The sequence below is a fragment of the Zootoca vivipara genome, chromosome 11 (assembly GCF_965207765.1).
Source record: "Zootoca vivipara chromosome 11, rZooViv2.hap1.1, whole genome shotgun sequence".
NCBI classification, from domain to species: domain Eukaryota; kingdom Metazoa; phylum Chordata; class Lepidosauria; order Squamata; family Lacertidae; genus Zootoca; species Zootoca vivipara.
The window spans coordinates 13,421,480-13,548,998 of NC_142594.1; the positions used below are offsets into that span (position 1 = coordinate 13,421,480).

A 127,519-nucleotide genomic window follows, 5' to 3' on the forward strand; every position below is an offset into this window, starting at 1 on the left:
AAGGGTGTTGAGGGGCTGTGAGATCAATTGGCGAAGGTCTTTACTAAAATCTTCAACAAGTCACATTTAACATGCTGATAGAACATTGGGTGCACAGTCTTAAGTTTAGCAATGGTCTTACCATCCAAGTCCCGGACTGCAGAATCCGGGACCGGCAGCCGTGTGACACCGGAAGTTGCGTCGACGTAACCTCCGGTGTCACTTTGCCCTTCTATGGGCACCAAAAATGGCCGGCGGCGGCCTCAAAAGTCGCTTGTACGCATGTCAGGAAGTGCATCGACACAACTTCCGGTGTCGCTCCGCCCATCTATGGGCACCAAAAATGGCCGCCGCCGACACCGGAAGTCACATCTATGCACTTCCGGACATGCATAGATGCGACTTTTGAAGCCGGCGGCGGCCATTTTTGGTTTCCATAGAAGGGCAAATCAGAAAGGAAAAAATGGCCGCTGGCAGGAGAAAATGACGGAGAAAAACGGGAGACAAAGTGATACGGGGGACCACCGGGAAAAGGTAAGTAAAAACAGGGGGTTTCCCGGGGAAAACGGGGTACTTGGCAGCTATGGCAATGGTTGAAATCCCCAGCAATGATGTGCACAGCTTCCGGATACTTGTCTTGCTGGCTGCTGATAAAGCTCTGCAGAGACCTCATAGCTAAGTTGGCATTGGCATCTGGTGGAACGTACACACCAGTTAACATAACAGCTGTGAACTCTCTAGGGAGAGAGTTGGCTTAATCCAGGGGCCCCTAAACTAAGGCCCGGGGGCCGGATGCGGCCCAATTGCCTTCTAAATCCGGCCCGTGGACAGTCCGGGAATCAGCATGTTTTTACATGAGTAGAATGTGTCCTTTTATTTAAAATGCATCTCTGGGTTATTTGTGGGGCCTGCCCGGTGTTTTTACATGAGCAGAATGTGTCCTTTTATTTAAAATGCATCTCTGGGTTATTTGTGGGGCCTGCCTGGTGTTTTTACATGAGCAGAATGTGTCCTTTTATTTAAAATGCATCTCTGGGTTATTTGTGGGGCATAGGAATTCGTTCATATTTTTTAAAAAATATATAGTCCGGCCCCCCACAAGGTCTGAGGGACAGTGGACCAGCCCCCCTGCTGAAAAAGTTTGCTGACTCCTGGCTTAATCCATCAATTTAATCTGCCATTCTTCTCTGGTCGGGAATTTGTCTTCGTTCCATCAGGCATGGGATAGGGAGAGCTATGCTCCCCTAACTTTTCCCTTGCAGCATAGCTTTCCCTATCCCATGCCTGATGCCACATGATGTCAGGTGATTGACAGGCGGGTGTGGCTTCCCCAAAACTGCATTGCGGTTCCCCACTGTCTTGCGGTTCTCCACTGTCAGTCTAGATGAAACATTAAATTGTGTTTGTGTTTATTTTAAGTGTTTAAAAAACAACAGGGGTGCTGATCCAGGTCCAAAACATAGAACAGTTAGATGTGGGGGAATGCTTTCTTCCTGTGCCTGTAGTGGTTGGTGGTTCAGAGCAGTGCTGCCTATTTAACCTCCTTCCACTGCCGTCACTATGGCATACTAGGAGGGGCGAGGCAGAGGCAAGGCCAGCGTGGTGCAGACATACCAGCAGAACCGATCTGGAGCTTGTGTTTGCACCACACCAACCTTGTCACCACCTCATTCCTCCCAGAACGCCACATCGACAGCAATGATGGGAGAGTCAAAGTGGAAAGTCCATCCTAAACGTGAGTGCATCACTTTAGCAGAAAAATAAGAGATGGAAGTATTGCCTAACACTGTGTTAAAGTTTTCCGCTTAAGAAGAGGCTGTATGTTCTTTAGATAAAGTATTTAGCAATACTGGGAAGGTCAGGAAAATATGTTCAATCCTCTTTTAAAAAGGTAGTATTTTATTAGTTTTCATAGGGGAAACCCAGCCAGATGGGCAGGGTATAATCGTTGTTGTTGTTGTTGTTGTTGTTTAAGAAGCACCATCCTGCCCACTCCTATTGCTAATTAATCTTAATTAAAATTATTTCCCTCCAGATGGTATCTAACACCAAGCAGATTGGCAAAAATGTATGAATCAAAATCGAATACGTGTTGGAAATGCAAAGGGGAAGAAAGTACCTTTCTGCATAAGTGGTGGTCTTGTAATAAGGTTACTGGGAAAATGATATATAATGAATTGAGAAAGATGTTTAAGATAACATTTGTAAAAACAAAACAAAACCCAAAAGCTTTTCTTTGGGGAATTATGGGATCAGAGTTTTGATGTATGCAACCACTGCCACAAGAATGACATTTGCCCAAAAATGGAAAGAAGGAGTGCTGGTGAAAGAAGAATGGCTACAGAAATTAATGGATGATGCAGAAATGGTGAAACTTACCGGAAGAAGAAGAAATCAAACAACAAACTTTTTATGAAGGGATGGAAATAGTTTATTGAGTATTTGCAAACAAATTGTAAACAAATTAAGACATTAGCAGGACTATTGTAAAAACTTGCAGTTTCTAAAACATATATGAAACAGATGGGGAAAAGAATAAATAGAGTTAACTGGGATATGCAGAAGAAGAAAAGAAGAGGGTAAATTCATGGAACCGCTGAAAGAGGGGGAGCGAAGTTGAGGTTTGATAGGTAAGAATTGTTTTAATTTTTGCTGTTGTTATTGAAATGTTTATTTGTTAAAAATGAAAATTATAAAAAACTCTCTCTCTCTCTCTCTCTACATATATATATATATATATATATAATATCTCCCTCCAAGTTGTTTCTTGAGGAAAGTTGCAATGAACTTAGAACAAAGAATATACTTTTGCCACAGGTTAGACGGGGGAAGTTTAGGACAGTAAAGCTGGCTAACGCTGACATATTGGTCTCATTTGACTGTGTAACCACAGCAGAATTGCCCTTCCTGTATTTACTTATGTCTCATCCTGTGTTAGTTTAGCTAATGTAATATATAAACTGTCGGTGCTCCTTGTGGTTTAAACAGGACATTAGCCTTTTTGCTCCACTTCAGAGAGGATGCAGATACTTTAAACAGCAGTGTGAAAAATGTATAGCAAGAGGACTTCTGCGCCACACAGCTGGGGCTCCAGTCCAGCTACAGTCTCGTTGACACTGCTAGATCTTGAATTACTGCCAAGTAGCTTTTTCCCATTTGCTTCAATGGGACTTACTTATGACTAGCTTGGGCGAACAATGCTCGAGGCCATAGATGGCAGAAGGTGGAATCTGCTGCCCTTGTGGATCATGTTGCCCGAGGCGGTTGCCTCATCTTGTCTCATGAGTGAGCCGGCCCAAAGAAGCTGGAGGAAATGAACAGCGATGCAACGGTCCTAGCAGCCAAAATGGTGGGAGTATTTGTATGGAGGGCTAAACCAGATTGCGATTGTGGAATGAACATCTGCAACCTTTTGTAACCACGGAAATTCCACCCATTGTGGAAAGCCCCTTGCAGATACCGGTTTAAAAGAAAATCCAGCCGGGATCACAACAATTGTTGGTCCTCCTACCTACGGAGGATGCAATGGATACAATGAGGGGACCAAAGCTAAAATCTGAGCTTTAGGAGAAACTCCAAGTGTGAACAATCTTCTTCCAAAGTCTATCCCAAGTCTGGTTAAAACTGACCTACTCCATGTTCCTAGCTATAAATTTAAGTACGTTTGAATAGTCCAGTGACTCTAGCTTGGGAACAGCAGACATTTGGCTATCCTACATAAACAGTAGCTTTTCCAGAGAAGCTTGCAAAGACCAGCTTGCAGCTTTGCAACGTTTCCCTTCAGGATAAGCAATCTTTTCCATCTTCCTCATTCTCAAGGAATGATGCCGTGTTGGAACCAGTTCCTCAGACAGCTGCTCTGAGTAGTGGAAGCCTTTGAGTAGTGGAAACAACAACCGGGGTTTGAGGATTCTCGTTTGATTTGCCAACTACCAGATCTCTGGAAATCCAAACTGTTTATGGACACGCAGCACGTATTCAAAACACACTCAAAAAGAACATGCGCCAAAAGACTTCTTAATATATATAAAAATACACTCTGCTACCCTAATTTCCATTTCACGTCTATATAGGGTAATGGTGCTGTAGGTTGTTTTTTTTACTAAGTAGTGGAGAGAGTCCAATTGTCCAGTGGCCACAAGAGTAGCTAGATTGAAACTAGCCATAGTATAGCAAAAATAGAACAGATTCTGGCTTTCCCTGCTCGCTACAAACTCATATTTTCTGGTCTTTACATTTTAGCAAATGGCAGCTAAATCTCTATGTCAGGCATGTCCAAAGTCTGTTTTGGGGGCCTAATCCAGCCAGCCCCTCAGCCGGTTTTATCCGGCCCCTGTGGCAGTCATTATTAAACACCAGTATTCTTTTCTCAGCACCCCATATAGTACAATAATGTTTTGGAAAGTAACGAGGCTTCTCTTTCCCTCCCCACGCAACACAGATAGCCTTTAAGCTGACACTTTTCAAAAGAGGCTTATATTTACCGGTAGTGGTAATAAACAAGTTCAATATCCATAATGAAAGAACACCACCGGCTAGTGGATTACTTGCTGTGGATATTCTGGTTCTAAATATAATGGAGATGAAGAGGTTGCATCTCAATAAGCAAAGCTGACTTCTACACAGCATGTTTAGGGTCACTAGAAGGCTGCTTGGCTCATTGTCTACTCTCTTCCCGAAATCAGACTGCATAGGGGGAAATAGTCACAGAATCATAGAACTGGAGAGTGAGAAAGGGGCCTGGAGGGTCATCTGGGATGTCCCAGATAGCTCAGCTGACTAGAGTGTGGTGCTGATAATGCCAAGGTTGCAGGTTCAATTCCTATATGGGACTGCTATATATTCCTGCATTGCAGGGGGTGGACTAGATGACTCAGGGTCCCTTCCAGCTCTATAATACTGAGATTCTATGATCTAGTCCAGGCATCCCCAAACTTCGGCCCTCCAGATGTTTTGGACTACAATTCCCATCTTCCCCAATCACTGGTCCTGTTAGCTAGGGATCATGGGAGTTGTAGGCCAAAACATCTGGAGGGCCGCAGTTTGGGGATGCCTGATCTAGTCCAACCCTCTGCAATGCACGAATCACAACTAAAGCATCCCTGACACATGACCATCCAACCTCTGCTTTAAAACCTCAGGTGAAGGAGAAAATCTGTTCCACTCTTGAACAGCCCTCGCTGTAAGAAATTTCTTCCTGGAATTTACTGGTAGTTGGAATCTCCTTTCTTGGAACTTGAAGCCATTGGTTCGGGCCCTACCCTCCAGAGCAGGAGAAAACAAGCTTGCTCCATCTTCCCTGTGACAGCCCTTGAGATATTTGAAGATGGCTATCAGATCTCCTCTCCGTCTGCACACCCAACTTGGGGAAATGTCAGGAATCCTGATAGACGTTCAAGACTATATTTATATAGACTTATGCATTATTTCATTCATTCATCTATATAAATAAAAATGTAAATGTTCATTTGTTCAAAGTCACAAATCTCCAAAAGTTCTTCACCGATTGCTTTGAAATTTTGACACAACGTTGCATTCGAATATGGGAGTGTTTTTATATAATTAGATTATATAGATGTTACACCTGTGACAGGTAAAAACATGTATTTTTGAAAAACAGCGCCATCTGCTGGACGTCAAAGCAACACACGCTGTACTAAATACTTTACTCCCAGGATGATTTGGGGCACGAGGTCTCGTCCTTCCGACGCAAGCGTGCAGAGGCTGCTGGGAGCGGCTGGTCTGCGGCTCCTTCTGGGAGGGCGGGGGTCAGATCCTGCCCCTTCACCGCCACTGCCTCGCCTCTTCCCACCACCCTCCCCATGTCCGCCTTGGAAAAGCAACTGCAGCTGGCCCGCCTACCCCCTTGGGTGATGGGACCCGCCGGGGGAAACGGCCAGGCCGTCGCCAAGATACGCATGGGGTATGCGAGGGGGAGAGGTGGGGTCAGGGTGCTGGATGACATCACTCGGGAGGAAGATGATGTCACACATCAGCGGGACCAGAGATAGGGGTGTCGTGACGTCATGCGGCTGCCCTGGAAAAAGGGGGTGCTGAGTGGAGGAGGGGCGTGCCTTTGCAGAAGAGGAATGGGGCGGGGCGGGGTTTGCCCACCGCTTATGTTGGGGGTGGGTGGGCTGGGGGAATTTTCAAAAACACGACATGGGTGGGGGAGTCTTTGGGGGGGGATGATTGTCTGCAAAATGAAGCAGGACTCTGAAGGTGGGGGGAGAGGGGTACTCTCTGCTTTCAATGGAAGCCACAGCAATGCATGGCCGGGTACAGCTAGTTCATAAATAAAAATACATTGAACACTAATAATGAACCATACTGTAAGTTGTAGATATTACTCCACATTTATTATGCTATTTTGTGATATGCAAATGACATGAGAAAACTTGGTATACTTATTTGTATAGGATTATTCTTGTTTACAAAACTCAATAAAAAGTTATTCCCAAAAAATATTAAAAATAATAATAAAAATGAATGAATAAATAAACTACTGATTGTAAGCGGTTTTGCGTACTTGACTAGAGCACCTCCGGTACTACACACTGAAAAAAACAGAGACCAGCAACGAGACACGCGCTTTTCCCTTCAGAATTCCGCAACAAGCATGAGCTGCCATACTACGCGAACTCCGGGCGGATGAACTTCACTTTTGCTGACTGCGCAGGCGTCCAGGAAAGGAGCTCCGGGAGCAGAGAGGTGTAACGTTTCTCCTTCTTTGGGGCATATAGAGTTATAACGTTCCAGTCACACATAGCAACCGACTTCCGGATTCCCGTTGTCCGCCGCTTTCCATCTCCCTGAGGCAGAAGTGAAGAGGATAATGAACAAAATAGACAGACAGGATTTTAGCGGGACTGTGGGTAGCAACTTCCCACAGAACAAAATGAGTAACTTTTGTTCTGTGGGAACAAAAGTTACTCCTTTTGTGTCACTTTTGCGTGGAAAAAAATTGCGGCATTGATGAGAGCATGCAAGTTTATCAACGGAAACAGGACTTTTGCCTACAGTTGAGTGCTGAGTTTGGGAAGCTTATTTAAATAATATTCAACAGAAGAGCTGCATTGCATGACTTGGCGCTGAAAATCTAAACCAGCCTGCTCGACTCCTTCTCTAACGTGCAATATTGAGAGCAGATCCTATTGAATGGCTGCAGTAAGCCACTCCTTCCAAGCCATGCTCCCCAGTATGGGAATTATTGACATTTTATTATATTTTTTAATAACAGTCAGACAGACATAGGATTTCACACAAAAGTCAGAAACACCACAAACTCTTGCCTCTGAGGCTACATTGTGCTCACAGATGGTCGCCCTGCTTAATAATAATAATAATAATAATAATAATAATAATAATTGTTTTTGTTTTATTATTTATACCCCGCCCATCTGGCTGGGCTTCCCCAGCTATTCTGGACAGCTTACAACGGATATACAGTAAAAACGTAATAAGTTGTTGGAATGTGCACAGCTCGCGGACTTAACATATAGAATAAGAGAACAAGAATACACTTTTAGAGAAGATTGGGAAATGTTTGTTGAATATGGGGGGGAATTGTGTACACTTGAAAACGTTGGCAGCATTAAGGATAAATTCAACAGTGTAAATAAGTTTTGATTGATGTAATAATGGAATACTGAGTGGTTTAGTTTACCTAAAATATTCAGGGATTTATTATATGCGAAATGAACCGTGGAAAGAGAAGAAGTGGAGTCATTTTAAGGATGTTTAAGTAAGTATTCTAAATTGTAAAACAGAAAAAAAAATTAAAAAATTGTGCGTGTATGTGTGTGTTGTGTGTAATAAAAAGTTAATCACAGGTACACTTTTTTAAAGAAACCCAAGAACAACCTGGATTTCCCCATAGAATCTCAAAATCATAGGGTTGGAAGGTCATCTACAAAAAAGGTATCTCAACTCGATCACACGTGACAACTCCAACCAACAGATAACTCTCTTGAGCCTCTCTCCGCCTTCGAGTCCCCAGATTCCCTTGAACTACAACTCCCATCGTCCCTGACCTCCGGCCATTCCGGCAAAGGATGATGGGAGTTGTAGTCCAACAGGAACACCTGTGTCCCTAAGGTTGAGCGCCTATCTCTCTCCAGCGGGAGGTGGAGGGGAGGGAGGTGCGTCCTCCCGCATTGCGCAGGCGCACCGCGACGTCGACGCCTCCGTCGCAGAGGCTGCCGGGAAGTCTCTTCCTGAGCGGGAGGCCATAGGTGGAGACGTAAGGGGGCTGCCGTGACGTCAGCGAATGCGGAAAGGAGCGCGCTGAGGCGTCTGCCCGAACCTGGCCATGGAAGCGGCGGAGCTGGAGCAGGAGGCGGTGAAGTTCGCGCAGCTGGCGGTGCAGCGGGACCAGCGGGGCCACTACCACGAAGCGGCCTTTTACTACAAGGTGCCAGGGGGAGGGGGGTCGCGGGGGGGGGAGAGAGAAGGAAATGGGGGTGCCACCCATGGGTGTAACCAGGAGGGGCAATAAAAATCAAGAAAAATACATAGCAAATTGAGGTTCAGCTCCCCCTTTAAAAAGGCCTGTCCCCTAAAAAAAAGCTTGTCCCCCTCCCAACAAAACGCCTGCCCCTCCTATCAAAAGGCTTGACCCCCCCCCAATAGAAGGCTTAAGCCCCCTAACAAAGGCCTGCCACCCGGACAAAAGGCCTGCCCACCCCCCAAACAAGAGGCCTGGCTATGCCCATGTTGCCACCTGTCCTGTATAATACAGGATTGCCCTGTATTTCAATTTAAAATGTTACATCCTTTATTGATACAGTTTTCTTCTGTATTTCAGGTTTCCCCTTTCTCTCTCTCTGTCTCTGTGCCAGGTTAGGGATCCTCTTCAAATGCCTGTGTTGGAAAAGGTGTGTGAAAGGTCGATGTTATAAACTGAGATATGAAAACTAGGAGCAAAATGGAACCATAAACCTAGGTTACAGGCGCAACAACAGAATGCCTAGGCGCGTTTTTTTAATAACAAGAATACAAAGCTGAAAATGAATGAACTGCAGCTAAAATATTATGTTCGTTTTTCACGAGGTCTAGTCCTTCCCCTGCCCCCTCCCCCTAATATTCATAAGAGGGTCTCTTCTCCAGGCTTCAGAGAGCAGCTGGAAGTGGGGAGGCAGGAAAAGGTCCTCCTTTCCTTCCGCTTTGCAGTTTTAATCTGAAATCTTCGGCTCAGTATTGCGCCCAGAGCTCAGAAACTGCTTGCGCTAAGGAAATTCCCTGTCGCAAAATACGCCTAGAACAATGGGAGTTTTGAACACTCCTCTGGGTAGCCAAGCACAGATAGATTTACAAATTCACATGCATAGGAACCAACTTTTAGGGGCTGAGGTCCCTTTGCCCCCTCCCAGTAAAATATTTTAGGGGGAGTTCCCCCCAAAAGTTGACGTGTGTTGCCATTCAAATGATGTGCATGCACTGTGTCATGTGGTCGATTATGTGGGGTGGGGCTTGCCAGCCCCCCAATATTTTATTCAAGTTGGCACCCCCCTTGTATTTTCCCAGGACAAAGGTGGCAACCCTAAATTTTCCCCAGCTCTTTGCTTCTCCAAAGCTCAGCATAATTTGAGTGCAAAACCATGGGTGCACCCCAAAACTGGCAACGGAGGCTGCTGTGTGGTACCTCAAAAGGCTGCCACTTTTTCTACCCCATTTCTGTAGGTTTATGGGGTACCCCAGGCATGTGCTAGCTGGAGTGATAAGAGTTGTATCCTCTGGACTCTGAATCTTTGGTAAGATGGCACCCTGAGCAAGGCCAAAATTGGGCATCCCTGAATGGGTATTTTCAGGAATCTTCTTAACTTTGCACCCCCTCAGCTCCATTGCAACCAGAAGGCCACTCTGGAATTTTTCACGCACACACCTTACAAATGAATTTGTTAATTTGTTTGTGCTTTGCTACTCAGAGCTGAAATACATGACCTTTCACACAACCTGTACAGCAATACATACACGTCAGGGCAATAATAATAATAATAGGGGGGAATATTCTGATGGGGGGACGAGCTTTGTACCACATGTCAAATTTGGTTGTTCTTAGATTGCAGGTATCGAAATGCCAGAAATATTTTGAAAATGCACCTTGACTTACCGTCAAGACCATACCGAAGGTGTGGTTATAATTCTGCAAACTCATTTCAGTCATGCATGATTTTACATTGTCCGCAGTGTACAGTTGTTTCATAACCAATGATCTTCCACCTTTTTCCATGCGCCTAGATTTTTTTGTGACTAACTTTGATCATAAGCTAAATGCTTCCGTTCAATAAAAAAGACAAAAATTGTTTGTAGTGTCTGGATACTCTAGATGTGCAGGAAATGTCTGGTTGGCTTTGGCTGGAGCCAAACTATTTCAGACATACAAAGTGGAGGTCTATAATTTTGGCCGCTCTCCAAGGTCTCAGGTAGAGGGATTTCCCTATCCTCCTTCCTGAGATGCTGTGGATTGAATATGGGAGCTTCCAAGTGCCATGTATGGGCTCCACCACTCCTCAAAATTAGAATTGTAGAGCTGGAACGGACCCCAATGGTCATTTAGTCCAACCCCCTGTGTTGCAGGAATCCTTTGCCCATCGTCACTGGTGTAGGAAGAGGAGTGCGGGGGAGTGCACCGCCTCGACAGTGCGATCCCAGTGGGGTGCCATTGCAGCTGCCCCCCTGCCCGCTTTGGGCACCATGCCCCCGGGATGCGTGCCAGCCCCACCCCTGCCTGCTCTCCACCCCCCGGTGCCGGACATGAAGCTCCGCCACTGCCCCTCATGGGGCTCAGTTTAACCCATGACCCTGAGATTTAGAATCTCATGCTCTACTGACTGAGGTATAGTTAAAATGTTGACCAGATGTTGCTGGTCAAAATGTTAGCATGAGTAAGTAGAGTACAAGCCCATGATGTCGAAAGGGCCTCTTGTGTGAACTGAGTGATTCTTGCACTGCTGTTAAATATATGCAGAAATGGTGTTTGTATACAGTGACTTCCATTTTTGCGAGGGGATTTTGTGGGAAATAAAACGCATGTTCGTAAACCTTTTATGTATGGAGTGGTTGCATAGATTTTGTGAAATCAACCTACCATGCTGGGGGAAATTTGGTAGGATCCTATGCTCAAAAAGTACCTGAAAGAATGCCTCCTGTATAGACTTACCCGTTCATGAAGATCTACCAGTTGGGGAGATCTACCACTTGGCTGCACTATCTGCAGCTGAGGCCTGCTGTGTGGCAAGGTGAGGGAGAGCCTTCTCAGTGGTGGCACCCTAGGTTTGGAAACTCCTCCCCTCTGTGATGCAGCAGGCACATACTCTATTGCACTTTATATACCAACTGAAGGTCTGTTCATTTCCCCAGGCTTTTAGTGGGCTCTGACGTTAATATTGATTATTTTTAGTCAGCTGGTTGTGCCTTACTTGCCTTGCTTTGTAGCAACTGTCCTGTGACTTCGAAACTGTTTTTATTTGTAGTCTAGTTGAAAATGGCTGCACAATGATGATCGGGTATGAAATGTGTTTAAAGGAAGTAAAAAATAAAGCAGCTCTTCCAGTTTTTCTAGAAAGCCATGCTTTTGTATGATGCAAAACACCACAGTGTGAGAAAGGCTGCAGTCAAACTGAGTCGGTGAACTTAAAGTTACAACTAAGTTCAGTGGGACTTACCGGTAGTTTCTCAGCAAACGTGCTTAGGATCACATTGTGTATTTTGTGTCTTCACTAACTTTGGCTGTAGAACTTCCTGGAAAGGCTCCTGCCTTTTCTTTGCTTGGCTTTTGTAGTGGATTTCTTTCCTATGTCAGGAGAACAATAATTCATTCTCATGAATGAATGAGAAGGCATTTGTGCAAATGAGGTTATGCTTTCCCTGACTTTTGAAACCTGAAAGAAATGTTTTTAGGGTCCATCCTGTTCTCTTCATTGTAACTTGTTTTAATTGACTTTAATATTGTCCTTTAATGTTGCCCTGGGGTCTTATGATGAAGAAATCTAATAATAATATATTTGAGGGAGATAAGTTTCTGGTTGCCTTAATTTTTTAACACTGGTGTTGTATTTTCTCTTCTCAGGAAGCTGCGCAGTCTTTGATTTATGCTGCAATGGCAGGATCAGTCTTGGAAAATATTCCAGAGAAAATAAGTGAATATTTGGAACGAGTTCAAGCCCTGTACTCAGCAGGTTAGTAAAGACAAAACCTAAAAACTTTCTCTCTTCCTTAGGAAATCAACAAGGCATGTTCTAGGAAAGATGTTATACCCAGTGTGGTGTAGTAACCTAGAGGTAACCGAGAAATTGTAGAGTTGGAAGGAAGACCAAGGGTCATCTAGTCTAACCCCTTGCAATGCAGGAAACTCATCACATGTTATCCCAATCTGAAACCATACCAGACCCTGTATTGGACGCAGACCTGGGAGACCAGGATTGAAGTTACCACTTGGCCGTGAAGCTCACTAGGTGATCTTCGACCAGTCACCAACCTTAGCCTACCTTATAGGGTTGTTTGGAGGGCAATAGGTTCCCCCTCCCCAGCAGAGACAGCCCCGGCGATCCTGCCGCTCACGAGCGAGCGGACAGAGCATCGGGGCTCCTTTAGCCGCTTGCTGTGGGGAGCAGCAAGTGCGATCCCCTCAGCTGAACAGTTTCACAGAGCCCACACCCCGCTGCTGGCTTGTGGGAGCCAGCGCTGGTTGGGGGCTCCTTAAACTGCTTGGCTGAGGCAAGGGCAGCTGCAGACGCCTCAGTCGAGCAGTTTAAAGATACAGGGGGAGGAACAAGCTCTTGACTCCCTCCAGCAGACGCTGCTAGCAGAGGAACTCGGAAGCAGTGGCGGTTTCAGCAGAGATACACCGCTGAGTGAAACCGACATCGCACTCTCCTCATACCGGTCCTGGGCGAATATCGATATATCACCCAGGCCTACCAAGAGGGGTATCTTGTGGTTTGGATAACCCAAGACCTCCATCCACACTGACCAGGCTTGTGCCCCAGGGAGGTCTCTTCAGTGCTGCTAAGACAGTGGTTTGACTCCCCCACCCCACCCCCAAGGCACACTCCATTGTCTCTCGAGACAGACAGGTGCCAGTGAAGGGAGGGGTTTGCCAATTGTGTTATTGAGCTAGATCTGATCTATAGTTTGCATTGCCTGCATTGTATGAATTCTGACTGTATGGCTTAGCCCCCCCCCCCAATATTCCTGGGATGCTTTTCTCCTTAAAATGCTTTTAGTGCCTCTGTGTCTCTGTGTTAAAGTGTAATGAAAACATTCAATAGCTGGACAGGATGGCCTTGCCAGAAAGCACAAGAAGCATCAGGAGATGCTCAAGGTCAACACCAGGAGATGACGCATATATCAGGCACAAGAGGCAAGATAGTCAGGGACTCGAGCCCCCCCCCCCTTCAAGGCTGCTTGAGGATGCTACCGGGGTAGCATGAGTCTGCATGTGTTTACAAGAAGAACCGGACACAGGAAGATCCATATATGGACTTGTAACTTGTGACCCCCTTGCGTGCGCACATTTACAGAGGAGGGGGAAAGGAGCCCAAGAAGTGTATAAGAATCTTTGCAAATTTGTGTTTCTTTACTCTTGTCGTGAGCTGATCACCAAGAGTCTCTTAAATTTAAGAATTAAATTCTTTCTCTGGATTCAACCCTCGGTGTTGTTGTTGACTCTCTCTCTCCCTGCCTGGGCGCAACTTAAGGACCCTTATCAGCTAATAAGGCTACACCAGCAGCCATCGTGTACAAAAAAGTACAGCCATTCATTGTCCTGTGCAAGGCTAGTGTTGTCCATGAACGCCATTATTTTCAGAGCGGGGAGAAGGACGCAGCTCAGTGGTGGAGCATCTTTTTTGCAGGACGTCCCAGGTTCATTTCCAGCATCTCAGTGTAGAACCGGGAAGGTCCCCCTCTCAGAAATCCTGGAGAGCCATAGACAGTACCATGCTAGATGGGCCCAGGGAAGAAGGCAACTTCCTATGTTCTGATGGAAGCAGCACAGCACATCACCTGACCTGTACCTTAATACAGTGGTACCTCAGGTTACGAACTTAATTCATTCTGGGAGGTCCGTTCTTAACCTGAAACCGTTCTTAACCTGAGGTACCACTTTAGCTCATGGAGCCTCCCGCTGCCGCCACACGATTTCTGTTCTCATCCTGAGGCAAAGTTCTTAACTCGAGGTACTACGTCCGGGTTAGCGGAGTCTGTAACCTGAAGTGTTTGTAACCCAAGGTACCACTGTAACTATAATCATGAATCAGGTTACCTAAGGAAAATGAATGGTTCTTCTTCCTACTCCAGTGCAAAGAGTCGACCCCTTGAAGTCGAAGCAGCAGCTGGACTTGGAGCGGGCCCGTTTCCTGGTTACGCAGGCTTTTGACGAAGACGAGAAAGGCAACAGCGAGGAAGCGATAGAGCTGTACACGGAAGCCGTGGAACTCTGCCTGAAAACGGTACCTTAGGCTACCAACTTAACTTGGTGGGATTATGTCACGGCAAGAAACTCTTCCGTTCCTGCAAACGATCGACACGCGAGGGTGTGTGCACGCATCAAGTTTCAGAAATTATTATTTTGGAGCCTCAGCTCTGCCGCGTGTAACACAAAAACAACCCCGTAGAAGGGAATATCATGGGTTTTATATTTTAGTGACTATGTTTAGGCTCCGCCTCCAAGCAGTGTGGCACGTGAATTTATGTGATGTGTCAGAAACCATCCTCTCGCTGCTTTCGGTGGAAAACATGATGGGGATGCACAACCCTTGATGCCGGCTTAAAAAGTGGTACCTGGATTTCTCATCCCTCATTTCCCATTTGTGGGTTTATTTTTCTTTTGAAAAAACTGCACGTACCATATCCCCTCTTCAGGTTTATTTGTCTGTCTACTCATGTGGAAGTAGTTTCAGGAGTGTTTTCACTTACCGCAGGAAATTTTCCCACGCAAAGGAACTTCCTGCAGTATATCTTGCAGAAACAGAAATAGGTAGCTGAGATTTGGGGAAGGGGTGGTTATCTCAATTGCTTTAGCCCCAGTGTCTTCAAATGCTATTCCGGCTTCTGGAGAGAAGCACCAAAAGTTGCAACAAAGTACCATTGAAATCAATGGGATTTAAGTCATGATTAACTTACCCTGTTGATTTCAGTTCAACTAAGGAGGGACCCAGGTGGCACTGCGGGTTAAACCACAGAGTCTAGAAGAAGAAGTGTGCATGCACACGAAAGCTCATACCAATGACAAACTTAGTTGGTCTCTAAGGTGCTACTGGAAGGAATTTTTTATTTTGTTTTGACTATGGCAGACCAACACAGGTACCCACCTGTAACCACACACCATGATTCGCAATGGATAGCCAGGCCAAAAATTATGAAGCCGATATAACCATATGGACTTCAAACCGGTTTGTTGATTCAATATATTGATCAATATATTGCCCAGCCCTAGCAGAGTACTGAGGCTAAAAAGCAGTGGCTTAGTTTAAGCCTATCTAATAGGTAGACTGAGGTCTTTTACACTATAGGTCTTTTTCTTTAAAGCTGTTGCTTCTCTAACTTCAGCTGTCTGGCTGCATCCCAGTGCCTTCACTTTATTGTGTGTGGCCAGGTACACAAAATAGTGTTGCGGAGAGGGTTTTTTTTTGTCTGTTAGAAGGATTTGTGTCGTCGATCTGAATAGTATAAATGGAAGGAATTGACATTTGCTACCCCGTGGCCTCTTTGTTTTTCTGTATGTAGATTGCTGGTTAGGCTTCTTAAATCCCCCCTTTTCATATTAAAGGCCAATGAAACTTCAGAAACCGCTCTCCAGGCAAAACTGAAGCAGCTGGCTCGGCAGGCACTGGACAGGTGAGTTTCTTGAAGCTTTGAAAGAGCACCTTGCATGAAAACGCTGTTTCCTAAGTAGTACAGTAGTTGTTGTTGTTTATTGAATTGATATACTGCCCTATACCTGCAGGTCTCTGTTGCATTAAAAAAACAACACAGCTTTTCCGCCTGTCAGGTAGCTTTTAAAGGTATGAGAAGCCTTGCTGGAGAAAAAGCTTACAACTTTATAGACACTGCGACAGCATTTCACTCCTTGAAATGTTTATTGCCTGCAGATGCAGTGTTTTGCATTCCTTTTCAAAAAAAAAGTTTTTATTTATACTTTATACTTATTTACTTATACTTTATACTTTTCAAATTTAAACATTTCATTAATTTTCCAATCATTTTAACATTTCAGAGTTTCCCCCCTCTTTCTCCAGTTCCTTAAATTCATTTTTTAAATCTTCTGCATATTATAATTCATGTTCTGCATTCCTTGTTAATTTTAATAAAGAAGTTAGTGCAAATCCATGAGTCTAAAGCAAAATCCACATGGCTACCTTCTGAAATGCCATTTGCTGTTTGTATTTTTGTTTGAATATCGACAGTAAGTAGTGGTTTCTTTTAATGTTTCCAAATAAAATGTTCATTTATTAAATTTATTTCCTACCCTTCCACCCAAAGGGGAGCAACCAACAAGCGACAAAGTAATAAAAACATATTTAAAACAATTTAAAACAATACATATACAGACAAAATAGTGGCTGACATCAGATAGAAAAGGGGTGAGCTGTGTACATGAGCTTTTTTATTTTAAAAAAGAGCTATATTTTTATGAGTGTGTTTCTAATCAGATTATGTTTTAATAGACTGGGCTTACAGAAATGTGTTAGCTGCATTCTAATCCAGAGGCTTGCATCCAGCAAAGTTGTACTCGGAGTAGACTTAATGAAATGAATGAACCAACATTACTCATGTTAATTTAAGCGGGCCTGCTCTGAGGATGGCTAGCATTGGATACAACACAATATATTTTGAAATTCCATATATCGGTCAGCACTGCTGATATCAGCAACCATTTGTTTCTTTCATTTACGAATCTCTGGCCAAAAGTCCTCCCAAAGGGATTTACAATATAGCAACGTATATAAAATAGCTGCATATATTAAAACAGTTATGAGTATAAAAACAGTTTCTAAAAAACAACAGCGCATATATAAAATAAGTTTGTTCCTATGTTTTATTAGTTACGCATTCTTCACTGTAACATCCCAGGACAGGTTGCAGCGTTAAAAGCCGTGTAAAACTTTATCCCAAGTGTGCTTAAGGTTTTAGAAGGTTTGTCGAAAGCGGAATATCTTTAGCAAGAAAGCTAATGGAGAAGGCACCTGTCTGATATGCAGTGGGAAGGAGTTCCAAAGGCCGAATTCCAACATTGTGCAGAATAGACTTCCTGATAGGATGGCGTCCACGAGATGCCCTCTCTTGCAAAACACAATGATCAGTTGGGTATTTAGAGAATGAGCCGTGTAGATACAGTTATTCTCTTTGGTCATCTATGGTGAATGGGAGCTGCTTCCAGGCAACTATGCAGTGATTTTTGTTGTACAAAAACCAGTTCTTCCCTCTTAGTTTAGGCCTTGAATAGACAATTGTGAGTGTGGATTTATTTGCATTGCACTAGGGTTACTATGAGAACCTGGACCATCAAGGATGACTGTTTAATTGAAGGAAATCCTGAAGCATATTCTGATTATCTGTGTACTGTATTTAGAATAATGGAATAGCTGTTTTCAGCTAAATTTCTGGCTGTACACGAACCTCTAGCAACAAGAAGCTTGCTAAATAAATTGTTGCATGATTCCTGTTAGTATGCACAAAACTTTCAGGTTTTCTTTTTAGTTGAAATAACTGTCTTGAGTGGCTTCTGTGTTAGATTGCATATGCCATTCTTGCTGTACAGGAACCCTTGAGCTGTATGAAATGAAGGTTTTATGGAGGTTTAACAGGTAGAGCAGGCATCCCCAAACTGTGGCCCTCCAGATGTTTTGGCCTACAACTCCCATGATCCCTAGCTAACAGGACCAGTGGTCAGGGAAGATGGGAATTGTAGTCCAAAACATCTGGAGGGCCGAAGTTTGGGGATGTCTGAGGTAGAGTATATGAGAAGCCTAAGAATGCAAATACGGAAGAAATATGCAGTCACTCTTGCCACGTTTGTTTTTTAATCATTCGTTCTCACAAAAGAAATTAATATTTTTTGCATTTTTACATAGTAAAATGAGTAGCATATGATTGGTGGCATTTATAGGAGGCGTCGCAATGTACCGCCACCAATGAAATAAATACTCTTGATGCGTGTAAAATGCAAACTCTCTATTTTAGAGCTGAAGCACTGAAGGATTCAAAGCCGTCTCAGAAAGACAAGCCGATCCCAGCGAAAGCAAATCAACAAGCCAGGACTTACTTTCCATTAGGGCCTGATTTTTCCTTGAACGATAAGCCACAGGCAGTCAGAGCTGTGCAGGCCAGTGAACCTCAAGGTCAGCGATACACCGCGGAGGAGATTGAGGTGCTCAGGTAAGGAAAGGGAACGGTTTTCTAGGCGTATTGAAAATGGGTTGCCTCATTTAGGCTGCAGTCGGGTGCACACTTGAACCTGGGAGCCCATTCCACTGAACACAGTAAGGCTTAATTCTGAGCAAGAATGCATGGGATTGTTGAAAGCACCAAATTGTAGACCGGCAGGATGATTCAACAACAGCAAATGTTGCACGGCTCTTAAATATCAAGAAGTCGTGCCAACTTTATCGAGGAGTTCATCCCAATGATCAAGCAACGTGTTAAACTAATTACATTTCCCTTTGGGATGCAAATGTACTAAGGCTAACAGCAGGATATTTAGCTGATAAATGTATCCACATATTTGGGCATGGAATAGCATTGCTGCTAGAGGAGATGCAGGTTTGCCACGCTTGTTTGCCGCCGCCACTCCTGCTGCCTTTTACAACAAGCCAACACAAATAGAACTTTTGTATAGCTTTGGAGGAAGTGAAGGGAAGGCTACAATAGTAAGTTCCTGCCTGGCAGGCAAGTTTCAAAGAGATGGAGCCCCCTGGTGGTCTGGGGAAACAGTGTCTATTTTAAGATGCTGTGTTTGCACCACACTGACCTCCACTGCTTTATCTAACTCAAGCAGCCATTTCTGCTCTGAACCCTTGGTGGCCAGAACGTTCAGGGGTAAGGACCGTTTGAACAAAGCTTTTAATGCAAAACTGAAGGGGGAAATTTGCTGGCTCTTTGAAACGAGACCATCCACTGCGTCTTGCTCCCGTTGCCATACTAAAAATGCTGAAGGTATTAAGCAGGCAGGTATACCTCAGCTGTTCATTTAGAGTTTGGCAGGGTGGGAAACAAATGGATTTGAATAGCATTGTGCTCCTGACATCTTGCATCCTGCTCTCATAGGAAGACGTCAAAGATCAATGGCATTGAGTACGTCCCTTTCATGAGCGTTGACCTCAGAGAGCGCTTTGCTTTTCCGGTACCTTTCTCGTAAGTGAATATAAGTTGCCTAGCCAAGGACTTGCTGAAATGCTTTCTATTCCTTATTATTCTTAAGAATTGTCTCTTGGGAACAATGTTCAGATGCTCCCTTGAATATTAAGGCAGTGTGAAAAGTAAGCTGTTGCCGCCTGCTCATTGTAGGTGAATTCATTCAACTATAAGTACTATAGAATTCCAGTGGAACCTCGGTTTATGAACACCTCAGTTTACGAATTTTCGGTTTACGAACGCCGCGGACCCATCTGGAACGGATTAATTCACTTTCCATTACTTTCAATGGGAAATTTCGCTTCAGTTTATGAACGCTTCAGTTTATGAACAGACTTCCGGAACCAATTACACCCATGCTTCGGGTTAAGTACGCTTCAGGTTGAGTGCTCCGCGGACCCGTCTGGAACAGATTAATCCACTTTCCATTACTTTCAATGGGAAAGTTCGCTTCAGTTTATGGACGCTTCAGTTTATGAACAGACTTCCAGAACCAATTGTGTTCATAAACCGAGGTACCACTGTAGTCCTGACGTCTAAAGTACCACTGTTAAATTTTTGAACACTGCTACTGTTAGGAAAAGGGACGTGGGTGACGCTGTGGGTTAAACCACTGTGCCGCTTGGGCTTGCTGATCGAAAGGTCGGCGGTTCGAATCCCCGCAGCGGGGTGAGCTCCCATTGCTCTGTCCCAGCTCCTGCCAACCTAGCAGTTCAAAAGCACGCCAGTGCAAGTAGATAAATAGGTACTGCTGCGGCGGGAAGGTAAACGGTGTTTCCTTGCGCTCCTGCTTCCGTCATGGTGTCCTGTTGCGTCATAAGCTGTTTAGTCATGCTGGCCACATGACCCGGAAAGCTGTCTGTGGACAAATGCCGGCTCCCTCGGCCTGAAAGCGAGATGAGCGCCACAACCTCATAGTCGCCTTTGTGTGGTCCAGGGGTCCTTTAGCCTTTACCTTAATTCAGTGTAGGAGCCCAAGCAAGGCTGATCATGAACTGGAGGCTGGAGTTGGAGAGATGAGAACCCAAAGGGAGCAAGAACAATTAGGAGGGGGGCCTAGGTGGTCTTTAGGATTTTCATAGGTGGGCAGAAAACCTTTGGGATGTTGCTTCTTGATTTGCCCTGATAAAAATGATGTGTGATTTAAGTAACCAGCCCACGGATTTCATGCTTAGCAGTGACTTCTGGTTTGGGGTGGGGTGGGGATTGTTTTGATTGCAGAGATAGATGTGGCAAGCTGCCATTGTCTCCCAAGCAGAAGGCAATGTTTTCTCGCTGGGTGCGGCCCGATGAGATAACGAACAGCCCCACCATGATCTACACAGTGTCAAGCTTCAGCATAAAACAGGTAAGGAGGATCGTTCTGATCTGACACAGTTGGCTATCCTCGAATAAGAGAAACGAAGCAAGACAACAGAAGTTGACACTTTCACAGTCTGAAAGGAGAGCTTTCGCTTTTGATGTTCTTTCATACACTGTTCCCTTCCTGTGACCAATGTATAGAACCCCCACACTACCAGAAAGTATTAGGTACGTTTCAGAGCCCTAATTCAGGAATCGGAAGGGCTATTTCATTTGCAGGCTGTAACACGGGTAGTATTGACCTCCAACTCCCATTAGTCCCGAGCAGCTTAGCCAGGGTGGGAGTTCGAGTTCAGACACATTTGGAGGGCCACAGGTTCCCTAGCCCTGCTCTGCTGCAGTTGGAGAAGTTGTGTTTAGAGGAATGCTTTAGAGGAAAACAAAATCAATGGCTCTTTCCCATCTGTCAAAGTGAATGGAGAATGTTCTCTTCAATGATCTGATGAAGAATCCGGAGGTTTGGGTGCTTTGAGGTTAGAACTGGTATATCAGAGATGGGGGCTATGTGGACTTGCAGATATTTCTGGGCTTCCAATTCCAATTCCAATTCCCATCATCCCTGGCAATATGGAGGGCCTCTGGCTCCCCATTCCTATGTGGTTACCTGACCTTTGAGGAAACTGGAGTTTGCAGTTTCAAGCATATTTATTTGCCTTGAATTGGCTCAGTTCTCCCCCCAGATTTCCGATCAGTTGAGAGATCTAATTTATTGTTGGGTTCCCCACCCTTAATCCTCTTTACATTGTCCTGCTTGTCAGTGGCACTTCCTTTTTTATTTATGATTTTCAGTTTTATACCTTTCAGTAATTTTACAATCATTTTAACATTTCAAAACTTGGCTTCCTTCCCCCTCTTTCTACGGTTCCTTAAATTTATTTTTAATATGTTCTGCATGTCCGAATTAACTTAATTTGCTCATTTATTCATCTACTTTAAATATACACTCTTATGAAACTGCAGGTTATTACAATAATCCTGCCAGTATTTTTAATCTGTTTGCAATTTATAAGTAAATATTCAATAAACCACTTCCATTCTTTTATAAAAAGTTTGTTATCTTGATTTCTTATTCTTCCAGTAAGTTTTGCCATTTCTGCATATTCCATAAGTTTTTGCATCCATTCTTCTTTTGCTGGGACTACTTCTTCTTTCCATTTTGGGGCAAGTGACATTCTTGCCGCTGTAGTCACATACATGAATAAATTTCTATACAGTTTGGGTAGTTCTGACGCTCCTTGACCCTTGACTCTTTCTGTCCTCAGACAATCGTGTCAGATTGTTCCTTCGTAGCTTCTCTTGCTATCAGTGCAGCGTACGAAAGACGATACAACAAGAAGCTGATTACCAGGTACGCTCTGTTCTGGCAGATGATCTGCAAAGTTTTTGTTTTCAATTTTTTCATATATAAAAAATGTACTGGAAGGAACTTGGCAGCTTCACTACCTGTGTGCTTTATGGCCATTTTTTAAAAAAATAAATAAATTTTTATTTGGTTTTTCAAATTAAAATTTTACAATCACATATCCAACATACAACATAAAAACAAGATTCCAAAGAATCTCCTGGACTTCCCTCCTCCTCTTGGTGGGTCCTATTATTAATCATTTCCTCCTGCATCTTTTATCATTATGCAAATCTTTTACATCTCCATTATATCCAAAATTCACCATTAAACTACAAGTGTTATTCCAATCCTACTAACGATTTTAACTTTTCACAATGGTTTTTAAGGTAAATTATAAATTCCCCCCGTTCCTTATTAACATTTTGGTCTTCCTGATTTCTGATTCTTCCGGTCTTTTGGGCCATTTTAACTTTTCTCTGGAAACCTGCAGCCAGAGTCCTGATTGGTAACTTCAAATTGGTTGATGAAGCTCAACACCACCTTTTTGGTCCATTATACCCAGGCCGGATCTAGACACATCAAAGAAACGTTTGCAAACTTAAGTTAAGCGTGTTGCAATGAGAAATCAGGTTGGCAAAAACGGGACTCCACAGTGCCATCTGGTGTCACAGAGTTATAAAGCATAAACAATGCGTATTTTTCTTTGCCAGTGTAGCTGAGTCCCTAGTCTCCCAAGCGTTCCTGTCTGCTTGCTCATTTCCTGCCTTTCACAGAAAGCCTCCCGCTCTCTTCTAGGCCTTTAGGGTATGTTTGAATAAAGATGGCTGGTTTCATGATGGTTGCTGCATCTTCCACCCCTGTTGTGTTCAGATATCTCCCGCTTTCAGTCCCTGTATTTATAGGCACTCTGAAATCACAAATCCTCGGTTGTGAGAGGCATGGGGAATGCATTCGGAGAGGGACCATAGCTCAGCTGTGGGGCGCGGGTGGTGCTGTGGTCTAAACCACTGAGCCTCTTGGACTTGCCATTCAGAAGATCGGCAGTTCGAATCCACGTGACAGAGTGAGCTCCAGTTGCTCTGTCCCAGTTCTTGCCAACCTAGCAATTCAAAAACTCGCCAGTGCAGGTAGATAAATAGGTACCACTGTGGCGGGAAGGTAAACGGCGTTTCTGTGTGCTCTGGTTTCCGTCACAGTGTCCCGTTGCGCCAGAAGCGGTTTAGTCCTGCTGGCCACATGACCCGAAAGCTGCCTGTGGACAAACACAAGCTCCTTCGGCCTGAAAGCGAGATGAGGGCTGTAACCCCACGGTCGCTTTTGACTGGACTTAACCATCCAGGGGTCCTTTACCTTTTACCTATAGCACCATCTTGCATGCAAAAAGTTCCAGGTTTAATCCCTGCCATCTCTACCCTAATAATTTGTGTTTGCTGCAATTTTATATGCCTAACTCCATTGTGGTCGCTGGTGTCCTTCACTGTTTGGGACTTTCAGTTCTCTATATCAGTGATCCCTAGCTAGCAGGACCAGTGGTCAGGGATGATGGGAATTGTAGTCTCAAAACATCTGGAGGCCCAAGGTTGAGGACCACTGCTCTATATAACTGAGAACCTTTCCCTCTCAGGTGTGAGTTTAACACGAAATAACATACAATACCACTCTTTCCTAAGCTTTAAGTTGACAACACAGGATTGAAATAGACTTGGCATAGTCCACAACATGCACACAGAATATATTCTAATATTTTCCCTGGTCTCTTTCCTTCCCCCCTTCAAAACAGCATTATTTATCCGCAGAATAAAAAAGGAGAGCCGGAGTATAATCCGTGTGGAAAATACATGGTTAAGCTGCATATCAATGGGGTCCCTCGGAAGGTAAGGTCATGATTGATTGATTGATTGATTGATTGATTGCTAGGTTGATGGTTAGAATTTTATGTAATTATACCCTATTAAATTGTTGACTGAACACATGGGGGTCTCCACAAGGATGAATATACCACAAAAACAAGACCTTTCACACACAATTCACAGCTTTTGCAGGGGGACAACATTATTGGCAGATGTCTGTTAGTATTTGTATTGCATTTGCATTGTAAATGTATTTCAAAAAGAATAAATGGTATTGGGGAAAGGAGGTGGCAGGTGGGCATTGGTTGCTTATTCTATTGTTTCTTTGACTGGGAACATGAGTGTGTGCTGACTTCAAGCATACACTGTCTAGAGGAGTTTGTGAGGACAGGCAGTCTGTGGATTAATAACTTAGGCACTGCTATGAAGGAGTTTTGAAAACAAAAGGACTAAACCCTCTCTTGGGCTCAAGGGAGAGAAACACATTGCATTCATTAATATACAGTATACAGTTGTGTCTTGGAAGTTGAACAGAATCCATTCCAGAAGTCCATTCAACTTCCAAAATGTTTGGAAACAAAGCGCGGCTTCTGATTGGCTGCAGGAAGCTCCTGCAGCTTCCTGCAGCCAATCGAAAGCCACGGAAGCCCCATCGGACATTTGGCTTCCAAAAGAATGTTCAGAAACCAGAACAGTCACTTCTGGGTTCCGATTGTTCGGGAGCCAAAACGTACGAGTTCCAGGGTGTTCGGGATCCAAGGTACGATGATATGAACTTGTTGTTCAACTGTTGCCAACCTGACGAGCAAAATTTATCTTCAAGTCTTGTGTAAGGTATCTTTTTTTAATCACAAATAGCTAACAGTGTCCCCATGTCCCCTGCATCTCATGTTTTAATCAACACATTGTCAGAACGCTTGGCTAGAGCCAATGTATATTCTTTGTTCTCTGAGCCTGACTCTTCTGCGTGACTTACTTAATTCCACGTGCAGCTGTCTTATTTGCGCTCTTGGTTTGATCTCTCTCTGTCCTGTTTTGCCCAGGTGATAATCGATGACTTGCTACCGGTAGATCACAGCGGAGAACTTCTCTGCTCTTACTCCAACAACAAAAGCGAACTCTGGGTTTCCTTGATAGAGAAAGCTTACATGAAGGTTATGGGAGGCTATGATTTTCCAGGATCAAATTCTGTGAGTACCCATCTGTTCTTGGCAAGGAGTAAATGTCTGTTCAGGCAGATCTTCCCATTATGAAGAGCTCTTCCATTAATCCCAAGTAGAGAAAAATAAGACAGATGCCATCATAAACAAAATATGATCTCTGCTTTCTGTTCATTGTAGCATGTGTGCTTCTTCCCAGCATGACAAATAATTTCTGTACGAGTAAGTTATATTTGAGTTGGCCTTATTTGGGGAATGTTCTTGGCAAATGCAAGTTAGCACGACTGAAGTCTAGTATGGGGCTTTACGGATGAAATTCTAGGGGGGGGGGGAGAGATGCATGTGGGTACCACTACTTGTTCTCTAGTTTCTGAGGTTTTGGCCCTTATTGATACCACATTTTCAGCTTCATCTCTGTGATGATGGAGGGAAGAAACAATTATATTGCGGCCAAAGGTTAGGAGGAAAGAAGCCGAGTCACACAGTGCAGTTCTGTCTCCCTTGGATCTGAAAATTTCTGGTGGCTGCTGCAAAATTCACGGCATTTTCAGCAAATCACCTTGCAAGCTGCTTTTCTGCGAATTAGCCTTCTGTTACCTCCTAGAAAGTTTCAGCACCAAAAGGAAATGAAAACTGGAAGTTTCAGAACTGGAACCATACTTTTAAAAAAAATTAAATTTCTTGCTTTTCAAAAATAGCAAAGTTTTCATATGGATGGCTTTTTCACAGTCTTGGATTATACTGCTGTCTTTGTTACCGAGGAAATCTGCTTTTATTTCAGAATATTGATCTCCATGCATTGACTGGCTGGATACCCGAAAGGATTGCCATGCACTCAGGGAACCAAGCTTTTGACAAAGACAGTTCCTTCAGGATGCTTTACCAAAGGTAACTTATGGCTGATATATATAGAGAGAGGGGGGTAGGTAGATAGGTAGGTTCTGATGTTATCAGCAGAATAGTTCATAGAATCATAGAGTTGGAAGAGACCACAAGGGCCATCCAGTCCAACCCCCTGCCAAGCAGGAAACACCATCAAAGCATTCTTGACATATGGCTGTCAAGCCTCTGCTTAAAGACCTCCAAAGAAGGAGACTCCACCACACTCCTTGGTAGCAAATTCCACTGCCGAACAGCTCTTACTGTCAGGAAGTTCTTCCTAATGTTTAGGTGGAATGTTTAGTTCCATTGTATTTTTACACTTACTAGTGCTATTGCTAAGCAAATACTGATGAGCAATTCATGAAGGTACGGTCTTTATCTACAGCGAGAGAGACCGATGTAGAAAATGGCACTTTGGTGGTAGTGTGCTTCATTCCTCTGTTAAACTTTAAAAAAAATACGCCAATTGGCCAGAAATATTGACAAGCTTTTGGCTGAATTCTGCCTTTCTTTGGGCTTAAGGCAGAAGGAGAAATATTTTTCAAAGAGGCATGAAGTAAAAGCCGTGGTCTGTTTGGTGTTCGAGCTTTTGCAGCTTCAGATGCCGCAGCTAAATGTGGAGGACTTCAGGACAGGATTCGAATCTGGTTTAATTAGAAATACAATACTTTCTAATAGTTTTTCAATTGCAATAATCCAATAATAGCCCCATTATAACAATGCCAAATTATACAGTGGTACCTCGACTTACGAACTACTCGACAACCGAATTTTTCAACTTACGAATGGGGCAAATGGCCGCACGCTTACAATTTTCTCGACATCCGAACGGAAACCACGGTGGTTTTAGATAGGGTTTTTTCGACTTATGAATTTTTAGATGGGGTTGCTTCGACTTACGATTTTTCCCGTTTCCAACGCATTCCTATGGGAAATCACGTTTCCAATGGCGCTTTTCGACTTACGAATTTTTCGACCTACGAAGGTGCCTTCGGAACGGATTAAATTCGTAAGTCGAGGCACCACTGTAATACAATTCCTAATACAAATCATTCAAATTCCAAATTATATAATTTTGGTTAACCCCCCTCCCCCACGGTCTAGAATAGATGATTTTGATGGTTTTCATTTGTTTCTGCATTCCAAAATCTTACTCATTTCGATTACATTCCCGCCATAGTAGTAATCCCTTATACAACAGCTGCAATATTTATAACTTCTATTCGTGTTGACACATTAAGTAATTTATAAGACTACAAGTGAAGATCTCATACTGTATCACTCTTCTTCCTGGGTGTGACATTTGTTCTGTCCGTGATGTTTCTTCCTGTCCATGTATGTCAATCTTTCCCCGGTTGTTGCAGCAATCCGTCGCGCCTTGAGCAGAGCTGATATCCCAGTGTTGTTCCGGAAATTTCTCCCTCACTCAGTCCCAAGCTCTTTGTTTTTGCAACTTTAACAATAGCTGCAAAAGTCACTCCATCCCAGTCAGTAACCTGTTTTCGCCATTTCCACCCCCACCCTCGGAAGAAGAGGGATCTGTTATCTTGCCAGTGCACTTGGCAAGTTTCCAGTTTCCTTTCATTCCTCCGTTCAGCTGAAGATAAATAGCACATACCTTCCAGATTCCATACTCGCAAAATGATAATTAGTCTAATTATTGTTAGTCCAAACAGTCCAATTAAATGTCTCCCTCCCTCAGTCCCGTGTTTCTCTGGTTAATTAGAAATACTAGGAACTAAAGTTTTGTGGTATTACCTCAGGGGTAGTCAAGTGCTATTGCACTTCGATCAGGGTGGATTTGATTTAAATCAAATTGATTTAAATAACTAGTCAGTAAGACTTGATTTAAATCACTAGTCAATAAGACTTTATTTAAATCATTTTTTTTACAGACTGACTCATTCTTGCATATTTACAACCAGATGAAGGTTTCATTTTTGGAATAATAAATTTTCAGAATAGTTTTTACAGTTACGTCAAAAATTACTAATTTGGTTATATTATTAGAAATGCATAGATAATTATGAAATTATTGTGAGGTTTAATAAGTTAACTGTTTATATTTGGACAACTTTTCTGCTGTACTTTATTGGAAGGAGAAAAATAAACATTTCCGCAATAACAATTTAGTTTATTTAACTAAAACAATAACATTATAGTATCCATGTTTGTTTGTCAACCGATATGCTTAAACAATTTTTTTAAAAAAAATTAAGTGAGTTTTAGCACACATGAAAAACTTAAATCCTTATTTCCTAATGAATAACCTTTGGACTATAATGTAACTTAAACAGAAAACTATCTTTAGAAATATTTTTCCTCCAAAAGCATTTTATTTAAAAAATCCGATCCAATTCAAAAAAATCTGATTATTATTTTTTAAATAATTGATTTTTATCCACCCTGACTTCAGTTCCCATCAGCTCCAACCATGGCGGAAGACAATGGGAATTGGTTTCTACCAGCTCTGGGAGGAGAGGAAGAATTACTAGCTACATACAACTCCTGAAATAGTTCTTCGAGGTTTCTTATCTGTCTTCCACCTCTGTGCCGGAACCTCTGAAAGGCATCAATTTATGCCATCACTTCGTTGAAGTTTCCAGGATGCCGTTTTCTCTTCTTCAAATGGATAAGGATAGACTGATGAGAAGTATCAAACTGGCTTGTTACTCCATCTGTAAGCAAACTCTGAAAGTAAACTTTCTTCTTCTTTGTTACCAGATTTCGCAAAGGGGACGTGCTCATTACAACGGCTACGGGAGTAATGACCGAGGAGGAAGGAGAAAAATGGGGTTTAGTACCAACCCATGCCTATGCTGTTTTGGATATCAGAGAATACAAGGTACTCATGGGAATAAATGCTTCAGATCTTTTGGCAATGCTTTCTTTAAATTGGCAGGTTTTTATATTTTAAAAATCATGCGTCCTCTTAAAAGCGGAATAGGAAACCATGGAACATCTTTTCTAAATCAGCTTTATCCAGATTGTTTTAAGACTTTCAGGTCATTTGATTTCCTGTATTCACCAGGGGTGTGGGGTGGTACACCCTAATGGAAAATGCCAGATATTCCTTATTTTCTCTTCTTTGTTTAGGGGCTTCGATTCCTCCAGCTGAAAAATCCCTGGAGCCACCTCCGCTGGAAGGGAAGATACAGTGAAAATGATATGAAGAACTGGACCCCGGAACTTCAGAAGTACTTGAATTTTGATCCCAGAACAGCCCAGAAAATAGACAATGGTAAAGGAGCAAAACACTTGGAGGTTTGAGCAAGCAAGATTTTAAATGACTCCTTTGCCCCAGAATCTCCCTAGTAGAACAGGACAGGAGCTTGGGGGAATAGTGGGGTGGCCCGATTTTCACAGCTCCCTAGAAGGATCAGATCCAAGCATCCCAGGGGAAAGTGTCAAAGACCTTGGCGGGATCTTTTAGCTTTTACAGTCGTACCTTGAAAGTCGAACACCTTGCCAGTTTTGGCTACCGAAGGTCGCAAACCCGGAAGTGAGTGTTTCGGTTTGTGAACTATTTTTGGAAGGCGAATGTCCAACGGTGCTTCTGCGGCTTTTGAAAATCTTTTGAAAAAAGATTAGAGGAAGTGATCTAATCCTTCTCTTCCCTGCCACGGTCATCCCAAACTGGTTTGAAGTCCACATTGTGATATTGGTTTCATCATTTTTGACCTGGCAATATATTGCGAATCATGATGTGTGTGTGCGCGCTATGCAAAAATCACAATTTGTGGGGGGGGGTGTCCCGTGAAGCCAGCAAGTGCCTCTACATCAGGCATAGGCAAACTCGGCCCTCCAGATGTTTTGAGACTACAATTCCCCTCATCCCTGACCACTGGTCCTGTTAGCTAGGGATGATGGGAGTTGTAGTCCCAAAACATCTGGAGGGCCGAGTTTGCCTGTGCCTGCTTTACATAGCTCCATCCTAATTTCAGACATCGTGATATATCAGTATATCATGATGTTTAGCTGGTGATATATCACAGTGTTGAAAACCAGATATCGCCCAGCCTTGCTTCCCCCACCCCTCTGTAGGAACGTTTATATAATATAGCAGAGTTAAACGATTCCTTGTTTGAGTTTACACAGCAGCAAGCGGATTGCTAACTCGTTTGAGTCCTTTTAATAATTATGCCTTCTACCTTCCTGCCCTCTTGCCTTCCTGGTTGATAATCCCTTTTGTCCCTCTTAAAGGAAAATACACATGAATCTGAATGATAATAACATAAACTACTTTACTGTCAGATTCATTGAGTACATACTTAGATTACATAACATATAAACTATATACTAGATATTAGGTAAAGGTAAAGGGACCCCTGACCATTAGGTCCAGTCGTGACCGACTCTGGGGTTGCGTGCTCATCTCGCATTATTGGCCGAGGGAGCCGGTGTACAGCTTCCAGGTCATGTGGCCAGCATGACAAAGCCGCTTCTGGCAAACCAGAGCAGCACACGGAAACGCCGTTTACCTTCCCGCCAGAGCGGTTCCTATTCATCTACTTGCATTTTGACGTGCTTTCGAACTGCTAGGTTGGCAGGAGCTGGGACCAAGCAACGGGAGCTCACCCCGTCCCAGGGATTCGAACCGCCGACCTTCTGATCAGCAAGCCCTAGGCTCGGTGGTTTAACCCACAGCGCCACCTGGGTCCCTATACTAGATATTAGTGAGTCCTAAAAAGAGTCCATCAGAGCACTTACTACTTAACACTCCTATCAGCAGCAGACCAACCGACCAACTGACCAAACTGACTGTCACATAGAGGCAGTTAGTCCTCTCTTAGAATGTTGGATTTGACTGACTTATCCCACACCCTCTGACTGTACCAGGTGGCCCTAGCAGTCCCTGAAACAACAATTTCCTGTTGTTGTTGTTGTTGTTAGCTCCAGACAGTCCTTTTACTTTCTCAGAGTGCTTCTGGAGGTAAGTAGATAGGTGGCACTACCGAGAAGACCCTCTTGCCTGGTTCCCTGTAACCTCACTTCTCACAGTGAGGGAACAATGGCAATTTCTGTAAGAAGTTTTGAAAAAAGATTAGACTCCCAAGAGACTGCACTCTACTCGCAGAGTTAAAACCTGGCAGTGATCTACCCCCTTTGTTCAGGTCAAAGTTGTCAAGCTTTTTTCTTAGGGAGGTGGAAAACCCCCGTTTTTGGGAGGTGCAGGGAGCCAGTGATCTACCGGTAGATCTACCTGTTGGATGTGCCTGAATTAGAGGAAGGGATCTAATCCTTGTCTTCCCTGCTATGGTCTCGCTGCCATTGCTTGTCTGGCCAGCTTTGCCCATCTCTCTGGCTCCCCCCCCCACACTAGGGCTGGACGATATATCAATATATCATCCCAAACTGGTTTTGAAGTCCACATTGTGATACTGGTTTCATCATTTTTGACCTGGCAATATATCATGAATCATGGTGTGTGTGCGCTATGCAAAAATCACAAGGGGGGGGGACCGTGAAGCCAGCAGATGCCTCTATATAGCTCCATCCTTATTTCAGACATTGTGATATATCACAATGTTGAAAACCAGTTCTCGCCCAGCTGTTCCAGGTGTCCCTAGCAGTCCCTGAAACAACTCCTCCTCCTCCTCCTCCTCCTCCTCCTCCTCCTCCTCCTCCTCCTCCTCCTCCTCCTCCTCCTTTTACTTTCTAAGAATGCTTCTGGAGGTAAGTGGGACCCAGAGACATTTTGGAGAATTAACAGTGGCCAATGTTTGGATCTTTACCTATTTCTGTGGCAGCACTGCTCTTGCGGGGATTGCCAGCCATATTGGCCCTGTCATTTAGTCCACTGACCTGTGCCCTTGTGATCCAGCCCTAGCAGGGTCCCTATGTAGTCAAAACAGCACCACACAGACACACAGACACACACAAGGAAGGTATTAGTAGGCTGGGGGGAAACCCAAGATTTGCAGAAGTATAGAAATAGATGGAGGAGCTCTAAAGGGGGGAACCCAGAAACAGCCCCATGAGGACTGTGTTCAGTAGGCACAGAATGCTGAATTTCTGTATGACAGGATGGAACGGAGTGTTCTGAAAGAGGGAAGCCTGGCTGGCTGGCACGCTGGGCAGAAGCACTTCACATTTCTACATTTTGCTTCAGGTCTCATTTGTTCCTAACAAGTATCTGAAGCAGAGCCGTGGTTGTTGCTGTTGTTTTTGGTAAACATTATTATTATTTAATTTTTGAGGTATATAAATCAGAGAGAACAATTATTATTATTATTTTAGTATTATTTTTATTGATTTTCCAAATTACTGTGGGATTTAAATGCTGATTTAAGGAAGGAGCCAGTGGCGACATATCAAGGTTAGCTCACTGTGTTGCAGTCTATTAATGGCACACCAGCTAACGGGGTTTATTCTTACACATGCTGAATGTGTTAAGGGGCCTTTAAAAACCACCACCACCACCCAGGGAGAGCCTTTCACTCTTGGACTGAGCTGCGGCGACTGAGCTGTTGGCTTTCCTTTCTCTGTGGGATTTAAATGCTGATTTAAGGAGGGAGCTGGTGGCAACATATCAAGGTTAGCTCACTTTGTTGCTGTCCATTAACAGCACACCGGCTATTCTTACACATGCTGAGTGTGTTGAGGGGCCTTTAAAAACCACCACCACCCAGGGAGAGCCTTTCGCTCTTGGACTGAGCTGCGGCGACTGAAACGCACAAACCAGATCCAGCAGCTGCCCCTCGAGCTTCAAGGCTTGCCCTTGACTGAGTTGCCAAGGTCGGCGGAGGCGCTTTTTGCACACATGCTGCTTCTGCCACCCTGAAGCCATCTAGCTGTTTCCTAGCACCCAAAGCCACCATCATTCTGGTGCAGCTTGTGACTTCACAATCGGTTGTGTGCACATCTGCAGCTTGTCTGCCAAGGGAGAGTTGTCTGCCAAGGGAGAGAGGTCTGCCGTGGGCCTTTCTGGAACCTCAGGGTTAGGATGAGCAAAGAAAGAGGAAGATGATAAACCACAAGATTATTACCAAGTGGAGAGAGAGAGGAAGCAGCAGCAGCAACAACAAAAGCCTGGCTTCGCCTGCTCCCATTTTCTTAGTAGAGGTTTGAGATGTAGAAATTGCTTGCGTCCTTTTAGACTCTGGACTTAGTGATCTTTCAGCCTGTGGTGTTTGGTGGTCAGCCGTTCTGCTGAGTAGGTCCCTAGACCTCTGCCTCCTAGTCCTGCCCTGATGGTGAGGCTGACACTTCTCAGTGCAAGGAGCTAAGCAGAGACTGTTCTGCTTATCGCAGGGCAGGGGGAGAATGCAGTTAAAGGGACAGAGACCGAGGTCAGCCCAGTTCAACTGTCTGCTGGCAATCAATCCTATTCAGTAACCATACAACACCAGTCCTGAAAGACCTACATTGGCTCCCAGTACGTTTCCGAGCACAATTCAAAGTGTTGGTGCTGACCTTTCAAGCCCTAAATGGCCAATCAGAAGCCGTGCTTTGGTTTCAGAACGTTTTGGAAGTTGAAAGGACTTTTGGAACGGATTCTATTTGACTTCCAAGTTACGACTGTATTATCTCCTATCATTCTGTTAAATGGCTTTTTGAGAAAATATAGCATGTTTTTTGACCTAGAGCTTCTCCTCTCTTTTAGGGATTTTCTGGATTGCCTGGGAAGATCTGTGCAAGTATTACGATGTTATATACTTGAGCTGGAACCCGAGTCTTTTTAAAGAATCAACATGTATTCACAGGTTTGTCCAACGGAAAAGGTTGCAAGTTGCAAGTTTACTTCTTTACAGCTGTCCTGGACTCCCTCCCTCCCACCCACCCATTCCAGCCCCCAGCTTCCCTTGTGAGGGAACATTACAATATTTGAGGCTTTCTAATTTAGAAAAACGGTAAAGGGGACATGGTGAAGATGCATAAAATTATGCCCTGGTATGGAAAAAGTAGACAGGAGAAAGACTACTTCATAATACTAGAACCCAGGACCATCCAAGGAAACTGCAAGACAGGAGACTCCAGAAGAAAGCATTTCCTCATTATTTAATTTTTTATTTTTATTTTGGAGGTACAACTTGAGCATTGTAGCTTAAATGTTTGGGAGCATTCAGCATGCCACTATTCCACTGGAGCGTTCATAAGTTTCAGGGTTGCATTTCAACAGCTGTTTGCTTTGTTTCGTGGAAGGATCGCACCAAATAATATTTCGTACAGTGGTACCTCTGGATACGAACGGGATCCGTTCCGGAGCCCCGTACACATCCAGAGCAGTACTTACCCTGAGGCGCTGAATCTGTGCATGCTCCCCGTGCGATTCGGCACTTCCGTGCACGCATGTGACGTCATTTGGCGCATCTGCGCATGCGCGAATCACTGAACCCGGAAGTAACCCATTCTGTTACTTCCGGGTTCGGCGCGTACATATCCCGTGTTGTACGCAACCTGAGGCATACGTAACTAGAGGTATGACTACTTCCTGTTGAGATCACTGCTTGCATAAAAGTGATAGCCAAAATATGTCCTCTTAAAGGGTAATCAAGTTTTGTATGAATGAATTGCAATTCCTATAAACAAAAGTGACGTGTGTGAGAGAGGGAGTTTGTGTTTATCTCTTATGGGTTTTTTTGGGGGGGGGGTTGATGCTCAAGTTATTTCATATATAAATTTTTCTGTTTTACAATTTAGAATATTAATTTAGAAAACCTTAAGATATTGATGCCTTCCCTTCTTCTCTTTCCATGGTTAATTTTGCATAACATAAATCCCTGCATCATTACTTCCATCAAAACTTGTTTACACTGTTGAATTTATCTTAATGCTGCCAACATTTTCAAGTGTACACAATTTCCCCTCATATGTTCAGTAAATGTTTTCCAGTCTTCTTTGAACGTTTGTTCTTCTTGTTCTCTTATTCTATATGTTAAATTTGCAAGCTAAGCATATTCCATCAGTTTAAGTTGCCATTCTTCTTTGGTTGAGAACTCACTCGTTTTCCATTTTTGGGCTAACAAAGCACAGGCCACAGTAGTGGCATACATAAATAACCTTTTCTGACACCTGGGAATTTCCATCTGAATTATGCCCAACAAAAAGGACTCTGTTTTTTTTGGGGGGGTGCTTTTAAACTCCCCCCCCCCATTCATTATAAATTATGTGTCAGAGGTTCTTGCGGCTACTCTTGAGTAACGACGCTCCACGCCTGCTTGTCTTTAAGGTGTTTTTATTGTGCATTCTATTTACAGTGCAAAGAGTCTGGAAAACATGTCTGCTTAGTCTGAGTCAGAACCTCGCAATGGCTTCTTCCTGTTTCGCGCCCAACATAACAGCTTGGGAACCCCAAAGCACCTCCCTCTCGTCCTACGGGGTGCCCTGTGCCTCAATTCAGACATCGGGGGGGAAGGGCCATCCTTCTGACTGCTCTCCCGTCATTTCTTCCCCAGCTGCCTCCTTCTCTGCTCTGTGTTGAGGCTCTTTCATGCTCCTAGAGCCTCTTCCCTCCCTCTCTGCTTCCTGACTCCTGTAATCTGATCCGCTACTGGACTTACTGCTCTGAGAGGAACTCGACCTGATGGGGGGGGGCTGTTCCCTAGAAGCCCTCCCCCTTACATCCTGTATAATGAAATATTTTCTTTTTCTTTTTTAGTACCTGGGATGCAAAACAGGGCCCCGTGAAAGATGCATACAGCCTAGCTAACAACCCACAGTACAAACTGGAGGTTCAATGCCCACAAGGTGGGGCTGCAGTTTGGATCCTGCTTAGCAGACACATTACGGACAAGGTACCCTTGGCATGAATGTTTGAACCCTGGTATGAATGAGGGACCGGGCGCTGAAATGCTGACGCTTCTCTCGGTATTTGAGCTAGCAAGAGGAGGATGAAAGCCACCCGTTAGTTCATATAAAATGCAAACCCACAGGAGTGCAATTCCTTTATGAGGCCAAACAAAATGTTACGAAACGGCCTGCAAGTTTTCGGGTCTCCCAGAATTCTTTCATCACAGCAGATGTCAGAAACACAAGGCAGGGGAAATTGGAAACCTGCTTGCTGTTTTGTAACGTTTTGACTGGCCCTATTCCTAATGTGGATTTGGATTTGTTGTTGTCGGCCGACACGGTTACCTTTTTAACTTTTGTCAAGCATGTTTCATAGAACCATTCTTGCAAGCCACTTAAAGGTTTTGGTACGATTGCCGTATTTTTCCGTGTATAAGACTAGGTTTTCTTCCTTTAAAATAATGTCAAAAATTAGGGGGCGTCTTACACACAGATACATCTCCCCCCACAATTTTCTTAAATCTGAGTCCCCCGAAATAGGGGGCATCTTATACATGGGGGCTTCTTATAGATGAAAAAATACGGTATGTGGTATACAGTCGTGCCTTGGTTTTTGAATGCCTTGGTACGTGTACGTTTTGGCTCCCAAATGCCAAAAACCCAGAAGTAGGTATTCCGTTTGCGAACATTTTCCGGAAGCCGAACGTCCGATGCAGCTTCTGTTTGAGTGTAGGTAGCTCCTGCAGTCAATCAGAAGCCACGCCTTGGTTTTCGAACGGTTCCGGGAGTCAAACGGACTCCTGAAACGGATTAAGTTTGACAACCAAGGTACCACTTTATAGATTTTGTACGAGATAAGCCCCGTTTGCGTTAACTAGAGCAGTGTGTTCGACACCTGATCCCGTAACCAGACTGTTGGCGCATGTCCCGGATGTATGTGTACCTCCAAAACTGTGTCCCAGAGTGCATTGTTAGTGTGCCAAAGTAGAACTGCTGCTTTGCAGCGGGAAATGCAACTAAAAGGCTCCTGCGAGTCTTTCACCCACGCAAGAACTGCCACCTGTCTCTCTGTGTGACCCACTGCCATAAACTTCCCTCGTTCCAGTCAGCCTCTCTACCAGATTGGGGGGTCGGTTCCTTTTGAGAGCTGACCATTTTTACCCTTGCATTCTCTTTAACCCTGTTATGTGTGCAAGTGTGAATTGTGCTGCTCAGAAACTGAAGGTCTGTCGAGTCATGTTAAAATGAAGGAGGGAGGGAGCCTCCCTGGGCAGAGGCAGTCTACCTGAGGGAAGGGGAGTGGTTTGCTTGGTTTTATTCTCATTCTCATTGTGTATTTTGTGTTTTTATGCTGTGAACCACCCTGAGATCTGCCAGGTAAAGGGTGGAATAACAGAAACAGAATGTAGGGGTGTGGGTGTTGGTGTGACTTAAGATTAACCAACTAAAATACCAGATGAATAATAATAATAATAATAATACATAAATGATGACATAGTGATCGATGGGGGTTATTATTGGTTTGTTTTATTTTGATTTTATATATTCTGATCTTTTTTATGAACCGCCCTGAGACCTCCGGGTATATTAACAACAACAACAACAACAACAACAACAACAACAACAACAACAACAACAACAACATAATTTTGGCCTTTGCTTTCGCAGGACGACTTTGCTCACAACCGGGAGTTCATCACAATGGTGGTGTACAAAACAGATGGGAAAAAAGTTTACTACCCTGGTAGGTGTGTTAATAACCCTCCTCTTCTCGCTTCCCCCTCCAACCTACAACCTATGAATACAGAGCTTCCAAAATCGTATTAAAAGATTTCCTTTGTCAAGGGGGACATGTGATTGAGAAGCCCGTTGCCAAAGCAGGGCGGGTGTAACCCTTTTCCTGAAGTTTATTGGCTGAATTCTGTGGGTGTCTCATCTGACCACCTGAGAAGGGTCCAGCGACTCTGCAGCCGACAACTAAATTAGGTCTTGTTGGCGTCCAGCTGTGCCTCTTCTTGCTTCTGCAGCGCATTCACTTTGGGACCATTAGCAGGGCTGACATTTGTTACTTTGCCATTAGCATCCTCTAGAAATGCTAGATCCTAGCTAAAGAATCTCCATCTTTATGATGGGGAACTTGAGGCGCTCCAGATCTTTTTGGATTACAAACTTCCATCACCCCATGATGACCGGAGTCCAGCAACATCTAGAGAGCCAAAAAAATTCCTATCCCCCCCTTAAAAATACATACTGTATATTCCTGCGTATAAGACTACTTTTAACCCAGGAAAATCTTCTCAAAAGTCGGGGGTCATCTTATACGCCGGGTCGTATTTCTTATACGGCGTGTATATCCCAAACTCTGTATTTTAACTGAGAAAGTTGGGGGTCGCCTTATACACCCAGTCGTCTTATACGCCGGAATATACGGTATAATTCTATAAACCTCTTTCTTTTTTTTAAAGGGGTGGTGTCAGAGGGCCTGATGTGGCTACTCTAGAGTAACGACTCCAGCATAGTCCTGGCTTGAGAGCAGTACATGTGAAAAGGATCTAGGAGTCCTGGTAGACCACAAACTTGACATGAGTCAGCAGTGTGATGCAGCAGCTAAAAAAGCCAATGCAATTCTGGGCTGCATCAATAGGAGTATAGCATCTAGATCAAGGGAAGTAATAGTACCACTGTATTCTGCTTTGGTCAGACCTCACCTGGAGTACTGTGTCCAGTTGTGGGCACCACAGTTCAAGAAGGATACTGACAAGCTGGAACGTGTCCAGAAGAGGGCAACCAAAATGGTCAAAGGCCTGGAAACGATGCCTTATGAGGAACGGCTTAGGGAGCTGGGTATGTTTAGCCTGGAGAAGAGAAGGTTAAGGGGTGATATGATAACCATGTTCAAATATATAAAAGGATGTCATATAGAGGAGGGAGAAAGGTTGTTTTCTGCTGCTCCAGAGAAGCGGACACGGAGCAATGGATTCAAACTACAAGAAAGAAAATTCCACCTAAACATTAGGAAGAACTTCCTGACAGTAAGACAGTGGAATTTGCTGCCAAGGAGTGTGGTGGAGTCTCCTTCTTTGGAGGTCTTTAAGCAGAGGCTTGACAGCCATCTGTCAGGAATGCTTTGATGGTGTTTCCTGCTTGGCAGGGGGTTGGACTGGATGGCCCTTGTGGTCTCTTCCAACTCTATGATTCTATGATAGTCTTTTTAGGCTTTTATTAAGTGCTGATTATTTACAGTGGTCAGAACGATCGATATACATGCTTAAGGTGAGGTGTCAGAACCTCCGAATGGCGATTGGCGCGTTTTCTTCCAGCACAAAAGCTTTGGGAGACCCAACCTCTTCCCCCTACGTTTGCGTCGCAATTCAGGAGTTGGGGGGATTGGCCTTCCCCCCGTGCGCCCAACTTCCTGTCCCACCTGAGGCATGGGCTCCACAACCTTGCCTGAGCCTCGGACACCACTTCCTGACTCTCCGCTGGAGGCAGAGCTCTCCTTGCTCTCTCCAGCGCTTGGGGATGGGCTGGAACTTAAGATGGGAGGGACTTTCCCTGTATCCCTTGTCCCTCACAGGTGGCTTATACAATTCTTTTTTATATTATAATAATAATAATAATAATAATAATAATAATAATAATAATAATAATAATATTGTATTCTTTCCATAATGGAAGTTACATTTGTTACTCAAGAGTTATATTCCAATTCGAAGAAAACCAGTAACTTCCCGCTCACCCAACATCAGTGTTTATAACCCAAATGATATAACAATTGCGTTTTAAGGTTCTGTCTGATCTAATTTCATCCTCTCCAACATGCTTCTTAATCTATTTCTTACACTTCAAACCCTGCTGTGGTCTCTGCATATGGCAAATAACTTTTGAAATAGACTAGAAAGGTCTTCTTTAAAGGATTCTAAATTTGTGTCTCTTATCAGTGCCGTCACTTTCGCCATCTCTGCATATTCCAAGATTTTCACCAGCCACTCTTCCTTGGAGGGTTTCCTCTCCCCCTTCCATTTCTGTGCATGGAGAATCCTCGCCACTGTCGTCACGTGCATAAATCTTTCCTTTTCAGCCGATCCTCCTCCGTATATCGACGGGATTCGAATCAACAGCCCCCACTATCTCACCAAGATCAAGCTGACTTCTCCGGGAACCCATACATTTACCCTGGTGGTTTCTCAGTACGAAAAGCAAAACACGATTCACTACACGCTCAGGGTATGTGTTTATAGGCAGCCTTGCAAAAGAAGTATTTTAAGACGCTGGCCATCCCCACCATCAGTTCTTTTCAGAGTCGGGCAGGGCAGCGGGAGTCGGCTTCGAGGCGATTCTTTCTACAGGGGAGCAGGCAAGTTGTTATTTTTAGCCCTGCTTACGGGGATTATATGGTAGAGCGGTTTTTGTTTCATACAAAATTGTGGGAAACGTGGCACAGGTGTTAAACTGCTTTAACGAAAAGGCGTCTCATTCCTTTTAATAATGGGGTCCTTTTAATGGTGGTCATTGGCGGGGGCACGGAGGAAATCTCATCGTTGTGATGATTGCTGCCAAACACAGTTGTACCTCGGAATTCGAATGCCTTGCGAGTCAAACGTTTAGGCTCCCGAACGCCGCAAACCCTGTAGTGAGTGTTCCAGTTTGCGAACGTTCTTCGGAACCCGAACATCCTCCGCAGCTTCCGAACGTTTTGGAAGTCGAACGGACTTCCTGAACGGATTCCATTCGACTTCCGAGGTACAACTGTTTTGTCACCATTTGATAACTTTTACCTGTGCAGTTGCCAGCTTTCATTAGAGCGGATTAGAGTGACCAGGGGTGCCAACTAGAAAAAAAATGGGGGGGGATTCAGGTAAGCCCTGCCCTGCATAATCAGTCACATGACACCGCATACACACACTATTTGAATGGCAGTGCCCATCAACTTTTGGGGGGAGTGGGGCCAGACCACACAAATATTTTATGGGGGGAAGGCGAAGAGACCTTTGGCCCTAGGAGTTGGTTTCTATGAGAGTGAGCACTGGGCTTCTGCCTAAAGCGAAGTGAATTTGCAGGTTCTCTCTTGGGTGTGACGACAAAAGAATTTTGAGAGAAGCCAAAAATGTCAAACAGGAGAATATTCCAAGTAGATCTATCACATCTCTAGGTTATGTGTGATCCTGGGGGAACTTGCGGCACATTGTTGAGGGCCCTCATCCCAGACGCAGTCCCTTCCTGTAACCGGAGACGGCTAAGTCGAGTTGTGATGTGACGACGATTGATCAAACGTAGCCGATTCTTTTCTGGATATTCTCTCTCTCGAATGTTCAGCTTCTCGGGGAAACAGCAAGTCTTTCTTTTCCCTCCGCCAGTCTACCCTGAAGCAAAAAACAAAGATACTTTCTGCTCCTCGTATACTGGACAAGTTGTATAATTACATTTCTTTTTCAAGGGCTCACATTAGGGCTGGGCGATATCTGGTTTTCAACATCAAGGATATATCACCAGCTAAACACTGTGATCTATCATGATGTCTGAAATAAGGATGGAGCTATGGAGAGGCACTGGCTGGCTTCACGGTTTTTCCTGCATTGTGATTTTTGCTGGCATCTGCTCTGGTGATTCGCTGCCCCCTGCAAGAGGCGGGGCAGAGCTGAGCTGGCAGAGTTAACGGGCTGCAGGAATCAAGAGAAGCACTGGCTGGCTTCATGGTTCCTCCCACATTGTGATTTTTGCATATGATTTGTGATATCTTGGCAGGTCGAAAATTATAAAACTGATATCACAATATGGGATTCAAACCGGTTTTGGACGATATATCACCCAGCCCTACTTCACATATTGCAAAAATCTGCAGTTACATGTGTGGGTTTTTCTGTAAGAGAAAACAAACCAATCAGGTTCTGCTAAGAACGTAAGGAGATGTCACTGGATCAGGCCAATGGCTCATCTTGTTCTCACAGTGACCAGCCAGATGCCTGTGGGAAACCGGAACAGGCTCCCAAGAGCATCTTGGCCTTGTGTGTTTCCCTAGCCGTTGTCCGCTGCTTCTTTTTAATTTCACAATGTGTGGATCGTTCTGTGTGAAGCTTTTCCATTTCTTTGTCAACTCAGGTGTATTCAGTGTGCAAGTTTAACTTCTGCAAGATCCCGACACCGTACACCATATCCAAACGGGTAAGAAAGAATTGCGATCTCTATGGTCATCTGCTAAGGGTAGATCAAAATAAGACCTACAAGTTCCTCGCTATATTCTTGCTCGGTTTAACCCTTGTCTGTGTAACAGAAAAACCAAAGTTGCGCTAAACCAGGGGTAGGCAACCTAAGGCCCGGGGGCCGGATGCGGCCCAATTGCCTTTTCAATCCGCCCTGCAGGCAGTCCGGGAATCAGCGTGTTTCTACATGAGTAGAATGTGTCCTTTTATTTAAAATGCATCTGGGTTATTTGTGGGGCATAGGAATTCGTTCATTATTATTTTTCCAAATACAGTCCGGCCCACCGCATGATCTGAGGGACGGTGGACCGGCCCATGGTTGAAAAAGGTTGCTGACTCCTGGGCTAAACGCTCATTGTAGTGAGCCTAATACCGTGTTTCCCACATTTTAAGACACCGTCTTATATTTATTTTACTCAAGAAAATAAGCCTATGGCTTATTTTCGGTGGGGTGTCTTATTTTTTTTTAATTAAGCAATCTACATTTTGACCTTTGGAGCTGGGCGCGCGTCATACTTTTTCACCGGTGAGCGTGGTCAGAGCCAGGAGCGCGCCCAGCACTGCCCGCGCACCTCCTGGGGCCGCCATGCTCAACTCCCGTGCCCAGCCAACCCAGAGACCCTCCCCTCATTGCCGCCAATGCCGTGGGGCATTTCTTTTCATAGAATCATATGATTCTATGCCTCTTTTCAGGAGGAGGAGGCAGACGCCCGGAACCGGCTGCTGCAGCTGGGCCAGGCGGAGGCGAGGCCGCTGCTTGCCCCTGGGGGCTGCGGAGGCGGCTGGGCGGGGAAAGCCGGACCCCAGCCGGGTAGCAGCAGCAGCGGGAGGACGAGTATGGTGCTGCTGCTGGCCACGGCAGGAGGAAGCAGGCGTCCGAAAGCGGCGGCTGCTGCAGCCCCGACAGAGCGCGCAGCAGCGCCGCTCGTCCCGGGGCAGCGGGACCCAGCAGCAGCGCCGTCCTCATCCTTCTGCTGCTGTTGCTGCTGCTGCCGGGCCAGCTGCTCGCCTCGTTCCTGGGGGTCGCAGAGGAGGCTGGGCGGGCACAGCCGGACCCCAGCCAGGTAGCAGCAGCAGCGGGAGGACGAGTATGGTGCTGCTGCTGGCCACGGGAGGAGGAAGCAGGCGCCCGAAAGCGGCGGCTGCTGCAGCCCCGACAGAGCGCGCAGCAGCGCCGCTCGTCCCGGGGCAGCGGGACCCAGCAGCAGTGCCGTCCTCATCCTCCCGCTGCTGTTGCTGCTGCTGCCGGGCCAGGTGGAAGCAAGCCGCTGCTCGCCTTGTTCCTGGGGGTTGCAGAGGAGGCTGGGCGGGGACAGCTGGAGCCCAGTCACGCAGCAGCGGAAGGACGAGGACGGCACTGCTGCTGGGTCCCGCTGCCTCGGGAGGAGTGGCACTGCTGCACGCTCTGTCGGGGCTGCAGTAGCCGCCACCTTCGAGCGCCTGCTTCCTTGCCGCGGCCGGCAGCACCGTACTCCACCTCCCGCTGCTGCTGCTGCTGCCCGGCTGGGCTCCGGCTGTCCCTGCCCAGCTGCCTCCGCAGCCCCCAGGGGCGAGCAGTGGCCTCGCCTCCGCCGGTCCCAGCTGCAGCAGCCGGTTCTGGGCGTCTGCCTCCTCCTCCCGAAAAGAGGCAGACGTCCTCCTCCTCCTGCGGCCAGTGTGCTGTGTCCCACTGGCTGGCTGGGCGCTAGCGGTCTCACTCCGCGCAGCGCGGAGGTATGGCTTATTTTCAGGGGGTGTCTTCTATTTAACAAATACATCAAAAGCCTGCTATGGCTTACTTTATGACTACGCCTTAAAAAGGGGGAAACACGGTATACAGGCAAATTCAGGATTCAGGATAGTCATTCATTTCTGCAGATCATTTGAATGGCCGACGCTCAATCTTTCCAGGCTCTTAATGGCATGACAGCAACCTTTGCACAAGAGAGCACTTCAGTGGTGTATTTACTTAAATGCAGCTATATCCAAACCAACTCAAATGGCTCCAAGACAAGGCTTTCCCAAGCCTCTGTTTTCCATGTGTTTTGAACTTGGGGAAGGGTGCTCTAAGGCATAAGGCTCCCCTCTTTTTGAAACATATTAAATGCACTTCCCGCACTCTGCTGCCAAAATCTGTTGATCCCAGGCAGCCCCCACCTTAAAAGAATACAAGCAGATGAAGGCTTTGCAAGAAATGCATGCCTAAAAGGCACTTGACGCTTCAGTCTGAATCCTGCAACAAAGGAAGACTTTTACAGTAACATTTTCTCATTTTCCATAAAAGGATTTAGCAATTAAGTCAAGGAGCTGATGTAAAACCTTTGCCTTGTTCCAGTGTCAGCTTGAGCGACTTTGAGATTGAAGTTCTAGTAAAGCGTTGGAAGTCAACCAGAAGGGAAGTTAAATTGGAACTAGGATTAATTAATAATTTGTTTTTGTTCTAAATGTGCTGCTTAAGAACCTCCTGAACTTTCTTTTGCTTAGGTAAATGGGCAGTGGAAAGGTCAAAGCGCTGGCGGGTGTGGGAATTTCAGAGAGACCGCCAAGAACAATCCTATTTACCAGTTCCAGTTGGACAAGGCCGGTCCCCTCCTCATTGAGCTACGAGGACCAAGGTTTGTGCATGTTTGAAGGAGTGGAGCCACAAAGTTGGTGCGGTGCAACGCAAACATTGTTTGTTGGCCAAACTCAGTCATTTGTCCAGTGTTATAAACTCCATTTGTTTTTGTTCATTTATGGGGAATCTAACCAGCAATTGCTGCTATTAAAATAATAATAATAATAATAATAATAATAATAATAATAATAATAATAATATGTATACCACCCTTCATCCAAAGATCTTAGGGTGGCTCACAGCATGAAAATACCGAATAAAACCAGAGTACATAATCAAAACAAAACAATAACCCCCCCTCCCACACACACATTTGAAAGGACGTATGTTTCAGAAAATCCCTTTCAATTACTTGTTCTAAGCATGCTGAGTTATGGGCTTGGTTCCAAATCCTATAATTTTGGTGTCCATAAATACCCTTGCCCAGTGCTCTTTTTCCCCTAAAAAATAATGTTTAGGGGTACTGTCAGGGACTGTTCTAGCAGTGAACACTCCCTGACAATCGCAGAAGAGAGGCACCGTGGCTCAGGCAACATCCTAGAGCCCTTACTGCAACCTGAGACAGGATATCAGGGGGAGGGATCCGGGGAAGTGTCCAGCGGGGAGATACCTCGCCCTTTTAAGTTCATACCTGACTTGAGACATTCAAAAGCGCGCAGGTGGAAAGGGAGGAGGGCAGGAATCACACACTTATGCTGGGGGAGGAGCAGACGACAGGCATTGGGAGAATCTTCGTCAGACTGATCGGACATGTATTCTCGATACTGAATCACACTGTAAATATCAGGCAAAATAAAAGTCTTAAAGACAGAATGGCTGTGGTGCTAGTTTCTCAGAAGTAGCCAAACAAGGACCGTGACAGGTACTTTCACGTTGACTCAAGAAAACCACCATTTTATAGTTCAAATCGGGGAAAATAAATTCAGTAAAGGGACAAAAGTACAAAGCTTCAACAAATGTTTAGGGGTATGCGTACCCCCAGAAAAAAGCACCGCCCTTGCCATAGATCACTGTGTCTAAAACACAATCACAACCTCCAATTCGGTTTTTGCAGGCAATACAGTGTTGGCTTTGAAGTGGTGACAGTCTCTGCGGTGGGAGAGCAAGGCTTTCAGAAGAAAAACAGCGGCGATTACAGGTAACGCCTTGTCTGACGATACACCTTTCTGGATTTGCATTGTGCTAGATCTGGTCCTAAGTTTGCCCCTTTTCTCTTTTTTTCCTCCCTCCAAGGTGTGGGTTTTGCTACCTGGAACTCGAATGTGTCCCTGCTGGCGTTTACAATATTATCCCAAGCACTTTCCTCCCTCAGCAGGAGGGCCCTTTCTTCTTGGACTTTAATAGCGTTACCCCTCTTAAGACATCGCAGCTGCAATGAGGTCATCCATCTCAATGACTTAAGACTCTTTAAACGCTGGAGGGCAATCGAAAGAACCTACCTATGGGGGGGGGAAATGTTTACATGGGCTGTGCAAAACAAATCTGGACTTTCGCAAAGGGAATTGCACCCTAAAGCTGGAGCGGGTAACCGATGCTGCGGATTGATTTCGAACACCTACAAGTTTCTACCACGTATGCACTTTTATAAGGTCAGGTGTTCATTGTCCATAGGAATCTCTTAAAGCAGAGCGGAACCAGGTCTTAGCCTAGAACTGGCCAACTGGAGGGCAGGCCAAGGGAATTGCTTGTTTGCCTAAAATGTCCTTGCTCTTTGCATGGCTTCGCTTATAAGAATATTTTCATCACGTTTGGGCTTTAAAATGTCTGTTTCCCACCAGCTCCCCTCCTCACAGCTTTGGTTTTTCCAAATACACCAATGAAGCAGCTCAGGTCGTATCTGTCTTGAATCGGAGATGGCTGTACATGTTTAAATACTTCCTTGGCTCTTTGCTGCAAGGGTGAGAATCTGTGGCCCTCCAGATGTTTTGGAACTAATAATGATAAAATAATAATAATAATAATAATAATAATAATAATAATAATATCCTGTTGAGGACTGGGAGAAACCCCTGCTTGAAATAGCTGTTGGTAGTGCTAATCCTCGCTTTAGCTCAGGGTGGATAAAAAATCAATGATTTTTTTTTAAAAAAAATCTGATTTTTAAAATTTAAATCACATTTTTAAAATAAAATGCTTTTGGAGGAAAAATCTTTCTAAAGATAGTTTTCTATTTAAGTTACATTATAGTCCAAAGGCTAGTCATCAGGAAATAAGGATTTAAGTTTTTCATGTGTGCTAAAACTCAGTCCAATTTTTTTTTAATCGTTTAACCACATCAGTTAACAAACATGGATACATATGCTATAATGTTATTGCTTTAGTTAAATAAATTGTTCCAATTGTTAAGGAAATGATTATTTTTCTACTTCCAATAAAGTACAGCAGAAAAGTTGTCCATATATAAACAATTAGTTCATAATTACCTGCCTTTGTATTTCTAATAGTCTAACCAGATCAGTATAATTTTTGATATAACTGTAAAAACTACTCTGAAAATTTATTGTTCCAAAAATGAAACCTTCAGCGGGTTGTAAATATTAAGATTATACCAGCAAGAATGAGTCTTTCTGTAAAAAAAATTATTTAAATCAAGTTTTACTGATTAGTGATTTAAATCGATTTAAATCAAATCTACCCTGCTTTAATAATAATAATAATAATAATAATAATAATAATAATAATAATAATAATTTATTTATACCCCGCCCTCCCCAGTCAGAACCGGGCTCAGGGCGGCTCACACCAATAAAATTACAATAAAACATAAAAAACAATTAATTAAAATACAATATTAAAATTTAAAATGCAGCCTCATTTCAAGTAGTCCATAAATCCAAGCCATGAGGGAGGAAAACACAGGGGTCAGACTAAGTCCAACCCAAAGGCCAGGCAGAACAGCTGTCTTGCAGGCCCTGCGGAAAGATGACAAATCCCACAGGGCCCTGGTCTCCTGTGAAAGAGCGTTCCACCAAGTTGGGGCCAATACTGAAAAGGCCCTGGCCCTAGTTGAGGCCAATCTAGCCACCTTGTGGCTCCGGATCTCCAGAATATTGTTGTTTGTGGACCTTAAGGTCCTCCGCGGGGCATACCAGGAGAGGCGGTCCCGTAGGTTTCCCCCTTTGATGGTTTCCCCCTTAAATGTTGGGCTTTGGAGAGGTCCCTATTTCTCTTTAAAGCAGGGTTGGGAACTGTGCTCCTCTATAGTGCTGGACTCCTATCAGCCGTAGTCACCTATGTCTAGGACGAGGGTGTTGTGGTCCCACCAGCCATCTGCAGGGCTACAGGTTCTCCATCCCATCTACAGCGCAGAGGACGAGGCTATCTTTTGTTATCGGCAAGTACAATTTGTGAACGACACTTGGCATCCCCAATGGAGAAATAGCAGCTTCAGGCCAAAGGGAGAAGGGGCTGGAGCAAACCTTATTTATTTCTCCCCAATTTGCGACATAGAAATCCATTTCCCTAGTTTGTTTTCAGCCAACTCTGCCTGATTTTTTTTAAAAAAAATTAAGTTTTGCTTTTCTCAAGAAAACGAATGGTAATGGGCAAGGCAGCTCCTCGCCATTATCAAGCGACTCAACAGGATGACGTTGCTTTTGCTATTATCTCAATCGGTAGCTCCCTTTGAAAAGGAAATCAAAACCGGGTGCCTTGTAATTGCTGTTCTGTGAGCGGCCAGCTAGGCTAGGGGGAATTGGAACACGCTGTGCACTTACGAGCAACTCAGCTGAACTGCTTTGCAAGGCAATTAGTAAGATGAAAGTTACAGATCTAGCCCTGATTGCAAACAAGTCAGTAATAAAAAGACAGAAGGCAACAGATTTAATTGAGGATGACTTAGAGGATGACTACACCCAATAATATTCTATGTACCGTAAGTACCAAAAAATGGATTCTACAGGTGAAACTCGGAAAATTAGAATATCGTCGAGAAGTGCTTTTTTTTTCAGTAACGCAACTTATTATTTTTTATTTTTCTTTTAATTTTTACAAATGCTTTCTTTTGGAAATTCCACAGTAATAAAACAAATAGTTACAATAATACAAAACTAAACATCGCTATTACATTTCATTAATTAGATTCCATTTATAATTGACCCGCCTAACGACAAATAATCACAATTGCAACAAATAAAGGCTTGACATATCTTGCTTTGCATGTCATGCATCTGTCTCATATTGGTTTCACCTTTTAAGTTGCATTACTGAAATACATTGACGATATTCTACCGTAATTTTCCGAGTTTCACCTGTATATGGAGTTTGTCATGTGTACATATAGGTAAACATATGGTGGGGATTTATATGCACAGGTACTTAACAAGAATTCATCCTTTGTTTATGGTGATGCATGATTTTTTGTACATGTACTGCTAGTAAGCCACGTGTCTCCCATCTTACATTTGTGCCTCTGGTTTTTCCTCCCCGAGTGCAGAACCTGACATTTGTCCCTATTGAAATTCATTTTGTTAGCTTGGGCCCAATTCTCCAACCTGTTACGGTCATTTTCAATTCCGATTCTGTCGTCTACTTCATTAGCTGCCCTGTCCCGTTTGGTGTCCTCTGCGAATTTGATGAGCGTTTACTCAATTCCTTCATCTGTCATTTTTTAAGACGTTGAACAATGACGGGCCCAGGACAGAATCAGACAGCGTTGCACTTGTCACTTTTTCCCATTGAGAGCATTTGTGTGGTGAAGCATGTGTGACTGAGCTTGTTTGTTATTTCCTCCCTCCTAACCGCTTTCCCTTTTGTGTCGTGTCTCTTTAACATAGTGAGCCTGAGGCCAGGGACTGTCTGGGATATATATATATATATATATATATATATATATATATATATATATATATATATGGCTGAAATGCTTTTTAATTCTACAACTTGGGTGCTCAAGGGAAGTGTCTACAGCGCACACAATAATATTAAATCCAGAGCTTTTGGTGGTTTTCTTTTTACTATTTATCACTGTGCCACAAATGGGACAAAAAATTGTACCCCTTCGCTCTGACTTCCAAGCTTGAATCTTACCACGTATCAGAAAAAAGAAGAAAACGCACACTACAACTGTTTAGTTTTCACTTTATTATTGACCATTCCATTTGGCACTCGCAGAGTTCATTTCCTCAGTCAAAATGTAAGCCAAACGCGCAAATGGAAGTTGTCTGTATATTGAGGGGAACAAATTTGCAAAGGCTTTCCTAAAATAATTTTCAGCACTTTCAACAGAACCATACTGCACATGAAAACAAAACTGAAGAGTGAAAGGAACATTCACTGTAGTGTAAAGGGTCTATGTATTTTTTACATTTGTTTTCAGAATAGCTACACAAAACTGTAGTTGGGGACAAAAAAACACAACAGAACTAAGCTAAGGAACAGAAAATCTGAGGACGGGGCAGCCAAGAAAATGAGCAAGTTTTATTAGCAATGGCATATGTCAGTTTCAGAAATGCTAACTACCAAAACAAAAGTCCTATGATTTTAACTACCTCTTATTAGCATAACTACCAGACATCTCTACTATGTAACAGCTGGCGCTGAACATGCTTTGACACCCTTCCCAATCTTACTCTTCTTTTCGCTCAAGGGATGCTAAATTTATAAGTCCTTTAATTACTCTACGAAACCTATAACATGACAACCTACAGTGATATTTAGAAGTACTCACTCCCCCCCTTAAACCCTAACTGGCAAATAGACCATCTGTTCATGCATGACAACTCCCCCCTTCTAGCTTGGTAGGCCCAAGGTGTAAAAATAATTTTTGCCCTGCTCCTACCTAACAACGGACACCAGCCATACCAGAGAAAGTCGTCTGTAACAGCTCCGATGTACATTTCATTTTGCTTACTGGATCCGTAATAATTGGGACATCCTCTCCACCTCCCCCCAAACATGGTACACTAAGAAAGGGTGTGTGCGTCAATATTAACAACATATTCATGTTACCCTTGAGGTATAATTTTCAATCATATATGAGGTCTAGAGACTCAGGGAAAGTTTCTAGACTCTGTAACATGCAACAGTATCCCTTTTATAATCCAAAATATAAATATAGTCGTTTAAAGTACAAGGCTAGGCCACCGGCACCTTGAAATTCTAGGTCTAAACAGCCGCTCGGCTCAAAAAAACGGGCATTGCCTACAAAATGGACACTGGCTGCTCCTCCTAAACATTTGGCTCGGTCTTCCGTTTCCCGGCTGGCACAGAACTCCATACACGGAACGCAACTAGTTATTGCTTCTGCCAAAAGTGGCTACCAAAGTGTCTTGCAAAGGCTGCGAAGTCCGATAAGCACAGCGGAGGCTTGTGACCGATTTGCGTCACGGCGAAAGATTTTGCTTGCATTTCTAAAATAAAAAATGCAGAAACGCATACCTCAGCACCGATGGAACTCTCAGTGCAGTTTCCTAAAGAGTAAATGCTTAAAAGATTTGGCATGTATTAAATAGTTAATTGGCACAAGGTTCTTCTGGCACGCAGAAGAGAAGTTTGTATAAATTAATCGATAGGTTCCTCCTTCGCTCTGAGCGGACGTCGACCTCAACCGATTTGTACTACTTTTCTGTCTGCGCAGATCCCATCTTTGACTTTCAGGCACTGGAGGGAGAGCTGCTTCATCCGGTTGTCCAACGTAGGGCCACTGGAAGAGGAGTGGCTATTCCGGTTCTTGTTTGCTTTGTCGAGCGCCTTGTTCTCTGCTCCTTCTGCTCTGTCCCCTGCGAAGATGAGATGGAACGGTTCAGCAGCTTGAACCATGGAACAATGTGGGTTTTACAGAACCTAGGAAGCTGCCTTGCATCGAGCCAGACCATTGGTCCAGCTCAGTGGCGGAGCTTCATGCTCTGGCACCGGGGGCGGGGCTGGTGCCCGTTCTGGGGGTGGGGCACGCCTCCCAGAGGGGCGGGGCACACATTCCAGGGCCGTGGTGCACCTCTTGGGGGCATGGCGCGCCTCCCAGAGGGGCGTGACGGACGTTCCAGGGGTTGGGTGTGCCTCCCGGAGGGCTGTGGCACGCGTTCCGGGGGCGGGGAGAGTGTTTTGGGGGCGGGCGCCCACGATGGCGCCCCTTGGAGCCCGCCGCTTGGGGCGGCCCACCCCTATCATCCTACGCCCCTGGTCCAGCTAGCTCAGTACTGTACTGTCTATACTGATTGGCTGTGCATCTCCCACACCTTTCTGGAAATGCCAGGGAATAAGGGTTGTACTCAACTACGTTCTACTCATGAGTCGGATCCACTTAAATTAATGTGTCTTAACTTGGTCATCTCCATGCATTTGAGTGGGTCTGCTCCAAGGATGACTAGCATTGGAGACAATTTTGAATTGCTTCCCAGACAGATGGTCTACCACTGAGTTACAGCCCCTTCCCTGACAATTTTATTTTTATTTTTTTCAATTTATATACTGCCCTTCATCAAGAGATCCCAGGGCAGTTCACAGAATAAAATAACCTAGCAAATACGGCACCCTAACGAATACAGTGGAGATCCCCCTTGCCCCATTCATCATCACCCATTCATCTCGGAAAATTTGGAACAAGCTGTAAAGCAAAAGGCACTGCATTCGAAGTATGATTGGATACAACTGGAATTGGGGGAGTTTCCCCAAGAAGTACGTTGACCATTCTGCCATTTTCAACCTCCTGAACTATCTAATCTCGGCACAAGTTTGTAATGCTGCGGTCGTGCTGCAGTTTGCATGTCCTCCAACAGGTGGCCACAGAAACTTGAGAGTGGTGACAGGCCAGCAAGCTAGTGAGCAAGCAAGGACTATGGGTGGGCTGGCAGCCCCGGTGAGCTGTTTAAAGGACAGCGGGGGATACTACAGAAGAAGGGGTGGCCCTCGGGGAAGCTGGGAGAGGAGGAGGAGCTCACCAAGTGTGGCGGAAGGGAGGCTGGCAAAGGAATTTGCCCCTAGTATGTTCCAATTTTTGAACCCTCTGGAAGAAAAGCAGCCTAGTGTGCATGCGTGCAAATTCTTGATTATAACATAAGCTATTATAACAATACTATTAACCTTTTAGCTGAAGGTTCTCTGAAAGCAACAGCATGATCTCTATAGTATGTATGTGTAGATATAGATACACACACACACACACACACACACACACACACACACAGTGGTACCTCGACTTCCAAAGGCGATGCGTTCCACAGCACTCTTCGGAAGTCGAAAACTTTTGCGCATGCGCAGAACACACACGCGGCGAAAATACTTCCGGGTTAGCGGACTTCGGAAGTCGAAACCTTCGGAAGTCGAGGTACCACTGTGTGTGTGTGTGTGTGTGTGTGTGTGTGTAGCTACACAGCTCTTTAAGATTGAGTCGCAATACCCACAATCTCCTAGTGTCTCGCACTATTCTCCCCAGGACTGGTAGCACACATTTTGGGGTTTTTTTTAACAACAAAAAAAAAACCACATTGGTAATCCTTTCCATTTCTTCAAGCAACAATAATCCCGTCAACCACCACATCCCATGAGCTTCATTTACATTTATTAGCTTTGGCTCTTTGCTGCCGATTTTGGGTGACTTAAAGATGCAAGCACTATCGTCTTTGGCTGAAAAATGCTCTACACTCATCAGAAACGCCTCGCTGCGCAGGACTGGTCTGTCACCTTTGGAACTGGAAACTCTGGGAATTTTCCTTCAGCCAGGCCATAACTTCCTGCTTTAGGAAGCAGCAATCATTCACAGAATGATTTCACACTTCCAAGTATAGGGAGGGTGTAAGTTACAGATTAAACTTGTTCCTGGCTAAGCCTGACATCCTTTGCAGCACGACAACCAGAAAGATGAAGGGTGAGAGCTTTGAGATTACCAGCCAGATGGGTGGGGTATAAATAATAAAAGTATTATTAGAGATTTTAGGAGCAGAGGAAGGCTGGGCTTTGGTCCCACCCTATTTATGTGGGTTACAAGATGCACTTGGTCCCATAGATGCACTTGGTCCATTTTTGCAGGGGGGAAAGGTGAGGAGAAATGATCCCCCCCCCAGCCTTCAAGCCTGTTGATCCCTCTCCGAATAATCCCTAGCCTGGGATTCAGCCCAACTTACCCCTTTCAATTTCACATTCAGGAGAGGAAGCCCCGCTGCATTCGCTGCGAGGTCCCAGTAGAGGAAAGATGCCGAATTCAGACAGCGAGATGGGGCTGGACAGATCCAGGCTTCTAGGCCGTGCCACGGGGAGAAACTGAGACGGCGTCTCAAAAGGGCTGGTCGGACCAGAGCTGAAACTGGATACGGACTGGGTTTCAGAGTCGTCTTCGGACACCAGGCTGTTGCAGGTGTCGTCCTCAAATACTTCCGAGGCCACTGTGCAAAATCAGAGAGCAAAAAAAGTCAGGAGAGCAAAATCTGATTAGGAGGAGGATTTCCCCTCCCAAGTCCTCCACCTACCTGCACCTCTTGTTTATGAACCCTGTCCTCTCAAGGGCAATAGTTACAAACAGTATACGGACGCTACCCAATCAAAAGCCCTGTTTTGGAACAGTATTATGCCCCATTATCCAAGGCTAGGTGTAAAGCAGGGGTGGGAAAGCTGTGGCAACCCAAATGTGACTGAACTACAACTCTCATCTTTCCTCGCCATTGTCCATACTGATGGGAGTTACAGGTTTATTGCCCCTGCTATAAATAAGAGCAGCAGTTACCACACTAGGGCGTTATGTAGAGGTTGGCAAAAACAGTTTCTGAACGACACACTTAATGCTGCAGTCTCAAAATTGAACAGCACCAGAAGGAACAGGTCGGCAAAACAGTAGCGAAGTACAGTGGAACCTTGGTTCTCGAACTTAATCCGTTCCGGAAGTCCGTTCGACTCCCGAAGCCATTCGAAAAACAAGGCGCAGCTTCCGACTTGGCTGCAGGAGCTTCCTGCACTCAAGCGGAAGCCGCGCCGGATGTTTGCCTTCCGAAAAACGTTTGAAAACCGGAACACTTACTTCCAGGTTCTCGGCATTCGGGAGCCGATTTGTTTGTCGACTAAGCTGTTTGAGAACCAAGGTATGACCGTACAGGCAACTCCCAGGTTAGGCCCATCTGAAGGGCGTGTGATTGTGGCACATGCCATCAAACCCAGAAGTAGCCCGCAAAAGTCACAAGCGTCATGAAAAGGGGTGGAGCTGGGACAAAACGAGAATTGCCTACAGAAAGGAAACAAGCAGTTGACAGTTCATCATCTTATGCTCCGGGAACAAAATTATCATGGGTGCCAGTCTTTTCCCACCAAGCCGCAGGCTTCACAACGGGGAATATTATTTATTGACTGTAAATAAATAGGAGTTTGGGTGGGAACGATAGTTCTTATCCCAAGACACGTCAGTGATTCATCTGAACATAGCAGGTTCAATCCCTTCCCAGTTGTCATTTCCATTATTTTAAAGGGGAAAGCAGCTGGCTTTCACAGATGTGGGACCTTCAGAGTAAACACTGCATAGCTTTCCGTGCTGTGTTTAGTTGCTGTGGTGACCTACAAACAGCACTATTCTGCCGCAAGTATGTGTTTTGTCTGCCAGTAACTCTCCAATACAAAACATAGTGAGAGAAGGTGCTCTGAGGTCCCGCTCGGGGTGGACGAACTGCCGGCCTAAGCTCAAACTGTATTTCAAGCAAGGATTTTTAACTGCCCGATACAATATTTTACACGGTTAAGGGATAACAGAAATTCAGTGTAAGCAAGAATCGCGGACAAATTAGAGAAAAGCTAACACAAATTTAAAAAATAAAAACATCAAACCAGAACCCTTCAAATGAGTGTTGCAACATTATTTGTTCTTTCTTACAAAAATCGGCGCTTAAAATCGAATCATTTATGAACACAAATCACACACAGAGAGACAGCTTCAAGCTTGCTATATAAAGAATCTCTACTGAGGTCCACGGAACGGTACAAAAACTGACGGATGAAAGTTTCAGAGACAAGGCGCTGCACGTTTCCAAGCTTTTGCAAGAAGTCCAGAATTTCACAATTGATTTCAGCGTAGTTCAGTATTCAATGTTGTTTCAATCTCTGTCCCAGAGAAGAAACCCTATTTTGTATCCTGGGGTACAAGCTTCTCAGGCCGCTACGTGTTGTTCCGCGCTACATAAAAGTTTATGAGGCAGAGAACTTTTGGAGCTTGAATGCGACAATACTTAGCTCGCATATATTTTCTTTTTCTTTATTACATGTTTATCCCATCTTTTTATCTTCACAACAAGCCTGAGAGGTAAGTTAGGCTGCAAAAGAGGGTCATAGTTGAGTGGGGATTTGAACCCAGGCTTCCCTCATCCTGGTCTGCCACTCTAATCCCAGCACCACACCAGCTCTCTCTACATATACATTTGTATATTAGGCTAAAGCATAATTTAGTTGCTGCTGCAGTTCTCGTACCTCCAGTTTCCCATCTTCTCTGTCTTGGAGGTAAGGAGGAATTCAGAAGCTTTCCCTTCCAGTTTCCACAAACCACATTTTAGTGTGTCATTGAAACTCTAAACTATGCTTAAGGTTAGCTATGGCTGGCTTAAACAGGGCAGCTCCATGGTCTGAAGCTGGCTTGTTTCAAACAATCACAATTTGTAGCGTTTGGATGACACAACAAGCTGCATTTAATCTAAACTGGAAGGGAAAGCTCCCAAACTCCTTGCAGCCACACTAGAGAAGGAGGGAGCACTCAAACCAGGCATTGGCAAACTCGGCCCTCCAGATGTTTGGGGACTACAACTCCCATCATCCCTAGCTAACAGGAACAGTGGCCAGGGATAATGGGAATTGTAGTCTCAAAACATCTGGAGGGCCGAGTTTGCCTATGCCTGATGCAAACCTTAGGGACACTGAAGCTTGTTCTTACTGTGCTAAACCATGGTTTACCCCGACGTCCAAACCAACCCAGTGCATAGAACCAAATTGCACAAAGCGCCACAAGGTCATTGTGGAGTAGCTGTCCTTTGACAGGGTGCAAACTCTACAGCTTCTACTTACTGGAGATATTATCCGGCTCTAATTTGCACACAGAAAGGTTTTCTGCCGATGTGTTGTTGCCTTCAGCCCCCACGCCGCATCCCCTGGGCCCCATGGATGAGGCTCGCCGCCTCTCGTGGATCTCGTCAGAGATCATCTCCAAGTTTTTCAAAGCTGTCTTGTATTCGCCTTTGGCCAACGCCAGCTTTGCTTGCAGATCGTCTACGGTCTTCTTCAATTGCTAATGAAGCAAGCGGAAGAGACATGTTAAGGGCAGAAATACGGAAGCGATGATTCTTCAACATCAACTTCGTTGGACTGGTCATCTTGTGTGGATAACCGGATCATCGTCTTCCAAAGCAACTACTCTGTTCCGAACTTAACAATGGAAAACAAAAGAGGTTTAAAGACTCCCTCGAGGCAAATCTAAAAAAAATGTACAGTGGGACCTCGGTTTATGAACACCTCGCTTTACGAATTTTCGGTTTACGAACGCCGCGGACCCATCTGGAACGCATTAATTCACTTTCCATTACTTTCAATGGGAAAGTTTGCTTCAGTTTATGAACGCTTCAGTTTATGAACAGACTTCCGGAACCAATTACACCCATGCTTCGGGTTAAGTACGCTTCAGGTTGAGTACTCCGTGGACCCGTCTGGAACGGATTAATCCACTTTCCATTACTTTCAATGGGAAAGTTCGCTTCAGTTTATGACCGCTTCAGTTTAAGTACTCCGCGGACCGTCTGGAACAGATTAATCCACTTTCCATTACTTTCAATGGGAAAGTTCGCTTCAGTTAATGAACACACTTCCGGAACAAATTGTGTTCATAAACCGAGGGACCACTGTAGTATAAACACCAACAACTGGGAAACACTGGCCTGCGAGCCCCCCAATTGGAGAACACCCTTTCCAAAGGTGTCGTGGCCTTTGAAGACGCTCGAACTCAGGACGAAAGGGAGAAAAGTGCTAAGAGGAAGGCACGCTTGGCAAACCCTCACCGTGATCAACTCCCGCCCGGAAACCTATGTCCCCACTGTGGAAGAAAATGTGGATCCAGAATTGGCCTCCGCATTCACTTATGGACCCACTGTTAAAACTGTGTTTATAGAAAACAATCTTACTCGGCTACGAGTGATCGCCAAAGAAGATGATTAAAATCCAGCTAAAGAACTTCATCCACTCTAGCGATGGGGAACCTTTGGCCCTCCTGATGTGTGGACTCCAACTCCCATCAACCCCTCAACCCAGACCATGGCAGCTGATCCTGATGGGAACCGTATTCCACCACCATCACCCTGGCATATAGGAATGGAATTGTAGAACCCTCTTCTGCAACTGCGGAGATGTTTCAAATGTTTGCCGTTAAGCCACTTTGGGTGCATATAAGTAAAATCAAGCACTCCATCGGGTGCTACAACTTCTCTCTCTCCCCCCCACCCCCACCCCATTTAGAGTTTTAAATTATACAAGGGTTTTTTTAACGCCTGAATAGGGCCCTTGTTTCTGCACGACGTTTCCCCAACCATCATCTTTGTAGTTAAATCCAAACAAGATTATTATTATTGTTATCATTATTATTCCTACCATAGGTAAAGGGTAAAGGGGCCCCTGACCATCAGGTCCAGTCGTGTCCGACTCTGGGGTTGCGACGCTCATCTCGCTCTATTGGCCGAGGGAGCCGGCGTTTGTCCGCAGACAGCTTCCGGGTCATGTGGCCAGCATGACAAAGCTGCTTCTGGCGAACCAGAGCAGCGCACGGAAACGCCGTTTACCTTCCTGCCGGAGCGGTTCCTATTTATCTACTTGCATTTTTGATGTGCTTTCGAACTGCTAGGTTGGCAAGAGCTGGGACCGAGCAACGGGAGCTCACCCCGCCACAGGGATTCGAACCGCCAACCTTCTGATCAGCAAGCCCTAGACTCTGTGGTTTAACCCACAGCGCCACCTGGGTCATGATTAATTCCTACCATAGGAGATGATTAATGATATGGACAAGTTTTTTCACTGAAACGCATCAACTGCAGTCGTGATTTGTAACAGATCCGCTACAGATTGCCAGTATTTGATACGTACCTCTAATTGTACATAATACTTCGCCTTGAGTTCGAAATAAGGCCTGTAAGGAGAGAGGGAGGAGAGAATGGATTTTATCATTCTTGGTAGAACAATCCACAGAGAATGATGGAAAAGATCTCTGCTCCGCGCTTGCACAGGGCTTCGCGGAGAATGTTCTAGAAGCGATCAAAGCTTTGGTGGGAAGCCTGTCTGCCCCTGTGCTAGGTGCCAACACAAAAAGGGCACAGCTCCTGTCTTCCCTCTCAGTTCCACAAAACAGTTACCGTTTTGTGGCAGGGTTTCATCCAGTGCTCTTTTTCTCGAAAAAGAGGTGCTGGAACTCTCTTATAATGGCAACGGTGCCTACCTGAGAGGGGCCAGAACTGAGTTTCGGTGAGTTCCAGCTGAAAAAAACACCCGGTTCCATCGCATATTGGCCAATTCGAGTAGCACAAATGTAGGTGATTGGACTTGCGCAGCTAAACCTGCTTTCTCCAGAAGGTCACATTTTTTTGGGGGGGAGTGCAGTGTTTCACAAATTTGGGCCCCCAGCTGTTGCTGGACCACAACTCCCATCATCCCTGACTACTGGTCCTGCTAGCTAGGGATGATGGGGTTGTAGACCAACAAGTTTGAGAAACGCTGGGATGAGGGATAGGAAAAAGTTGGGACAAGGCGCTGGAGAAAGGGTGGGATCAGACTTGCTTTGACACACCGTCATCTAGCCTCCCAGCAGACAAATCAGAATGAATGCTCAATAAACAGCACAAGAGACCGGGAGGAAGTATATAAGGTCTAATACAGGCATCCCCAAACTTCGGCCCTCCAGATGTTTTGGAATACGATTCCCATCTTGCCTGACCACTGGTCCTGTTAGCTAGGGATCATGGGAGCTGTAGGCCAAAACATCTGGAACAGGGGTCAGCAAACTTTTTCAGCCGTGGGCCGGTCCACTGTCCCTCAGACCTTGTGGGGGGACCGGACTATATTTTGAAAAAATATATGACCGAATTCCTATGCCCCACAAATAACCCAGAGATGCTTTTTAAATAAAAGGACACATTCTACTCATGCAAAAACACCAGGCAGGCCCCCCAAATAACCCAGAGATGAATTTTAAATAAAAGGACACATTCTACTCATGCAAAAACACCAGGGAGGCCCCACAAATAACCCAGAGATGCTTTTTTAAATAAAAGGACACATTCTACTCATGCAAAAACACCAGGCAGGCCCCACAAATAACCCAGAGATGCTTTTTAAATAAATGGACACATTCTACTCATGCAAAAACACCAGGCAGGCCCCACAAATAACCCAGAGATGCATCTTAAATAAAAGGACACATTCTACTCATGTAAAAACACGCTGATTCCCGAACCATCCGCGGGCCGGATTTAAAAGGCGATTGGACCGCATCCGGCCCCCGGGCCTTAGTTTGGGAACCCCTTATTTGGAGGGTCGCCGTTTGGGGAATGCCTGGTCTAATAGGACTGGCCTGCTTACTTGGATTATTTAGAGCAAGTCTGCAGTCCCTCCTCTAGAGGAGCACTTACTCGCCATTAAGGCACACTGCTTCAATCCTGCATATCTTATTTAGCTGGGTTGCCTGGTCCTGCCTTGCAGTACAGATGTGTGTTGGACGCCTGATAACTGAAATGCCAAGTGAGGGGTTGCAGATATGACAAGAGCCTGGGGCGTTGCTAGTATCTAAGAAAGCTCAAGGCACAGACCCATGACACGCATAGAATTTGCAGGTGCTACTTTTGATATGTAGAAATAAACAGTAAATTGCAAGAACCCGGGCCAGGAGGAAGATGAATTTCAAGTAAGTCTTCAAAATGTTTTATTCATGTAATGATAAGATGAATCCAAATAGGAATCAATCCCAGTATGATAGTGAGGCAAATAAAAATAAATTCCAGTGAAAAAAATCCCAGGACCTGTTTCGACAATTCTTCATCAGCTGGAACGTTGAAAAATTGAACATTAGAAATAAATCTTAGAGTAATTATCCTTATAACAAAAATACGTTCCGATTTCTAAACACAAAGTTTTGTCGTTTGTAAAAGACAGAGAGAACTATGTTTTAAATGAACATTGGGGGTATATCTAAGAATAACTATCCTTACACCAAAAATACATTCTGTTTTCTAAATACAATCGCTTATAATAGACAGAGGTAGCTTGTCTATGTTTTAAATGATAAAACATCTTAAAGTAATTGTCCTTACACCAAAAATACATGTTGTTTTCTAAATACCAAGTTATATCGCTTATAATAGACAGAAGTAGCTTACCAATGTTTTAATGGTCAGAGTGTACCAAGTATGTTTGCCTTGCTAGCTCAGACTGTTTGCAGCATTTAAATAAAACATAAGGTGTTGTTTGCTGCAAAATTAAAGGAACAGTATTACATCTAAGAATACAACATTTGCGTTTAGAAATCAAAACGTATTTTTTGTTATAAGGATAATTACTCTAAGATTTATTTATCTTATCATTACATAAATAAAACCTTTTGAAGACTTACTTGAAATTCATCTTCCTCCTGGCCCGAGTTCTTGCAATTTACTTTTTATATGTAGACATGCAAATCTTGGCCAGGTTTCATAGGGAAAGCAAAACAAAAAGGAATTATTATAAATTAGTTTGGGAGGAATTATTATAAATTAGTTTGGAGGCGGCATTTAGCACCAATCAGATGAAATCAAATAAACAAGGAATATTCTGTGTTATGTTGGGGGAGATGCCAGGAAAGCAGGTATTAGGTTCACATGTGGCGGGGGTGTAAATATGTACATTTTTTTTGGCAAAGGGTGTTTAAGGAGATGACAGGAATAAATCACAGGCTAGGAAGGACTTGCTTACAAATTTATCAACAGCTGCACAAATTATGAGAGCTAGGAAGTAGAAGGGGTAAGCAGAATATAAATGGAAGAATGATATAAAGAGATGTGGGATATAGCTATTAATGATAAATTAACAGGTGCCATTAAGGTAAGACGGGGAACATGCAGGAGAAATTATTCTGAGGAGATATGGAGGGTGTTTGGGGAGATATGGAGAGGGTCTCCACCCCCATCGTTCAGCCCGGACACTGAGATCCAGCACCGAGGGCCTTCTGGCAGTTCCCTCATTGCGAGAAGTGAGGTTACAGGGAACCAGACAGAGGGCCTTCTCGGTAGTGGCGCCCGCCCTGTGGAACGCCCTCCCAGCAGATGTCAAGGCAATAAGCAACTATTTTACTTTTAGAAGACAACTGAAGGGGGCCCTGTTTAGGGAAGTTTTTAATGTTTGATGCTGTACTATTTTTAATATTCGGTTGGAAGCCGCCCAGTGTGGCTGGAGAAACCCAGCCAGATGGGCGGGGTATAAATAATATATTATTATTATTATTATTATTATTATTATTATTATTATTATTATTAAAACAGAAAGGGGTCAAACCATCACAAGAGGTGCTGAAATTTTGGGAGGTTGGATAGTTACAATGGAATAGTCTCAGTGGTGGGGTGTACATTTTTATTCTTATGTATGATTATTACTTTGTTAAAATAAAATAAATAAAATAATAACAATAATAATAATAATAATAGAAAGGAAGAAGAAGGGGGGGAAGTGGGGAGAAGAGGTTGGAAATCTAGGGCCGAGTGCATGTTTGGGGCCTCTGTGGACCATCCCTTAACACTACTCCTGGAAAGAGCCACCCTAGAGGAAAAATCTAGGAGTTTCACATCACCCTACAGAGCAATTTCCCAAACTTGGGTCTCTAGCTGTTGCTGGACTACAACAATCCCAACAATCAGGAAGGATGGAAATTGTAGTCCCAAAACAGCTGGAGACCCAAGTTTGGGAAACCCTCTCCTAGACCGTTTGCAGACAAACGTCAAGCGCGTGCAAAATTGGCCCAATGGTTGCGCTGCAAAAATGTACACGCACTTGGATTTATTTATGGTCCTCTTGAGCTTCTTCTCCAGCTGTTTCATCCTGCCCATGGCCGCGTTGTATTTGGCAGCCGTCTCCTTGTGCACCAGCTCACTTCGGGTTTTCGTCTGCTCTGCTTCCATGACCTTAACAGAAGAAGGAGGAAAAGGGGAGGGGGGAGAAACAGCAGTTTTGAGTTGAAGCGGCTGCAGGCCTGTTAAGATGCATAGCCTGGGTATGTTTCTCAGCTGACACTGTTTCTGCACACTCTCAGTCAAGGATACCAGGGGTGACAATTGCCACCAAGATCTGCAAATGGAAGCTGTAAATGCTTAGCAAGAATTCTTTAGTATGTGAATGTGGTTATAGGCAGGTTTCTTATACATACGAGTGAGCAAGCGAGAATACGTATAAGGACAGTCGTACCTCCGTTTACGTGACCCTCTGGATATGTTAACTTCGAAATGCGCGCGCGGCAAACCCAGAAGTATTTTACCGGGTTTTGCCATGCACACATGCACAGAAGAGGTCCTCAGGTTGCAGAAACCTCAGGATCCAACCGGACCTCCGGAACGGATCCTGTCCGCAACTGGAGGTACCCCTGTATTAGGAACATATTATTGACCATCTGACTAAATTTTCAGTACGGAAACACAAATGGGTGAGGGTCACAGAGAGACAACAATTCTGCTTCTGAGCACTTGTTATGGCACTTACAAGGGAAGAAATAATTCTTAACTTAGGCCCACATTCACAGCATACATCCTGAAGGAGCGTTCTCCCTCCCCATCGTTCTGCCCGGACACTGAGGTCCAGCGCCGAGGGCCTTCTGGCGGTTCCCTCGCTATGAGAAGCCAAGTTACAGGGAACCAGGCAGAGGGCCTTCTTGGTAGTGGCACCAACCCTGTGGAATGCCCTCCCACCAGAGGTCAAAGAAAACAACAATTACCAGACCTTTGGAAGGCATCTCAAGTCAGCCTTGTTTAGGGAAGCTTTTAATGTTTGATGGATTTCTGTATTTTAATATTTTGTTGGAAGCCACCCAGAGTGGCTGGGGGAACCCGGCCAGATGGGCGGGGTATAAATAATAAATTATTATTATTATTATTATTATTATTATTATTATTATTATTATTATTATTAGCACCGCAAACAGCAATGAATTCTGGGAGCCGTAGTTTGTTAAGGGTTGCTAAAAACTGAAAGATGTTAGGAGACCCCTATTGCCCTCACAGAGCTACAATTCCCAGAGTTCCCTGTGAAGAGAGATTGATTCTTAAATCACTCTGGGAGCTGTAGCATTGAGAGGGGAACAGGGGTCTCCTGACAACCTTAACAAACTGCACCTCCCAGGATTCTTTGGGACAACTGTTTAAAATTGTATTCGTGGTGCTTTAAAGGTATCGTGTGAATGTGGCAATTAGCCTAAGCGCCGCCCCACAATCCGTTCCTGAACAGCTTGATCACAATACAGTGGTACCTCAGTTTACAACCAGTCCCGTTTACGAACGCCTCCATTTATGAACGCCGCAGACCTGGAAGTGTTTACATCCGGGTTCCGCGACGCTGGATGCGCAGACGAGATCTGCGCAGCTTGCACATGTGCAGAAGCGATCTGCTCAGTGTGCGCGTGCGCAGAAACACTCTATTGGCGCTTTGCACACGCACAGAAGCGTGCCTTCGGGGAGCGAACGCCTCCGTTTACTAACGCCTCCGTGGAACGGATCGTGTTCGTAAACCGAGGTTCCACTGTACTATCGAATTTAACATATATGCAAGGGGAAAGCTATCCGTGAGATTCAGCACAGACTCACTTAATTTCAAAGGTTAGTATGCCTAAAAGGGGGGGGGGAGGAAGCCGTGCATAACTTTCTGATCCCTCCAGCCTTGACTAACTTAGGCCCAACAAAAACACTCCTTTACATATCTAAAATTGTTCAGTGGCGCTCATTTCGTTATCATTTTATGTGACACATTCAAAACACTGCTCTGTTGTTCTGGAGTACTGCCATAGTCGGAGCCTGAGCATCTGAAAGCCATGTTTCTCCAGGCATCGGAGTTAGACTGACAGAGGGATTTGGGCTTTTAATGTTGTCCAGTTTGATTGTGTTTTGGTGCCACGAAAATTACTTGGCATTTCCACAGATTGGAAACAGCAAATCTGCCTACACACAATTCATATTTTGACTACCGAGTTAGTGCTTAAATACATAGCTGATCTAGAACCCGGCACAAACTAGAGGCAGTTCATACTTTCAGCTACACAACGATCTGAACTACACTCACAGCAAGACTCATCCCACTTCGTAGTAGAAGCTGGAAAATGCAACAGTGCAAATGATTTGTGCGTCTTCTTTCCCTGCTTGCAAGAGCCGGCTGTAAAACGCATGCCACCCAATATTCTGCAACTCCATCTGCCTGCCCAAAGTATCCAATAATTTTTTAGCTCCCCGTTCTCCAAGGCAGCAGCGGCACAGGAAAGGAGCAGCTTTTCCGAGGCAAGCCAGCAACAGATCTTACCCTCTGAGTAGCATGGTTGAGCATCTCCTGCCAGGCAGAATCAAACTGACGCTGGTCATCTTCCAGCAGTCTCTGCTCGGCAAGAGAAATGGTCTCTTTCGCAGCTCGGAGGACCTCCGTAGCTCTCTGAAAATCCTGGGTTGCTTTCTGAGCTTCCAGCTGTGCCTAAAAGGTGCGAGAGAGGGATGCAGTGATTTAGCACAAATGGATTTCAACATGTACAAAAGAAGGGAAAATCAGATACAAAACAGTATCCTAATAATAATAATAATAATAATAATAATAATAATAATAATTTATTTATACCCCCGCCCATCTGGCTGGGTTTCCCCAGTCACTCAGGGCGGCTTCCAACAAAATATTGGCCCGTCAAACATTAAAAGCTTCCCTAAACAGGGCTGCCTTCAGATGTCGTCTAAAAGTCTGGTAGTTGTTGTTCTCTTTGACATCTGGTGGGAGGGCGTTCCACATGGCGGGTGCCACTACCGAGAAGGCCCTCTACCTGGTTCCCTGTAACTTGGCTTCTCACAGTTAGGGAACCGCCAGAAGGCCCTCGGTGCTGGACCTCAGTGTCCGGGCTGAACGATGGGGGTAGAGACGCTCCTTCAGGTATACTGGACCGAGGCCATTTAGGGCTTTAAAGGTCAGCACCAACACTTTGAATTGTGCTCAGAAAAGTACTTGGAGCCAATGTAGGTCTTACAAGACTGGTGTTATGTGGTCTCGGCTTTGTTAAGACAATCGAATATGGTTTTGACCCTCCACCTACGCATGGAACCTTATGGAGACACACATGCATTTCTGGAGCTCTATTAACCTGTGACCCTGAAATTTCAGGTGTCTCCCCCCCCAAAAAAAGAACCTGATGTCAAAGTTTTGTGCAAGTTTTGCGCGATTTTGTGCTGCCTCCCAAACTGAGTAATTGTCAAATCAAATCGGGGTCATGACTTAATGTCCCCCAAACCTAACCTTGCCCAATTTACTCCAAACCGGTACCAACGTTGCATGCCAGTTTGTGCCGGGGGGGGGGGGGGAGAGAAATAGATAATTGTCGGGTTTCAGGTTTGCCAATGGGGCCTCCCCAAAAAATTTGCTTGTAATCCAAAAAAAAAAAATGGGTTGTAACCCAAAACACATGCAAACCAAGACGTATGCAAACCAAGGTACCACTGTAGTAAAATATGCAGGAAAGGATGCTATGTAATATGAACCATCAGAAGGAGAAGAAAGGAAGTCACTGGATATTTTAAAGTTTGTAAAATGTTTGATTTGAAATGTAGAAAAATGAAAATTAAGTTATATATAATAAAACAGACTTACACCCTGAGCCTGGAAAGATAAATACCTGCTGTTTATTGCACAAAGGTCTGAGGACCTCAGTGTCCTGGCTTACATTCAAACCTATTTCATATAGGCATCAATTTGATGTTGACAAAAACTCAGATGTCCAGGGGGCTCATATTAATGTAGGTGATTAATTCTAGATTCATGAATCTGCTATGTGAACTGATGGTGGCCCACTGTTATTCTTAGTATTTTAGGGCTGGGCAATATCTGGTTTTCAACATTGCGGTATGTCACCAGCTAAACATCGTGACATACTGTTAAATGACAATGTCTAAAAGAAGGATGGGCCTCTGTAGAGGCTTCACGGTTTTTCCTGCATCATGAATTTTTCATAGCACACACATCATGATTTGCAATATACCGTATTGCCAGGTTAAAAAATTATGGAACTAATATCATGATATGGGCTTCAAACTGTTTTTTGACGATGTATCGATATATCGCCCAGACCTAATCTGTACATGATGATGGAAAGGGATTTTTCTTCTTCTTCCCTCTCCTCCTTTCTTCATTTAAATTCCTTTCCCCCTTTTTTCCTTTTCCCTCCCCTTGTTAAATTCACAAATACTTTTCTAAACCTCTTTGCTGCATTCGGCTGGCTTTCGGCTCCTTACCCTGAGATCCTTAAGCGCTGGCAGAAGTCAGAGGCATCAGAAAACATTTAGAAAAGCTGAGCATTATTTAGCAAAAAAAATATCATGCAAATTCACCGCTAAAGCGCTCCAGCTGAGCAGGCCGGCTTGCAACAGCTTAACGCGGCCTTGGCGTTCCTAAGCTTCCCTGCCAGCTGCTTGCTTGCAAGGAATAAATGTATGTTACGCCTCCCAAATGCCTTTGGCTACATAACATACGGTATTTAAACAGCCCAACAGCCTGGTCTGGAATGATTATCATTGTATAATCTGTAAACAGCTATTGGTTATGCCACTTATGAGCTGGTTTGTCATAGGTGCTGGGGGTTGACAATCTACACCAGACATAGGCAACCTTGGCTCTCCAGATGTTTTGGAACTACAACTCCCATGATCCCTAGCTAACAGGGCCAGTGGTCAGGGGTCATGGGAGTTGTAGTTCCAAAACATATGGAGAACCAAGGTTGCCTATGCCTGATCTACACAGTCATGAATTACAATAATCATATCATTCTTAAACAAGTGTTGGTCATCCTACTTTATAAGTTATGGAGTTGCCAAAACAGAATCCCTAGCTGCCATTGTTGGGCAAGACGGCTCTCAAGTCTTATTTTTCAAATGAGGGACTGACTGTGATTCAGTCTCAGTTAAGCATCTAGCTTGTTCAGATGACAATTAAGCTAACTTAAGAACTTTGAGAGCTTAAAGAAGAAAAGTCACTTGATCCAGGAACAGTCCACATATATACTGGCCTGTTCCAACATCTTTTTCTTAATGGTGACAGGGACCATTCATAATGTGAGAATATTCTTCACAACTGTGAGCAGGGCATTGGGGTGGGTTAAATGAAGACAAGTTACAACAATTGACTGTAACGCTGTTCACTGCTCCTGCTCAGATTGCACAGAAAAAGCATTTGGGTTCTGGTACAATTGTACAGGTAAACGTTAAGGGCCCCTGGACGGTTAAGTCCAGTCAAAGGCGACTATGGGGTTGCGGAGCTCATCTCGCTTTCAGGCCGAGGGAGGAGCAGGCATTTGTCCACAGACAGTTTTCCGGGTTATGACTGAACTGCTTCTGGCTCAACGGAACACTGTGCTGGAAACCAGAGCGCACAGAAACGCCATTTACCTTCCCACCGCAGTGCTACCTGTTTATCTACTTGCACTGGCGTGCTTTCGAACTGCTAGGTTGGCAGGAGCTGGGACAGAGCAACGGGAGCTCACCTGATCGCAGGGATTCGAACCGCCAACTTTCTGATCGGCAAGCCCAACAGCGCCTCCTGTGTCTACAGGACGGGGTATTAGTGTGTGAAAACAGTCAAAATCCAAAGATCTCCAGGCATGCACCCAAGCATCTTCACTCGGTTGCAAGTGGCCGATAGCACCACAGATATTGTGAGGCAGAACCAGTTGCTACTCCCATCTTATGATGGTGGCAGAAGCTTGAATGAAGAAATCCCACACCAACACACCTGTAAGAAACTATCAGGCCCACTTTGATGCCCCAATTTAATTGCTGCAATCTGCTTCATTATTGGGGGGAAGACTCCTCTGCTCTTACTCATTTTTATGCTACAAACTATAGATACTGTCAGAGGGCCTGGTATGGCTACTCTAGAGTAACGACTCCAGCATGGTCTTTTAAGGTTTTTATTAAGTGCTGATTATTTACAGTGTTCAGAGCAGTAAAAATGCATCCTTAAGGTGAGGTGTCTGAACTCCCGAATGGCGATTGGCGCGTTTTCTTCCAGCACCACAGCTTTGGCAGACCCAACCTCTTCCCCCTACGTTTGCGTCGCAATTCGGGAGTTGGGGGAATTGGCCTCCCCCCTGTGCGTCCAACTTCCTGTCCCACCTGCGGCCTGGGCTCCACAACCTTGCCTGAGCCTCGGACACCACTTCCTGACTCTCCGCTGGAGGCAGAGCTCTCCTTACTCTCTCCCGCGCTTGGGGATGGGCTGGAACTTAAGATGGGAGGGACTTCCCTGTATCCCTCGTCCCTCACATCCATCCCCCTCCCAGGCTCCTCTCCCCCCCTTCCTAGTGGCTCTCCGCTTGCTGGGGACGAGTGAAACCCCAAGAAGTCTGTGGCATCCGAGCCTGTGGGTGTAAAAATTTCCCCCCAATCCTGCGATCTTTCTCCTTCCCCCTGAGAAGACGGGAATCCCAAGAAGTCAGTGGCGTCAGAGCTGGTGGGAGTAAAAATGTTCTGCCAGTCCTCTCCTGCCTCTGACGTCGTTGACCTCGGTGAAACCCACACCTCTTCTTCCGTGTCCTCAAATTCCGCTTCCCATCTCCATGGAGAGCTGCTGCCTGCTATCCCTTCCTCCTGCCCCTCCCCCTCTCCCTCCCTTTCCATGTGCCAGGGCTTGGGCCTGTGGGGGAACAGGGCGTGGAACTCTTCCACTAAAAATTCCTCAGGTACTTCTGTGGCCGGTATCCACTCATTGTGGGACGGCGGAGTGTCCTCCCATGCTATCAGGTACTCCAGTCCTCTCACCCCTCTCCTTGAGTCTAAAATCTCAGTTGCCTCATTGAGCTGTCGGGCGTCTCCCGTCTCCCCCCCTCCCTCTGGAGGCTGATCGCTGTCCCTGAACCTGGTACTTTCCCTGTACGGCGACAGCAGCGATCTATGAAACACTGGGTGCACTCTCATGTCCTCCGGCAGTGCTAGCCTGAAGGCTACCGGGTTGACCTGTTGCGTGACCGTGAAGGGGCCCAGCCTCCTGGGTGCTAACTTCTTGCATCGCCCCCTGGTGGGAAGACCTTCCGAGGATAACCAAACCTTGTCCCCCACCCTGATGACCTCTCCCGGTCGCCTGTGGCGATCTGCCCCCTTCTTGTACGCTTCCTTGGCCCTCTCCAAGTGTTCTCTGAGCTGCTGGTGCACCGTCTCCAGGTCCTCTGCCCAATCCTCTGCCTGTGGGCCCTCTTCCTCCTCCTCCCCCTCCCTCTCCGGGAAAGATCTGAGGTCGCGCCCGTAGTTGGCCTTAAAGGGCGACACCCCTGTGGAGACGTGCACCGCATTGTTGTAGGCAAATTCTGCCAGTGGCAGGCGATCCACCCAGTCCGTTTGCCTCTGGCTGACGTAACATCTCAGGTACTGCTGCAGAATGGCGTTGACCCGCTCCGCCTGTCCATTGGTTTGCGGGTGCCTAGCCGTCGACAAGCTGACCTCCACCTGCAGGAGGTTCATGAGCCGCCGCCAGAACCTGGAAACAAATTGGCGGCCACGATCCGAAATAACCCTTAAAGGCAATCCATGCAGTCTGAATACGTGGTCAACAAACAGTTTGGCCGTCTCTTCTGCCGAGACCGCCCTGGCACACGGTATAAAATGGCACATTTTGGACATGAGGTCCACCACCACCAATACTGCGGTCTTGCCCCTGGACGACGGCAGGTCTGTGATGAAGTCCATGGACACTACTTCCCACGGCCTGTGCGGTGTGGCTAAGGGCTCCAGCAAACCAGCTGGTGGCGCTCTGACCACCTTTGCTCGCTGGCAGGTGTCACATCCCCTTACATAATCCCGAACATCCTCCCGCACCCCTGGCCACCAGAAGTGTCTCATGACTAGGTGAGTGGTTTTGTCCCTTCCAAAATGACCCGCCGTTGGGTTGTCGTGCATCTGCTTGAGGGCCTTACCTCTCAGCTGTTTGGTTGGCAGGTACAGGGCTCCCTTGTAAAAAAGCAAACCCCTCCTTTCCTCAAAGTCTTTGGCCTGCTCCCCCCCCCTCTCAGTTCTCTGAAGATGCGGGTGGCAAATTCATCAGCTGCTGTCAGTGCTGTGAGTTCTGCCTCGCTCACCACTGCTGCTCCGCAGGACCATGCTGATGGGGGGAAAATATGCCTGGGTGCCGGTGGCAACTCCTCCTCCATGTACTCTGGCTTGCGGGAGAGGGCATCCGCCCTGACATTCTGCTCTCCCGGGATGTAGTGGATGGAGAAGTTGAAGTTCGAGAAGAACTCTGCCCACCGTATCTGCCGCTGGTTGAGCACCCTGGCAGTTCTCCAGAACTCCAGGTTCTTGTGGTCTGTGCACACCTGGATGGGGTGCTTGGCGCCCACCAGGAAGTGTCGCCAGTGCTGGAACGCAGCGTGGATCGCGAGAAGTTCCCTGTCAAACACTGTGTAGTTGCGTTCCGGCTGGGTCAGCTTCCTGGAGAAGAAGGCACAGGGTCTCCACTCTCTGTTGGCGTCCAGTTGCAACAGAATCGCTCCCAGAGCCTTGTCCGAAGCATCTGTCTCCAGGCGTAGGGGCGCATCCTGCACCACGTGGAACAGGTGCTGATCTGAAGCGAATACCCTCTTGAGGCTTTCGAACGCTGCTTGCGCCTCTGGTGTCCACCGGAACTTCTGCTTGCCTCTCAGGCAGTCGGTGATAGGAGCCGTGACGCGAGAGAAGTTCTTGATGAACTTCCTGTAGAAGTTCGCGAAGCCTAGTAGGCGTTGGGCATCTTTGCGCGTCCTGGGGCTGTGCCAGTCCAGGATGGCCTGCACCTTGTCCTTGTCCATCGCCAGCCCCTTGTCTGACAGCTTGTAGCCTAGGAAGTCCACTTCTTTGGTGTGAAACTTGCACTTCTCCAGCTTCACATACAGGTGGTTGTCCTTCAGGCGCTGCAACACCTCCCTGACATCCTTCACATGCTGCACTGGGTCATTGGAGTAGATAAGGATGTCATCCAGAAAGACCAAGCAGTTCTTGAAGAGGAGGGACCCCAGGACGTGGTGCATGAAGGCCTGGAAGCATGCGGAGCCCCCTTGCAACCCGAAGGGCATCACCAGATATTCAAAAGAGCCCAGAGGCGTGAACATCGTGGTTTTCCATTCATCACCCTCCCGGATCCTAATCAAGTTGTACGCCCCTCTTAGGTCGAGCTTGGTGAAGATCTTGCCCCTGCGTGCCGCTGTCAGGAGATCATCCACTCTGGGCATGGGGAAAGCCACTGGCTCTGTCACCGAATTCAGCCGTCTAAAATCCACCACCAGACGGCGCTGTTGCGTGTCTTTCTTGTCCACCCAGAAGACCGGGCTGCCCCCTGCTGCCTTGCTTTCTCTGATGAACCCCCGCTTGAGGTTCTTGTCGATGAAAGCGCGCAGATCCTCCAGTTCCTGATCTGACATGGCGTACAGCTTGGCTGGGGGTATAGTTGCCCCTGGCACCAGGTTGATCTGGCAGTCAAAAGGCCTGTGTGGGGGTAGGTGGTCGGACTCCGCTTCGCTGAAGACCTCCTGCAGGTCCCAGTACGGCTTGGGTATTGCCTCACCCCCCTTGACGTGCATGGTGGCCACCGTGGCTATCGGAGGCCCCTCCCCTGGTTGGTGCTGCATGCAATGTTCCAGACAAAAGTCCGATCCAAAAGTGATGCATCTCTGGTGCCAACTTATGGAGGGGTCGTGGCGCGTCAGCCAGCTCATGCCCAAGACGATGGGGGGGTCTGAGATGGTTGTGACGTTGAAAGCCAGTGTCTCTGAGTGCCTTCCCACCGTCATTCTCATGGGGGGGGGGTTGATGCGTGATGGCCCCTCCCAGCAGCTCTCTGCCGTCAATGGTGGCCACGTGCAGGGGAAAATCCAGCTGCAGAAGTTGGATCTGGTGCTCTTCCGCAAAGTTTCTCGAGAAGAAGTTGGCTGAGGCACCACTGTCAATTAAGGCGAGGACTGTCAGGGGATAGCCATTTGGGAGCGTGAGCGTGACTTCTAGAACCACTCCTGCTCTGGGAGGGGTGGGCTGGCTGTGCTCCTCTCTGTGCGGGTGGGCGGGCGGGGGCTGTTGTCTGCTGACTGTGCCTGGCCGCTCCCCCTTGTCTCCTGCAGCCAGGCTGTCTCGTTTCCCTGCTGTGGTGCTGCGTCAGCTGGGGAAGGTACAACCGTTCCCGCCTTTCCTTGCCACTCTCTGCGATGAGGGCAGTCTCTGACGCGATGCCGGGGGGAGTTGCAGAGAAAGCAATTCCCGCCTCTTCCCTCCTTGCGTCTTGGCGCCGCCGGGGTTTGAAAAGCCCGCGCGCGCGCTCCTCCGATCTCCATCGGTTCCGGCTCTGGGCTTGGCCTGGGCGGGTGTGGGGGCGGGCCCTGGGGTGGGGTTTGGTGATGTGGTCTGTCCTGGGAGCGTGGGAACCAGGGTTTTGCTGCGCGCGTCGCTTGTTTGTCATTCCATCTGGATTCCTGTCTCACCCCCACCGCTAGCGCCGCTTTGCTTAACTCATCCATAGTTCGCGGTTTGGGACCTCTTGCCAGCTCATCCTTAACGTCTGCGTGCAAACCCATGTAGAAGGCTGATTTCACTGGCTCACTTTGCAGATCCCACCCCAGTTTGTGCACCAGCATGGTGAATCTCGCCCAGTAGTCCCTAACTGTCGATTTTCCTTGTGTTAAGTTATGAAGCTCCTCTTTAGTGGCCTCCATTTCACTGTCACTAGCGTACATTATTTTTAAAGCTTCTAGAAATAATTTTGCGTTCTTCATGCAAGGATTTTTTTGCGCGATGAGCGGTCTTACCCATTCTCGGGCGGCCCCCGTCAAATGCTCTATGATAAAGGAGACTCTGTGCGCGTCATCTGGGAATTCTGCTGCATGCAATTCCAGCGCATAATTTATTTCTGTCTCGAATCCTAGGTACTCCCTAGGGTCGCCGCTAAACTTGGTGACTAGGCTCTGTCCCCTTCTCACTTGGACTAGCTGCGGCTGGGGCACCCCCCCACCTCTAGCGGCTTTCTCCTCTTCCAACTTCTTCTGTAGGTCCAAAACCATCACCCTTAGCTGTTTCTCAGTCTCCTCTTTTGTCCTCACCTGGTCCACCAGCTTGTTCAGCTCCTCCTGCGCCCCTCGCGCTTCCTCCTGAGCGGCATGCAATTGCTGCTGTGCGTGCGCTGTGAGGTTCTGCAGCTCCTGCTTCGCTGCTTCGGCCTCCAGCCTCCAATGCTCAGCCTCTTGAGCGCTCATCGCTGCACTCCAAAGTAGCCAAAAAAAGATTCGGGAGTTGCTGTCAGAGGGCCTGGTATGGCTACTCTAGAGTAACGACTCCAGCATGGTCTTTTAAGGTTTTTATTAAGTGCTGATTATTTACAGTGTTCAGAGCAGTAAAAATGCATCCTTAAGGTGAGGTGTCTGAACTCCCGAATGGCGATTGGCGCGTTTTCTTCCAGCACCACAGCTTTGGCAGACCCAACCTCTTCCCCCTACGTCGCAATTCGGGAGTTGGGGGAATTGGCCTCCCCCCTGTGCGTCCAACTTCCTGTCCCACCTGCGGCCTGGGCTCCACAACCTTGCCTGAGCCTCGGACACCACTTCCTGACTCTCCGCTGGAGGCAGAGCTCTCCTTACTCTCTCCCGCGCTTGGGGATGGGCTGGAACTTAAGATGGGAGGGACTTCCCTGTATCCCTCGTCCCTCACAGATACTAACTAGGAAAATAATTAACACCTCCTGGCCGGACTGTCAGAAGAAAACACATTATGCTGGAGTTTGTCAAGGCCATGAGCTCACTTACATTGCCAAGCCCTGTTGCTATGTTACGAAGGAGCGATGTTAGATGTTGCTATGTTAGAGCGAAGGAGACCTTATTTTAAAACACGGATCTTCACTCATCAGTCATTAGTGATTCGGTGCTTCTTATTTCCCCCTTTTAAGATCTTCTTACTCTCTTATCTACACACATTATCAACCATTTGCAGAAATGCAAGAACCCACACAATAACTGAGCGCTGCTACAATTACACCAGCTGGCATGGTCCTTGTTAGGGGGCAGACCCAGATTTCGTATGCCAGGCTCCAGATTTCCAGCCACCTTTTCTCCGTCCCCCCTTTACACCCACCCCAATTTTTGCTCACAAGGCAGTTGGACCCACTGCTATGTCACCATCAGGGCCGGCCCTAAGGCAAGGCTGGGTAGCGCAATGCGCCAGGGCGCTGGGCCACCATGGGCGCAGAAGGGGCGCTGAACATTGTCAGCCGCGTCCCTCCTGCCCACACAGCTCACTGAATGAGCTCAGGCCACTCAGGGGTCTCAGTCTAACATACCTTGAATGTTATAAGAGCAGGAGGTGGAGAATCAAGAATAAAATCATTGAGCTTCTTGGAGGAAAGGTGGGGTATTAATGTCACAGTTAAAAAACGCCTGACCTTTACCAAATATAGAGCCCAGCAATAAAAGAGGAGTCTTACCCAGGGTTCAAAATTAGCAGGGCGCCAGGCGCATTTTGTGCCAAAAGATTCTCCATTTGCGAGTACCTCAAAAAGTCTGGGCACCATTTTCTCCCGCCTGGCTGATACTCAAGGATTACTGAAATGTTTGTGCTTTGAAGCCGTGAAGTATACGTTCAGGATAGACAATATGTTAAGGAGTTTAACAATAAAGAGTAGAGTGCTTTGAAAAATGAAGTATGGTACCGATATTTTTATTGTAAACATCAAATTAAACGTGTATTAACAATTTCTGCTAAAAACGTGATGTTAACAATGTGTCGCTTATGTTAATTGCGTATTAATTCATGCTTATCAAAATAATAAATAAAAAAGTGTTGTTGAGCGCCCCACAGGGGCGACTAGACATTCTGTTTTGGCACCCACAACCCAAGTCCCAGAAACCATTTGGCTCCTAGCTTTTCCATCCAAGTTTCTGACACTGGTCGGACCCCGGGAAAGCATGACTGGGACACACGCCAAAGGACTCAAGAGTTCTACTGGATAACAGCGTAAAATGATTTCTGAAATCATTTTCATAAATTGAAAATGACCCCACAGTTTGTGCTTTGGCACAGAACAATCAAGGTCATTTTCAAGTCTACTAACAGCAGAATCATACGGAAGACTTTGAAGCCAATGCCATTCTAGTGTGGGTGGTCAACATGCGGAAACCTGCTTTCCTTTCTCCTGCCACCTTTTTCTCAAAGATAAACAACTAGAAATGTGACCCTAAAACATTTCCGGGTGTGTGTATGTGTGTGTGTGCCTATGTGTGTGGAAATCACTTGAAATGACAAAGAGAACTTCCATTATTCGCACACACAAAGACCACAAGCAACAGCCCAACAAAGGATGACTTTATAAGAAGCCTTTCTCTCCCTCTCTCTATTATGGTTCAAGCAAGATACAGTTCGTTCATTGTACCAGGATGCAAAATACAAGCCATGCCCCCCCTCCCCAAAAAAGTAGCAAGCTCCTTCCTTCCTTCCTTCCATCATCCTCATAGCTAGCATTGAGAACTGTCAAACCAGCATCTTCCCAAGAAATCTTTGTGGCACTTCCGCAGAAACTATTTCAACATCTAAGTGACAAAGGAAGCCAAGAGAAGTAAGTCAGTAAATCAGAATTCAGAGAGCCTTAACCATATCTCAGTCTATGGTTCTAGTTACAGGTAGGTAGCCGTGTTGGTCTGACTCGAAGCAAAATAAAAAAAATCCTTCAGTAGCACCTTAAAGACCAACTAAGTTTTTATTTTGGTATGAGCTTTCGTGTGCATGCACACTTCTTCAGATACATTTGAAACAGAAGAGTCAGGCCCTTATGTATATACAGAGGGTGGTGGGTGTGGGTGGGAATGGGTGATGGGTGATGGGCTGATGGGAGTGGGTAGATGGCTGTTAACGACTGCTGATGACTGCAATTGGTCCTGCGGGGGAAAAGCAAGGGCTGAGGCGCTAAAGAAAGCTTGATCATGCATAATGAGATAAGAATCCAATGTCTTTGTTCATCCCAGGTGGCTCCATGGTTTTAAGCTTGCTAATGAGTTCCAATTCAGCAACTTCTCTTTCCAGTCTGTTCCTGAAATTTTTCTGTAATAAAACAGCTGCTTTGAGAACTTGTATAGAATGTCCTGGGAGATTGAAGTGTTCTGCTACTGGTTTCTCTGTCTTGTGGTTCCTGATGTCAGATTTATGTCCATTTATCCTTTGGCGTAGGGTTTGGCCTGTTTGTCCAGGTCTTCTATAAACAGAAAAGGGGGCAGGAGACCCTTGCTTACCAGTGGTCAGGGATGATGGGAATTGTAGGCCAAAACATCTGGAGGGCCGCAGTTTGGGGGTGCCTGCTCTAGAGCAGTGTTTCCCAACTGGGGGCCATATGGGGGCCCCCAGGATATTCCAAGGGGGCCACAGGTGAAAATTGTGTAAATGGGGGTTCACACCACAAGGCTAGGGGGCCACAGAGGGAAGTGAGAAGAAAAAAAAACTTTTAAAAACCCTGAGTGGCTGGCTATCTGCTTGGCCAATCACAAGCGGTTAAGGCGGTTACACACAAGGAACTAGTGTTCCTTTTTGTGAAATGCATTTTCCTGGAGCAGTACTGGTTTGTTCCCGGCGGGAGAGGCCGATCACCGAGGCTCCCATTTTGACCAGTAGAGCCAGCGAGCCAGAAACAACCCCCCTCCAGGTCAGTTAAGTGGGGTGGTGGGGTGGCAATGGGTAGGGCTGGGCGAGCCGGAGCTGCTTGTTGCTACTGCCAGTGCTGGGCCCGGTGGCAGCCTGGGCCTGACTCTGCACGGTGCAGGCTGCAATCCACCCCAGCGCCTAGTGGATCAGGGCCTTCAGATGTTGCCAAGGGGCGCTCTGCCCGTCAGCAGCATCAGCCAGGCTCTGCAAGACATGGGGTGAAATCCACCCCAGAGCCTAGCCGAGCGGGGTCGTCTGGTGCTGCTGACTTGCACCTAGTAAATAACTAAGTGTCTACTCAGAAGAAAGTCGCAATGAGTTCAGTGGGCCTTACGCCCAGGTAAGGACAGATTGTGAAGCTGAGGCTCCAATATTTTGGCCACCTTATGAGAAGAGAAGACTCCCTGGAAAAGACCCTGATGTTGGGAAAGATCTCGGGCACAAGGAGAAGGGGACGACAGAGGACGAGTTGGCTGGACAGTGTTCTCGAAGCAACCAACATGAGTTTGACCAAACTGCGGGAGGCAGTGGAAGACAGGAGTGTCTGGCGTGCTCTGGTCCATGGGGTCACAAAGAGTCGGACACGACTAAACAACTAAACAACAACAACTCCCAGGTAAGGGGGGGGGCACTACAGTCATACCTCGGTTTAAGCACACCTCGGTTTGAGTACTTTCAGTTTAAGTACTCCGCGGACCAGTCTGGAATGGATTTATCCACTTTCCATTACTTTCAATGGGAAAGTTCGCTTCAGGTTAAGTACGCTTCAGGTTAAGTACAGACTTCCGGAACCAATTGTGTTTGTAAACCGAGGTACCACTGTATAGTGTTTTATCTAGGCAGCCAGGGCTCCTCTGAATGACGAGATCTTTTTGCAGCAGGTCAGCGAGGACCGCTTGCTTTTTTAAAATTCTCCCACATAAACAGAACTCCCTGTGTGCCTTTTGGGCCGTATCTGTAGGTTTGCCCCTCTGTGTCAAATAACTGGGGTTAATGAAGTAATGAAGTGTTTAATTTTTATAATACATGGAAGATGGATTTCCCTTGGGAGGTTCTGAACTCTCCATTCCTTGGAGAGTGTCTAAGCAGAGGTTGGGTGGCAGCTCCCCCCCCCCCCCGGCTGCACCCATGGGGAGCACAGGAAGGAAACAAGGTCAGAAGGGGGCCACGGGTGGAAAAAAAAGTTTGGGAAACACTGCTATAGAGACTCTTGCAAGATCTCGCAGGGCCGCCAAGAGATCCCACAAGCTCTAAGGTGGCCCCGATCTTACAAGAGGGGACGGATCCAGGGATTGTTCCGACTGCGCGGTTTTGCCTTCATACGCAAGCATTGGAAATGCAACTGTCACATAAATTACGATCTCCCTTTACATGCAAAGTATCCTAAAAGCCGCAGAAGAAATGTGTCTTTTGGAAAACGCGATATAATATTATTCATCTCAAAACACTTAAAGCGCATTTTGATATTTTTTTTTAAAAAAAAGTTAAAGCCACTCTGTCACAACAGAATAGCGGAAGCCTAACTTATCCAAACCGAACAGCCACGCCAGAGCTGAAATTGCCCAAGACAGCCTTTCCCACAAACAAGAGTTCATAGGTTACTTATGCAAGCCTTATCACAACTGACAGCAGGCAAAGGCTATCCGCTTTAAAGCCGCAGGCCAGGAAGGAATATTTTAAGTTCCAGCAGACAACATAGCGCACATTAATCATTTCTGTGGCAAAAGCTCTGCCTTATCAACATGACCCCCATCTGCAGAAATAGGCATTTGGACTCTCCCCCGCGCACAAAAAAGAAATATTTGTGTTAAATTATCTTTACAGCGCTTTTACTCTCTCAACACACACACACTGCAAAAAAAGCGGGAATATGTTACGTGCTTCACATTACTGGCAGATGCACAGAGACTGTGTCAGGCTTAAAGGTCCACCCTGGCTATTTTTCTAGAAAAAGAGGTGTTGGAACTCACCAGGAACGCCTCCTCTTATAATGGCAATGGCACCCACCAATGGAGTTCCGGAATGTTCCAGTTGAAAAAAAAGCCCTGATTCCACTTATGAAACATTCACATTTGGAGATCCAATCACAAACATGGGGGGAAAGGCAGGCTCTTCAAAGATGAATGAGAAACCACACTTGCAATAGAGGGAGAGGGATATGGGGAACAGAATTCAGGGCCCATGAATCAGACCGTTATATAACTAGATTATTGGACTATGGGCTGGGCAATGTAGCGGTTTCCAGACCATATTGCGATATTGGTTTCATAGTTTTTGACCTGGCACTATATTGTGAATCATGATGTGTGTGTGGGCTCGCACTGTGCAAAATTCATGGCGCAGGAAAAAAAGTGAAGCTAGCAATGTTTAGCTGGTGATGCATCACAAAACTGAAAACCAACTCTATCCTTATTTCAAATCACCCAGCCCTCCCATTCGCCTCTACATAGTTCCATCTGTATTTCAGACATTGTGATAAATCATTATATATCACAATGTTTAGCTGATGATATATTGTGACGTTGAAAACCAGATAATTGCCCAGCCCTATCTTGGACACAGGGTCAAAATGAAAGTTACCGTATCCTGGGGACCAGAACTAAAAAAAAAAGGTTTCTTATGTTACCCAGATCCATTCTGAATGCATAGCTGTCAACCCTCCCGTTTTTTGCCGGAAACCCCCTTATTTCAATCCATTTCCCGCTTCTATCCCGGATTGTAGATACCCCGTAAATTTCCCGGATTTCAAAGCAGCTCCTCTCCCTCCCTGCTGGCCAGGGAGGCTCCACTCGCCCCCCCCCCCTCGAGCGAGCAGCCAATCGCCACCCAGTAAAACGCCTCGCTCGGCAGCTGGCTGCTCACTCACTTGCTGAGTGCTGCTGGAAATCGCCTCTGCGCATGCCCGGGCATGTGCAGAACCGATTTCTGGTGCCGCTCTGCTCATGTCTGGGCACCGGAAATTGCTTTTGCGCATGTCCAGACATACGCAGAAGCGATTTCCAGTGCCTAGACATGCAGACATGGGCAGCCCAGCACCGGAAGTTGCTTCTGTGCATGTCTGGACATGCGCAGAACCGATTTCCGGTGCCGCGCCGCTGGGTGAGGCTGCTGATCCCTTATTTTCCAATCCATAAGTTGACAGCTACGTCTGAATGTCTAGCAGCCCACATTCTTATGCACAAGTTGTGCCATGTGGTCATTTCCATTACACATGGCCTGCAATCCTAGCTTATGGATGAAAGAATCCCAAACTTATCTTCATACAATAGGAGGGCAGGTAGGCAACCTTACAGCTGTAGAATTAGATGCAGTTAAGCACAGCTCCCCCCTTCTTCTTCTTTTATTTATTTACAGAAATGCCTAAAGGTGAATATCGCAGATTAACAACAAATGTGTATTTTTTTTAAAGACTTTTGTTAAAAGAAACTAACTGCTGCACTTTTTATTGGGATCTGTAATTTTGCTTGGCTGAATAATGGCAGAAAGAGAAGCCAGATGCTCAGAGTTAATAGATGCCAGATCAGTAATCAAAACCTTCCTTAGCCATTCAGCCCAACCTGCTACTCATTATTGAATGTCTATTTGCCAGATGCCCTGTGTTTTCAATGGACGACACATTTTTCACCCCCATCATAGCATTCTAGTTCCAAAACATTTAGTACTTTTGTTAACACTCCAATATTATTGAACTTCGGTTCAATAAGAACCCCAGTAATACATTTATATTCAAATGTGATGCATTTGGGATTGTATCTTCAGTTAGCTTTTTAACCATCACCGTCAATGTTATTTGTAGTTAAATTTAGCATTGACACAGCATGAGAGCATTTTACTTAGCTAATGCTCTCAGTACAGAACTCTTTACAACAGCCCTGTAAAATAGCCTGTATTGCCATCCCCTTATTGCGGATGGAGAGCACTGAGGCAGGGAGAAGAGATACCTATTTGTACATTAAATGAGGCTCAGGGTAAAAGTAAAATTAGAGCCGTGGATTTCCTCCTTCACAGTTTATCAACTCTCCTAAATGCATGTTTTTGGAAGTAAATTCCACTGAAATACACAGGATGCAGGTAAATTTGCACAGGTTGGTAGATGTCATTTAACATAAGTCAATTTCACAGTAACATTTGGCATTCAATAAACGTCATTTATATCCAAGGGAATGACGAGTTGTTTAGCAGATGCAAAAAATGTCACATCAGTTAACCAGATTTACAAAAAGAAAAACACGCACAGATAAATAAATTTTAGAAAGGGACAAGATTAGATGCAGAGCTGAGCTCAGTGGCGGCACTGGTGAAGGAATTAAGGACATTCCGGGATCAAATCAGATGCCAGGGTGGCTTTCATAATTCTGAGACTGTCCCTGGAAAATAGGGACACTTGGAGGGTCTGCGTGTGCAATTTACATGGCTGTTCCAAACCCCATACTGTAGATCCAGAGATCTATGCTGCCTCTAAAACTCATGGAAATTTCAAAGTTATTTTGTGCAGCAAACATGTGCAGAACAGTTCCCACATGTTGCAATCTGCTTGCCAGGAAGTCAAAGGTAAAGGTAAAGAAAGGGACCCCTGACCATTAGGTCCAGTCATGACCGACTCTGGGGTTGTGGCGCTCATCTCGCTCTATTGGCCGAGGGAGCCCGGCGTACAGCTTCCAGGTCATGTGGCCAGCATGACTAAGCCGCTTCTGGCGAACCAGAGCAGCACACGGAAACGCTGTTTACCTTCCCGTTGTAGCGGTACCTATTTATCTACTTGCACTTTGACGTGCTTTCGAACTGCTAGGTTGGCAGGAGCTGGGTCCGAGCAACAGGAGCTCACCCCGTCACAGGGATTCAAACCGCCAACCTTCTGATCAGCAAGCCCTAGGCTCTGTGGTTTAACCCACAGCGCCACCTGCATCCCAGGAAGTCCCAGGAAGTCAAACTGTGGCCCTTACTTCAAAGTACAGTGGTACCTTGGTTTGCAACCGTTTTGGATTACCACCATTTTGGATTACAACCATGTCAAACCGGAAATGCATGTCCCTTTTTTTGGATTACAACCCTTTTTTTCCTTTTCTTTTTTTGAGGCCCCATTGGCAAAAGCGCGCCTTGGGTTACAACCCGTTTTGGTTTACAACCGGACCTCCGGAATGGATTATGGCTGTAAACCAAGGTACCACTGTAAACCTGTTTAAAAAGGTAAAGATAAAGGACCGCTGACAGTTAAGTCCAGTCGCGAACTTCTCTGGGGTTGCGGACTCATCTCGGTTTACTGGCCGAGGGAGCCGATGTTTGTCCACAGACAGTTTTTCCAGGTCATGTGGCCAGCATGACTAAGCCGCTTCTGGCGAAACCAGAGCAGCGCACAGAAACACTGTTTACCTTGGGCAAAAGCCTGTTTAGGGCAGTGTGGTTTCTTTAACAGCCAGAGAGCAACAGTGTGATCATTTTCATCCCTAGCAGCGAGCGGCTTATGCAGAACAGCTCACAGCCTGCGATAGCAAACCTGCAAGAGGCTGAAATAAAAAAAATAAAAAATCATACCCACGCTTTGGCAACTTTACAAATCACTCCAGTGGCTGGTGTGAAATATTTCCGTTACCAAACCGAGGACGACATCCTGCCTTAGAAAAGCAACGCCACTTCTCTGGTTGCTAAATTCCAGAGTTTGGGGACAGGAAATCCTTTCGCTTCCTCCTGCAGCTTTTTAAAAGCAGGTCATGCTTCCATTCTTCCTAGAATTCAACACTGCACATAAATCCAATTAAACCCAGTCACCCAAACAGTCTCCCCAGGCGGATATGGTTTCAAAAACAAGGCAAAGGGCCTGGTTTTGTCTCATGCCTGCATCCTCCACATGAGTCTATCCTGTCAGTTGAAGTGACATCCAGCCTACACTTCCATGCGAATCAATCTAGAACTTTATTAACTGTGGCTCAAGTAGTAGAGAACACGCCTTCCATGTGCAAAGTCCCAGGTTCAAGCCCCGGCCTCTCCCAAGTTTGCTTTTAATCTGCCCTTTAGTCCATAGGTCAATCAACTAGTTTTAGTTAATTAATTAGCAATGTGAGCTGAAATTTCTCCAACTAATTGAACTAACTGACAGGCTTGCTCCTAACTTTCTGTTCCTTCTTCATTATATATATCTATTACTGAATCATCACAATGCCCCTTTGCAGCAGATACCCGGTATCAAAGCGAGCTCTCTTGTGCAAGTTTGATGTCACGCTCCCACAGCTTACTCAAGAGGGTGAAAGCAGGAGGGCACCCGAGATTTAATGATGTTTCTCAACGAAAATGAAGTAATCTCGGAGGGGAAAGGTCGCAATGAAGTGCAGGCCCTACAGGGCTAATAAATCACACAAGGTCATGGGAGCGAAAGGGTCAAGACCTGCACTGCAAGCTTCCAGGGGGCTCTGCATCACAGACGACGTTAGAAGAAGAAGCAGCAGCAGCAAGGGATTGAAGAAACAAGCCTGGTTCTCTCTCACATTGGCAATAGTTGCAGAGACACCTCTCGAATTTAATATATACCGTATTTTTCAGTGTATAAGACGATGCTTTTTTGCTTTAAAAAAAAGAGGCAAAAATTGAGTGTCGTCTTATACAAGTATAGTGAATGCAGGGGGGGCATGCGATCAATGGCAGCAGCAAGCAGGAGATTGGCAGTAGCGATTGGGTGTGTGATTGGCGGCTGCGGCAAGGCCTGCTGGCAATTGTCTGTGGTAATTGGCAGCTGTGGCGAGGCGGGCAGGCGATTGGCGGCTACAGCAAGTGGGCTGTTGGTGGCGGCTGCAGCGAGGTGTACGATCGGCAGTGGCTGTGGCAAGCGATCAGCAGTGGCGGGCAGGCGGGTGAGCGATTGGCGGAAGTGACCTCCCCCACCCACCCCACCCCAGAAGTTAAACAACATAATTTCTTAATTTTGGGTTAAAAAAAATAGGGGGCATCTTATACATGGAAAATTACAGTGTGCATGTGTGTGTGTGCGCGCGCAACAATGCAAGAAGTTGCGCTTATAGTGTTATTATATTATTATTATTATTATTATTAAACATTTTCAACCATTATATGTACTTCACAGCAGAGCCGCTTTGCTACACCACCTTCCAGTGGATGTTGATCTTCCTATAGAAACACAGAAATATTTTCAATCTCTAAGATTCTCTCTTCTGGACAAAGAAAGAAACTTCATCCTCAAATTACCAACGATTACCAAGCACGACTGCGCCAGCAGAAGAGGCCAGCCAGTTATTGTGCTGAACTGTGCCAGCTCTTTCGCTTGTCACCAAGTCCATGGCGGCCAGCCAAACATAAATCCAACTCTGCCCCATTTTCACAGACATAGAATTTTTGTTCCCGAAACTCATTCTTCCTTGGAGCTCTTGCCAAGAAGCATTTTTGCAAGATGGGGCAAATCTGTAGTCGCTTAATTTACCACAAGTCCCAAAAAAGCAAAAAGTGAAATTGTAATGGCTCTGAAGATGGCACTGGTGATTCAAACGATTGACTGACTTAGGACACATTCACACCATATGTTTAAAGCAAATGACTTCCTCCAAAGGAATCCTGGGAACTGTAGTTTACCCCTTGCAAACCTACAATTCCCAGCACTCTTAACACACTACAGAGTTCCCAGGATTATGGGCGAGCCACCTGCTTTAAATGCATGGTGTGGATGTAACTTTAGACCGGATCTGCTTTTAACATGTGGGTTTTTTGTTAAGAAAAGTTTTTAAAATCAGAGCTGGAATCACTTTTGAATGTAATCAGAATTTCTGGTTTTTCAGGACACCCAACAGATGTTCTGTTGTGTTCAGCTATCTATGTGTGGGGAGGGGCTTCTTATGAACACGAGTGTTGGATGTAGAATCATAGAACAATTTCAATTTCTACACTTAGAATCATAGAATTGTAGGGATTCCCCAAGGACCATCTAGTCCAATCCCCTGGAATGCAGGAATCTCAGCTGAAGCATCCGTGGACAGATGGTCATCCAACCTCTGCTTAGAAGCCTTCAAGCTAGGGAACCCACAACTTCCCGAGGGAGACAGTTCCACTGTCAAACAGCTCTTACTGTCAGAAAGTTCTTCCTGGTGTCTAGTCAGAATCTCCTTGCTTGTAATTTTAATTGTGTACGATTCTGCTCCATACCCTTCTCCACGCAGTCACATAACATCCAAAAAGTGTAACGAAGTCAAAGAGAGTGTGTGTGTGTGTGTGTGTGAGAGAGAGAGAGAGACATGGAACAATGTGCTGTGTTCTAAACCAGTGTTTCCCAACCTTGTGCCTCCAGCTGTTTTCGGACTACAATTCCCATCATTCCTGACCACTGGTCTTGCTAGCTAGGGATGATGGGAGTTGTAGTCCCAAAACAGCTGGAGGCACAAGGTTGGGAAACACTGTTCTAAACCACTGAGCCTCTTGGGCTTGCCAATCGGAAGGTCGGCAGTTCGAATTCCCGCAACAGGGTGAGCTCCCGTTGCTCGGTCCCAGCTCCTGCCAACCTAGCAGTTCGAAACCGGCGTTCCTTGCACTGCTCTGGTTCACCAGAAGCGGCTTAGTCATGCTGGCCACATGACCCGGAAGCTGTACGCCGGCTCCCTCGGCCAGTGAAGCAAGATGAGCGCCGCAACCCCAAAGTTGTCCGTGACTGGACCCAACTGTCAGGGGTCCCTTTACCTTTATGTTTGGGTTGGCAACGAGCCTAATGACTTTCCAGACGCTGATCCTTTAAACTAGGGCCACAAACAAGCATGAAAAGCGATTTATAAGCTGGTAACAAGATGACTTTGAGGGGCTCCCACCCAATTTCGCCGTGTCTCAGACTGCTCACCACTACAAGCCCAGATCCCAACTCACCTTCCCATTACAGTACTAATAATCAAGGCTTAGATTCCATTCTGACGCAGCCACCTGACTGCTTCATCACTCGCAGCTCCTAAGAGAAATGAGCACACATTGCAAATAATTCCAGAATGTGGGGTCATGAGAGCTGGCCCCATGTCTCACAAAAATGAAAGGCCTGAGGATGGAGTGGTTGTTTCCTAATCATTACAGGAGAACAAACCGACGGCATTAACTACAATTGCACCACTGAATATCATTGTTCCATGCAATGCACCATTGAGTCTAGCCATACTGCCTGCAGGTCATTAAATCACAACTGGATCAAGGGGGGTATGGTAAAAAAAAAGAAAGCCATCTCAGTCACTATTGTCATATTTAAAAACAGTCATCTCATCACAATATGATGAACACTAAGCGGCCACACAGCCAAGTCCAGTCACAACTGTTTTCACACCCTAACCCACAAACAGTCACTTTCAAGCAATGCCATCAGAATTTTCTGTTCTCCTTTTTGGTTCAAAACTGCAGAAAGAGAAGGTGCGAGAGAGAAACTCCTCCATATTTCAGCTTGCCATCAGTTCCCATAACAACCCCCAAAGCCCGTGAGTAAGCAATGCCCAAACGCCTTCAAATTACAACACACCCACATGCTTTTTTTAAAATCGATTTACAATTTGAGCTTTTGAGCATCCGGGATTTTAAAAAATCAGAACAAAGAGATGGAAATCCCGAGACCAATAATTAGTTGTGTTCTGACGCAATTGCAACTGCTGGGAATCACAGAAACGCAGATAGGTTTGGGGAAGGATCTGACAGATCATTATTATTATTAGTAGGGATGGGGAAAGAGAACAGAGCAAGTCCTTTCAGAGCTTACTTGCGCGTGGGTGATATTTACAAGCAGCCGGAGAGGGTACAGAGGGAGAAAAGCCGTGTCATCGGTCCCGCGACCATTGCGCACAGTTGAAATAATTACAATGACATTCGTCAAATGCTTACACATTGCATAATATAAACAAGCATCTTTGTACAGTGGTACCTTGGTTCTCGAACTTAATCCGTTCCGGGAGTCACGAAACCGTTCAAAAACCATACCCCTAAACATTTTGTGAATCTTTGTACTTTTGTCAATTTACTGTATTTATTTCCCCCGATCTGAACTATAAAACGGTGGTTTTCTTGAGTCAAAATGAGAGTATCCCTAAACATTTTTTAAAGAAAAAAGCAGTGGTTTTATCTACGTACAATGGTACCTTGGTTCTCAAAGATCCTAGCTTTTCGTTCTCTCCAAACCGGGGAATTCTGGCTTCACAAACCGAGAGAATAAGCCAAGACCACACCCTTAATACAAGCCAGGACCAAAGCCAGTGCAGAACAATTGCAGTATATGAACAATCGCAGAATATGAAGCTGCCAACCATGATCCAAAGCAGGCTAAAGTGTACTCTGCGGCCAGAGTTACACCCTCCCCGCATAATAGGGAAGGCTTTTCGGCTTACCTGTCTGGCAACCCTCCGAGCTTCCCAGTAGGGTTTCGAGTCTTCGACAGCTTTCCCAATCTTCTTCACTAGCTCATCGAGTTTTATCGTAGCCTCAACCAGGATGGAGCGGAATTTCTGGCGCGCATCCTGCAACAGCGAAGGGAAGCAAAAAGGTGTCACTAGACGATTCTCGTTGTTGTAATTCACTAAGTCTGCCCATCCTGAACAACATGGAGGAACCTTGAGGATCACGGCTGTTGGAGTAAATAAGAAAATGTGTGCTGCTCAACCTTCTGGAGAGTAGAGATCATTGCGACAGTGAAAGGCTTAGATAAATGTCCAATATGTGCACATAATATCCACCAACTTTTGCTGGCAATGCCAACTAGATTTGAACAGAGGTCAAACCCTCTCAAGTTTAAAAAATCCAACATGAATTTCTGTATTCCTCAAAAGAAACTAATGACTTTTGCAGGGTGGTTTTTTTCAACTTTTAGAAATTTCGGAGCGATTCTGGGGCCCCTTTCCCCCTTGGCACTAACTGATTATGTCCTTTCAGCTGTGACAGTATTTGTAATATTTGTTTGGGGACTATTAGTTTCGTAACGAAAAAAGAAGACATTTTAAAAAACTGTGACAATCTATATATTGCAATTTGATCGAGTTACCTTCCCTGGAATGCAATCTGGGCTTATTTGTATATAATTTTTAAATTAAATTTTCTAAATTACATTTCAGAATATTCATTTAAACAAATTTAAATCAATGGCTTCCCTTCTTCTCTTTCGGTGGTTCATTTTGCATAGCCTACGTCCCTGCATATTTTACATAAACTAAACCATTCAGTGATCCATTGTTACATCCATCAAAACTTATTTACACTGTTGAATTTATCTTAATGCTACCAGTGTTTTTAAATGAACAACAATCTAGGTTTAAAGTGTATTGCCTCGGTGTAATGTTTCCTAAACACAAGACAGATTGGACTGCAACAACCTGCTGTTCCTATATGCCTATTTGGTGGCATTTTATACCATTACAAGTTAATACGCGATTGTTGGCCTTGCCCAATATCTCACTAGCTGCCATACCAACTCAACCGCCAAGCAGAATGTTGTTTGTAGCTTCCTCAATCAGCCAGTGTGGTGCAGTTGCTGGGTGACCTTGGGCTAGTCACACTTCTCTGAAGTCTCTCAGCCCCACTCACCTCACAGAGTGTTTGTTGTGGGAGAGGAAGGGAAAGGAGAATGTTAGCCGCTTTGAGACTCCTTCGGGTAGTGATAAAGCGGGATATCGAATCCAAACTCTTCTTCTTCTTCTCACCACCTCAAGGGGGAGGCTCCTGCCCGTTGGGGGGTGGGATCCTGGCCATCTGCTCCAAAGTCTGGCTGGGATGGCACTGCTGATGTCACAATACTCTTGTGATGTAGTCTAGTCTGCAACCAGGCAGGATGGCAACAAATGCAAGGTTGCCACTAGAAACAGGAGCCCAGTGCTTTGTGTGTATCCCTCCCAATACCTAGGGAAATCAGTGCTTGACTACATCATTCTCAAGTTCCCCATTCACTCCACCCAAAGTTTTGCCTGGCACAGGAAGGTGCTGGCTGCATGATTCATCGGGGAGCAGGAAGCTCAATTGGGTCAGTATGGTAGGAATGACTGGGCTGTTCATGACATGATCTGAATACGCTGCACCACTGCATGGCATAAGTGGTGAGGTTACAATAGTTATATACAGTCATACCTTGGGTTACAGCTGCTTCAGGCTGCGTCTTTTCTGGTTGTGCTCCGTGCCGAACGCGGAAGTACCGGAACGGGTTACTTCTGAGTTTCGGCGCATGCACAGAATCACTAAATTGCGCATAAGCGCCGAATCGCGGCCCGCACGTGCGCAGACGTGGGTTGCGAACACTGCGGGTTGCGAACGTGCCTCCCGCACGAATCACGTTCGCAACCCGAGCGTCCACTGTACTATGTACTTACTATCTACCGTATCTATCTATCTAATTAGGACGGGGGTGGTGCTGTGGTCTAAACCACCGAGCCTCTTGGGCTTGCCGATCAGAAGGTCGGCGGTTCGAATCCCCATGACGGGGTGAGCTCCCATTGCTCTGTCCCAGCTCCTGCCAACCTAGCAGTTCAAAAGCACGTCAAAGTGCAAGTAGATAAATAGGTACTGCTGCAGCGGGAAGGTAAACGGCGTTTCCGTGCCCTCTGGCTTCCGTCACGGTGTCCCGTTGTGCCAGAAGCGGTTTAGCCATGCTGGCCACATGACCCAGAAAGCTGCCTGGGGACGAACGCCGGCCTGAAAGTGATGTGATCACCGCAACCCCATAGTTGCCTTGGACTGGACTTAACCATCCAGGGATCGTTTACGTTTACCTTTTACTACGGTATGTATTTGTTAGCAACATCTTTCCATAATCTGTGTTATAAATACCAGTAAAGAAGTTCCGACTGACACAGGTGGCAAAGTAGGGGACCCCAGAAAACTCTCTCCAATGGCATCATCCACTAAGCGGCATGGAGCTGTGGCCTATCTAACTCCTGTTTTGAAAAGCAACCATTTCTTCTGAGGGATAGCTCAGTCGACAGAGCTTTTAGACTCAGGGCCGTGGGTTCGAGCCCCACATTGGGCAAAAGATTCCTGCATTGCAGGGGGTTGGAATGGATTACCCTTGTGGCCCCTTCCAACTCTACGATTCCTTGCGAGGATTAACACACACACACAAACACACACACAGCCTAACATCCCAACAGCAAGCCAGAAAAAGGATGATAATTAGCAACACAAGGTTTCATTTACCGGTGAAGCAAACGTTTTAATTATAACCGACGTCTCTAAAAGCTTATTTCTGACTCTCTTTAAGAACTATGTGCTAGGATGACATCAGCTTTTATAATTGAGCAGCTGCAAAAATAGGACAGGAAAACAAGACAAGAGGACCATAATATGTACTTTCTGGAGCGTTGGTGGCTGGGCATAACCCTACTGTGAGCAGTTTAATCCTGTTAAATAAAGATGGGGCTTTCTGTGAAATTAAAGACTTGGGCGTATTACAAGCACTTTCGTTTTTCAGTCATTTCAAGTACTGGTCTGTATTTAATATACGTCAATAGACAAGGACAAATAAAACCTGCTCTTTGGGGGGGGGATTTCTGAGCAGCAATTCCCTCCCCAGTATACCAGTATGACTTCCTCTCATGATGGATGTAACATGCTGTCTCAAGAAAGGTTAAACCAGACAGTTTTCAAGGCCCTTTTAAACCATACAGTGATTTAAGGCAACAACTACAAAAGCAAATGCTACAGCCACACACACACCTGCAGATATCCCAAAGTGAATTTGGAATCCCAGGCCTGAAAGTCAGACAAAGATGATTCTCCTGCCCTTCACAGGATTGACAGGTTTTCAGATACACAGCGCTCCATTCTCAGCTCTATGGCAGGCAAGCAGGGGGATGAAATTTATTCTCTTCCCAGGGTTCATATAGCGCAGAGGCTGCATTATCCTCTTGACAACCCACTAGGCAGGGATTGGGATTCCGTTGACAGCCCATTTACCCCAGTAGAAAGGAATAAATTGTTGACTGTAAGATATGCCGGCTTTGAAGCCGTGTAGGCTCTGGGCTTGCAACTGGCTTTATTAATCCAGCACTAAACATTTAAAAAGTCAGAGTAAGGCCAATATTCCTGCTTCAAGATGTCAGGCTTTGGGTCCCGTCCCCCCCCCAAAAAATAGGATCCATTCACACAACCCCTTTCCCAACAGTGCAACTGCACAGGGTAACTGATTCCCAGTGTATGATGAACTGGAAAAGCTCCGCTGACTGGGGCTGATGGGAGTTGTAGTCCAAAACATTTGGAAGGCATCAGATGTGTTCACGGACCCCTTTAAGGAGTATAATGGCTTTCTGCAGCTACACCTAGTCACTGCTGAACTTAGAAATGATCACGTCAAGTCTGCAAATAAACTCCAACTTCTCATTGGAGTCTCCCTTTGGAATTTTGGCTATCTTCATGTTAGAGACACTTCAGAGGGTCTGAAAATGCTCTCCCAGGGGCTTTTCTCAGTATTACCACTGAGAAATTTGAAATGCCACTGTCTGGTATACACTTGATTCTCCAGTGGTCTAGTCGAGGGCCATAGGGGCAATTGCCCCAGGCACAAAATTGCAATATTTCAACACCCGGTGCTGCCTCAATACGGCTCAGGGTGCCTCTGTCACTGGGCTCCATTGAAAACAGCTTCTCCATGTGAACCAAGAAGTGACCTCTCCAGGCAATGGAATGACTCTTCGTTTCTTATCTCTGCAGCTGCCATCTCCTGGGTGACACAGACACCGTTAGGCAATTGAATGTGCATGCATACTCTGGCTTTCCCCCTCTCTTCCACCTCTGCATGGCCCTGGGCACCGGCAACCCACGGTATACCACTGGGAAGACCAGAGAGAACAGGTGGGCTGTGAGCATCTACTGGGGAGGACCTTACCTTCCAAGTCCAGCACTGCAGAATCCGGGACCAGCAGCCGTGTGACACCGAAAATTGCGTCGACGTAACTTCCAGTGTCGCTTTGCCCTTCTATGGGCACCAAAAATGGCCGCCATCGGCTTCAAAAGTCGCTTCTACGCATGACCAGAAGTGCGTCGACGAAACTTCCGGTGTCGCTCCGCCCATCTATGGGCACAAAAAATGGCCAACGACGACACCGGAAGTCGCGTCTACGCACTTCCGGACATGCGTAGATGTGACTTTTGAAGCCGCCGGCGGCCATTTTTGGTGCCCATAGAAGGGCAAATCATAAATAAAAAAATGGCCGCCGGCAGGAGAAAATAACGGAGAAAAACGGGAGACGAAGTGATACGGGGGACCACCGGGAAAAGGTAAGTAAAAACGGGGGGTTTCCCGGGGAAAACGGGGTACCTGGCAGCTATGGGGAGGACACTGCCTCAAACCATGCTGCCAGCCAGTGTAAACAATATTGAGCTAGATGGACTCTGCGTAAGGCAGCTCCCTGTGCTGCTAACGTTTGTTACGCATTCACATGATCCTCAACTTCTCCAGTGATTTTTCAATAACTTCCCCAGTCACAGTGGCAGCTGTTCTAAACCACGCAAGGGAAAGTCTCAAATTCTGCCTCACGCCACACTGCCAAGAACGTGAACTGCAGAGAGTGGCTGCTAGGCTACATCTGCCCCACAATTCGAAGAGCCTTGACAAACTCTGGCCAAAGCACCTCATTCATCAGCTCAAAGCTCCAGAGTCCTTCTGCTGCCGCTCCCAGCTGCTCTGCTACAGGCCTCCCAGCACTGGACCAGCTGTCCTACCTCAATGGGCCATTAAATATTTCCTTCCTTTCTTCACCACCATTGTGTGCAGCATTCTGTTTTCTTAAAAGCAGGACAAATAACCTAATTCCGTCCCCCTTTTCTTCTGTTTCCAAGCTGGCCCACCTCGCAGCAAATTCCGGTTCCAACTACAAGGTCACGAACAGCGGGACAAGCGAGTGGATCTGCCCAATCGAAAAACCAAGTAAGTGGGAATATGTGGTCCTCAATCAGTTTCGTTTACTGCAGTCAGCTTTTAAAGGATTCCATTTTAACTGGTTTGTTGATATGTTAAGAACAGTGAATGGGTGTTGTGGTGAGACGCGGAGGAATCAGCTGGGAAACCTCAAGGGAAGAAGGTTCAGAGACCGAGGAACATACCTACCAAGTTCCTGTGGCAGAAATAAGGGACCTGACCGGAAGTAGCAGACCGGAAGTAGCGCTGCCGCCATTTTGGAAGTGGGCGGAGCATGCTCAGAAGCGACTTTTGATGCTGCTTTGCCCAGTTCCAAAATGGCCACCATGCCAGAAGTCGCACTGCAGCCATTTTGGAACTGGGTAGAGCTGCATCAAAAGTCGCTTCTGAGCATGCTCCGCCCAGTTCCAAAATGGCCGCCGCGCCAGAATAAACCGGGGAAAAACAAAAAAAATCGTTTTTTCAGCTGAGAACAGCTAGAAAAACGGGGGTTTCCCGGGGAATACGTGAGACTTGGCAGCTATGCCGGGGAGTGGTGGTGGGACGACAACGAGTGGTCAGAGGGAGAAGACTGGGGGGAGGAAGCTGAAGAGGTAACAGGGCTTAGTGAGCAGGGAGAGACTGTGGCAGAGAGAGGTCCAGAAGAGGCAGAAACTGAAGCAGGGAAGGAAGGAGGCCAAGAAGCAGAGATGGATCAGGTTGAAGAGTCACAAGTATCTCCGCCTCCTGTTGCAACAGGCTCCTCTGCCCCAAACCGCCATCTTGTCTCCCAGAACCAGAAGAGGCATAAAAAGGGCAGAGGGGAGGGTGGCAGCAAGCAGGCACAGCCTCTGAATGCTTGGGAAGAAGCCTTGGAGAGGAGGGAATTTAGGATGGCTGTGGGGAGGAGAGGGCTTGGCGACTGATGCATGGGCCGCTAAGACCTCCCGGAGATGAGTTGGTGCGATTAGGCCTGACGCTCAGCCAAGTGAAGATCGTGTTTTTTGCTAATAAAAAGTTAACTCCAATTAGCAGAGTGCAATTTACTGCCGGCTCACTCTTTGACACTCGCATTCTTCAACATCAACCTCGTTGGACTGGTCATTTTGTGCGGATGCCTGATGATCGTCTTCCAAAGCAACTACTCTATTCCAAACTTAAAAATGGAAAGCGTAACGCTAGTGGTCAACAAGAGAGGTTGAAAAGACTCCCTCAAGGCAAATCTTTAAAAATGTGGTATAAACACTGGCAACTGGGAAACACTTGCCTGCGAGCACTCCAGTTGGAGAACAGCTTTTAGCAAAAGTGTCATGGAATTTGAAGATGCTCGAACTCAGGACGAAAGGGAGAAATGTGCTAAGAGGAAGGCACGCTTGGCAAACCCTCACCGTGATCAACTCCTGCCCAGAAACCAATGTCCCCACTGTGGAAGGACGTAAAGGTAAAGGTAAAGGGACCCCTGACCATCCGGTCCAGTCGTGACCGACTCTGGGGTTGCGCGCTCATCTCGCATTATTGGCCGAGGGAGCCGGCGTACAGCTTCCAGGTCATGTGGCCAGCATGACAAAGTCGCTTCTGGCAAACCAGAGCAGCACATGGAAACGCCGTTTACCTTCCCACTGTAGCGGTACCTATTTATCTACTTGCACTTTGACGTGCTTTCGAACTGCTAGGTTGGCAGGAGCTGGGACCAAGCAACGGGAGCTCACCCCGTCACAGGGATTCGAACCACCGACCTTCTGATCAGCAAGCCCTAGGCTCAGTGGTTTAACCACAGCGCCACCTGGGTCCCTTTTGTGGAAGGACGTATGGATCCAGAATTGACCTCCACAGTCACGAACCCACTGTTAAAACCGTGTTTATGGAATACAATCTTACTTACATAGCCAGGAAGGGAAGGGAAGGGCAGGGCAGCGCAGAGAGGTGCCGGAGCCTCTGCAACGCTCCAGCCAGAGGACGGGAGAAGGCACGCAGTCCTTTCCGGTGCCCAAATTGAGGCGCGCGCCCACATGCAGGGCTAGGGGGCGGCGTTTTGGGGTGCCCACCCAGGCTTTTATGCTGGCCAAAGAGCCGGAAGCAGCCATTGCCGGGTTCTGAATCGGACTAGGCAGTCATGTTTTCTGATGTCTCTGCACTGTAAATAATATGCACAATAAAACTCTGAAAGACAGAGCGGACTGGAGCGTCTTTACTCGAGAGTAGCCGCTACACACTCCCCTGACAGTATGGATAATTTAGCATAAAAAATTTGGGTAAGTATTGATATGCAGTTGTAAATAATCATCCCATTAGGACCCATGGAAGGGATGGGAGGAAGTCAAGAGATTCAAAGTAATCTCGATATTTGGATTCGGAACTATTTTACGTTGTATGTTTATACATGTTAAAATCAAATGTTAAAAAATTATACGAGGGGGGGGAGGGGGAGGCCATAGAGATTCCAGCATTGCAAGGGGTTGGACCAGAAGGCCCTCAATGAAAACTTGGGAGGTCAGACGCATGAATTGCAGATTACTAAGATATTTATGTATAAGGGCACACTGCGATCCTTCCTATTCCCAATTCAGTATGCATGCATGAGCTAGAACCATTTCCTGCTCTCTCTCTCACTCTCCCCCCCCCCCCCGGCCAAACACACACAGCTTCATTACTAAGTCTTACTTCTCGGAGATCAGCATTTACAAGCGTTGCCCGTGAACTTTATGCCCCCAAGTACAGCAAAGGGATACGTAAATATGGGCCACAGCTCACGTTCAAAGCTTCATTGAATGAGAACACTGCTGTTCGGCCTGAGCCAGCATCAGGATGGAGTGTGTGGGCAAGTTAACCCTTTCCCCTCTTCGTGGTCCCAATGACCCTCCCCGAAATAAATTCTTGGAAGGGAAAACCTGCACTGGAAGTTCAATGGAAGTTCGACCTCCCAAGGGCTAAGGGGTTGGGTTGAGTTCCCAGCCCTGCTCCCCCCTCCCAAGCTATGCAAATGTTTAACCACCCACACCAACTGCTTATGCACAATTCATGTCATGCTAAGCTTTGCCCTCCATTTCGAGCTTTGCAAAAAAGCTCAAGTTACTACCCTGCTGTTTTATTTTTATTTTACCAGCCTGCTGGAGCCTGGCAAAATAAGGGTGGAGGGTGCCCCCCCCCATTTGCAATAGGGCTGGCTGACTATCAGAGGGGGAGGTCTTTCATATCAAAAAGCCATCGTGTCCACACACACAAAGCCAGAGCACTGCTGATGTGGCAAAGCAGCACTCGCTGCTCGCTTAAAACAGTATTAGCAAAGAGTTCGCTTCACAAAGGCTTCAATCATGAGCAGGAAGGCCAGACAAAGCCACACATTAAATATCCCTCGGAGGACCGCCATAATCCTTGGCTGGAGCATTAGCGCTCAGCTCTGCACTTTGTGCCAACAGAGTTATGGATTTTAACCAAGCCCAATCAAAGGCCTCATTAAGAAGCAATAGATTAATTTATACAAAACCATCAATAGCCCAGTGCCTTTCAATCCATTTGCTCTCTGCCTTGCTGAGACCACCACAGCAATACGCAGCACGCTTCCAAGTCATCGGAGGAGCAGCAAGCGCTCCAGGGGGCCATAAACAATTGGGCAGAGAGGATACAGGATGCTATTTATCGTCTTGCAGAACCGAGGCTGCCAAAGATATTGACTTTGCAGGCTGCTAGCCAAACCTTTGTGTTTTTTTTTAAATAGGAGAACACACATGCATCAGCCACCGATTCTTGGATTTACGTGTCATGGAAATCATTTCCACCATGTAAATTACTACCATTATTTATTAAATACAGCACTGAAATACCAAAACGAAAACACAGAATACGTAAAAAGAGCAAGCAAACCAGTAACTATGCTGCCGCGACTGTCGGTTCTGCACAGCCAATGATTTTGATACAGGATCTCAAATCATCTTCAATGTGCAAGCGAGCCGTAGCGCACCGAAAGTGGCATCCAGCACATAGCGGCAGACGCTCACAACAACTTTGCATGCGCTGGAAAGTGTTGGAAGTTGCCACAGAGTAGCCCAGGCATCCCCAAACTTCAGCCCTCCAGATGTTTTGGACTACAATTCCCATCATCCCTGACCACTGGTCCTGTTAGCTAGGGATCATGGGAGTTGTAGGCCAAAACATCTGGAGGGCCGCAGTTTGGGGATGCCTGGACCCCTGCCTATCGCTGCTGCTCCCGCGGCAATGTTACAATCCGCCAAGCAAGCGGCAACTCGTAAAGCTGCTTTTCACACACGGAAGCCTTACGAGTTGCCGCTCATAAGGTTGCCGCAGGAGCAGCAGCGTCAGCCCGGATGGACTGGGCATGTCTGCACTCTGCTTCTTCCTGCTCGGGCGCAGGAGGCAAGGGGCAGGCCAGGGAGGGGCATTAGCGGCCACCGCTGACGTCGCTCTTTGGCCCACCCCTCGCTTCTGCCCGAGCAGGAAGATGCAGAGCACACTACGGAGCGGGTTGCCGGCGCAACATCGGGGCGTCTCCACGAAATCGGTTGCGCCACCGCGGCCGTCGTCAGTGGAGGGTGAGAGGAGGGGCCGGGCCGCTGCCCCCACAAGAGTGCCGCCTGGGGCGCCCCGCCCCCATTGCCCCTCCCTTGCTACGCGCCTGAGAACAGTGCAAGGATTGCTAAAGGGCCCAATACTCCTTCCGTTCTGTCAAACGTGTGGCACATCCTCTTCCGATCTGAAAAATGGTGACAGAGGGGCAGAGGAGAAATATTCCCACAGCCCAACATTCTGGTCCACTCTGTAGCTTGCTTGTTCTATGCTCGGCTGCCGCAAGGAGAGACAAAAGCCCCCTTTTCAAACCTTTATGAGAGTACTTAACGTGTACCACATTTTCGGCTTTCTATCTGTTGTGGCAACCTTTCCTCATTTTGACAGTCAACGAGCAAAGTTGCGAGGCACAAGCATATCCATTTTGAGACTACGTGCTTGCAGAACTGGGATTTTTACAAGTACGTGTTCCGCTTTTGTGAGAAATCCACCTTTTGGTGTGGCTGCCCCCATAAATATTAGGCAGGCGCTTCTGTCCTTTTTACGATACCTTCTTTTAAAAAAAAGAAAATCAAGCAAGCCTACCCAGATGCGAACTTGTATCTGGCCTATCTGTATTTTAAAACTATATATTTTAACTATCATTTTGATATTTTCACTTTGCCTTTCTGTTTTTAAAGCCCATTGACTTCTTTGGCCTTTTCTTAGGACTTTTCCGGGTTGTTTTCGATTAAGCTGTATATAAATCTGGCAGAAAGAATAAGAAGTCCTCCTTTCATTTCGAAGCAGCATCTCAGAATCCCGCAAATGTTGGCAGAAGCGCTACAGGAGGGAGAGGGGAGGGAGCCCTACCAAATTAAAAAGCACTGTTTGCATACCTACATGTAGGATTAATTACCACTTTGATTGCTACACTCCTTATCCCTTGGTGCAGGATATCACAGGACTAGTGAAATTCAAAGCACTGTGCAAAGTAATGTCATTCAATTTCAGTGTCTGAGCAGGAGGTGTGTGACCTACTTTCTCTTCGTCTGCTGGCTTAGTCCGTGCAGACATTTCATTTTTATTTTGCCGTTTCTCTGGAGTTTTTTGTTTGTTTTTTTATTTAAAAAAGGCAGCCAAGACAAAAAAAATCCAAACAAATACCATTCTCTTTTAAAACAACAACAACAATAATAATAATAACCTCGAAAATGTATATACCAGGGGTGGCCAACTCCCAAGAGACTGTGATCTACTCACAGAGTTAAAAACTGGCAGTGATCTACCCTTTTTTGGAGGAAGGCCCATTTTGGGGGGGTTCGGGTCAAAGTTGTTCGAGTTTTTTCAGGGAGGAGGTAAAATGTTGAGCTTTTTTTAAGGGGAGCCACAGTTATTCACCTTCTTTGTGGGGAGTCAATGATCCACCAGTGATCTACCGCAGACATTTAGTGATCTACCGGTAGATCATGATCTACCTGTTGGACATGCCTGGTATATACAAGATCTCCGAGAAGAACGTGTGTTCATACAAAGCAGGAAAGCATTTTTTAAAAATGGTACCTCAAGCTCTGTTTCTCTCCGATTGATAGCATCTGTGGATTGATTCAACTTTTCTAGTTCCCCCTGGAAGAAAGCCAGAAAAACAGCACATGTTGAGAAATAAGACACCGACAGAGTTGGGATGGACTCGGGTTATTAAGTGTCATCTGGCAATTCGGGGGGGGAGAGGGGCCTCAGCTGGAATGTGAAATGGAAACGGAAGGTATTTTAACTGCGAGGGCCGGAATTAATGGCGCTAGGGCCTCTGCGGTGAGGCGGATTTGGGGACAGGGAAGAGGGAGAGACTTGGGACACCTTTTGAAGACTGCAGGGAGGGTTACATTTTCAAGAGTTATTCTAGTTCAATTCCAAAGCGGTTCCTCTTTACAACTTGCAAGTCATGAGTGCAAATCGGGAACCAAACTTCTCCCAGAAGGGCGAGAAAGTGCATCTTTATATAAAGAAAAGAACAAACAGTGCTTAGGAAAAGAGGCCTAAACCAGGCGTCCCCAAACCTCAGCCCTCCAGATGTTTTGGACTACAATTCCCATCATCCCTGACCACTGGTCCTGTTAGCTAGGGATCATGGGAGTTGTAGGCCAAAAACATCTGGAGGGCTGCAGTTTGGGGGTGCCTGGCCTAAACCATAGCACCAGGCAAGATCCAAGTTCGAGAGAATGAAATGGAATTTCCTTCCCCCACCTACCACATTTAAAATTCCAGGTATCCATTCCTCCCACCCCCCACCCCTGCCGCCTTTTTTTCTTCTAACCCTGCTAAAATTAAGAACTAAAGTATTTAATTACATGTTTATCCCACTCCTTCTCCACAGAGCTCGAGGTGGCATACATGATTCTCCCTCCCCCGCCAAAAAAATCATCATTTTATTATCCTTACAACAACCCTGTGAAGTTGCTAAGACTTCAGAGTGCATGCCTGGCCCAAGGTTCATGGCTGTGCCGTGGAGATTTGAACCCAGGTCTCTCCATTAAGTCCAATATTTCGACCCCGGAATACTTAGTACTGTATTTATATGGGCTCTTACAACAGCCCCCTGCTTCGCATACATTTGAGACGGTAATCCTGACAAATGAGCTGCCAGATAAGACAGCAATCTTTTTGTTTCTACTGAAAGATTTTCAAGGCTAACAATGGTACATATGCGTATAATGTCTGTGCTTTCAATTCGAACAGGTCAGTTACATTCGGTGTGAGACACTGCTGTCAAAGGCCTTGTGGGGAGAGATGTGGGGGAAAGAAGAGGGGATAGAAACTAGGATAGAAAAGGTTATGTACTTTGGAGTTGAGCAGGGAGACATTTCCTCTCCTGTGCTCAGTGCCAGCCATTTTATTCTTTAGTCTCAGACGCCATAAATGGCGACAAGCGGGGTGGATAAAAATCAATTATTCTTTTTAAAAAATATATATTTAAAAATCTTATTTTTTTTTATTTAAATTGGATTTTTTAAAAAAATTAAATTGGATTTTTAAAATAAAATGCTTTTGGAGGAAAAGTCTTTCTAAAGATAGTTTTCTATTTAAGTTACCAGTACATTATACAGTAGTCCAAAGGCTGTTATCAGGAAATAATGATTTGTTTTAAGTTTTTCATGTGTGGCAAAATTCAGTCTAAGGTTTTGTGTTTGTTTGTTTTTTAAACTTGTTCAACCACTTTAGTTAAAAAACATGCTACGTTATTGTTTTAGTAAAACAAATTGTTTAAATTGTTATTAAGGAAATGATTGTTTTTCTCCTTCCAATGACGCACAGCAGAGAAGTTGTCCAAATATAAACAGTTAACTTATTAAAAAGCACAATAATTTCATAATTATCAGTCTATGTGTATTTCTAATAGTGCTACCCAATCAACAGTTTTTGACATAACTGTAAAAACTACTCTGACAATTTATTATTCCAAAAAAGAAACCTTTCTCTGGTTGTAAATATTAAGATTATACCAGCAAGAACGAGTCTTTCTGTAAAAAAAGATTTAAATCAAGTCTTACTGACTAGTGGTTTAAATTGTGATTTACAGTAAATCGATTTGATTTAAATCAAATCCACCCTGGCAACAAAACTTCTGAATGCGCTCGCATGCTCTCGATCCCCAGTCGCAAAATGTGCCTGGTTTCAAACGCTGGGGATAATGGTCTTTCATTCTTTTGCATACCGTATGTGCAGAGTTTTTGTGTGATATGTTCTTTATGTGTTTGTTTCTGTCGGCGGCGGGAGAGGTTGGAGAGCCCAGAGCATGTTTGGTCCTCATTTTGCAGACAGCTCACCTCAGGTCGCCCCAGAGACATTTGAGCCAGGAGACATCCGAGCCAGGGACTTTCTGCCTCACGTATCAGCTTAACAACATGACCTTTCAAACATCTGGCAGCATCTCTCTTATTGTCGGTATGCGTGCATGGGAAAGGCACAAAGGCCATTTTAAACACACTTCGATCGGGTTTGGAGATCAACTGGTGGCTATGTAGGAATGAAGATGGACAGCTGCATTCATTTCTCATATTACCTATTTAGCTAAAGACCCTTTCTGACTCTCCACCCATCATTTTGCCCCCCAACTGATTTGTTTATAGCATGGGTAGGCAACCTAAGGCCTGGGGGCCAGATATAATAATAATAATAATAATAATAATAATAATAATAATAATAATAATAATAATAATAAATAAATAATAATAATAATAATAATTTATTATTTATACCCCGCCCATCTGGCCAGGTATCCCCAGCCACTCTGGGCGGCTTCCAACAGAAGAATAAAACACAATAATCTATTAAACATTAAAAGCCTCCCTGAGCAGGGCTGCCTTCAGATGTCTTCTAAAAGTCTGGTAGTTGTTTTCCTTTTTGACATCTGTTGGGAGGGCGTTCCACAGGGTAGGCGCCACCACCGAGAAGGCCCTCTGCCTAGTTCCCTGCAACTTGGCTTCTCGCAACGAGGGAACCGCCAGAAGGCCCTCGGTGCTGGACCTCAGTGTCCGGGCAGAATGATGGGGGTGGAGACGCTCCTTCAGGTATACTGGACCGAGGCCATTTAGGGCTTTAAAGGTCAGCACCAACACTTTGAATTGTGCTCGGAAACGTACTGGGCCCAATCACCTTCTAAATCCAGCCAGCGGACAGTCCGGGAATCAGCGTGTTTTTACACAAGTAGAATGTGTGCTTTTATTTAAAGTGCACCTCTGGGTTATTTGTGGGGGCATAGGAATTCATTTATTATTATTATTTTCAAAATATAGTCCGGCCGCCCACAAGGTCTGAGGGACAGTGGACTGGCCCCCTGCTGAAAAAGTTTACTGACCCCTGGTTTATAGTGAGGATTTTTTAGGACTTTTGCATGTGTTAACCTCTCCTCCATGGACTGAAATCTCTTTGGTCCCAAGCTGGCAGAGAAGATGCCTGGCGGGGACATCTGCAGAACCTGTCACAGGAGAGGGAGGGAAAGAAAAGAGTTTCCGTGCTAGGATAGCTCAGTTGGCAGCGCACAAGACTTTTAAGCTCAGGGTCCTGGGTTCAAGCCCCACCTTGAATGAAAAACTCCTGCACTGCAGTCAGGGTCAGCCCTAAGGCAAGGCTGGGTGGCGCAAGGCGCCAGGGGGGCGCTGCACGCACGGCAGCCGCGCTCGGAAACGGGGCGGGGGTGCCGGAGGGATAGTTCGTGCCACGGCGCCAGGGCGTCAGCTGATTGCAGTCTCTACAGACAAAACAAACACCAAAACAGTGTGCAGAACATCATAATTTGGAGAAGAAGAAAACCTAAACAGTGCAATTGACAGGGATGTGATATATTTATAATTTTAGTCATAGGCCACTTTCGCACCTGAAGCCTTTCAAAGCAGCTTGCATGTTGGATGAGATGGGACAAGGAACTGTCTTTTCCTGTACTGCAGGTGCGAGGGACATTTAAAGCAGGGGACGCTATTGTTTGTGAACCAGCCGAGCAGAGAGGGGCAGTAACTGAAACTGAGAGCAGGATCTTCGCCAAAGCACTAATGCACTTCTGGTTGTAAGGAGTTATCTCAGCATCTAACACTAGTGTCCAAGCAGGATTGCACATTTTATTGACCCTGGTAAAACTGAGACTATTGGAGCTCGTGGTATGCGAACAAGGTTGCAGTTGGTCAATTCTGTTGCTAATATCAGCCAGGAATGTGGTGCATGGTTTTAAAACTATAGGGAGCCAGTATGGTGCAATGGTTATAGAGTGTTGGACCGGGACCTGAGAGAGCAGGGCTTCAATCCGTACACAGCCATGGTGAAGCTCTTCGCCTGGCCTACCTCACAGGGTTGCTGTGAGGATGAAATGGGGAGGAGGAGGAGAACCATGCACACCACCTTGAGATCCTTGGAAGATAAAGGTGGTACATAAATTAAATAAACAAACAACAACAACAACATGGGGGGGGCGTGAGGCTTAGTTCAGTAGCACAGCATCTGCTTGGCATTCAGAAGGCTCCAGGTTCAAAATCTGAACCCCGGACAGTGGCTGCCAGACACAGTTGAGGAATACTGAGCCAGTATAAGGTAGCGCTCTCCTCTCCCTGCCTTTCTCTCTTGCAAGACGCCACCACGACCTTCAAAAGCGCTCTAGCGTGCGCAACCTCCGGCCTGGCATCCCTGGGCGAGATCCCCTCTCCACCCTCCTCTCCAACGCTCGCCCGGAGCCAGATCCCTTGCCTTTGGCACGACATCCCCCCCCCAAAAAAAACCACCAAACCAAAACCCCAAGGAGCCCGACCCTCTGACACCGAAGGCAGAGAGAGAGACAGCCAGCAGAACAGGGTGTGGGTGTTTCTCGCCGCTTGCACGTCGCTGCTGCTGCTTTTTAGAAAAGGAGAAGAGGGAAGGCGACGAGGAGAGGCGGGTCCTCTTTCCCCAAAAGCAACCTTTGCAAAATTGCAAAGGAGAGATCGGCGGACCCCCCTTCGCTTTGCCGCCTGCAGAAGGACCTTGGCAGAAATCTAATGAAGCACCCAAGGGTGGGGGGGCACATGGCGGCAGGCAACGCCCCCTTCCCCTTTTTCAGGAATTTACACGCGGCTTTTGGGGGCCGAGTGGGGGAATGAGAGAGGGGAGAATCGGCCGGCCAGGCGCAAGCGAGCGCCACGCACGCACACTTTCCCAATAAAAGGCGCCCGGCCCTGCAACCTCCCCAAAATGCGCACGCCGATACCCGCCCCCGCCGATGCGCCCACCATGTGCGCTCCCCGCGAACGTGCGTGAGTGAGCCGGGGGGGGGAGCTAAATCGGATCCCCAAGAAAGCGATCCCGAACCTGCGCCTCCTCCCTCCTGGTCATTACCTGGATCCTGGGATCCACTTCTTCCTCTTCTTCCGGCTGCTGCGGGGGCTGGTCGGCGTCCTCCGCCTTGGTCCTCCGAGTTGTAGGATCCATGTTGGTGGTGGCGACGTGGGTGGGGGGATCCTTCTGTGCCCAAGGAGGGAGGATCTGGCTGATCCTTCTGAGCTGCTGTTGTTGTTGTGGCTTTCTTTTTCCTTCCCTGCAGAGGGTCTTCGCCAGTATCCTCCCGAGGAAGGAGAAGGGGCGTTTGCAGCAGCCACCCCCCTCGCCGCCTGCGCTTTGCGCGCCTCGTTCGTCGCAAGCCGCCGCTCCGTTAGGCGGAGAGGAAAGGAAACGCGCCTCGCCCCCTGGCAGCCTGCAGCATCAGCGGCTGCCGTCGCCAAGCGGCGCTCGCTGACACTCAGGCATGGTCCGCCTCCTTCCGACGCTGCTAAATCAGAGGCCCTGCTTTTTTTAAAAAATAAAAATAAAAAAATTCCATTATCCACTTTGCAATCTCCCTCCCAGCTCAGCATTTCCTCCCCTTCTGTTATATTAAAAGGAAATAGGAACAGGTGTGGTGGTGGGGAGGTTTGAAAATAGGTCAAGCTTCACGGAAGAGTCTTTGCTGCTTTTATGTTCCTGGGATATTGTGTGTGTGTGTGATGTAATTTGCAGCAATCTACTAAGGCACGCACCTTAAACACCGGTTAATGGTGGATTTATTTCAGCACATCCACGACACAATGGGGATCCAATGCAAGTGGGAGACTTCTTGCAAGTGTTGCTTGCGCCCCAACACCTAGCTGTTGCAAATTTCCCTGTGAATGTCACCTTCGTTTCCCAATGCTCTTGTGGCGCGCACTGAAAAATGTCACCAGGAAGTCGCACAAGTGTTGCCAAGGGACGCCCGCATTCTGTTAACACCCTACCGTAAGGGCTGGATCAGGCCAGTGGCCCATTTGTTCCACCATCCTGTTTTCACGGAGGCTGTCTAGATACCCTTCGGGATGCCCGAAAGCAGGACCACAGTGCCACTCCTCTCAACGATCCTGAGATTCCCAGCAACTCCAAGACACAATTCTTCCTACGGTGGAAATACAACAGAGCCATTACGTTTAGGAGCTGTTGATAGCCTCACCCTTCTTGAATTTATCGAATCCATTTTTTTAAAGCCATACACATTCATGGATCACAGTCACTAAGTAACTATTTTCACGTTTCCCCCCTCAATAAAAAAACAACGAAGAGCCTTAGAGCCTTGTGACACCTTGAAGACTATTTTTTTAATGGCATATAAGCTTTTGTGTACTTCATGCATGAAGAGTTACCTTCAGTTGACTGGCAAGTATGATTACTTATTTCAAAAAAAATATGTATGGTTTGACTGGAAAAAACAAACCACAAAACTCTCATCATTCGTCTCATTTATACTGTTTCAAGGTGACTTACACAATAAAAATGAATATAACACAGACATTAAAATCATATACAATAACAAACAAAAACTCACATACTTATCCAAAATAGAGGAACAAGTACCGCCCAGTCCTCTCTCTCCTCACCTCTGATCTCCGAGAACTAGAAGAGGCCTGAAAAGGGCAGAGGAGAGGCTCGCTGCACGCAGGCACAGTCTCCAATTGTTTGGGTAAAAGCCCTGGAGAGGAGGGGACTTATACGACTGTGAGGAGGTGGGGACTTTCAGTCTTGGCAACTGGTTTTCATGGAGCGAGACCACCAGGAATGAGCTGCTCTGCTCATTAGGCCTGACACTCAACCAAGTTTGTGAAGGTTGTGCTTTTGCTAAAAAAGCGTTAACTCTGAACTGTGCGATTACTGACCAGCACACTTCTGTGACACAGCACAGCCCAGGCAGCAGGCAATTGTCAGGGATGTTGGGGTTGTGGTCCAGCAATGTTTGGGAGGCAACAGGTTCCCCCTGCCTGTACTACGGGGGGAGAAATAAGCTGTGGATTAAATCAATGATGGTGCTTCTTAAATGCAAGTAGTGTTTCGATGCAAGCTACGAAATGCCAGCAGTTTGGATTCACATTTCGGTGCATGACTGCTGGGAAGTTTTGAATGAAGAGTGGGAACATCGTGACCAGTTCAGAGCGTGTTGAATCAGTGACCTCAAGGTCAGGCCAAAGTACTGCCAAGCCACTTATTTGGCTTACTCAGGGACACAGGTGTCTTACCTGCCTTAGAAAACCCATCTGCAGTTCAGGCTTGCTGGGCAGGATACATTGCAGGAAATGTCACTGTGTTTCCATCCGCTGGGCACAGAGGCTGGCAGGGTGCCTTCTAAACACATCATCATACTGTACATTTAAAGCACACAGCTTCTTGCCAAAGAATCCTAGGAACTGTCCTTCATTAAGGGGGCTGGGAACGGTAGCTCCATGCAGGGCAAACTACAGCTCCCGGGATTCTTTTGAGGAAAGTGCTGTGCTTTTGCTGTATATACAGTCGTGCCTTGGAAGTCGAATCTGTTCCAGAAATCCGTTCGACTTTCAAAACGTTCGAAAACCAAATCACGGCTTCTGACTGGCTGCAGGAACCTCCTGCAGCCAATCGGAAGCCACAAAAGGCCTGTCAGACATTCGGCTTCCAAAAAAATAGTTCGCAAGCCGGAACACTCATTTCCAGGTTCGCGGCGTTCGGGAGCCAAAATGTTCGAGAACTAAGCTGTTTGAAAACCAAGGTATGACTGTAGGAAATTATTATTATTATTATTATTATTATTATTATTATTATTATTATTATTACCCCGCCCATCTGGCTGGGTTTCCTCAGCTACTCTGGGTGGCTAATAGAATATGATTAATAAGAATAAAAGTGATAAAATATCAAACATCAGAAACTTCCCCAAAGAGGGATGCCTTCAGATGTCTTCTAAAAGTAAAATAGTTGTTTATGTCTTTGACATCTGATGGGAGGGCATTCCACAGGGCAGGCGCCACTACCGAGAAGGCCCTCTGCTTGGTTCCCTGTAACATCATCTTTTGCATTGAGGGAACCACCAGAAGGCCCTTGGTGCTGGAGCTCAGTGTCTGGGCAGAACAATGGGGGTGGAGATGCTCCTTCAGGTAAACTGGACCGAGGCCGTTTAGGGCTTTGAAGGTCAGCACCAACACTTTGAATTGTGCTCGGAAACGTACTGGGAGCCAATGCAGGTCTTTCAGGACTGGTGTTATATGGTTACTGAATAGGATTGATTGCCAGCTGTTGAACTGGGCTGACCTCGGTCTCTGTCCCTTTAACCACATTCTCCCCCTGCCCTGCGATAAGCAGAACAGTCTCTGCTTAGCTCCTTGCACTGAGAAGTGGCAGCCTCACCATCAGGGCAGGACTTGGAGGCAGAGGTCTAGGGACCTACTCAGCAGAACAGCCGGCCACCAAACACCACAGGCTGAAAGATCACTAAGTCCAGAGTCTAAAAGGACCCAAGCAATTTCTACATCTCAAACCTCTACTAAGAAAATGGGAGCAAGCAAAGCCAGGCTTTTGTTGTTGCTACTGCTGCTTCCTCTCTCTCTCCACTTGGTAATAATCTTGTGGTCTATCATCTTCCTCTTTCTTTGCTCATCCTAACCCTGAGGTTCCAGAAAGGCCCACGGCAGACCTCTCTCCCTTTGCAGACAAGCTGCAGATGTGCACACAACCGATTGTGAAGTCACAAGCTGCACCAGAATGATGGTGGCTTTGGGTGCTAGGAAACAGCTAGATGGCTTCAGGGTGGCAGAGGCAGCAGGTGTGCAAAAAGCGCCTCCGCCGACCTTGACAACTCAGTCAAGGGCAAGCCTTGAAGCTCGAGGGGCAGCTGCTGGATCTGGTTTGTGCGTTTCAGTCGCCGCAGCTCAGTCCAAGAGCGAAAGGCTCTCCCTGGGTGGTGGTGGTTTTAAAAGGCCCCTCAACACACTCAGCATGTGTAAGAATAGCCGGTGTGCTGTTAATGGACAGCAACGAAGTGAGCTAACCTTGATATGTTGCCACCGGCTCCCTCCTTAAATCGGCATTTAAATCCCACAGAGAAAGGAAAGCCAACAGCGAACGTCTGATCAGCGTCAGCTCTGAATTGAGTAGCTAGGGTTGTTGCGGACAGTGATGATAGCAGCAATCGGTGCTTTTTTCCGGGGGGGACGCATACCCCTAAACATTTGGTGAATATTTGTACTTTTGTCCATTTACTGTATTTATTTTTCTCAATTTGAACTATAAAATGGTGATTTTCTTGAGTCAAAATGAGAGTACCCCTAAACATTTTTAAAGAGAAAAGGCAGCAATAATCAAAATCATAATATGTGCCAATGTAGCGTTTGAAATTAGCCAGGCGCCAGGCGCATTTTGCACCTGGCTATTGGCCACTTGCGACCAAGCGAAGATGCCTGGGAGCCAGGATGGTGCCAAACATCTCCACCATCTGGAGGTGCATGCGTGGGAGCTGGACTGTTTTCACGCACTATTACCATGTCCTGTAGAATTTGATCAGTTATATTTTATCTGCCCAATCAGAATGAATTCCGGGAACCAAAATGCTTTTTCTGTGCACCCTGAGCAGGAGCGGCGAACGTTACAGTGAATTGTTGTAATTTCTCTCCCCCGTCCCGCCCCGCTCACAGTTTTGAAGAAAATTCTTCCACTATGAATGGTCCACGGCACCATTAAGAGAAAGAATTTTCACCTGCTGTTATAATTGTTCTCTCTGTGAAACAGATGTTTTATATTTATGAAAAAATAACAGAGGTGCTGTATGGAAGGAAGCTACAAAGGCTAGCTGTGGGACTGGATCAACATCAAGAGAAGAATGGAGAGGAGATTAAAGAAGAATGAAGTAATGGACATATGCTTGCAACAGGAGCGGGAAACCGAATTATTTTAAGGAATTGTATTAAATTTAAATAATTTGGAGGATTCATAATACTTTGGAAAATCAATAAAAATAATACTAAAAAATAATTATCATTCCCTCTGATTTATATACATCAAAAAATGAAATAATAATAACAATGTTTACCAAAAACAACAGCAACAACCACGGCTCTGCTTCAGATACTTGTTAGGAACAAATGAGACCTGAAGCAAAATGTTGAAATGTGAAGTGTTCTGCCCAGCATGCTAGCCAGCCAGCCAGGCTTCCCTCTTTCAGAACACTCCGTTCCATCCTGTCATACAGAAATTCAGCATTCTGTGCCTACTGAACACAGTCCTCATGGGGCTGTTTCTGGGTTCCCCCCTTTAGAGCTCCTCCATCTATTACTGTACTTCTGCAAATCTTGGGGTTCCCCCCACCCTACTAATACCTTCCGTGTGTGTGTGTGTGTGTGTGTGTGTGTGTGTGTGTGTGTGTGGTGCTGTTTTGACTACATAGGGACCCTGCTAGAGCTGGATCACAAGGGCACAGGTCAGTGGACTAAATGACAGGGCCAATATGGCTGGCAAGAGCAGTGCTGCCGCAGAAATAGGTGAAGATCCAAACATTGGCCACTGTTAATTCTCCAAAATGTCTCTGGGTCCCACTTACCTCCAGAAGCATTCCTAGAAAGTAAAAAGGAGGAGGAGGAGGAGGAGGAGGAGGAGGAGGAGTTGTTGTTTCAGGGACTGCTAGGGACAGGGCTTTCATTCCTAAAAAAAAAAAAGCTAAACAACTTTGACCTGAACCCCCCAAAACGGGGGTAGATCACTGCCAGTTTTTAACTCTGTGAGTAGGTGCTTTTCCTGGAAGAGACTGCGGCCAAGATGGCGGAAGTGGAGCAGAAGAAGAAGCATACTTTCCGGAAGTTCACCTATCGCGGTGTTGACCTGGACCAGCTCCTCGACATGTCCTACGAGCAGCTGATGCAGCTGTACAGCGCCCGCCAGCGCCGGCAGCTCAACTGTGGCCTGCGCCGCAAGCAGCACTCCCTCCTCAAGCAGCTGCGCAAGGCCAAGAAAGAGAAACCCAAGGCCCACGGAGAAACCAGAGGTGGTCAAGACCCACCTGCGAGACGTGGTTATCCTTCCAGAAATGGTGGACAGCATGGTTGGTGTGTACAATGGGAAGACCTTCAACCAGGTGGAAATCAAGCCTGAAATGATTGGCCACTATTTGGGAGAATTCTCCATCACTTACAAGCCCGTTAAGCATGGCTGACCTAGAATCGGGGCCACCCACTCCTCTCGGTTCATTCCTCTGAAGTAAGGGGTCCGGGGATTTGGGAAGAGTTGTGTCTCTCATGTAAATGAAAGGGTTTCCCAAGAACAACAACAATAATAATAAAAACTCTGTGAGTAGATCGCAGTCTCTTGGGAGTCTAATCTTTTTTCGAAACGTCTTACAGAAATTGCCATTGTTCCCTCACTGTGAGAAGTGAGGTTACAGGGAACCAGGCAAGAGGGCCTTCTCGGTGGTGGCACCCGTCCTGTGGAATGCCCTCCCATCAAGGAAATAAACAACTACCTGACTTTTAGGAGACATCTGAAGTCAGCCCTGTTTAGAGAAGTTTTAAATGTTTGATGTTTTATTGTGTTTTTAATATTTTGTTGAGAGCCGCCCAGAGTGGCTGGGGAAACCCAGCCAGCTGGGCGGGGTATAAATAAGTTGTTGTTGTTGTTGTTGTTGTTGTTGTTGTTGTTGTTGTTGTTGTTGTTGTTGTTGTTAGGACAGTGACAGGAAGGAGCAGAGAGAAAGTTGTTTTTTCGGGTGTGGGAGTGCGAGCATTTTGCCCAGGGGACCATGCAAACATTGCAACACCGCTGCGTAAGGATCTACACTTGGTGGATTAGTTTGCTATCTGTATTTTGGAATATCTGGATGGAGAACACCTCTGTCACATGCACAGAAAGCAAGGCGGCTTCAGGAGGAGAATTGCAAAATGCAGACCCTCCAAGTGTCCCTATTTTCCAGGGACAGTCCCAGATTTACATAAGCCGTCCTGGTTTCTGATTTAATCCCGGAATGTCCTTTTCCTTAGCTTAGGACGTCCCTATTTTCATCAGAGAAAGGTTGGTGGGTGTGCAAATGTTTGCGAGCAGTGTGGCACCAGAAGCATGCTGAAAACTGCTGCATCCAGTGTTTAACAACTTCAGCACATTCCAAAGCAATGTCACTGCAGCTTATCTTTGCCCAGTAAGCTATCAGCAGGCAGAACCGAAAAGAAGGGATCATACCCACCGATAACAGGCTTCCCCGATAAAGCAGCTAAAGAGTTCAAACAATGGAGACCACTGAAATGCCAAAACTGACCGGAAAGCTCAGGAACCAAAAAGATCGAAACTTCAATAAAGAATGGGGGAAATATATAATTGATTTAGGAGACTACTGTAAGCAGATGAAAACATTGGGCAGGACTGCAATAGCACTTGCAAGGTAGCAAATATTATGGACAAAATGGAGAGATATAAAATATGGGCTACAAAATAATAGGAGGTTGAAAAGGATAACAATAGGACCCATGGAGGGGATGGTGGGAAGTCCAGAGATTTGGAGAAATCTCTAAATATGGATATGTAATGGGTATTGTTATAATTCTATATCTGTAAAATAAATAAATAAACTCTTATTTTTTTTAAAAAAGAAAAACTACTGGAGGGAGGGGGGGAAGGTGTGAACCCCTCTGCTTTTTTCTCCCGAGACAGCGCTTTCCGTAGCAGAAAACCAAAACATATAAAGCAATTCTGATTCTCAGGTTTGTTTCCCTCTGACATTCAGCTGCCAGGAACTATTCCAGTGTTTGTTGAAGATAAGCGGATGGGGAACCTTCCTTGTTTAATTTTGTTTAAACGTTAATGGCCTGATTAAAAATGCTGTGTAAGCTGATGGTTACATACTCCCTTTCTCCAACACTTCAGTCAATATTTTTTTTAAGTTCTTAGATCTCTCTGTCTAATAGAAAACTGAAGTGCTTGCACCTCCGTTTGCTATGCTGTCAAAAGGACACACTAAGGAACAAAAAGTTTAGAGGAGTACAAAACTTTGGGGTGATACAAGGGGACAAGCTTCCCCCAAAACACAGCCTGATGAGGAATGAGCAGGCCTATTGAATGTTAAGTATCTGTAGGGGAAAGAAGGCAGCTTGTAAAAGGTTGTGGCTGGGATCCCCAGGAATATGCCATACTGCAGCATTTTGTTGCAGGTTCCACTTATCGGTATATCTATGTCCTATACAGCAAGTTGCACTCAGGTAAGGTCTATGGTGCTTATTCTGAAGGAGCGTGCCTGGGGTTTCGGTTTAAGATGGTTCAATGTCTTTGAATCAGATATCACTGGACCCTTTATGACATAGCAGGTGTTCCAGACAGTTATATCCCCATTGATGTATGGAAGTGAGAGCTGGACCGTAAAGAAGGCTGATCACCGAAGAATTGATGCTTTTGAATTATGGTGCTGGAGGAGACTCTTGAGAGTCCCATGGACTGCAAGAAGATCAAACCTATCCATTCTGAAGGAAATCAGCCCTGAGTGTTCACTGGAAGGACAGATCCTGAAGCTGAGGCTCCAATACTTTGGCTATCTCATGAGAAGACTCCCTGGATAAGACCCTGATGTTGGGAAAGATTGAGGGTACAAGGAGAAGGGGATGACAGAGGATGAGATGGTTGGATAGTGTTCTCGAAGCTATGAATATGAGGGAGGCAGTGGAAGACAGGAGTGCCTGGCGTGCTCTGGTCCATGGGGTCACAAAGAGTTGGACACGACTAAATGACTAAACAACAACAAAGCTAAGGGAAAGAGAAGGGTGGGAAGGATCAAATCCAATTATTTCACAAAACTGTCTGCCAATGCTATTTCAAGAGATCAACTACAGTTGTGCCACAATGGATGTTTGACAAATGAGGTTTAAGTTGGCATGTGCTTAAATACATCTAAAATTAAACTTATGCACCAGTTAGTCAGAATATAGAATTGCTTTCTTTCCTGCATGCTCTGGTAAGTATTTGAGCTCCCTCATCCAGCGGCAGTCAGGCTGGTGACTACAATGAACAGGGCTTTTTAAGGCAGTGGCACCCATCTGTTGAATCCATTCCAGGAGAGATCCCTCAGACCCCCAACATTGTATTCATTCGGGCATTTGATTCAAACTTGGTTGTTTAAGATTCTGCTGAATTATTATTATTTCTTGGGAAGTGTTATGATATTCCCTACATCAGTGTTTCTCAACCAGTGTGCCTCCAGATGTTTTGGGACTACAACTCCCATCATCCCTAGCTAGCAAGACCAGTGGTCAGGAATGATGGGAGTTGTAGTCCCAAAACATCTGGAGGCACACTGGTTGAGAAACACTGCCCTACATCAAGGCACTCCAGATGCTGTCACACAACAGCTGGGGCTGATAGTTGTTGGGCCAAAGGTTCCCTAGCTCTGCCTTAATATGATTTTCTTACAACGGTTGTTTGATACGCTGTTTTCACACTTATTTTAATCGTCCCTCTTGCTGCCCACCTCCAACTGATGGGCTTCCTAAGAAGCTTACATTGCGAGTCGCTCTGAGCTCACATTATGGAGAAAAGCAGAATGCATGCTTTTAAAACAAATTCATTTGAATAAATAACTATACTGCTATGTGCTAATGTGGGGAAAGCACATTTGAGTAAGCCACCGCTACCCAAAGGCACGTTCAGTGCAGTTCCCGCAGCACAAGAGCAACGCCCTAGGGTGCACCACTTAATAACTCAACAACATCTACAGGGCAACAGGTTCCCCTTCCCTGAATAATGGGATCAGCTGTCTGAGGAATTTCTGAGCTAGAGTCTTTCGCTCCTATTCACATATTTCTTTGCCTGAATTATAAATGAATCACAGAGTAACGGGGTGGGGGTGGGGAACCATAGCGCAAGCAGGTTTTGGGTTCTCCCTTCAGGGGAAAGAAATGGTTATTATCAGAAACTTCTCAGCCCAGTGTTATAAGAATTTTAAGATCTCAGATATAGAATATTCATAAATGCACACGTATCTAAATATATGAACCATGTGTCTGAAATAGTGGGTGGGGGAGCAATCCTGAAGCCATTTTGGCTCTCCCAATGACCTCAAATATTCCTCTGCAGTAAGGGAAGCAAATGGGGAAAGCCTGCCCATTGTCTTTTTTGCTTACAAATCCTGTCTTAAGGGCATATTTGTGTATGAATAGTGTGAGCCCGCGACCTGGATTCAGGAACCATCACAAAAGAACGGCCAGGCTGCCCAGGTAGTGGAATCGGTGACCATTATCAGGTATCCTGGCAAACAGGATTTCTGCTGTAGACCATCGCCTTCTGTGATGTATGTATGGTGATTTGGGGGGTGGTCTTGGGCTACAGGTTGGGCAATTTCAAAATGGCTTGCACACCATTGTTCAGGGTTCTCCTCCCTCCTGTGTGTGGTGAGTGGGGACTCTGTTACAATAGTTCCTTGAATAAAGATCAGACTTACTAGCCGCTTTGCTTCTCAATATACTCTGGCTGGCCTCTGTTATTTTCTCCTACTGATAGGGAACCCACTTAAGGACACTATAAGGGCTCTGGAATACCCCATAAGGGAAAGGGAACAGTGTTTATTATAATAACAGGGTCAGAAAAATGATGAGATTGAGCTAGAGAAGTTGGACAAGACTTTGTGGAGGAGGTCTTTGTTCCCTTGCCTGCTCAGAGTAGGTCCCGGGGGGCTGCACATCCGCCTTCCTCCTCCTACCAACTTGCCAGATGCATCCTCATTCACTACCAACCTAGCCTTGATACTTGGGCAGCACCTGCTTCCGGTACACCCGTCAATTTGCATTACCTCTTTCTCTTCCCCACCACAAGCCCGGCTCTGCAAAAGCTTTATTTTCCATCTGTTGGCTTGGATCACCTGCATCATAATGCCCCAACACTTTTACACCTCCCTATACTTCAGAAGTTGGCAAAAAAACAAACTCCAATTCATTCTTTTATTTATATTTCATACATTTGTTTTACAAAGTAATAATCATAAATAAGAATAAAAATGTGCACTCCGCCACTGAGGCCATTCCATTGTAACATTGACCCCTTTCTGTTTTAACAGTACAAATTCTACAAACACCCTCCATATCTCCTCGAAATCATTCCTCCTGCATTTTCCCCATCTTACCTTAGAATCATAGAATCATAGAATCATAGAGTTGGAAGAGACCACAAGCGCCATCCAGTCCAACCCCCTGCCAAGAAGGAAACACCATCAAAGCATTCCTGACAGATGGCTGTCAAGCCTCTGCTTAAAGACCTCCAAAGAAGGAGACTCCACCACACTCCTTGGCAGCAAATTCCACTGCCGAACAGCTCTTACTGTCAGGAAGTTCTTCCTAATGTTTAGGTGGAATTTTCTTTCTTGTAGTTTGAATCCGTTGCTCAGTGTCCGCTTCTCTGGAGCAGCAGAAAACAACCTTTCTCCCTCCTCTATATGACATCCTTTTATATATTTGAACATGGTTATCATATCACCCCTTAACCTTCTCTTCTCCAGGCTAAACATACCCAGCTCCCTAAGCCGTTCCTCATAAGGCATCGTTTCCAGGCCTTTGACCATTTTGGTTGCCCTCTTCTGGACACGTTCCAGCTTATCAGTATCCTTCTTGAACTGTGGTGCCCAGAACTGGACACAGTACTCCAGGTGAGGTCTGACCGGAGCAGAATACAGTGGTACTATTACTTCCCTTGATCTTAATGGCACCCATTAATTTATCATTAATAGCTATATCCCAAACCTCTTCACCATTCTTCCATTTTATATTCTGTGTGCCCCTTCCACTTCCTAGCTATCATAATTTGTGCAGCTGTCAATAAATTTGTGAGCAAGTCCTTCCTAGCCTGTGAGCCTTCCACCTCATCGTAAATGAGATTTTTCCTGGACTTTCGGTCAGCTTTAACCCAGTGATTTCTGTTATCTCCTTAAACACCCTTTGCCAAAAAAAAAAATGTACATATTTACACCCCCACCACATGTGAACATAATTCCCTGTTTCCCTGCATCCCCTCCAACATAACACCCTAAAGGCCACATGCTGGGCTGGGACAGGGCAAACAAAAGGCAAAAGCGGGAAGGGAAACTGATGTAAATTGCACGTTTGTTCAGCAGGCTAGCTCCACATGCACTCACACGCCTAATAATACAGCTTCTGTAAATCCAGGGACTGTTCCTGGAAGATAGGGACGCTTGGAGGGTCTGCGTTTGAGGAAGAAAAACACATAAGCTACAGGGGAAACCCATGTCTAAAAAAACCACGGCGTGCTTCCCCCAAGCTAGTGTTAATAGTCTCTCAGTTTCTGTCAATCTTTAGTTTCACTTCTACTGCCTTTAGAGACGTCAGGGGCGTGGCCAGGATGAAAATCAGGGGGGGCAAGGGGCGGGGAGCAAGGGGCGGGGCCAGGGGCGGGGCCAAGGGGCGGGGGCGGGGCCACATCGGAGCAGCCTGAAATCGGGCTGCTCCGACTCCCTCCTCCCCCTCCGCGATAGGAAGGGACGAGGGGGAGCCAGGATCAGCCCGAAATCGGGCTGCTCCGACTCCCTCCTCCCCCTCCACGATCGGAAGGGACGAGGGGGAGCCAGGATCAGCCCGAAATCGGGCTGCTCCGACTCCCTCCTCCCCCTCCGCGATAGGAAGGGACGAGGGGGAGCCAGGATCAGCCCGAAATCGGGCTGCTCCGACTCCCTCCTCCCCCTCCACGATCGGAAGGGACGAGGGGGAGCCAGGATCAGCCCGAAATCGGGCTGCTCCGACTCCCTCCTCCCCCTCCGCGATAGGAAGGGACGAGGGGGAGCCAGGATCAGCCCGAAATCGGGCTGCTCCGACTCCCTCCTCCCCCTCCACGATCGGAAGGGACGAGGGGGAGCCAGGATCAGCCCGAAATCGGGCTGCTCCGATCCCCTCCTCCCCCTCTGCAATCGCTGGGGCAGGTGGAGGGAAAGCCCCAGAGCCGCGCAAAGCGGTTGCCTGGCTTTCCCTCCGCCCGCCCCACAGCCAGCCGGCTAGAAGGGATGTCTCCCTTCTCCCTTGCTGGCTGTGGGGCGGAGGGAGGGAAAGCCAGCCAAACGCTTCGCGCGGCTCTGGTGCTTTCCCGCCGCCCGCCCCACAGCCAGCCAGGGAGAAGGGAGACGGCACCGGGCGGGCAGTGGGGCAGGCTGGCCAGTGGCCCTGCTTCTAGGGGGGGCAATTGCCCCCTCCTGCCCCCCCTGCCTACGCCCATGAGAGACGTTGCTTTCAGGATTATTCTCCCTCCTTGCTGTGGTGGCCCACTTGATACTGAAACACCCCCACAATTCCTGCCTGTTTCTGAATTTGGCACACAGCTACCTGGGGCATGTGACCAGCTTGGTAGCACCAAGGCTCATCTGAATGAGACTTTCCTCCTCCGAGTACCAAACCAGGAGACGTTTAACCAATAGCGTTGGCATGATGTGGCAGGCAGGGGAGAACACTGGCCACCGGGTAGCGTAGAAAACGGTCTGCAAGCATTAGCAAAAACTGAGCAGGTTCTGCTAAAAGCACAGTCAAATCAAATCAAATACCTTTTTTGGCCTCACGGTATAAAACATTTCAGGTCGCTGGGGTTATTAAAAGGACACGGGTGAAGCTGCTGAGGGTCATAAGGTCACACTGTGATCGTGTGCACTTAGATATTCTGCTTCGCCCTGTCTGTCCCCCGAAAGGATGGTTCGTTGGGAGCTCTTTCAGGTAAAATTGTGGCTAAAAAGGAAGCTACTAAAGCAGTGATATCTTTGTCCCGATCTGCCAAGAGAAACCTCATTTGACTTCTTCTCAGAGTTATACCTGAAGGAGCGTCTCCACCCCCATCGTTCTGCCTGGACACTGAGGTCCAGTACCGAGGGCCTTCTGGCGGTTCCCTTGATGCGAGAAGCCAAGTTGCAGGGAACCAGGCAGAGGGCCTTCTCGGTAGTGGCGCCCGCCCTGTGGAACGCCCTCCCATCAGATGTCAAAGAGAAAAACAGCTACCAGATTTTTAGAAGACATCTGAAAGCAGCCCTGTTTAGGGTTTTAATATTTAATAAATTGTTTTATTTTTCTGTTGGAAGCTGCCCAGAGTGACTGGGGAAACCCAGCCAGATGGGAGGGGTATAAAAAATAAATTATTATTATTATTATTATTATTATTATTATTATTATTAGCCAGAGGTCCAACATGCTCAGCATCAGTTGGCAAGGTCTACTGTGTCTACTGCATTGGGACACGGGTGGCGCTGTGGGTTAAACCACAGAGCCTAGGGCTTGCCGATCAGGTGGTTGGTGGTTCGAATCCCCGCGACGGGGTGAGCTCCCGTTGCTCGGTCCCAGCTCCTGCCAACCTAGCAGTTGGAAAGCACGTCAAAGTGCAAGTAGATAAATAGGTACCGCTACAGCGGGAAGGTAAACGGCGTTTCCGTGTGCTGCTCTGGTTCGCCAGAAGCGGCTTTGTCATGCTGGCCACATGACCTGGAAGCTGTACGCCGGCTCCCTCGGCCAATAACGCGAGATGAGCGCCGCAACCCCAGAGTCGGTCATGACTGGACCTAATGGTCAGGGGTACCTTTACCTTTACCTTGCTGTGTAGAGAGCAATCGAAGAGAATGTGGTCCATTGAATCAGGTACAGTACTCCTTGGTTGCAGGCACACAAACGGGCTTGATATAGAATGTCTGAGAATTTACCTGTGGTCACTGCAGAGGGGAAGGCATTTAGTCTCATGAGAACAAAGGCTATTCGATGGGAAGGAAGTAGTAGATCCTTTAGATATTTGGCACAGGTTCTGTAGGGTGTTGTAATACCTAAGGCCTCTGGAGAGCAGGATCTCAGAGTATGAGGTAACAAGTGCTGTCTTTCGTGGTCGTAGAGCCGCAGCTTGATTCTTTGGAATATGTAACTTTCGTCAAGGCTCTTGAGAGCAATTAAAGCAGTCCTTTCCCAGCCATTATGTGTGTGTGGCTTAAAGCAAGGAAACGGAACCTGTCGCTCTACAGATATTGCCAGATTGCAACATCCCGTCATCCCTGACCATTGGTCATATTGTCTGGGAGCTGCCCAGCAACTCCTGGAAAAATGCCAAATATTAGCCACCCTCTCCAAAATAAACCAACATTTCCCATGGATGCCTTCAGAGACTTTGCAACAACACTCCGCTGCGACCAAATAGTTGCGTGTAAACATTTTAACTCACCCCTTTTCTTTTCTCAAGAAAAATAGGTACCCCCTCTTCTTCCCAATGTCTCAACAAATGAAACTGATTTGTAAAAATGATAAATGGAAAAAAGTACGAGAGACGTTGCACATACTTTTGTAAATCAAGACACCTTTAATAAAAAATACTTTTAAAAAAGAAAGAAAAATAGGTGCCGGAACTCACCTGAAGTTGTTACAGGAAGTCGCTGGGCAACTCAGGGCAGCCCTGAACAGATACTTGTTTGACAACAGCCGCATTCTCCACCCGTGGAGGTGCTAGAAACTACAGCAAGCTGGTTTGAGGGTCGCCCCTGCCAGAAGCATCATAGCCAGACCCTGAAGAGACCTGTCAGGAGTAAACATGGATCAATGGTATCAAATAGTACGGGAAACGGCCTTCCTAGAAAAGCTAACCAATAAACTGAAACTGGCATGGGGACAAATAGAAGACGCCTTCACCCTGGTGTGCTTCCCCTTTAACACATACACAGCCCAACAAGACAACGACAATAATCCACCAACAGCATACGAATCAATCTGGCTAGCCTGATCCAAAAACCCACCCTCTCACACAACCTCTCACCCCACCAAGGAAATATAACAAGCAAATAGAGAACCCACACAAGTGACGCTGACACAAAACCCCACTCATCCACTAAGTAGATACAGTGGTACCTCTGGATACGAACGGGATCCGTTCCGGAGCCCCATACGCATTTAGAGCAGTACTTACCCTGAAGTGCTGAATCTGCGCATGCGCCCCGTGCGATTTGGTGCTTCTGCGCATGCACGTGACGTCATTCAGCACATCTGCGCATGCACAAATTGCTGAACCCGGATGTAAGCCGTTCCATTACTTCCAGGTTCGGCGCGTACATATCCCGTGTTGTACGCAACCTGAAGCATACGTAGCTAGAGGTATGACTGTATCATCTTCTGAGGCCCTCCTTCATGTGCCTCCTCCTCGAGAGGTCCGGAGGGTGGCAAGACAAGAACGGGCCTTCTCTCCCCAGAGAAGTTCACCTGGCGCCTTCATTATAATATACACCTTTGGGTGCCAGGCAAAAACGTTCCTTTTTAACCAGGCCTTTGGTTGATTTGATTGACATCTTATGCCCTTTTAAAATGTGGGGGGTTTTTGGGGGGAGTATTAGGTTTTGTTTTTATTTTGATTATATATTTTATGGTTGTATATTTTTATTTTGTTCTATGAACCACCCTGAGACCTCTGGGTATAGGGAGGTATATAAAGTCTAATTATAAACAGAACAACAACAATAACAACAACAACAACAGAAAAATAGAAGCATTGTCACCCCACTTATCCCTGCTCCCCCTCTTTTCTTCCAACCTAATATTGCATGTAACACTAATGTCTTGCAACATATGTAACCATCATCTGTAGAAAACACAACTTGGAAAAAAGAGACAATGCACGTATTTTTGTAAAATAAGAAATCTTTAATAAAAATTATTTTTTTAAGAAATAAAACACTGGCACCGCAGGCAGATACAACAGTATACATGTTTCAAAGTGGGCTGATAATCTGTTAGCTGTGTTAGCACATGCCCATAAATATTTGCATTACAGTTTTTGGTGTTTTTTGTTGTTTGTTTGTTTGTTTACTAGCATAAATATATCAGCATTAAATGTGCAAGGGGTTTTTATGCATAAAAGATACTAAAATACTTTTTTGCACTAAGAGTATTTCCGCATCACTGGAAAAATCTGATTGGTGATGCAAAACTAGCATCCCTTCTCACGATCGTAATTCAAAGTCACACTGTTTCTTTTAAGGAAGCCACTTAGAACTGAATGCTTGCTTTTGTGAAAAATGCAACCAATAATAAATAATATTCTTCTTTTGAAAAATAAATGCACCCCTGCCTCCCTCGTTCTTTTAGATTCAGGCGGATCGCTAGGGTAGCTTGGAAGAGCACTCGCTCAAATGCGTGTGCGTATAAAAGTAGAGGCCTGGCTGGAAAGCTCAAAGCCCGCCACCTTACATGGGAGGGGGATGGAATAAAAGGAATTACGAATTGATCCCGCTCCACAGCTCGAACAATCCACAGCTAGGAGCTAGGTGGAGTCATAGATCTAAAAAAAAGGTGTAGACTTGCACATGCTGGCCAGCTTCTGTTTTGACTTGATATGTTCGTTTTGGGCTTCTCAGAAGTACATAAAGGCAAGAAGTGGCCTGCAACGGCACCCATCTGAGATTTCAGAAGTGAAATAGAATGGGGAATTTGCAGCAAGGCCATAAAATGAGCCAAAGGCCATAGAATCGTAGTTGGAAGGGATCCCAAGGGTCATCAAGTCCAACCCCCTGCGAGGCAGGATTCTAAGCTAAAGCATCCATGTCAGATGGCCACCCAACCTCTGCTTAAAGACCTCCAAGGAAGGAGAGTCCACCACCTCCCAAGGGAGACTGTTCCACTGTCGAAGGGCTCTTACTGTTAGAAAGTTCTTCCTGATGTTTCTTCCTGATGTTCTTGTAAATGAAGCCATTGGTTCGAGTCCTACCCTCCAGAGCAGGGGAAAACAACGGAGTGAAGGATAGGATGTGCTTGAGCAGAGGACATTTCCCTTACCGCTAGGCAACCCGCTGTGATTTAAGGGCAGGTTTCAGTCCAATTACGGTAGGTCTCTTTTTAGAGATAAGGGACTGAGTGTATGAATACTAATAAAAAGAAATCCATCTTTCTCCTCTTCAGTGAGTAATCTGTTGGGGAGGGAAGGAGTGCCCAGACACTTGCTTATTTTCAGAGAGAGCTGTAATGATGCATAACCCTCTTTCAGAGGAAAGAGACCGTTTCCTCCGCAACAAGGAGAAAAGGGATGGATGGAGGCCTCGGTTCCCGAAGGGATCACCCTAAAGCTTTAGGAAGCGTTGGCTCGGGGCCAACCGGCAACACCACCATTGTGTAAGCATCCGTTTCTAATAATGGAAAATAGAACCTAGCAAGGATAAACAACCCCTCGGAGAAACACATCCCTGCTTCCGACTCTTCCGAATGGCGAAACACAGCCATTCTAGTCTTATTAAGAGATAACTTAACAGCAGCTGCTGTGTAATCACCTGCCTCTTTTTCTTTTAGTTGCCATGTTGTTTTTGCAGCCACTCTGTAAATAAGTCACACACTTCAGAATGGGAAGGTTGTGAGTCACAGTTTATGGTTGCAAGGGGGAAGGGAGGGCAGGCGATGGGCAGCTTTTGACTTGAACTGCAAAATAAGGTGGCTGCACAGAACTAACCTAGAGGCATGTTGCCAAAACCAGAAGTGAAGTCAGATCCACTCATGAATAGTCGAAGATGCAGGTAATGTTGCAACACAAGCTACGGAGATCTTTTGCCTCAGCTGCTTGCACCGAAACACCCAACTATTGGGCATGATTTGACTCTTGCCATGAGATGTAAGGAGACAGAAGAATGAGTCTGGCTATGTTCTAAAAGGTAAAGGTAAAGGTAAAGGAAAGGACCCTTGGACGGTTAGGTCCATTCAAAGGCGACTATGGGGTTGTGGCGCTCGTCTCGCTTTTCGGGCCGAGAGAGCCAGCATTTGTCTACAGGCTGTTTTTGGGTCGTGTGGCCAGCATGAGTAAACCGCTTCTGGCACAATGGAACACCGTGACACAAACCAGAGCGCACAGAAACGCCATTTACCTTCCCGCCACAGTGGTACCTATTTATCTAGTTGCACTGGTGTGCTTTTGAACTGCTATGTTGGCAGGAGCTGGGACAGAGCAACGGGAGCTCACCCCGTCGCGGGGATTCGAACCGCTGACCTTCTGATCGGCAAGCCCAAGAGGCTCAGTGGTTTAGACGAGCGCCACCCACATCCTAATTAGATAGATAGTAAGTACAAAGCACAGTATATAACTATTATAAGCTCACCACTTATGTCATGCAGTGGAGCAGCGTATTCAGATCACGTCATGAACAGCCCAGTCATTCCTACCATACTGACACAGCTGAGCTTCCTCTCCCTGGTGAATCATGCAGCCAGCACCTTCCTGTGCCAGGCAAAACTTTGGGTGGAGTGAATGGGGAACTTGAGAATGATGTAGTCAAGCACTGATTTCCCTAGGTATTGGGAGGGATAGACACAAAGCACTGGGCTCCTGTTTCTAGTGGCAACCTTGCATTTGTTGCCATCCTGCCTGGTTGCAGACTAGACTACATCACAAGAGTATTGTGACATCAGCAGTGCCGTCCCAGCCAGACGTTGGAGCAGATGGCCAGGATCCCACCCCACGGGCAGGAGCGTCCCCCTTGAGGTGGTGAGAAAGCTACAAACAACACTGACGGAAGCCAGAGCGTACGAAAACGCTCTTTACCTTCCCACTGCAATGGTACCTCTTTATCTACTTGCACCGGTGTGCTTTCAAACTGCAGGAGCAGGGACAGAGCAACGGGAACTCACTCCATTGTGGGGATTCAAACCACCGACCTTCCAATCGGCAAGCCCAAGAGGCTCAGTGGTTTAGACCACAGCGCCACCAGCTATGCTTGAAGCAATTTGCCTCTAAATACCAGTTGCTGGGGACAAAGGTGGGGAATGGATTGCTGCCCTCAGGTCCAGGTGGGGGCTTCTGCTTGGCCACCGTGAGAACAAAATTATGGAGTGGGTGGGCATTGGGCCTGTCTTACCCCAGGACTCCTCCTATGTTCTTATAGAAGGCCAACATCAATAGTCATACCTAGGTTTCCAAACAGTTTAGTTATCGAATGTTTTGGCTCCCAAATGTCGCAAACACGGAAGTGACTGTTCTGATTTGCGAACTATTTTTGGAAGCTGAACGCCTGATGGGGCTTCTGCGGCTTCCAATTGGCTGCAGGAGCTTCCTGCAGCCAATCAGAAGCCGCGCTTTAGTTTCCGAACATTTTGGAAGTCGACCAGACTTCCGGAATGGATTCCATTAGACTTCCAAGGTACGAGTGTACTCCTAAAGAGGTGTCCTTAGCAAACAGATTCCTTATTTCTTCAGTTATTTTGCCTTTATCCTAACAAGCCCATTAACTTTCATAACGGGCAGAGGCCTTCCGTTCCCCAATTGGTTTCTTTGTAAGGCTATAGTTGTGTGAAAGGCTTATATTTTAGATTCAATTTTAATGGGTGATCTCACCTCCTTACTCATTTGCCGTCCTTTTCTTTCCTGCTTTCACACCGACGACTCACACTTAATTGGTACCCAGGTGTGCACAGCTGGTTCAGTTGCTCATCAAGTGCTCGGTACAGTTTTCTATCCTGGTGAGATTAGATGCTGCCGAGTTCAGTGGGGAAGAACTAAAAAACTGTGACAATAAAAATAAAAATAATCCATTGCAACTTGATTGAGTTACCTTCCCTGGAATGCAATCTAGGTTTATTTGTTTGTTTGTGTATTTAATTAAATTTCCTAAATTACATTTCACAATATTCATTTAAACAACTTTAAATCAATGACTTCCCTTCTTCTTTTTTGGTGGTTCAATACTACCAGTGTTTTTAAATGAACAACAATCTAGGTTTAAAGTGTATTGTCTCGGTGTAATGTTTCCTAAACACAAGACAGATTGGACTGCAACAATCCTGCTGTTCCTTTTTGCCTATTTGGTGGCATTTTATACCATTACAAGTTAATACGCGATTGCTGGCCTTGCCCAATATCTCACTAGCTTCCATACCAACTCAACCGCCAAGCAGAATGTTGTTTGTAGCTTTCTCACCACCTCAATAATAATAATAATAATTTATTATTTATACCCCGCCCATCTGGCCGGGTTCCCCCAGCCACTCTGGGTGGCTTCCAACAAAACAGAAATTCTAAAATACAGAAATCCATCAAACATTAAAATACAGAAATCCATCAAACATTAAAAGCTTCCCTAAACAGGGCTGCCTTGAGATGCCCCCTCAAGGGGGACGCTCCTGCCCGTTGGGGGGTGGGATCCTGGCCATCTGCTCCAAAGTCTGGCTGGAATGGCACTGCTGATGTCACAATACTCTTGTGATGTAGTCTAGTCTGCAACCAGGCAGGATGGCAACAAATGCAAGGTTGCCACTAGAAACAGGAGCCCAGTGCTTTGTGTCTATCCCTCCCACTATGTAGGGAAATGCTATGATCCGATTGCTGAGAATGGGAATGAACGTCATAGAATCATAGAATCATAGAGTTGGAAGAGACCACAAGGGCCATCCAGTCCAACCCCCTGCCAAGCAGGAAACACCATCAAAGCATTCCTGACAGATGGCTGTCAAGCCTCTGCTTAAAGACCTCCAAAGAAGGAGACTCCACCACACTCCTTGGTAGCAAATTCCACTGCCGAACAGCTTTTACTGTCAGGAAGTTCTTCCTAATGTTTAGGTGGAATCTTCTTTCTTGTAGTTTGAATCCGTTGCTCCGTGTCCGCTTCTCTGGAGCAGCAGAAAACAACCTTTCTCCCTCCTCTATATGACATCCTTTTATATATTTGAACATGGCTATCATATCACCCCTTAACCTTCTCTTCTCCAGGCTAAACATACCCAGCTCCCTAAGCTGTTCCTCATAAGGCATCGTTTCCAGGCCTTTGACCATTTTGGTTGCCCTCCTCTGGACACGTTCCAGCTTGGCAGTATCCTTCTTGAACTGTGGTGCCCAGAACTGGACACAGTACTCCAGGTGAGGTCTGACCAGAGCAGAATACAGTGGTACTATTACTTCCCTTGATCTAGATCAGGGGTCCCCAGACTTTCTGCGCGGCGGGCCGGTGCCCGCCGCGCCGACCATGCGGTGGGCCGGAGGGCAGGGGAGTGCGCGCGCAGCGGGCCGGAGGGCGGGGGAGTGCGCGCCCGTGCGCATGCGCACACGCACACGGGCGGGAAAAAATCGCCAAAAATCGCTTGTGCGCATGCGTATGGGCCTCCCCCGACCCGGAAGTGCACCAGAAATGACCTCTTCCGGGTCGGGAGAGGCCCATACGCATGCGCACAAAGGATTTTCGGCGATTTTTTGCCGATTTTTTAGATCGTCGCTGCGCCGCGCGCCGTGAGAGCGGGCGGCGGCAGCGGGCGGCGGGGGTCGTCGCGGGCCGGATTGGAAGGCCGATTGGGCCGCATCCGGCCCGGGGGCCGTAGTTTGGGGACCCCTGATCTAGATGCTATACTCCTATTGATGCAGCCCAGAATTGCATTGGCTTTTTGACGTCGTCTTATACTGCTTTAGGAAGAACACCATAAATGTGATATTTTAAAGAAACAAACTGGTCTTGATGACCTGAATCCCTGCTGTAGACTAATAACCTTAGATACATAATTCAGTTGTGATGATAATAATAATTAACAACAACAACAACAAAACCTTTCCTTTGGAAGAGGCATGGAATGGACTGTAGCTCAAAGCCCCATATAAATTTCAGCAATGACAAGAGAAAGTGCCCTCAAAATCGCACATAGTTGGGTTTTTTACACATAGATGTCTAGCTTGTATAAAACCCAGCAGCTCTCCTACGTGTTGGAGAGGGTGTCCCACTTTTGGGACATATAGACATATGTGGTGGGAGTGTTCAAAAATAGAAAAATCCTGGGGAAATGTCTTTGCAAAGAAATGTCTTTGATTACAAGGCAGATAGTTCTTCTGTCCCCAGGACTGGCATTGCTTAATTTGTAGTCAGGACTCACTAAGAATTAGAAATACAGTAAATATATTATAACCCATTTATTGACCACAGCGAGAACAACCATAGCCAGAACATGGAAAACACTGCAACTGTAGAACATGGATAAGTAGTATGAAACGGTCTGGCAGACAGTATGTTGGAAAAGCTAACATGGAAACTGCGGGTAGCAAGAGGCCAAAAGAAAAACGTTAACTTCTATGCAGTATGGGGCGATTTTATTGAACACACAGGTAGTGAGGCACATGGGGCAGTAGTGTTTAACCTTTCAAGTTGTTGCATATATAATGTATTCCTTCCATTTAATGAGAGTGGAGCAGATGATGTGTTA

At 46.1% G+C, this 127,519-nt stretch overlaps 2 protein-coding genes and 1 pseudogene across 6 annotated transcripts; 2 read left to right on the top strand and 1 right to left on the bottom strand.

Annotated features, from left to right (window-relative positions):
• The first annotated feature begins 8,167 nt into the window (after positions 1 to 8,167).
• Positions 8,168 to 46,870, top strand: CAPN7 (calpain 7). Of its 5 annotated transcripts, XM_035128807.3 has the most exons (22): positions 8,265 to 8,392; positions 8,786 to 8,855; positions 12,050 to 12,158; positions 14,281 to 14,432; positions 15,752 to 15,819; positions 18,166 to 18,360; positions 19,249 to 19,335; positions 20,557 to 20,683; positions 21,960 to 22,045; positions 23,823 to 23,916; positions 24,936 to 25,082; positions 25,834 to 25,940; positions 28,659 to 28,779; positions 29,031 to 29,175; positions 33,541 to 33,640; positions 35,536 to 35,671; positions 37,335 to 37,410; positions 39,748 to 39,893; positions 41,766 to 41,828; positions 44,330 to 44,460; positions 45,517 to 45,600; positions 45,696 to 46,870. In XM_035128807.3, the coding sequence occupies exons 2-22, from the start codon at positions 8,838 to 8,840 to the stop codon at positions 45,838 to 45,840; spliced, it is 2,337 nt and encodes a 778-aa protein (XP_034984698.3). In that variant the 5' UTR covers positions 8,265 to 8,392; positions 8,786 to 8,837; the 3' UTR covers positions 45,841 to 46,870. The 5 variants fall into 5 exon arrangements, 2 of the variants coding, with proteins under 2 accessions (XP_034984696.3, XP_034984698.3); XR_015946446.1 differs by lacking the exon at positions 8,786 to 8,855 and having other exon boundaries at positions 8,168 to 8,392; positions 39,748 to 40,023; positions 44,181 to 44,460; positions 45,696 to 46,288; XR_015946445.1 differs by lacking the exon at positions 8,786 to 8,855 and having other exon boundaries at positions 8,168 to 8,392; positions 39,748 to 40,023; positions 45,696 to 46,288.
• A 2,654-nt stretch (positions 46,871 to 49,524) lies between these two features.
• SH3BP5 (SH3 domain binding protein 5) lies at positions 49,525 to 105,082 on the bottom strand. Its single transcript, XM_035129931.3, has 9 exons — positions 104,442 to 105,082; positions 99,150 to 99,212; positions 87,601 to 87,729; positions 64,914 to 65,078; positions 62,409 to 62,539; positions 58,485 to 58,527; positions 56,427 to 56,646; positions 53,522 to 53,779; positions 49,525 to 51,181 (listed from the first exon to the last, which is right to left on the bottom strand). Exons 1-9 carry the CDS (start codon positions 104,532 to 104,534, stop codon positions 51,006 to 51,008), a joined length of 1,278 nt encoding a protein of 425 aa, XP_034985822.3. The 5' UTR covers positions 104,535 to 105,082; the 3' UTR covers positions 49,525 to 51,005.
• Positions 105,083 to 110,134: 5,052 nt separating this feature from the next.
• On the top strand, positions 110,135 to 110,601 carry LOC118092039 (small ribosomal subunit protein uS19 pseudogene; annotated as a pseudogene).
• Positions 110,602 to 127,519: the final 16,918 nt, after the last annotated feature.

Excerpts from the sequence above, each read along its gene's own strand:
- SH3BP5 (XM_035129931.3), bottom strand. The coding sequence starts at position 104,534 with ATGGATCCTACAACTCGGAGGACCAAGGCGGAGGACGCCGACCAGCCC. Across the intron at positions 99,213-104,441 it reads AAGTGGATCCCAGGATCCAG|GGGGAACTAGAAAAGTTGAA; the intron begins GTAATGACCAGG and ends GCTTTCTTCCAG. Across the intron at positions 62,540-64,913 it reads TCAACCATGCTACTCAGAGG|GTCATGGAAGCAGAGCAGAC; the intron begins GTAAGATCTGTT and ends TCTTCTGTTAAG.
- CAPN7 (XM_035128805.3), top strand. The coding sequence starts at position 8,291 with ATGGAAGCGGCGGAGCTGGAGCAGGAGGCGGTGAAGTTCGCGCAGCTG. Across the intron at positions 14,433-15,751 it reads TGGAACTCTGCCTGAAAACG|GCCAATGAAACTTCAGAAAC; the intron begins GTACCTTAGGCT and ends TTCATATTAAAG. Across the intron at positions 35,672-37,334 it reads GCAGACACATTACGGACAAG|GACGACTTTGCTCACAACCG; the intron begins GTACCCTTGGCA and ends TTGCTTTCGCAG.